Source organism: Lathamus discolor, chromosome 1 (assembly GCF_037157495.1).
Source record: "Lathamus discolor isolate bLatDis1 chromosome 1, bLatDis1.hap1, whole genome shotgun sequence".
Taxonomy (NCBI): domain Eukaryota; kingdom Metazoa; phylum Chordata; class Aves; order Psittaciformes; family Psittacidae; genus Lathamus; species Lathamus discolor.
In genome coordinates this window covers 12211954-12333849 of record NC_088884.1, presented here as the reverse complement: position 1 = coordinate 12333849, position 121896 = coordinate 12211954, and the positions used below count along the sequence as shown (strand labels likewise).

Genomic DNA, 121896 nt, shown 5'->3' with positions numbered 1-121896 from the left:
CTGGAAGCATCCCATCAGCCAGAAAAGTGACTTACATGGTGAATACCACCTCTGGAGTAAAAGACCTTTGCTTATTTTATGCTGAGAAATACAAGCAAGCAACTGCTAGTTAACTTCATTTTCTCTGGTGTAAGCCAATACTCACATGGCCATTCCCTCCCTTACTTGTTGCTGCTTTTACTTCCAAACTTCTCCATCCTCAAGAAGGGGAGGCTCAGTTAGAATTATAGAATCATAGAATAGTTAGGGTTGGAAAGGACCTCAAGATCATCTAGTTCCAACCCCCCTGCCATGGACAGGGACACCTCACACTAAACCATCCCACACAAGGCTTCATCCAACCTGGCCTTGAACACCGCCAGGGATGGAGCACTCACAACCTCCCTGGGCAACCGATTCCAGTGTCTCACCACCCTCACAGGAAAGAATTTCCTCCTTATATCCAATCTAAACTTCCCCTGTTAAATTTGCCAGGTTTTTTTGGTAAAAAACGTCTATTATTTCATTAATTGCCTTTCTTCAGGTGGCCAGAAAACCAATGGTCTTAGCAGTTACTACCTTAACTGGTAGATGTCTCTATGAATTCAACTAACAAATCTCTGTCCTTCATTTAAAACAGCGGAAGTGCATTAGAACTTTAAATGGCTCCTACTCCATACAGGAGTTCAAAGCAACTTTTGAGGGTACCTACTACCTCACAGTTTTTTGCCAGCCTGCCTTCTAGAACCACCCAGCAGCTCTCCCCATTTATGCAGGGCAACTTCAGGAACTATTTTGGGGAAAGGAAGGGAAAAATAACAATAAAAAATCCACATCCACAGGAGGTGCACATTTGTTGTACTGATATATTCCAGGCTTGTGTGGTTTTTACATTTATATAGTTTACATTTTGCTTGACCCATAAATAACACTTGCAAGATTAAGAGGGCCATAGAGAGTATTTACATAGCCCCACCATGCATACAGAGCTTTTAATACCTAGTAGACAAAATTAAGCTGTTTTGCACTAAACATTTTTCCATATTTTTCAACTTAAAACCCCTGACTAAAATACAAGCAATATTTCATCCGTAATGCTGCTGTTAAACCCCTAACAAATCTAGTTTGATATTGTAACAAACTTCTTCAAATTCAGGGATATAAAAATATTCAGCTTTTAAAATCTTAACTGTACAATATGTACATTAGTATTTGCACTGTTAAATTATGAATACATTTAAGCCTATGAAATACTACATTATAAATATCAATGTTTTCGATTTAGAATTGCAGCTAATACATTTTAAAACCTGGATGATGCGTTTGAAAAGACACAATTCTGGAGCCTAATCCTTTAAGCCCTTATGAAAATATTTGTTACGTAAGTAGATCCATTGACTTAAATGGGGTTCCATGCCTGAGCAAAGGACTCCAGCAGTTGTACCTCTCTCCTTCACCACTGCGAGTTAGGCATGGCATAAAAGACATCACTACTCATTGGCAGCTAAGTCCAATTCCAGCAGCTGAATTAACATCTTCCTTTCAACAGGCACAACCCCCCCAACAAACCCTTACAGAGGGATGGAATTCTTAAACAACCGTGGAAAGAAAACATGGAAGTTAAACGTATAAACCATTTACTGCTGCTTTAGGATATATCAAGGCCTCAAGCATTTCCACCCCCAGATTCTGGTTTTGCCTCCTTAATAGTGGACTCTTTGGAAAAGGAGAATTTTCCCAAATGAAAATCAACCATAAAATCCAGTTTTTGTAACAGAACCCGAAGGAGGAACAGTGAGCTTTATCAATGAAGAACGGGCACAGTACAGAGCCTTCTTTTTCTTGGCAGTGAGAAGAAGAAGTCAAAGATCACCCTGTGTGGGTATAGCTACAGCACAGGACTGACAACTTTATTGACTGATCTTTGCTGAATTCCCCCTCTCTGATAATCCAACATAAGTGAACAGCGAGCATAAAATAAAATGCCTATAGAAAGTCAGTATCGAGAACTGCAGTAACAGTATTTTGACATCTGAAACATAGTATGTAAACCTAGCAATATCTGAGCAGATCATCATTTGGCGTGGTGAAAGTTACTTGTACAATGTAAACTCTGGCAGGGTTATCATTTACACTGGCAAAGCATTAATTACGTTAGCAACTTGCCTAAGTACAATTCTGAATATAAAAAGATGTGGTTCAAACTGTAGCTACAGAGCTGACTGGTCTTCCCAACTGTTAAAACAAATTAAGAGATGATGCAATTTTTTCCTTTGTGTCCCCTCTTCTTCTTTGATTTGGTTGTCCTTTGTCCAAACTGAGAACTAGATAACGCAGTAGTTGGACCAGAAAGGTCATCTGTATAGTACGGATACCTCAGTGATCGTGGCTGTGGAATTGGCTGTCCTAGAAAATATCCTTCCTCTTCAGAATCAGATGAGGATGATGAAGTTGAGCACCAGGAGTCATCTTCCTCACCGTACAATCCAAAGAATTTATCCACCACCTGATTCCGCAGTGCATAATCAGACCTACTATGTGCATACTGCCCATACAGCTCCGCATTCTGAATATACGACCGAAGCTCACGAGAGCTTCTATTCTGAATGAATTTTTCATGATCCTGAGGGGAGTAATAACGAAACCTCTCTCTCGGAGAGCATCTTCTTTCTGCGGCCAAGTTAAGTGCATTGTCTGAACGAGACTTCCTACTTCTTCTACGATGATGAGAAGGTCGATTTCCACGCTCTTCAAAGTGGTAAACGCGCCTACGAGTCCTTTCACTCATTGGAGGCTGACGTATTTCAAGGTTCTCATAACTTCCATTATCAATAACATCATCTGAAAACTTGACTTGCTGAGGTCTAGACTGGGATTTGGATCTTCTCAGTACGGGCATATGCACTGGCTTTTCCTCTGGCAAGACCTTTTCCTGACACAGCTCTGAGCTCAGGCTCTTCAAGGACTCCGTGCTCCGGTGCAGCATTGAAGAATTCAGAGTTCCCATGTTGCTCATCTTCTCACAGTCCTCTACCTCCAGTTCTTGGAAAGTTTGCAAAGAGTACAAAGACGGCCGTGGTTTGCCTTCTCCATCCATTGAAGCCCCTGTGGTGGGAATGGAGAAAAGAGGAAAAGGAAAATGAAAACACTATTGAAGAGATAAATATTGTAACAAAATAGTATCACTAAAGGAGATCTTATTAGTGGGTTTTCGAACTACTATCAAAAGGATTAGCTTCATAAAGCAGTAACCTTTGTTTTGCCTTAAAACATTTAAGTATTAGCTCTGATTACTAAAGAATTCACTAACATTAGGATATCAAGAGTGGAAGAAGTTTAATGAGTTTAAAACACCTCTAACACTAACAGCTAAGCCTCTGAGAAGAAAGAAATACTTCACTTTACAGTCCATGCTTGCCATTTTTAAGGCTAAAATATTTCATGTTTCTTGTACTGCTAAATTTCTTTGCAACACCTCTAGTTCCTCCTCCTCCTGTGCCCCCTGAACCAAACTCCCCATGTCAGTTCCTTTGTCACCACTTGGGCAACGCAGCATATGGTCGGGCCTGAGCTACACAAGTAGCTACAATACTTCAGGCTGTAGGAGGATAGGAATGGAGAAGAGGATAGGACAACTTTTAAATGGGTCCCTCATACCTAACTCCCAGGGCTTTTTGTAGGGCAATAGGAAAGGGAAGTTAATACACTCACTCATGCATACCTACACACACACACACGCACACACACTTGCATATCTGACTGTTATCCCTTTGGCTAATTTCAATCATATTTGACAGGGAGGTTCACAAAAGTGGATTAGCAGTTTCTCTTTAGTCAATGGAGAAAGATAATCTCATAAACCTCATTTCTTACAGCTAAGAAGTTTGCCATCCTTTCTGATTTCCTCCCTAGTTTTACAAGCCAGGAAATTACTTAAAGTGTTTTGCAGATTAGTATCATCCTAGTATTATAATGCAACTTCTTGCACTTAAGGTATGGAAAAAAAAATTATTTCATTTGCTTAAAGCGTGATTTGTATATAACAAATGCATAGTTCAAGACCATTCTTACTCCGTTTAACATTATGGATTTCTTTTAATAAGCAAAGTGAATTCAAGAGGAAAGGAGAAGAACTTAAATAGAATGTAAGTAGCAGAAATGTATCTTGTAGAAGGATATGTGTATGATAAAAGCAATTGCCTACTTCACATGCATCTCTTGCATGTAAAGTAAGGCATGTAAGGCTTTTTACAAATCACAGATCTGAAAAGTCTTAGCTCAAAATACTCTGCTTTGGCTGACCTCTCCCTCAAAACCATTTCCCCCCATTACCTGTTATATTGGACAAAGCCAAAGAATCCATTGAGTCTCGAACACTTTGCTCTTGCTGCTTCAGGTCAGACAAACATTCAAGTGAACCTTCATACCATGGCGTTTGGTCGTGTTTGTATCCCGACGCCCCGTGTTCCATGTCTAGCTCCTGGATTTTCCTGCTGCTGGCAGGGCCTGGGTGGCTGCCATATGCAGAGTCACCCAAGCCATCTTGTGACTGGGCCCAGTACATGTCTGACTGATACTTCTTACTTGCCAGGCTTGGATTATTTTTTTTCAAGTCCAGCTTGCTCTTGACCATGCTATCAGAAATCCAGTGTTCACTCGACCTAATGTCTACTTCAGCGGGCTGCTGGAAGAGGCCTTTATCACCAAACTTCAGGAGAAGCTGAGTCATGTAGTCTTCATGTTCAGCCCATTCTTCAGGGTCTTCAGGCATTTCCTGCTCTACTCTTCCTTTCCAGAAGTCTTCATTAACAAAGCTTGCCTCTTCCCTTGAAAGACTTAAATCATCCAGCTTACGAGAAAGCGTATCATCGGCGTTGTCTGAAAGGCCAGGGAACTTGTAATTGAGGGCTGGCGACAGGAGAAGAGACTGGCGGCACTGGTCGGCTGAACGGCTGCTTTTCCCCATGCGGACGCTCCTCCTGGAATCTCTGGATCGAGCAGACTGAAACGCAGAATCTGAAGAGTCGGAGGCATGAACATCCTCTCCCAGGCTGCAGGTTTTTGAACAGTAAATCTGCCCTTGCTTTGGAAGGAACGGGCAGCCAAGCAAAGAGGTCTTGCACTGAGCACAAGAAAAGCAAGTCTCTGTGGCATGCCAGTGCTGTCCATCATAGGTCATCTGAGCATGATCAACACCTGGAAAAGGAATAAAAACAATCCTTTGGGTTTCTCTAAAAAACATGAATCCCCACTTCTGGAATGGGAAATTATTTCATAAATTGGCTTTCCCTTAATTTATAAGTCTGATGTTTAGAAAGGACATACTTACCAATGTGCTCCCCACACGTCTCACAGTATTCCGCGTAGAGAGATTCAAAACAGTTACAGCAGAATGGTCGCCCATCCTTCATGATGTATCTTTGCCCACCAAGGATTGTTTCACACTCGAGGCAACAGAAGTGCTTCATGTGCCAGTGGCGGCCTTCAGCTTCTGTGCACTCATCAGCAAATATGATCTTTTCAGAGATAAAAGGTAAACGTTGAGTGGCCAAAACCTCACCTTGGGAGTTAGCACATGAAAAACATCCTAACTGTGCAATTCATATGCTAAATTTAGTTTTATTTAGCTGTCTTTTGAATACAAGGATAGAAGCAACAATCTCCCATAGCAACACTGGCATTCTGACCTTTTCTATAACAAAAACAAAACCCCAACTTTATTTTTTAAAGCAAAACCAAACAAACAGAACATAAGACCTTCAAGAGAAGTTGCTGTCAGGATGGTATTTGGGAGTATTTGTACAGATCCTTCTTCCAATTGTTATCTACTACATTCAGTTCTAAATACAAACAGATACACACTTACTAAATACCATCACATCAGTTGTAATACTGCCTATTTGACAAGAAATTAAACACCCCTCAGCCTTCGAGCACATCTATGCAACAAAGTCCTGACTTCTTGAACAAATGGATCTGAAGTCAGTAACTGCCCAAGTGATGCAGTCTGTCGACTGAACAACAGGAGCATAGACTGGCTATAAGATGTGAATTCTTTACCTCGTCGCAGGCCGAACATCGGGGTTTGAGGAGTTCAGCGTGGTGTCTGCCGCAGTGAATTTTGCCATCTTGGTAGAAGTAGATAAGGTCAACGAGCAGCTCGTTACACGTGAAGCACACAAAACACGAGGGATGCCAGCACACACCAGGCCCAGCTCTCGAGGCAAAAACTGCAACTTCACCGCCGTTTACTTTTGTACCACACTAGGAACAAAACCAGAAAGTGAACACACTTCCCATCCCACACTACCTGCTTTTAGCATTTAAACCAAGTTAAAACACCAAACCCAGTAATGCAGGTTTAATCTGAAATTCTGACAAGAGGGGTAAAACATATTTTCAATTTTGTCTAGACAAACCTCTTGTGCACAGGAGTTCATTTCATACATAATAACATTTTTAAGCATATGCCAGTTTTTCATGTGTCATTAGTATGAGGCAGCGTTCTGGTGTTCAGAGAGACAAGCTTACATTTGAGATACTGTAGTTGTACATTATTCAGCCCACTAGTTGGCTTGTGGCACCAGCAGTATTACCTGTTCACACACTGCATGCATCACCGCTCTTGAGAGTAGTTTAATAGTGCCTCGGCCGAGTGCCTCCTTTTTGCGCTGAGAACTGAACATCTGCAGTTCCTTCTTTTCTTCTTCACTTAAAGACTGGCAGTATCTCACCTTCCAGTGAAAACACAGGAGAACTTGTTTTAGATACTGAGCTTTTAAAGTAACAGATCAGCAAGTGCATATATGCAAGAAATTCATCAGGCATGCTGACAATCACCGCTAAACTTCCGCAACTTCTCTTCTCTACCATCTTAGTGTTCAGCGAATACGGCACAACACAAAGTATGGAGAGATATTTTGTGCTACAGGGAAAAAAACTCCCATATTGAACGAAGAAGTTGCTCAGGCAGGAACTAAGATTTTAAAAAGCCAACCCAAAACCTGCTGCTACCCTAAAGTCATGGAATGAACCTAAATCAGCCACAACATTGTCCTTTAGATTTATGGTTAAGTGCCCACAACTAAGTACTGCGGTATACACAAGATCTTAAGTATTGACACCCCCGCCCCTTTTCCTTACAAAGAGCTTGTTTGTTATTTCCACTTCTACTCCAAATTGCACTGCATATCTGAGATGCAAACCTTTTACTATCACAAAGCATCCTTTTTGTGTGCTACAATGCAATTCCAGGAATTTGTAGGTTCCTGGTAATTGGTGGGTGGCTGCAAACACTATAAAACCAACTTGTGTTAAGTTTATTGCAGTGACACCAGCCTCCCTAACAAGCAAAGGCAGTGTCCTTCCAGACAGCTCTTATCTGCACACAAGCCAACCGGACAGCTAAACAATGGGCTCAGTGTACACACCGTGCTGCTTTATAGGTCAGATGCCACTGCAGGCCACAGTTTAAGCTTGTAATAAAATACACAGGTAGGTAATTCTCCACATAATAGCCACCAGGGAGACCTGAGCCCTGACAGTGCATCCTAAATTCCGTATTTACCTCATTGTCATGGGGTGGCAGCTGATACAGAAGTTGTTTAATTCGGTGTTTCTCTCCAGGGCTGTTAACGTAAGGGACCTTCTCCTCTGGCAAGCAGGCGAAATACAGCTGGACCTGACCAGGAGGAACCCAAGAGTTCAGACGGAGGGACACACATCACCCAAGCACGGCAAGCTCCTTCAGCTACTGTTTTATCTCAGGTCTCATTTAAGAAGGAAGACGGTTACGCTACATTAGACCTCTGACAGGGTTTGTGCTGAAAATACGAGAGCCAGATGAACCAGCTCAGCAAACCCGAATTGTCTCTGATAAAACTAGCACCCAGCTGCTGAATTGCTTTTCTGGAATGCAATTTGCAGTGACAATTAGGGGGGGGATCATAAATTATGCACATTTAATGTTCTCATTATTCCCACCCCCTTCAGGGCTGGTCAACAACCCTGTGGAAATTCCAAGTTTCCCTCTGCAATTTACCACACAAGGCATGAAGCTTTCCAGCAAACAGCCACTATATAAACAGATTTAATTTGCTCTCTGCATTTTACACATTGTTGAGACAAAAGCTGTTTTGTAGTCTCCTGCTGATCAGGTTCACCCCAAAGCATCAGCTTTCATTGCTTCCATGTGGGCTTTAGTAGGAAGGTGGAAACATCCTTCCCTGGGGAGGAGGCTGGATCCAGCCACATTTCAATCAGATGCAAATTAACCACCACATTTTCACAGGCTTTTGATGAAGAAATTAATATCAGGGGTACACATTTATCAATCTTCACTCTTTTTCTTTTTTCCCCAGAAGAAAATGATGACAGGAAAGCTGTAATGAACACCATGACAAAGCCCAATGGCAAAACATATTTTTGTGGAACAGTTACAGATTTATTGTTTTTCCTATGCGGTTTCCAGCCTGTCACGAGGCCTGGGGCCGTGAATAAGAGCCGACTATAGGCAAAAATATTACTTGCCATCCAGATTTAAATAATGCTCAGGTCAACAGCTTATTACTGTTCAAGACAGATGAAAAAGAAGCAGTAATCAGTCACTTGACTCAGGAAGCAGTCAAAATGACATGGGACAGGTTGTACGAAACATGACATGGTCTTCCTTTAGCCAAAACTTAAACATCAGAAGTCTGCTGTAAGCCCACTTGCTACTGAGTTTATTTCAAGAAGCTGCAGGAAAAGATAACATGCGGTAAGAAGTGAAGCTTTAAAGATGCTTTATGCCCTTTTCTTAAGTTTGTTGCACTACTCTCAAAACAAGTCACTTTTCTTGGGAAAAAGTCTTTAAGTGAGTTTGAGCTAGCTGGATTATGAGGGTATTTTAGGGCTTTTAATTCTTCTGGCAGAATGTTAGCTTGCTGTTTGCCTTCAGGTCTGATGCACCAGGATTCTTATAGATGCTCAAGTAAGCAATAAAAAGAGTTTCCCTAAAAATAGCCCTTAACTTGGAATTCCTGCTGACTCATTACTTTATTCATGATAAGAAAATCACTGCATAGCAAAAAGGAGACATCTTCTGCACCTTTACAGCTACAGACTGTATTAGCTTTCCAGCTGAAGAAGGGTTGCTCTGACTCCATCAGCAGATGGTACAGTCTGTCCACGTAACACTGAAGTCTGAGATCCGGACATTACCAAGTGCACAGCTTCAGCACGGTTGGCAATATCATCAAGGAAATGAATACCATGAGAGGGCCATTTTAATCTCACATAGCAACTTTCCCATCAACAATTTCACTTTTACTTCCATTGCCACGATGTTTGTGATGTTATAAAAGGGGAGAGGGGAAGGAACAGCCCAACCACCCCATGAGTGTCAGCTCCAGAGACTGTACAAGTGAAATCTCGTCATGAACAAATGGCAGTCGTGCACCTATTTAAACAAGCGTAAAATACATTACTACTTGTCACAATGACACTTTAGTTTATCTGCACTGTAGTAACATACCTGTTCTAGATGTACAAGTCTTCAAATAATTAGGCGTTTGACAAGTGCAGTGAAGCACTAGCCAAGCAGCACAACGCCATAAGGTATGCCATGAGCTTTAATTTAACCTAGTAACTTATTTCAAAGAGAAATTTCTGTGCTGCTTTTAGACTTGACAATATGTACCTCTATGGCATGTATTTATTGAAAGATCTTGACTGGGAACTTTATTTGGAACATAAAACTCCTCAATGTTGAGGATTTTAGGCTCCCTAAACACAGCCTTATTGGAATAGGAAACAAAACAAGGAGTGAAGAGTTCTAGATGCATTTAAGTTTTAACCTTTGTAAGAATTCAATCAGACTTGTAGGAGCAGCATATCCCTCCCTCAGACAGTCCTTACTAGGGTTACTTCAAGACTGCAGCAGCAAATGGTACCTGCTCTGGTCTGAGGCCTGGGGGCACCCAGGCATATTCTTCCAAAGCACAGCCAGAGTCATCGTCAGATGTTGAGCTTCGCTGACACCCAAAAACGAGATTATTGGCTTTGGGATCCATCTCCAATGGCATGTGTGTGAGGCGTTAATTATTTCAGCTGCAGCTCATCAAACAATTGATCTGGAGGGAGAGATTGACAGAGCTTTAATAAATTTGAACATGCAACAACTACTTATCAGTGTAAATGATCTTACAACTGTTTGGTATTCCTTGTGTTGCCCAGACAAATAAATGACTGAAGCATCATTACAACTTGCTACAAGCAATTCAGGAGTGCTTACAGTTATAAAAATACAACTAGTCAAAAAGAAAACTCGACACACACTACCATGCTTGGCAAACACAATGTGTTTCAAGATTAACACTTGTCATCTTTTACACTTTGGCTCATTTCACATCACAGGTTGTACATGGCTATATCAAGGAAGACTCATTGAGCAGATAATAACAAAAGAAATGACACGAGCTCTTCCTGAAGTCATTACTACCACCAGCCTAGTAACACAAAAGACACAATAAACACTTGCCAAAAGCTAAAGAAATTGTTGGGGAAAGACAGCTGTGCAAGTGGCATCCTGTTTGTCACAATCTAGCTGGATTCCTCTGAGAACTTCGTTTTAGCTGTATCTGAGCGGAAGGGCAGTGGTCCAGTTAAGTAGCTGAAATCCAACTATGCCAGATTAGGCTCTGTAAAATACATCACAATTGTTCTGCTAATGTAAAATGCTACAGGAAGATGCTTCCCTTGATTCATGGAGCCTACAAAGCTTTGCATCAGTGGGATCATTTTGAGTCACAACTGGCAAAGGCAGCTCTCACCAACATCTGTAGCATTCTGCATTTAGAAGCTTATTAAGATAAATATTTTACACTAATTTTAGCAGAAGTTCTTACGAAAGTCACACCAGGAATTTCAGTAAAATGCAGATAACCAGAAGCAAGGGGGATGTATCCTGCCATGACAGGCACCCTGACCACTGGGGTTAGAAACAAGTCGGCTTTGACAGTACAACATTCCATATGAGCTGGGCCTTCCCCATTTTAGGCAATTCTTTCACCTGTTCATCTAAACACAGATGCAATTTTGTCAGTGCAGAAAACTTTTATCTCCTTGACACATAACCTTGCTGGTGGGTCTAAAGGGGAGAGCAACCTAAAATCTTCTAGTGGGTCCCACATTACATTTCCAGTCTCATCACCACCATTTTAGAGAAAATAAGTTGCTGCTAGACCACAGGTGAAAGAAAGATTTAAGACTGTGTACCCACGTGTTCTCCTGTTACTCAAAAGGAGTTTCTCCTCCTTCAAGTGTGAGGAACTGGTTAGTGCCAGGCTATGTTGATTCAGCACATAAACCCAAACCAGCTCCATAAAAAGTGGCCTCGTGCATCCAAAGCTACAAACTCAGAGGAATGACGATATTCACTATTATACACTCTTATCTACTCCTGTTTTCAATACATCTATACATTCCCACACTCAATAAAAAGAGATGGGATTACTTCACTCTGCCACTGGGCTAGTGCTCAGAAAAATTAACTGGTTTGTTAACTTCATTCCAGAAGCTTCTGGTTTGAAAACATTTTTGGTGCACTGCTAAGATGCCAACACACTGCTACACTGCATAGCTGCACTGCAACAGGAGATTCATTTAATATTTGACGGGGCAAGCAAACCTGACAACAGGCTGTTTCTACAATGTTTGTGAGTTGTCAGGCATCCTTCTGTAATCTCACCCTAGCTGAACAATTTAAGGTCAGCAAAACATCTTCTGAGCTGTTATTATTAACACCGTATTACCATATTATTAACACCATATTGCAATCTCTGTGAAGGAAGGTGAATAAACCCAAACTCAGTCCTAGAAGCTCAGTCCTGTATATTTAAAATAGAAAAGACATCCTGGTACATACTAGATCTCTTCAATTAGTTTCCTTCAGAAACAAATGATAATACAAGTGGTAAAAAACTGTTTCCTGCCTCCACATACTACTGGAAATGAAGTCAGGTGTCAGGTATGGTTTTGTTACTGCTTGTATAAACTAGGCTGTGAAGAAGGAAGGACAGAGGAATACTATGATGCAGTTAAGAAACGAGTAGGGGGAAAAAAAAGGCAATAGTTCTCACTGTTGCAGATAGATGGAGATGCTCAGGTTGGCAGCCTGTGTTCTGCATCACCTATACCAAATAATTCTTAAGTATAAAAACACTGTATCATTGAGAAGCCCAAGCCCTTCTAAGATGATCTCAGAAGCCAATGAACTGGTTTACAGCTTCCCATCAGAAGGAGGTAGATACCTGGTTTACAGTCACTGACACCTAAACTAGTATTTCCAATTCTTATAGCACTGCTATAAGATCTGCGTTGACCAAACTGCCACTTTCAAGGACTGACTTCTGCCCAATAACCCAGGAATGAACGGAGTCACTCGGTGAAACACCCTTGCCGACACTTCATCAGGCAGCCCGACCTCAACCGCACCGCACACAGCAGATCTGAAATGGAAGTTGGGCAGAGACAGGTTCAGCTCTGCCAGTCCCCAGGTGCTCAAGTGGGCTGTACCCCGGCTCGCTCACACAGCACCCAACACTCACAAGCACAGCACCCAACACTCACAAGCACAGCACCCAACACTCACAAGCACACCGGTAACTGAGTAATTGCTTCATGTTGATTGTTCAAAAGCCTTTCTGCATAGGATCAAAGGTTAACTTCTGACTCACTTTCCTTTCTTGAAAGACAAGGAAACCAAAATCTGAATGCATGAAGACTTGTTAACTTTTCTGACGATTTTTGAACACTAAAGCTACACACTCCTTCTGTGTGGCTGGGTAACATTGGGATTTCATAGCATAGCGGATTTCATAGCATAGCAAAGGTACATGAGTGCAGGAGCATTGCCCAATTCCAAAGGAAGACAAGGCATTGGTACAAAAGAGACCACACTGCTTTTCCTCAGAGACTGATCCTGCCTGGGCCACCTTTAAGCCATCCATTTCAGACAGCACGTGCTCCAGCTCCAACAAGAAAAAAACAGGCCCATTTCCCAATGATACAAAGCAGGTTGAAAGCATGGCTGGTAGAGAATAAAGGAAAAATATACCTTACCTCCAGCTGTAACTTTACAGTCAGGGTGCTCATCCCCAGATAAGGTGATTGGAAATGTTTAAAGTGAGGTTCATAAATCTCAGTTAACTTAAGATTACTCAAAGGACAGCATTCACTTTAGAAGAAGAACATTACCATACAGCTAATCATAGAATCAAAGCATAGTCTGTGTTGGAAAGGACCTTCAAAGGTCATCTAGTTCAATCCCCTTAATGTTAAGCCAGCTATAAAGCCACTGACAGTATACCATATATTATCAGCATGCCATGTCACAAATATTGCAGTGTTACTGAGCATGAGGTTTCTGCACCAGCCCAGCTTAACAGCAGGCTATCTGCACAACTATTTTAGCAATTGCTTGTTTAGGAGTTCTCCTTCCTCTCCTGCTCCAGTGTAATTTGGTTTGCATTTTAAAACGACAGGGTTCTTCCTCCCTGCCCCCCAGCTGCACTCATCCTTCAAAGTGATCTGTTTAAAATGATTACATCCTAAGGAGGATTCAAATGAACATAAACAACAGCTGAAAAAATAAATGCTTTCCGAGGGATGAGCAGAAAGGTGGTCTTTCTACTCCTGCCATGACTTCTACCAAACACAGCAAGGAAGTTTTGTTTTGCTTTCTTAAAGTCTGTGGAACAGTTTGAGGTTTCAGCTCTGTTCAAACACTACCTCTCAAAAAGAGCTTCACAGCCTACAAGGAGGTATTTCACTGGCATCTTGACAACTATGAATAACATTATTGAATTAAGCAGCTAAATTTGATTTAAAAAGAAAAGCAATTAATACATTTTTCCACTGATGTATTAAAACGACCATATAACAATTGAGCTCTTAGAAGCAAAGGCAAACTACACTACTACTTAGTTACAAACCTCTTAGTACACAAAATAGCAGGATATCAAACTTAGAGCAAAGCTGGAGACCATAGGAAGGTTATTCCCTGTGCTCGGATTTCCAGCTCACTGATTATGTTCCCCCCTGACCAGATAGAAGAGGTCAGGATTTGTGAGCACAGTCAGACAAACATCTCCTCGCCCATCCCCTGCTGTTTTACTCTGTCCTGCAGGGCAAATTGTTTTAACAACTTTTTTGTTAGAAGCCTTGTTAACAAGGCTATAGGGGATACAAGATGCATATCACATGCATCCATTCACAATGAAGGCTCAACGAGTTAAGATTAGCATGGCCAGCCCATTCACCTGCTTATTTAATCCCTGGTGCAGGATAACTACATTAGAAGAGGAAGGGTGTAATACAGTAACAATGAACCACCATAAAATAACTATTAATAATTTAAGGATCATTTCCAGTACGTATCACCTGAACGATTAGAAAGTCCCATTCCCTAGCTACAGTACAAGTAATGTATTGAGTAATGAACTAGCCAGAGCAGTGGGGAAAGAAACTTAAGCCCGTTCATTCAAACAGACCTTTAGATCGACCCTAGAAGTAGGAACTTCTTTCCCTTTCCTTAGCCGCCCTGTAAGGACCAACAGAAGAGTTAACCACCTTCCTCGTCTCGCATCCCAGCACAAAGATCACTTTTCCAACTGGAGGCTGGAGGATCCTTCTCAGGGTATTTTCTGGTGAGGAGCCGCACTGTGCAGACAGGCTACCTGCACCAACAAAAGGAGGAAGCGCTGTGACAAAGCATCGCCCCACGCCAACACATCTGATTTGGGTGTATTATGCTTGGCACGATGTAGCAGTGATGGAAATACAAGCACATGCTGCAGTTGGGCAAGAACCAAGCCTCTAGCCCAGGAAGCGGTATTCTCACGGATGCTTCCCCCCTCTCCCCTTACGAGAGGGGTGTACAGATTTAGAAAGACAGGAATCTTGCCTTTTACAGTCTCCCATTGATTTTTTAATTCTATTTTAAACAGCAGCCAGACTTTACTCCAATGTACACACAGACTCAGGTTTCACCCCGTCACCTGTTGGCTCCCGAACAACACCCTTCTTTGTTAAGGCTCACAGCCCTCATTTGAGACAAGTTTCCAGAGAAAACACTTCAAGAAAGTGTTCAATAAGTCACAAGACTGAAGTTGTAAAAATCCCCCCCAAAAAATTCCGCGCATAGCGCAGTTCGCTCTGACATTCACCCTGCGCCGGCCGCGCTCATCCCAGCGCACCCGGGGCGATGCCATCCTCAGCAGGCAGCGCCCGCCGGGATAGGCGGGCTCTTTCCGTCCCGCCCAAGCTCCAAGGACGCTGCGGTGGGGCAGAGGTGCCCCAGACCCCCCAGACACCAACGCCCCGCAGCCGGCTCCGCGGAGGCACCGGCGCCCACCTCGCCTCTGGGGCGGGGGAGCCGCACAGGAGAGCGGATGCAGGGAACCGCAAATTACCTCTGTACAGCACCGAGGAGCGGCGAGGCTGCTGCCGGCGGGGCCGCGACAGGAGGCGCGGAGGGGCGTTCCCCGCTGCTTCGGACCGAGCCCCGGGGCTCTGCAGCCCCACAGACCCGACAGCAGCGGCCGGCTCCGCGACGGGCACGCTGCTCACGTCGGGCCGGAGCGCGGCTCCCGCCGGGCGGGTCCGGGGAGCGGCCAGAGCCAGGAAAAGAGGGGCAGGAGGAGAGGGGGGCACTCCTCCTGCTCTTCCTGGGTCCCGCCTGCTGGGAGTGCGGCGGGGAGTACCTGCGCCGCCCCTCTCAGGGGAGCCAGGCCGGGCCGGCAGGGAACTGCCTCCCGAGCGCTCCTCCCAAACGCACCCCGAACCCGCACACACCCCGCCCGCCGCCCCCCCGCATCCCCAGCGCCGTGCGCCCCTCACCTCTCCTCCGTCAAGCGGCGGGAGGAATTCCTCCCAGCGGCGATCTTCCCTTCCAAGCGCTTTCCAGGGCGGGGGGAGGAGGAGGCAGGGAGGGAGCGCAGGGGGAGCCGACCCCGCCGCCGGCCCACCCAGGGCACCGAGCCGGCGTTTGCACAAGCAATGAATTTCTGCGTTCGGGACACGACGGACGTGGGGTGAGCGACAGCGCTTTTGTCCGTGCTCACGCCCGCAATGGACTTCCCACCGCAGCCGCCGCCGTGCTCCGGGCTGACCCGGCCCGGCCCCGAGAAACTAAGGACTCGGATACGGGCGGTGAAACACTCGCTCCAGGTCGCTGTGGATGAAGAAAGATAATAAAGATCAGCGCGAAGCTGGGACCCCTGCGAGCGGATGTCCATCACCGCCTCCCTTGGCATGTCCCAAGTGAGAAAGAGGTGCCCGAGCCCGCTCATACACAGACAACTAACTTCCGCGCTACTGGGGCATCTTCCGTATGCCCGCGGACAAACAGCGACCAGCCCTCACCTTTACACCCCCCACAACCCCCCGTGGGCCTAAAAGGCACCGGGGGGGGGGCGGTCTGGCTTCAAAGCCTGTCGGGCAGCTCACCCCTTCCCCCCCAGCACCGTGAATGTAACCGTGAACACCGCGGTCAAATTTCCTCTTTCCTCTCCCCCCCCCGCTCTTTGTCTCCCTTGGGAAGTCATTATCAAAGGGAATTGCATCTCGGGTCAAAGCGGCAAATCCGCCCCTCCCCACTCTCACCCCATCTCCCTGCGAGGGGCAGCGGGCAGCAGCCACCGGACCCCAGCCCCCCCCTTTCCGTAAGCCCCCGAGGTGCTGCGGCCGGGAGCCCCTTATCTGTCAGGCCCCGCTGTGCGGGACAGCAACGGGGCACTTCGCAGACGCTTATCGCTTCCCCCGGGAACGGAATTTACATACATTTAAATTCACTCTTCTAAATTGAATGGCTTTGCCCGCAGGGTACTAAGGGGAGCCGGCCCCGACGGGTACAGGCGCGGCGGCTGCATCCTTGTCCCCATCCCTTGCTCCCGTGGGCCCACCCAGCTCCAAGGTGTGCCGGGGAGAGGCCTTAGCCCTGCTCCCGCCTGCTGATTAACCATCGCCAGACGCAGCCAGGCAGGCTGACGGACCACACCACTACCGGGCTATCTGATCCCAAGTCGCAAAGCCTTTCCTGGGTTAACGATGTCAAAACCAGCCGATCCCCATCACAAACCGACTGTGCCACGAGGTGTGTGTGACCAGAGTCCTGGCAATTACACTTGGAACACTCGGTGAACGAAGGAGGTCCCAAGCAGATCCAACTCCCAAAAATCAAAGCCACAGTCAGTGCCTCCTGCAGTGGAAAAAAAATCCACTGGAACGCCAGCAAATTACCCAGCTCCCATCCTTCCACACCCCATTTCACTTCCATAAGCAGTTGCTCTGGTTGTACCACCTTCATTCTTAAGCGGCTAAGTTGTTTTGAGGTCAAAGTCGGCATATCACTCGGATGAACTAGAGATTTTGTCAGAGCTTTTGTCAGGCTGGCTTTACAAGACCCCGACTGTTTCTATTCTGTTTGTTGGACTGAGCAGACCCCATCTGGTGGCCAGCTGAACATCTGCCAATTCCATTCATCATTAATCAAAAATGGAAATGTCAGGAATAATGTTTATTCTTCCCCGCTACACAACTGAATTAAATACCAACAATTTGCATATATTGTCTACTCTTTTTCCAGGGGTGCCTGACCTTTCTTGGTAGATCCCCACAGCGAGGGCTCATCACGTCTGCACAGCACATTGCAGAAAGGAGAATATCTCATGTGGGGACTTTCTGCAGCACAACCACCTCAGTAGCTGCAGATAAGTCTGCAAAGTTTCCTGACCAAGAGCCTATTGAAGCCAGAGACAAGCCATTCCCTTACTTTACTGGGCAGTCAAACTGTCCCTGATCTTGCTAACACTTTCCCTGACACTGAAGTGCTGGAGGGTGCACACAGACAGCTGGCTGTGCTGCTTTTTTTCCTGGACTTTTCTGGCTTGAGCACAGAAACTACTACATTGTTCTGGGCAATGCACTTAGAGATTACCAGGCCAAAAACAACCATTGTGATCTTCTATCCCAAAATAATGCGGTCATAAGGTTTTCCTAAAGTTACTGTCTGCGTGAACACCACATTTGATTTTGATTTAAAAGTACCAGCAGTGAACCCTGCTACAACTTCTGCTAAATCCACTACAGCCCTTGTTAAAGTGTTTCAAGCAGTCAGTTGTTTTAAACTTCTTTTTTTTGGATTGCTGTGTTTCTCGGTGCTCAAATGCTGGATCCTAGGTACCCTTGAATGTTAGGGTAAAGAACCAGCTGTCATAATGCCCCCAGGCATTTGCAAATTGTTAAAGTCATTCCTGAACTATCTCTTTTGATTCAGGCTGCTTCCACAGGAACAAATGTGTTGCTATGAGATGTTTCTTACTCTCACACAACAAATACACAACATACATACTTGTTATGCGAAGCATAGTTTGCTACAGAAGTTGCCTTAAAAAAAAATGAAAGCTAAAAAAAGACAGGCACAAACCGACTTGCCCTCTAAGGCACGTTCCACATTCTTGACTGCGGCTGGGTAGAGCTGATCCTTCAAACAACCGGATGCTTCCAGGGACCTGTAATCGATACGGAACCTTTTGCCCTAAGGTATTAGCACAAATTTAGTCTGGGTAACAACTTTCTTGTACCACTGACCAGGCCAGGGGTGTTCTGTGGCCTGTAAGGAATTCGCTAAGCATATCAGTGTGGCTTCCCACTTTGCAATTATCCACATCAGGAAACATCCCCTGAGATAACACTGTTAATTGCTACCTTGCTGGCAGTCACAAAAGAGAGACCAAGGAGCAGAAAACGAATTAACCTCTTGTGCTTCAGAGGCAGCTTCTCTGGCAGGACAGTGGCATTATACCCACCTCTCAAGCTTGATTAGCTGGATAAATGGAAGAGTTCACCCTCTACATCATCACCCTTTAATGATCACCACCTCCACTCCAAAAGTTTTAATTAAGCATCACCTCACCTGTTCATTTAAAGTAAAAAGTTGCGAGTCAGCTAGGAAAGGTGAAAGCATGCAGTAAGGTGAGTGGAAGCTGGAACAACAGAAAAAAAACCAACCTGTGAGTAATGGTTCTTTCAGAGAAGTCAATGAGAAAACTACTCAAAATAAAGCAGGTTTCGTGTTTTGAAATAAAACAAACCAAGAAAGGTCTTGCATGTTTCTGACAGCACAGAAGTCATCCATGGAGTAGGAATTACAACTGCTCCCTCCCCGAGGCGTTATGCACAAATCAAAGCCTGTGCCTGACAAGTCGGGTAGGCCCTTCAGGAATTTTAGGGACGGCGACTTGACCATGTATGGTCCTGCCTGCAGGATACAGCACAGGGAGCTCTAGGACGTGCTCATAGCACCAAGGTCCTTTCCACCTTCAGTTGCCCCAAGACTATGCCCCGAGGGAGTGAAGAGGCCAGAGTATGCTGGGCTGCATCAAAAGAATCATGATCAGCAGGTCAAGGGAGATGATTCTCCCCCTCTGCTCTGGTGAGACCTCACCTGCAGTACTGTGTCCAGCTCTGTGGCCCTGATAAGGACATGACCCCTGCTTGTGCAATTCCAGAGAAGGGCCACGAAGATGCTCATAGGGCTGGAGCACCTATCCTATGAAGACAGGCTGAGAGTTGGGCTCCTTCAGCCTGGAGAAGAGAAGGTTCAGGAGAGACCTTAGAGCAGCTTCCACTACCTAAAGGGGCTTATAAGAAATCTAGAGAGAGACTTTTCACAAGGGCTTGTAGTGCCAAGACAAGGGAGAATGGCTTTAGGCTGAAAGAAGGTAAATTCAGATTAGGTATTAGGAAGAAGCTGTGGCTGCCCCATCCCTGGCAGTGGTCAGGGCCAGGTTGGATGGGGCTTTGAGCAACCTGCTCTAGTGGAAGGTGTCCCTGCCCATGGCAGGGGGCTGGAACTGGGTGAGCTTTAAGGCCCCTTTCAACTCTAACCATTCTATGATTCTACTAGCAAGCGAAGTGATTCCACCATGGTCTGAGCTGATCTACTGGAAAACCCTACCTAGTGAAAAAGGCTGCTTTAGTTCCCTGGACCTGCCAGTGTTGGCACAAGGGAAAACCAGGATCAACTCCTGTGAGGCTGCACTCTTGCGGAGCTACAAGCTCAGCTGTCAGTCTTGGTCTCTCTCTCTTCTGTGAAAACTGTGAGTCATGGGCCTTGCAACGCGAGGGCAAGAGGGTCTTGCTCAGATGGCACATAAGCAGCCTGACCTCCACAATACTCAAATGAAATTCAGCTATGTGAACTTCATACAATTGAAATTCAACTATGTTCACCTTGGCGTGTTCAGAAACCTCCTAGTGCTCTGCTCAACACGGCTTTCTACTTATCCAAACGGGCAGTCTGGCACCGCCAGCACATCACCACATGCTGTGGGAGCAGAGGCAGAGCAGTGCTGCTACTGACATATCGGGGCCTCTCGGCTGTGTCACTGACTGGTGTCTCCTTGTGTGTTCATTTTTGAGGCTGCAAAGGAAGGGCATGGAGGCAGCACCCTGTGAGTTCCAATGGCTCTTTGCCAGTTTTAAAATAACATTTTATAGAGAAAACCAGCTCTGTAGGAGACATATAAAAGACAGGAGATGATATGCAACAGAGAAGAAGAGTCACAGCGATTAAAAGGAAGTGTGCATATGAAATGCAGCAGGTTAAAAACATACAGATGACTTTTGCTCACCACAGGCGACTACTTCAGGGTGCTCGGTTTCCAACTCTTTGCTGTATTCCCTGTGATCCTAACAGTGCCCTCTACCTGCCTCAGTGTCGACAGACCAGAGACAGTGCCCCAGACAACTGTAGAAAGTAAGTGGTAACATCCAATAGACACATTAGCATCAGACAAATTAGGACAACCAAGTAGCACTGGGAAAATAGATAATACTTTAAAGTAAAATGCTAATTTTTACCTGCCAAACCACAGCACAGGGAGCTTCAGAGACATCCAGCAACCAGGCACCAAGGAGAGAACCAGCGCCCGAAGAGCTTCCAGCAGACAGCTATGCCAGCTGCCCTGAGGACTGGCCAGCATCAGCTACCACATGATGGGAATGCACGTCTAAGGCTTACTTTATTTCCTTTTCTTAATGCTCTCAGAGCTGAAGACCAACAACACCTTTTAAACCCGGGATCCTCCTCTGCTTCAGCAGCAAGGAATTAAAGTTTCATTAAAATGCCCTTCCTCGCTGGATCGGGCCAGGACTTGCTCCTGAACCGACAGGTCTGCTGCCGTCTCTGGAAACTCTTAACCCTACAGGCTTTTCTGAAGGAGTAACCTTGATTTTATCATAATTGGCTCCGCGCAGCCCACAGTCACACGGGGCAGAGGCAACCACCTGGCTGCCCACAACCCGCCGCAACCACCGGCTGACGGGTGCCAGCGGCGCTCTTCTACCCACACCGGCACCCTCGCTTCATTAGCGCCTGTTTCTCAGGCTGCACGAGGCACAACAGAGCGCGTTGCAACAGCACGCATCTGCAACGCTGCGCTGGTAGCAGGGGCTGACGCAGGGTGGAATCTGTGCCTGGGTTTTTAATAACACCCCAGCGCAAACACCATTATGCAATGGGGATGGTGCTAATGCGCTGTTTGCTTATGGAGGGACTTTGCAGCCAAGCACTGTGCCAAAGCCTGTGCGGGTGATGAATGATGTCACTCTTATCTGTGTCAAGCCCCATTCTCAGGCCTTGCCTCCAAAGGACTCCTTGCAATTTATCTAAATTGGTTTGGAAATTGATTTAGATTAAAAAAAGGAAACCGTGCAAACTGTGTGGTTCTGCTACTACGGTCAACACACATACACAGAGAAAGGGAGACTTACCCCAGCAGCAGGGCATCCATGTAAAGAAACTAATATTTAAACTAGTATTTTGAGCCCTTTGTGAGTACAGGTTAGTTGCATGAGTAATGCTCTGGTTACACTCAGTCTGCTCTATCAGTGGTGATGCTTTTCAACAGCCCAAATTTAGAAGGAAAACCCAGGTGTCTGATTTCAAGTGAAGGCAGTGTTTGACATGGAGGATTACTACTGCTGTTGCAGCATCACATCCTGAGAAAACAAAACTCAGTTTTAAACCAAAGATGAGATTTTCAAAGGTTTGAGGTAACCTCTTCTTGCTTAAAATCTGCAGGGTGAAAGAAATCCAGCAGTCACTGAAATAGGCACCCAGCAGTGCTACATTGTCACTTTCCAGAAGCCATACCCACAGCACACTACAAACACAAGGCAAAGAACAATGCTTAGATTAACTATTAGTATATTTTACCAAATTAATCTCACAGGCCATCCTCAAGGCAGACAGTGATGCAAGGAGGATGTAATAAATGTCAGGTGGATAACAAGATGCATTACAGCTTTATTAGCTTTCTTTAGCACAGCAGGTGTAAGAGACACTAACAGACTGATAAACTGTCAAGGCTGAAGGCCATGAAACCCTACCAAACGGCATCACCAGAAAAAGATGTGCTTCAGTCTTTTGCATAGAAAGATCAACAGCTAAATAATTATCCAGGTAAGCACGGGAACAGCCCTCTCACTTCTTGTGCAGTAAACAAAAAACCCTGTCTTAAAGCTGGACAGGTTTCTACCTCAACAGTTTCGTCGCTCTTCTATCTGGAGAGCTGATGTTGTTACTGAGTTCTTGACATTTCAAGTGTTTCTTTCTCATGTTTAAGAAGGCTTCTCATGGGCTAGGCAGCATTCAGATGACACCCTGACTCCATACACAAATGCAGTTTTATGAGTTTCTGTGTTTTGTCGGTACCTTAAAACAGGAATGATACCCAAATCTCCTCTCCCCTTGTTACTCTCTCCTATCCTGGGTGGGGGGGAAGAAGAGGAATAGGAGAGTCTTCCACCTGTCATAGAATGACTTGAGTTTGAAGTGACCTTAGAGAGCACCTAGATCCTACCCCCATGCCAAAGGCAGGGACACCTTCCACTAGACCAGGTTGCTCAAAGCCCTGTCCAGCCTGGCCTTGAACATTTACCTGGCCTTGAACACCTAACTGAAGTTCCCTGGGCGAGAGCCACAAAGGTTTTCTCCTTGCTCCCATGTCCTTCTTGAATGAGTCAGAAATCTCTGTAAGCTGGCATCTTGCTAAAAATACTCCCACTGCCATGTTGCCCCATGGAAGTGCTGTAATGTAACCCATTACCCCAAAATGGGCACCAAACCAATGCCCATTTACATGCCTGGGAAAAATCAATGTTAAAGGAGCTTCGTCCTTAGTACAGATTTCACCTTACTAACATTATCTATGACCAAATACGATGTGGGGTAAACATGCAAGGTTTAAGCTTGCTGTCTCTTCTCCTAGAGGATTATGATTCAGCTCATTTTCTGAGAAACCCAAGCAGGCTTTCTGCTCAACACTCAGGAATGCCTATTTGAGTAGTTACATCCTTCCTTTCTTCTTCTTTTGTTCCCCTCAAGCATGATTAGGTTTTCTCTGCTGGTTTAGCTCCCAGAACTGGTTTGCTGCAGGATGAGATGAGTGCAATTGTCAGTGTTGGGGAGGGGATGGGAGGAAAGCCCAGAGGGACAGTCCCACTCCTGGTCAGTCGCTAGCGATTATAACTACACTGATAAATCAAAACCACATCAAAAGGCAGACAGGGAAGAGGGCTTCACAAGCGCTTCTTTCTGTTGCCTGCCAAGTGTCCTTGGGATTATGGACACACAGGTATGAACCAAGGAGAAAGATTAGGCAACAAGTGCTATATCAGTAAAAACCCCAGGCCTAGTGAAGTCACAGTCCAAAGAGTCCAATTTCTCCTCCAAGTATTTCCTTCACCACAGAGCTAGATGCTTAGGATCGAACAATTAGAGGTACAATAATTGCTCCTTTCCTTCTCTACATCTCCACTGCATTTAAAGTTCAGGTGGGCCAGGCAGGGTCTGCTCAAGATGCAAGTTATGCCTGGTCTTCAGTAGGATAACAGCAACGATCTCAGTTAGATATCCAAATAGAAATCCAGTTAATTACATTTCTTGGCAGTCATTACCCTTTTCACACCAACTGTCAAGATACTTAACTGTAACTACAACAGGAAAAATCAGTTTAAGTGCCCTAAATAAGCAAGCTTCACCTCATCACCAATGTGACATTGCTATAGACAAGTCTGGAGCCTCTAATACACATGTATTTCCTTAACTGTAGTCACAGAAATGTTTGCAGAGTAAAAGCTTTTAGATTATTTATAGTAATGAAAAACCTTACTTATTAAGCACAGTACAAATGAAGATTGCTTTAAGAACACTCAAATAGTACCCTTGACACAAGTGACCTTTGTACAAGCATCCATTTATCCTTAAGTCCTTATGGTACTGTCAGCTGCTGAAACAGCAACTGCTTGACAATATCTGACACACAGTTCCCAGCTGGAAGACTCCAAGCTTTAAGCTACACCCACCTGGGCTTGCCAGCGTGTCCCAGCTTTTCTTACCAGCTCGCTCAGGAGGATAGATTCCTTTGGATGTGACCCTTGGAGTAATAATGCCTAGCTTTGAAAGAGTAACAGAATTTAACAGAAGTGAACAAGTGCTAATACAATCTATGGCTATAAACAACACAGGCTTCTGGAATAAACAACCTCCATCCCCATTTTTAAGAATGTATTTGCATCCAGCCAATATGAAGTGAAGCATTTCACCATTGCTGGGAGATCCAGCATCAGAGGTTGAGGGAATCTGCTCAGAGGTCAGGCCACTTTCACAAAGGCAGTTCAAGATTAATTTCTGCAATTCTGCAGTTTTTACAGAAAGAGTTCATTCATTTTCAGGAAGAGGCAGCAGAAAAGCATCCAACCTTTCCACTACATAACGCTTTGGTATTTTTTAAACAGGTTTTGAGAGAAAATATTTGAGATAACAATGTGAACCTAAGGCAAAACCCTACATTTCAACAAATCAGGTTTTGTTAGGTAAAACCTGTTGATATCAGAGCTGCTTGGTATGACTTCAGATATGTCTGACAGGCGATTTGTCAAGACATGGTATTTTTACAGGTCTGAAAAATGGCAACTGTCACATACAGAGTCTATAAAAAGTCCTGGCAATATTCATGTATGTTTGTGTTAGTTTAAGTTTTCAACGATTCAGTACCTTTACACTTGCGTATTATCCTGACTTGCTATCTTGTCTACAACAATCATTGCTGAGACAAGATTAACTCTCAGACAATTAGTAAGCAGAGGAAAGATGAGAATAAACGTTTCACAAGAGCCATGTACACATGACTCTCCAGCTTGATGTAATCTTCGGATTTCTATGTTACATGCACATCCCTCCCTCCTCAGTCATCATCTACTTTCTCTTCAGTGGTACTCCTTCATAATTCTCTTTCTCTGAGAAGCAGAAGTGATGAGTCAATGCTAATTCAATGACAATTACATTGTTTTGTAAATGCAATCGATTGACAGCTGGCCTGGACTTTACATGATACACTCTGAACCTTGTACTGGCCAAGTTTTAAAGCAAGAAACACTTTTCCCAACAAAAATCAGGGTGGGGATTTGGTCAAGAATCATTTTTTAGGTTCGGATGACTAGCTTTCATCAACAGATGTCCCACACACACTTCTAGACTGGTGTAAGTTCCATTCACAGAAAGAGGACCGGAACAGATTACTAATGGGCTTACTAAGGAGAAAAAAACTAAAAGGTTTAAAAAGACAACCTAGTTAAATTAGCTACAGTTTCGTTAAGGTTTCAGTTACAGAATGGAGAATCTTGACCTTTTTGAGCACTACCACTGCCTTCTCATCCAACTTGGTGCCATTATGCAGTTGGATTAGAAAGTCCTTCCGCAATCAATTCTTGATGTGTTGATCACACAGTATCTAAAATGTGGCAGGACTTAGTTAAGATGCAAAGGTCCAGAGGGGTGCCTGCTCAGCACGAGTAAAACCAGCTCTCACAGTTATTTTATGTAGCTAGTTTGCACCGCATTACACTATAGAAAATAAGCAATGCCCATACCAACCCAGACTGGCTCTGTGTCAGGGCCATAGAGCCTTAAGTGACTCTCAGCTTCCTCTTGTAAATGAGATTAAGGCTGAATTTACTTCTTCACTACTCACCATACCAGGAAGACCACTCTTGGAGAAATCTGCATAGCCAAAACCAGCTAGTGCAGCATCAGAAGCATGCACTTGGCACAGCCTAAAGTACCCAAGGAGATGATGACCTATTAAAATTGCAGCTAGATCAGCTCGTGCGTGATACTATTAGACTATGCCACCATAAAATGATTGATTCTTCAAGATATAAATGATCAAGTGGCATCAACTGTGCCACTGGGATGACACACCTGTGAGAGGAACAGATGAATGAGGAAGAATGATGGGTAACATGGAAAAGTCCCCCAGCTTAGATGCAAAAGTAAGACCTTCATACCTAATTATGATCTTATTACTCATCTGCCACAACTGCAGTGGACAGTCTGTCTCCTCTTGATTTCTCTAGTCTACAGTGGAGCTAATGTAAAAAGGTCAAACTGAATCAATATGCTGATCCTCCCAGCAGTGGATTTTCAATACAGCCCCGTTGCCACACAGTGGAAATAACTGAGGTAAGTTTAGGGGATGTAATTATCTGTAACTTTTCCCCATTAAGCCCTGTAACTCTCTCAATAAGGATTTAAGAGCATACGTACTTCAACTTCTGTGTGGAGTTAATAACTTCACAAGAGACAAATAGTAGAACAAGCCATTCACATTTTGTACTATCAACAAATAAATGCTGGAGAGCAAGTTTTTGGATCCAGCTATTACCTCTAATTACACCTACCTCTATGAATAAATGAAAACTAGTTTGCATTTTTTTCCCTGATCATTAGCCTCATTTACAGGAGTGTTATGAGGCCACTTCTTTATCCATTAGCGTGAATTAAGCGATACCCTGCTGGGCACAGCACTGTTCAGACATGCTGACTGTGGAGCAGCTGCTCTCCTCCTTTGGTATTGAATGTTGATTAACATCATAGCACATGACACACTGCAGGGCATATTGTGTGTCACACTACGACATACAACATTTAATGAGAACCCAAAGCAAATCCCATCGCTTAGAAAGCCAGTTTCTGCTCTGAACAGCAAAGCAATAATTAAGCACATGGTCTGTGTTGGGGAAGACTAAATCCCTCAGACAGGGGGCATTCGTTTTTGGGACAACAGTGACTACCTGAGGCAGAGCTGTACATTTTCTTAGTTATTCTAAGCAGTAGCAAGTGCACCCATTGCCAAATATACAAATCTAGTCACATTTTATCAACAAGACACTTGTACTTTACCCTTGCAATTCTAATCAATGAAACAGAATGAAGCTCCTGTGACAGGAGACGTATACAGAACATTTAAGGAAAGACACAGCAGCTATGAAAACAGTGCACAATACAAACTCGGGTCCTTGAATACGAATCAAGGTTCAGTATCACCTTCCTGCAACTACCAACAGATCCCCAGCAGAATCTTTACACACTTTGTCAGCTGTCCTCATCTGAAAGAGTATGCGAAGACACACCTTGTCTTGCAAAGAATGCATTACTTATCTGAACTCTACTTTGACAATACTGTGAAATAGTTCAACATTGTATTATAAACATTTCATTACTTTGTCATTACTCAGTGGAGGCAAAGGTTTTCACCGCAGTGGAGAAATTAACGTCACACCATTCAAATTTACGGAGAAATTCTAGTTATTTTACAAGAAAACATGTTTCATGATAACAGGCAATGACACAAGAACGCTGAAAACACTGCTGCCTCAAGTTATCTGCAAAGCAGCAACCACAAAATACTGACAATGATCAGCTTATTTTGTTCTGAATGATTCGAACTTGATTAGTAAAGGTTTTGGTTTCTCCAGGAGAGCAATGCAGCAACGGTATCCACTTTTCCAGCCAAATAACATGTTTTGCCCTGCACAGTGCTCTCTTGCTCCTAGGCACCAGTGTAAGCAAAACAGGGGAATGCCTCTGGGGAGAGCAGGCCAAGTTCAGTCACTGGAGTTGATCTAATTACTGTCATAGTTATACATCTGTTTCAAGGAGCAGAGCTAGAACCCTCATATGAGAGGGGTTAGAAGAAATTAGACTTCATTAATCAGAAGAATGATGAGGAAGCATAACACGACCCACTCCTTTTTCTCTTCTGGTCACAATACAGCCATGTTGCAGGAGAACATCGTATGATTAATAACAAGAGGTCAAAAAGTTTTACATCTACAACTCTGTCCATGGAAACAGCTAAAAAGAGATATGAAGAAGATAAAGGGGAAAAACAAATATCACAGAAGGTCTCCAAACTGCATGCTTTCTTTCTTTTCTTCCTACAACTCAAGAGCACAAAGACAGATCTGGTGGACAGAAATCACTTCAGAGGGTAGGGTTTATATTAAAAGGGGTCTTGTCTTTTAAACTGAGAACAGACCTAAACCTGAGAAACAGACTGAGGTTACAGCAGGGATCTTTATGAACTATGTTCCTGGTTTTGATGGCTTCAGCCTTCCTCCCATGCCCTCAGTGAGAATGCTTCAGTGAAGAGTTAAGAGATGATGCCACCTTTCAACACTACTGTCAGGCAGCGGTGCCCAACTATTTCTGGGTAGACCAGTGGTCACAGTTGAGTCTCAGAAAGGGTTACCCACTATAGCACTGCCTCATCCCAGCTCTTGGTTTTAAATCCTAGATTAACTTCTCATGTCATATGTATGCATAATAACCAGTGTATTTACCTTGTAGGTGTGGAATGGTGTTCTGGGGACTCCTGACCCACTGTTCCCTTTGGAGACGCGAGGAAGGAAGCCCCTAGGAGCAGACTGGGTGGACAGCTGTAGTGTGCAGGTCACACCGAGCACTTCCACTAGAGGATAGTGCTAAGAGCCTTCAGCCCCACCCCAGGAGAGCACTCACACTGGAGCACAGGCTGGGAGAACCAGCGAGACATGAGCCATGAGCTTTTGGTGCAGCTGCAGCTTGCGCAGTGCCAAATACAGTCACCTAAGAGGCACTTCAAGTACCTTGACCCTCCTTGAGTGGGAAGGACACTCCAGCCATGTCTGCACTAGTAAATTAAACTGGGCCAGGGCACAAGCTCAAGACACCATTTCACTAGTGGAATGCTCTATGGACACTATGTGGAATACTGGAAAGGCCAGACCATTCCTACCAGGTGGGCCAGAAAAGAGTTGGGTTTGGATTTCATCACAGTGCTCCAGTGATATTTCAAAGAGGCTTTGAACTACTCTGCCCATGCTTTTATGTAGTACCTCAACACACACAACACACATTGTCAGCTCCCTGATGAGTATTTCAGTCACACTGAATGGGAAAAAAAGGCAATCCATCAAACAGCAATGTCTCTGCAAAGGGCGTGTGTGTGGTGGGGCACACAGCGCAGTGCAACTACAGTAAAGGGCTATGCAGCATGGATTAGGGCAGCCTGGCACCTGGTCTCAGGGGCAGGGGACCAGTTACTGCTAAATGAAAGACTGCCCAGGCAGATGCAGTCTTGGGCTTCCGAGGAGTCTTCCACTGACCTTAATAAACACGTTTAAAACGTGGAATGGCAGAATAACTGCTGCCTTCCCCAAATTTTTAGGCTTACATAAGTTTCCTTATAAAACAGAATTCTGGAACCATGATTTACTCCAACCCAAGTGCTGGGAGTAGTTGCAAACTTCAATACAAAACATTTATGTTTTAAAATAGTTTCAGAAACTCATCCATCATTTGGAAACTTTTTGATAGAATCCAATTTTTAATACAAATAGCTTTTAACTACACACATTTGAGAAGCAGATGCAAAAAAAGACCATTGTTACAAGACTGAAAAGGAAACAAAATTAGATGTGAAAATACTTTTTGCAGTTACAATGCATTTTTTCTTAACACATTTTAGACTTACTCTAGTTTACAGTAAATGCAAAGAAGCAAAAAGACTTTCAATGTCATTCACACAGATACTAATTTCGGAGGATACTGCTGTTTTCAATCATGTTTAACTGTTAATTTTTCCTCATTATCACCAAAACAAAGTAAGTACATGCTGAGGATAAGGAAACAGCTTTGTTTATCTTCAAAATCATGTGCTTACCAGAACTAAAGCATATATTTGCCATATGTCAGCCCCTGCCCCCCTCCTTTAAATTACAAATTCATTAATATAACACAGCGGTGCTATATTGTTAGTAAGAATAAAGCACATTTTAAAGAGCAATTAAGTGGGATAAAACTACTTGGAGGGAAAGGTTTTCCACTGCAGCAGTGTCTCAGGGAGACCAAAGGGGAAACCTGACACGAAAGAATGTCAGCCTGAACTTGATTAATTTGTACCCAGAGCAATGTGTCCCGTCCCCCACTGCAACGGCAGCAGCTTCCCACATCACTTTGCAATACCATTCCTTACAGTTTCCTTTTGTTCCACAGGTTGTCCACGAGATGGATCTGTTCGGATTGATGTATTTAATAGAGCCATGTTTTCCCTGTTATTGTCCCAAACTTCCCAACTCAAACCATCTGCACTTATGTGTAGCTTGCCAGAGATGGCTTCTTTGCCAAACAGATTGTGCAGGATGAATATGCAATGTCGCAGTCCGGAACATGAGAAGCCAACTCAGCTCCCACAGACAACAGCAGCTTTGCCACAGGACCCACGCTGTGGTTTCCTGGGATGGTCACATTGGTAGTATCAATAGTCCAGGACAGGCACATAGCAAGGCTCAAAATCGGGTCAAATCTGAGTTTTAGTTTCCTTCTTTTTGCTTTTTTGGCACTGATACTTGAGACAAGAAGTCTAATGGTTCAGTTTTATGGCTTAGAAAGAAAAGCCTTGAAAAGCTTGATCTCTGCTTTAAATGAAAGCAGATTCTCACTTGCACAGAAGAAGCCTAGTACTTAACAGTGCTTTGCTTGCAAACATTTCTATGCTGTTAAGACAAATGTTACATTTTTAGAGACAAATGTATCTATGAGGTTTAATGTAGAAGAGAATATTTATTTCTATAGTGAAATCAAAACAAAGCTTTGTGAAATACTTTAAAAAAAGTGAGGAAATGTTAACAGTGAAAAAAATGTTATATATATTCTATGAAGATGCTAAGTATATCCTCACAACTCCTTTCCCTTGGGAGTTAGGATGCTCAGCAAGTTCGGCTCTTAAATCAACATACGTTTATTATTTAAGTTATATTGTCATTGCTTCCTTTCTGTTCTGTGAGAGCACAGCACAGCTAGCTATTCCAGGCTTCCAAGCTTGGAAGCAGCATCTTTAAAGCGTGAATATTACATTACCCACATGCCTACTAGGCTAGAGAGAAAACACTTCTGCTGCATAGAAAGACTGACAACTCTAAACATGCTACAATAAAAAGCAAGACCTGATAAAAATTCCATTACTTGCTTATCTGGAGGGATTCTTCCCAGTTCAAAGGGTCAATTTCCCAGCAGGGCACCAGTGCTTATCAGCTAGCTCTGCTGAGCCTTTCAATTGCAAAGAGAAGTGTTGCTTCCAACTGGCATGACAATGGCACTATTAAACAGGCACTTCAAAGATATAGATGCTGTAAATGCTTTGATTTTGCCAAGTTCTCTATGCCATCAGTATCCAACAGACTTTTTCATGCAGAGGTCAGTCTTCACTAGGCAAATGAAAAGCAGGTAATAAAATAAGTCCTGTGAAATGCAGTAAATCTATCACGTGCCTCTATTCCTGAAACAGGTCCTCATGTTTTCCTAGGTACACAAAAGGCCATACCTAATCAAGAGAGAAATGTGACTACTACAGTATGAACTTCAACTAACTTGCTGTAGCAGGGAGCCAGGGCCTGGAACTTGCTTAAACCCCACAGTCCTGAAACCCTCCTTCCAGTGGAAGAAAATGTACCGACAGCAGTATGGCTGAGGAAAAGCTGCAGGAATGGACATTCAGAAGATAAGATCTATTGATTAGCTGCATGGATGACACCAGCCTGGATTAATTTTAAGCTGGCTGCATGGACAGGAGAGCCAGTACTCCTGCAGATGATTAAAGGGACACAGGGCTTGTTTGTTATCTTACTATATGGAATGAAGATGAGGGGACTGGGTGCAGTCAGTGTGGACAAAATGGCCATTCTCCAGTTATCACAGGATCATGTGGTATCGATTACACATGTTAAGGTGCATACGTGACCATCCAACAACTGCCACTTTGCATCAGCGCTGGATGCATGTACCTTTATCTACATCTCAGATGACTAGCCTCAGACCTCTCCCAGCATTTGATCTGTGACCTTTCCTTGCACATATCCACGTTTTAAGTAAAACTCCCCTGCCCTGAGAGCAAGAAATTTGCACATCATTAAACTTTTAAAATTCTTTTTCACTTAGCTCTCTTCCCACTTTCTCTGGAGCAATGTCCCGGAGTCCCAGCCCTGTTTTTTCAGGCCAACCATCTGGTTGGATGGAGCAGCATCCTTTGGAAAGAGCTCCGCAATCTTTTTTGAAGGTCTGCAGTGCAGTTCCTTCGACCTGTTAGCTTGTAACCTCTGGGACACCAGTAATAAGATGTGCCAGAAAAGACTGCAACAGTAAGAAGCTTCATTTTCACGTGAATGAGGATGTGACAGGAAGCTTTTCAATCCCAAACGTTTCCTGTCTGATCAACAGGCCACAGTTTACACATAGGAACAAACATGTGATCCACAGCAAACGAAGTCCATCTACTCTAAAGCATGTCTGCTGAAAGCACAGACACACTGATTAAATTAAGCTTTAATTCTAGAAAGCAGCTTAAACTCAGATAGGGGCTAGATTCAATCTTCACTGAAGGAATCATCCTTTTTCTGGTTACTCTAGTTCCCCTCAGATGGGAAAAGGAAACTTTTACTTGGATCTCCCATGCCTGGTTTATGCAAGCATGGTTAAGAAGCGCATGGGATAGAAATGAAAGCTATTGTGTTATCGCATCCCAGTAATTCACACCATACCAGCAGAGCCCCACGTACTTTGGACCTATCCCAGCAGCAAAGCTGTAAGAGCACTTTCTGCCAACACATGACACCTTGCAAAGACTGCAGTTCCCTCTTCTCAGCCAGCAGGGAACACAAGTATTCCCCAGTGCATGCCAGGAACACAAGGCACGCTGTAGTTTTAATAAGATTGACCAGGACAAAATAAACCCCAAATGTACACAGTTGACAGGCTGATGTGGACATACCATGCAAGTTAGAAACAGTTTTATCTTAGGGCTTTATTCCATCTCATCTACATTTATATATCCTCTCCTTCCATGCCCCAGGCACCAAAGAAATATATCTTGTAGTTGTGACTTGTACACAGGTAGTCTCTCTTCCTCTCTTTTGTCCTCTCCCTCCCACCTCCCTTCTTTTCCATTATCTTTCAATTAGTCACAGGAGTACAGCAAAACACAGTTCTCTGATCCCCTAGATGATCTTTTATCTATAAACATTAGTACCTGCCTTTTCTCCAGGAGGAGCAATGCTTTCAGAAAGAACCTGCTTTTCAAAGAAGAATGAAAGCAACAAAACTGGAGGAGTAGGCAACAAAATTAGGTAGCAGTTGTTATTCATGCTAACAACTAATAAAAACATCAGTCTTGTTTCCATCAAAAATACGCAGAAAGGACTCTCTCAAACTTAAAGGCAAGAAATTGTGTGTAAGTCTACCAAGTGAGTACTGCTATGCTTTAACACAACCAATGTGTACACCAGCAGTCCCTCCTCTACAGATGCCCAGTTTCTTTAGCCCTCAACACTTGAGTGTCAGAGGCACCCTGTACAGAGAAGTTTTTGTGCCTCTGTAAACATGTTGTTTACACTTTGAAACAGAAAGCATTTCAATACAAAACCACATACTTTGGCCCCATCAGCTGTACCTCCCCAGCCACCCACTACCATGCTTTGCCAGACTATTCTTTAAGCCTGTGACAAAGGAAGGGCTTTTTACTCCAGTAGTTGCCAGGGATCATGCAGCCATTTCCCTCCATTAGCAGTTAGATGAAACATATTAATTTCTCCCTTTAGAAGAAATTCTAAGCTAGTATTACTGAAAAGTGATCCATAATCCCCAGGGATCTCACAATGTTTAGCAGGCTTTACAGGAAGAAAAAAGCTAGCGTTAAGACTCCAAGTTTAGGAAGTACTACATGCTCTCCAGAGCCACGAGTTTTCCACCTATATTGCATACATCTGTTTAAAACAAGTCATTTTCAGGGCATTTAATCACCTTGCCATTGTGCACTGGTTTTGGCAAGTTTTATAGTAGAAAGCTATGGATCAGCAGGCTAAGATGCAGTGATTTCTAACTTAGGGAGAACAGTTAATTTATGCCACTCTTCCAATGCATACGTAAGTGGGGACCTGACTGACAAAACAGCTCTATCATGAAAAGCTTACTTAAGATTTCATCAGCTAATATCTAGATGACAACCCTGCTTTATCTTCTGCACAACCTGTCACTTGTAGCTTTACTTGAGGAAAAAGAAACAAAACATAGAAATAAGATTTCGCAATGTTCAACTTATCTTGAAACATCTCTTTACTGGACCAAGAGACAGCAGTAAGCGTTTATTAAAAATACCACATGCCTAACTTTATAGTATAACATATAAGCAAGCCAGGATAACGCTGGAAACAGGACAAAGCAAGATTTGGTATGTAAAGCTTTATCAGAAATGGATGGATTAGGTTTTCTAAAATAGTTTCTACTGATCTAGAAGAGCTGATCTCATTAATGTCATTATCTTAAGTTACTCCATCATTACCCATCTGGGTTTTCTCACATTGCTCATCACCTCCTAAGCATGTCTCCCTAAGAAAGTCTTGCTGGAGAGTTCATTCCATGGTGTTAATAAGAAGAAAGCTTTATGTCCTCTTCTGCAGTTTAAGGTTCACAGCTGCCCACTTGTTTCCTGGGAGAGTGCTTCAAAGTGGAACACCAGGCCAGTCCATGCAAAAGTCTGGAGGGCTCACAACTTACATATGACTCTAAATGGAGTCAGGTGAAGGGAATATGGCACCAGGCAACATGCCTTTTGCCATATGGCAGCTAGGCTCCTCACTCAGCTCAAGAACCAGTACTTGAAATGGTAAGGTACAAAGAGTTACAACCATCTCAGGCTGGACCCTGAGCACATGCATCTGCAAAAGACATGCGTGCCTACACTAAGCAACATATCAGAAAGAGAGATTCATAAGCTAGTGGAGACTCAAGCTCATAAAACCACATGAAGCACTGCAGCTGGATGTTCAGCCTGGGCCAGCAATGATATTGCTGCATTTACATAGCCCTTGTGCTGCTAAACTTGGATGTCTCTACTGCATTCCCTAACAGCTTCTGCTTCGAAGTGCAGCCAATCTGGGAACACTGGGAACACACATCTGGGGTCTAGAAATGCTCAGTCAAAAAGCTGACAGGATGAATCACTGTCTTCCTGCCAGCTAAAGGATGGAAGAGATTTAACCACCCTCTTTCCCCATCCCCCATCCTAACAAGCAGCTGCAATACTCAGGAGCAGAAGGGAGGATTCAGGTGCACAGAAGACCCAGTGCAGACAGTGTGGATCTGGAAACAGATGCTCACCAAAGAAAAAAGATACCAAATTAAAAATAAAATGTTGGAAGTGCAAAGCTGGCCAAAGGTCAATTTAAATAGGACTTCAGTTCTTGACAAAAAGCAGAAAGAATTGTTGCTTCCAGTTAAACCTTTGAATACGGGTGAGGCTATGGCGGCTTTAGATGCAAACAGCACTGATCTAATGAACGGCTTAAAACTTATACTGAAGCTATATTTTAATTATTTCCAATGGGATAAATAATCAGCACAGTCAGCACTGGCAGTGTTGGGGAAAAGCCAACACTAACGCAGCAGATTGAGCCAGGACTTCAGAAATTGGGAGTAAAGCTTCTTAGGGAGGCCCGTAGCCCTAGGCCAAAACACAAGGCACTGCTGCGCAGAGCAGGGAAGGGAAGGGCAACAGAAGACAACTTCCATTAAGCCACATAAGTTACTCGAACGATGTACAGGGAGTGAAAAGTACTGGGAAGAGAGGTCTGACCACACGGAAGGCTGTTTGAGACTGCTTTCCATTTCCTTCCTCTTTCTTTCATATTAAAAAGTTAATATTGAAGCAATTCAACCACATTTTCTTTGTTTTGCTCACTTGAAGTGCTTTTTTTTTGAGCACAGAAGGCAGGAGACAGAGAAACACCAAGTGTCCTCCCACTTCTGCTCCCTGCACTCTGCTGTGCTGTTCTGCAAGACCCTGGTCCCCAGGCTGCAGCAGTACTGGGAGATTCCAGGGCCTGGGACAGCAGGAGCAGGCTTTGTAACAGCATCTGCACTTCCAGAGGCTGCCCTTGCAGTGGACACACTCCTGGGCAGAGCCACCTTCCCTCAAATGGCAGAGCTTTCAAAACAGCAAGCGAGAAAGCTGCGATACACTGTGGTAAGAGAGGATGGGCTGCTCAGTGGAGAACATACTCTGCTTTACACACAGCCAGCACCTTCTAGCTCGCTCCTCTGCCCAAGAATTAGGGATGCACAGCACCACCACCAGGTTTTGCATCCGATTTCTCTCTGCTTTATACCTAATGGGGGGTCAGTTCGACTATTCTGTGATGGGAACAATATCCCTGGCAGCCTCCACGGCAAAAGGAGGACCTGCCCCATCATCAGTTGTACTGTTCAAAGTGACACTACAGGCCTTACGATTTCACTCTCCAAGGCCATCTCAATTTTTTACAACTTCACTGCAATACTGATCCAGACATATTCCCTCTCCTTCATTTGAAAAGATGTAAAATGAAGTAATCTCAACAGTTTGGTTACTATTCTCAGGACAGGACTCAGAAGCATAGGGAAGGATCTTGAGCTAGGACAACAGGGAAGCAGAGCACACAGACTGAGATCTACAAAGACATGCTCAGCTTCATGCTCTTACTAGGCATACAAGATATACACTAGATGCATGTATGTGTAGGTATACACTTACAGAAGCAAGACTATACACTGGCAAGATGATACCAGAGCACTTAAGGACACCACAATAGACAGGCTGAGACAAGTTAAGTAATAACACAATTTAAAAGAGCACGCTGACAGCTAAAAGATGCTAAGTAGTTCATTCTGAGAAGTACCTCCATCTATTTTACAGTGGAATAATTCATTTTGTATGCAGTAAAATTTGTTTTAGGCTTCTGATAACTTTCTTAATTATTTGTGTGGGTACAAGATGAGTTCAACTTGAACTAAGTTAACTTGAAATCCCTGCCAAGCTTAACAAGCCTTAAATTGCTGGGGTTTTTTTTCTTTATTTTATGGCTAGAACATAGATAGCTATAGTTTGTGTAAAGCCATGGTTGCTTTTCTTAAAGCACTAACCTGCTAGCCAGGTGACACAGGTCTTCCATCAGCCACCGGGTTCACTCTACTCTGGACCTGTGAGCCAGACTTGGACTAGTTAAGGAGAAGCAAATCCTCTTCCACTTGGACCAAAAAACATCTACAGAACTTACATTTCATAATGCTTCACCAACAAAGAAGATAAAGGTTAACCACTCTCATTGCCAGCCACAAAACAGGCTTACTGAGTGAGCAGACTCACACTCATTCTGGCAAGCGGCACAAAGATCTGTTTTGTTTCCACCGCAACTCTTCCAGTCACTGGAAAGACTGAATGCAAGCACGTATCTATGACCACATTTTACTTCACCAGGGCAAACAAAACATGGATAATCCTCTCCCCAGCAAGAGAAGAGATTTCTGGAGCTCATCTTTCGAGCCTTGTTTGTGCTGCATTTCCAGCACACAGCATTAAGCACATATGAAATAAATTGTCAAGCAAGACTACTTCCCTACCTCTCCAAAAAACCCCTCAAGAAATCCTGCATCTCAAACCACATCCTTATTAAAAAAATTAATAAGCACATAGTCAGAAGGGTGTGCGCAAGCCACTAAACCAAAATTCCTAAACTTTAATCCTTTCCAACAATTAAACCTTCTGCTTCTGCCAAACCACTTGGTCCATCTGTTTCACTTTCTTTACCGCACAAAGAAGAACGTGGCTTCCTCCACGTCACAAAAGCAGCCTGCGGAGTTGGCATTTATAGTGTCCTTTTCTGAGTAACCTTTTATTATTTTCAAATAATTTTCATACTAAAGCTTTGGGTCTTGTCTAATAGAAAGCTCAGGTGATTGTATAAGCATTAGCTCACGTATCATTGTCATAAACAGGATTATCTGCTTTTTGTTGTTGTTGTTGATAAAACAGCTGGGAAAAGAAATAGGTTTTGACTTGGATTTTCTTCAGATTTGAAGGATGGAGAAGAGAGCATCTTCCCACATAAAATGGGAAGATTCTGCTCTCTTGAAAAGTCTAAATTCTGAAGAATCAGACAAGCAATTCAGCTGAGGAGGAAATTCTTTCCTGTTAGGGTGGTGAGGCACTGGAATGGGTTGCCCAGGGAGGCTGTGAGTGCTCCATCCCTGGCAGTGTTCAAGGCCAGGTTGGATGAAGCCTTGTGTGGGATGGTTTAATGTGAGGTGTCCCTGCCCATAGCAGGGGGGCTGGAACTAGATGATCTTGAGGTCCTTTCCAACCCTAACTATTCTATGATTCTATGATTCTATGAACTGCTTCCAGATTTCAGCACTTCATTTGAAAGATCAACCTCTTTTCTGAGAATCTAGGACTTAGAGAAAGTACAAGTATGTATTTACTCTAATGTCTTCTCACCATGAAGAAAAACAATATATTAAAAGGAGAACATAATTTTGGTTAATCATTAAAGAACTAATGAATAACTTCTAATACTTCAGTAATGCAATTTTAAAAGAAATTCCTTTTCTTGTCCCATACGTTGGTAAACCATCAAACACACGTGCTCTGGAGAACCTGACCACCAGTCCATCAAGATCTACGTTTCTAACCCAACACCTTTTGTACTTAAGGCAAGAAACCATTATTTAAAAAATATATGCCACTAAAGTGCAACTGTTTTTAGGCCTCCTGCTGCAAGGTATGAGAGGTGGCTTGAGAGCAACTTCGAAAACATCTTCTGCAGGCTACCTTTAGAGGAATTGTTCCTGTGGGTGGATATACGTAAATAAGAGTTCCTGCTCCTCAGGGTTTCATATGGAAACATTTACTAAGTTACACCAGCATAAATAGCTGCAAAATCTCAGAACAAACCTTCTCCTTCAACATTAGATACTTCACCTCAGATTTTATTTGTAATTACAACGTTCCACAGGAAATAATAACCACAGCCTTAATTAGGTAATTAAACCTGTTCTTGAAGACTCATGTAATGCAAAAGAACAATCATGCAGATGGAAAAGTTTAAACCTACTAATTATATGCATGCACAAGTTACGAGGAAAGGCTTCTTTCTTAAATGCCTTATTTTAACCTTGGCAAAAATCACATGTTCAGCACCCAGCTGTTGTGCATCTCAACTGAAGAGCTTACTAATGCAAACCTTTCATATCACTGTGCTGCACTATAAGCCACACTTACTGATTCTCAGAGTTAGATGACTCAGGAGAAAGAAACCAAAAATTCACAATAAAACCCCAATCTTCATTCTGCTTTCTAGACCTTCTTGTGCTTAGATGTGCCATGAGTTTAGAATAACTTATCTTTATATAACTGTAGATGTTCTTTCCCTACCTGACCATCCCATCCTTCTCTAAGATGAATGTAATAAGAATCTCGGCTGCTCATGAAGCAGCTGCTAAACCATCCTATTTCAGAGCTATAAAAAGCACCAGGATTAAAGAGGGTGGGGGGAAATCAAGTACAATTACTTTTCTTAGTGGGTAAGTGTTTGTTCAGTTGTAAATCAGCTCTGAAAATTTAAGTCTAGGATTTGCCTCTTATTCAGGAACCTTAGAGATATCAAAGGGATTTTAAAATGGGTGCTTTTCACTCCCATTTTCATTTGCAACTTGTTGCTCAAAATACGTACAGCCCAAGTCTGGATCTGCATCTCAAAACTAACTTTCCTATGATCAGCCTATGATTTCATGAACATCTAAAAAGGAATAACTGCAGTTATACATACTTGTATAGGAATGGACTTCCCTAAAGCATTTAGATTAGTTTACACCAGTGGTATTTTACGGCAAGTCAGCCAGTTCTCAAAAGCTTTTCAAGTAGCCTTGTCCTGCCTCACAGAACTTGGACCACCAAAGGAAGAGAACACTGATCTTCTACACAGCTCCCTCTACTGATTAGATCTTCAAACTTTGTCACATTGCAAAACACAGAAGACTGTTCAGCCGTACAGATTTTATAGGAGGCTAGAAATACTTGAGTGTTATTATATAAATAAATACCAAGTCTCAGGGCAGGTAGAAAAAAAAAGGCACCCAAACAAGTCAGCCTTGTGTGCCCAAAAGCCACCCAGTTCCATGAAATGCCTAGGAAAAAAAAAACCCAACTACATTTACATGTCTCCCAATAGAAAAAAACCCCAAAACCCTAACCATAATGAAACCTCATGGTGAAGTCCAGCTTTTCAGAACTGGGACAATAATAATTCCAAACTTACTCATATTTACTAGCCAGGATTTCCCAGAAGTATTGAATAATTTAATATTCTTATCTCAAGAACACATAGGCATCTGTGTCGAGAAAAATGCAAATCAGCTTGTCTATAAAGGAAGCAACAAATAAAGAAAAACAGAAACCAAGCAACTTCCAGAAATCCTAAATTGAGTCCCATCCCCGGAGAACAGATGCTACCCATCACATTGCCATATTTATTGCAACTTCAAATGATTATACTTTCTTTTTCTCTTTTCAGTAGAAACTGCCTGAGTACAAATGTATAGGCTTTAACTTACAAATTGAAGGCTGATCTCTCAGCATTAAACACTGACAAAAAATTCACCATATAGAGAACTATAGTGTCTAGAACTTAAGAATTCTGACAAAGACTTCAGTTCTAATTTCCTCCTTTTTCAGTCCCATGCAAAATCTTAGCAACATTTGTTAACAATACAGAGTACAACTAAGACAGAAATCTACCAAAAGAGACCCATATTTGGCAAATACTCTACAGATCTGTCTGTGGTTCTAAATTTTAAGCGAGTCATCTGCAATGCAACAGAGAAGACAACACAAGAACAGTCAGAAGTTTTACACTAGCCAATTACCTGGGTTTAATTTGATTTTTGAATAAAGTACCAATTAATAACCTACTGCTTATCCGAAAAACACTAGCTTTCTTTGACCTAAGAAGCTACAACTGTAGACAAGACCTTCTACCTGACCTAATCAGTAAGGAGTCACTTGCATACATTTGGATGACACAAGAGTACTGGTGGAGTAAGAACTGTGATCATCAGCATCTGTATTAATACTTCAAAATTACTAGTATTGCATGGTCAGATTGTATCTGTTCTTTCAGCTGAGTCTTTCAACTATAAAATCTATGTACGCCTAACACTTCCTTAACATCACAGCTCACTCTGCAGCACGTAAGACTCGACATATGTTCTCTTCATTTTTTGCAGCATATCAAACAAACAGTGGTCAACAATTCCTCTTTGATGATGGGTCTTCCCAAGTATTCTTCTTGCTGCTTGAATTTGGTAAATTAGTCTGTGTTTACTCCTGCCTCTTGGGTCCCCTAGTCCTGTACTGGACCAGTAAGTATCAAAGAGTGGAGCAGTAGACCTCCTTTCTCTGTGTGAGTGCCATGGACTAAAGTATCAGTGGTTTAACAACATGAGACCACTCAGCATACACCATTTAGTATTTTATTTTATGATCAGTGGAAGTAGCTGCTAGGTGTAACACGACTTGTAGAGAAATAAGAAACCGTGCGATGCAGCTGCTTATGCTGCAGCCCAAAAGCTGTGTTTCTAGCAGCAAGAAGCAAGACTACCCTGTGAGTGCTCACCCTACTTCTGTAGTCAGGTTCTGGTTACTGTAAGGCCTTTATCTTGGCCTTCCACAAACAGATCTTCGATTACAGCAAGCATGTCCATATGCATCCATTTTTCTTACTGTAATTCTGTTCGGAATTCCTTCCTGTTCAAGGTTTTTCCTACAGGTAGCCTGAAACTCATGCAATACACACATTAAAAATACCAGCTTTAAACACACTTCTCCCAAGGGATACCAATTATGTCCAGCTTCAGGTATGTGACTGACCTTTGGGAATGGCTAGACAGAGCCATCTCCTGGCTAGACAATAAACAGAACTTCTGTAAATACACACCTGACTGTCTGAACAAGCTATCCACCAATTGCAAGAGAAATCCATTGTGCACATGCAAGGGCCAGTTTCAAAGAATAGTCTTAATATCTGCATACTATAGCTCCTCAAATCAACTAGGTAGTAACTACATGGATGACTGAGAACATCCCATCCTGCTTGCTACTAGGTTTTCAGGAGGTATGGACATGATGATAACAGTAACTCTGGAGTAAAAACCTCAAGCTATAAACCTACCCTGCTGGCTTGAGAAGCACTGACACAGCAGTAAAACTTTATCAATTTGTCCTTAACAGAAGTCCCAGAAGAACATCCATAGTCCAGGAAACAAATCGCATGCAGACCTCATCAGTACTATGAGTCATCCCATCCCACAACCTGCTTGATTTCCTTAGGCATAACACAGGGATAATTAAACTCAGTTACGTTGACTTTCCATCAGCAATTGGTAAAAACAAGTAATCGCTCTGTTTCAGGGGTCTTGTTCAGACTATTTGATTAAGTTAACACAATGAGTTCAACTCTATTTAAATTTCTGAACACCTCATGCTGTGGATCTGCTTTTTAAAAAAAGCTCATAAATAAAATCCTTAGACAGTATTCAGCCTTCTGCTCCAGTGGGTTTTCAGAGCTGTAATTATTGCTTCTTAGACAGAAGTCACTATTAGAACACTTTCTAAAACTACTTCTCTACACAACCCATACACAAAAGTCATTTTCATACTTCTACCAACCTGGAAGAAAGATGGGAGCATGGCCAACAACCTGCCTTCTGTACTGGACCATATCTCTAGATTCCTTGTTAAACCAACACTCAGGACAGCTAACAACAGATGGGAGAGGTTAACAGACAAATGGATTTTATTCATATAACAGTCTTTGCTAGTTTTTCTCCCTCCTAAAAAAAAGGAGTATTTCCATCTCTTCTGAATGGCTGCAAACATTGACCCACCTGTAAACAGTGCAAACACTACCCTCACATTAATGCAGGCAGGGCAAGATACCAGAACCATTAGTCTGAAGCGCAGCAGCATAATGAAATATAGGGGAATAAAGAACTTGCTATGGCAGTGAGTGCAATCTGTCATCAGTATCTTCTCCAGATTGTGAGTGCAAGCATTAAACAACTGCAACCCTCTGAATCAGGCTTTATTTTATATTGCACTACGTAAGCCATTACCTCAGAGAGACTAGAAGCCTTTAGATCCTTTAATTACAGCTGAGCAAATAACTTTCTGTTCCCTTCTTAGAGGCAGATGAGGCTCAGAAGTCTCTTAAAATAGACTCTTCAGCCACCACTGGGGTGATTTACTCTCCATATTATCACTTCAAAAAAATGGATAGTTTTGACCCTTGAAGCAAAAAATCCAGCTTTCTCTGTGAAATCCTCATGAGTTGACCTTGGTATGTAAGATCTTTCAGCAAAGGAAATGTTCTGAAGAAGTGTCAAAACACAGGCTTTCCAAAGCCTTGGTTTTCCTGAATACCACCATTCACATGATGGCAAGAGCAGGCACAGCCATTAGCAACAGGAGCTGCCTGTGGCCCTGCGCCAGCCTGGATGCTGTTTCAAAGAGGATCACATATACCAGGATTTAGGGATCCCAGACAAGAGCAGTGCTCGACCAAGGTCAGCAAAGTGAAGCCAAGCACTTTGGTCCTACACTGAGGCTGCCATCCCCTCCTACACGGGTGCATGAGCAACAGCTCTATCATTGGAAGCATTTCACGTAGGCAGTCTGGCAAGTCACAGATGTCACTTTTAAGTAACACAGACATTATTCATAGCCAGCCACTGCTTGCTATCTACAGATAACTGATTGCATTCAGACCAGATTGGAAACAAGGTTGGCTAAAAAAAAAAAAAAAAAAGAAAAAGAAAAAAAGAGCCAGACAATCTGTTCTCTCAGAGCTCCAGCCATTCCTGCACACAGAAAGTGGGAAAGACTTGGACAGCCGGGACCCACACTTTAGCACAATAGCTGCTCAAAGTCAAGAATACAGCAAGATAATGCATTACTAGCCAAGCGCTGTAGAAACCTCAGCAACTAGTGTTTGACTTTGCTTTTAGTGCAGCTGGAGAATCCGACAACTTCATTTTCCAGTCCTTGCCTACTCTATTTGTGTAATTAATTATTTTTGTTTTAACATCAGACCTTCTGTACAGTGTAACACTAGAAGAGATCATGTGACAGCTCAACTGGACATGTGAAGATACATGGCCTGCTTTGCATTTTTTCATTGCATGAATAAATCTGGTGCCTGCTTTTTTCTTCTTAAGATTTATATTTACAAAAGTACACAGGGAAATTTAAACACAGTAAGAACTGCACGGATCTCTGGCAATACAGAGTTCCCATATCAGCCCATCATCACTTAACTATAGGTATCACCTCAAATGAACTGATTTCTACACCTATTATATTCTTGGCTTCTTTGCTAAAGCATGGTGTGGCCTACTTATTACACAGCTGCAGTCGGGATCTCCCTTCCCTAGGATATAATGAAGTAACAATTTCTGGCAAGTACTACATAGCCACAACTTGCCTAGATCAGGTTTAATCTCTGTTTAGTTCAAAAATTCATGAAGTTAGCTATCAGCAGTTTTTGGGACTCATAATACACACTGCAGTCAACAGGTCTGCTCTCTGAAACAATACACCAGTATTTTAGAAATGTAGTCGTGTTCACAGTATTTAAATACAGGCTGAACTTACTGCTTGATATTTTTTTGTTTCTAACCACTAGATCACAAAGCTGAACAAAATGTTTTATGCAGGTATCTATACAAATACAAATTCATGTCAGAGCATCATCCTTTAAATAACAGTCAGCTAACTTTAATACTCTGTAACACTCCCCTTCCTCAAGGAACTCATCTCTGTCAGTACAAACCCCCAGTACTTGGTAAAGCTGAAGAAGGAAGCAACACACAATTTGGCAACACACTCCCCTACAAGCTCTCAGATGTGGGACCCTGGAAATCCTCATTAAGAGCACAGCAGTGAACACACGGTATGAATACATTAAGCTTTCTTTAAGCCTTCTTGTTTTTCTGCTTTTGCACACCTGATGTATATAAGAAGCTGTTTATAAACACCAGACCTGAGTTTGCATCTGCAAATACCGATCAAGCAATCAAACTAAGGACGGAACACACAGGAGATGTTTACAAAAGCATAAAGCACAATCACACTGAAGAGAAACTAATTTTAGCATTCAAGATCTAGCAAGTGCCAGCAATTTTTAGAGGTTGGTGACTACTGTGAGGCATTCCTAAATCCCTTGCCACTGTCCCAACCCCAAAGAAACCAAAACACACCCAACCCTCCCCCCCCCGCCAAAAAAAAAAAAAAACCCAACAAAATTACAAACTGGAATTAACTTCATCTCACTGCCTATCACACATTAAACAAAGGTTCTAGGGACAAAAGTTCTCAGATTTTATCTACAGGAAAAACGTTAAAAAAAAGGCTGTCATGTAGGAGATTTCAGCTTTAGTAATTACTTCCCTCATCCAAAATCTAAAAGATCTCAGGATCCGCCTTTTTTTCCCAGGGTATGCCATTTGGGTTTAGACCCATCTTTACCCATGGTGTAGACTGAAACCTCCCCTGAAGTGGCTGAGACCTACCCAACCCACCCCGCACTTCACCCCCTCCACTGGGGAGGGACAGCAAGTTTTGGCATGAAGCCGGGATGACAGCCGTGCTGATGCAGACAAGGCAGGCAAAGGGTTCCAGCCCCTAGTAATCTTTGTACCACCAAGAGCACTAACCACAGGTAGTAGCATCCCAGACTGTTTTATCTCTGAGGACTATTTCACCATTAGGAGAGCCACAGAAGTGAGCCAAGTAAAAAGAGCAGAAAGAGGAGTAGAGGGCACCTGCAGAACAAGACAAAGCAAGAGGAACAAGAACTGTAAAACAAGGACTCTTAAGACACAACTCAAATCCATCTATGTCAGGGACATTGCAAGGACTCTGCTAATGATCAGAGAGCTGGAGCAGCTGTCCTTCGAAGACAGGCTGAAAGAGTTCGGCTCTGGGGAGACCTTAACAGTCTTCCAAAAGTAAGGGGGCCTACAAGAAAGCTGGAGAGGGACTTCTTACAAGGGCCTGTAGCACCAGGACAAGGGAGAATGGCTTTAAACTGTAAGAGAGTAGATTTAGATTAGACATTAGGAAGAAATTCTTTGCTATCAGAGGGTGGTGAAGCACTGTCACAGGCTGCCCAGAGAAGCTGTGGTTGTCCCATCCCTGGAATGGTTGGACAGGGCTCTGAGCAGCCTGGTCTAGAGGAAGGTGTCCCTGTCCATGGCAGGGAGGTTGGAGCTAGATGATCTTTAAAGTCACTTCCAACTCTAACCAAATCAACTCTAACTTACGATTCTTCCTCTGTGCTGACCACATGCAGCCTCCTTGTGCCAGCACCCTCACTCAGCTAATCGCATGGTGGAACTCTGTGGGAATTTAAACGAGCAGAAAGTTAACTTGCCAAATGAAAGACAGATAAAAAAAAAAAAAGTGAAATTTCCTGTTGATTTGATTCTTTGAACAAGTTCACCATGAGGTCAGACAAGCGGTAATACCACTGCAAGGGAAAGACAGACCGCAGCAGCACTTATCTAAATAGCACTTTAAGCCAGTGGAACCAGGCCCTCTGTGAGCACACTTTTCCCTTGGCAGTTCTCAAAATCATTATTGTTGTATCTACACCAAATGACTCTGCTTTCACATTCAGAATGACACCCTGAATCTTTCTCTTCTTTGCATTTGCACATGTGGTAGGGGAGGAGGAAGGCACAAAAATAGATTTACTGTAGACAGGAATTAGCTGTTTGTATTAGTTGTTTCCAATTGTTCTACAGTTGGAAACTGAGGCTGTTTCCAACTGTTCTACAGTTGGAAACCGAGGTTGTTTCCAACTGTTCTACAAAAGCACCTGTACTTCCACCTGTGGGGAACACAGCCAGTAACCATGCCAGGCTCATACAGGATTTGTATCAGGCAGGTGCAAATGACACAGCAAGTCTAAGGGTCCAAACCTCAGTTTTCTAATGATCCATAGGTGTGAAGACTGAGAATCTGGAAAGACAGAGGGAGTTGGTCAGTCTTTACCTCCTGCATCTTTACTGTGTTCCCATGAGTACCGTTTTCCTTCTGTCATTACTACTGTCATTATCAAGGACTCAAGTCCTTGAGTGGGAGAAGAGCAGGCCCTAGTCTGGACAAAATTAGCCAGCAGCAGGAAAAAATATATGCAGTATTTTAGATTGAAATAAGACTAGCTACTTACCTTTAATTTTCTGAATGTCAACCTGACAGACTGATAAGAAAAAAGGATGAGGGAGTGGGTGGGAACAGGGGAAGGAGAGAACATCCACACCTGGAATTCCTCAATTCTTTAATGGATGCTTTCTTAAAAAAAAAAAACAAACCAAAAAACAAACAAACAAAAAAACCCAGATGGAAAAATGTGCTTTTGGTAGAATAAACACAATCTTGTGTAAATCTGCCAAAGTAACCAATAATTGCCAGATGCCACTCTATAACGGTAATTTAAAGTATTCCATAGCAGTAAGTGCAGTAACATTTTAGAGAACAAGCCAAAAGCAAGTTAGATGAACAGATGCAGCTTAAACACAGACTATAAATTGAGCACGAACACCTCAAAAAAAAAACAACTTATTTTTTAAAGTGACTTTTTTTTTGCCTTTGTTGGGCTACAGATGTTTGATTAAAGATGGATTTGCTCTTAAGGGAGAAGTTTCCAAAGACTTTGCCAGTAATAGGCCAGAGTTAATTCTGATTATTTTTATGCAAGATAGATTTGCCCAAGAGTTGCCTTCATGAAACATCAGCTTAGAGGAGTTAAGAACCTCTTCAGAGTTGGACATGATACAGAAGATGGCCTTTCTCAGTGGTTTAGATCTTCATTGTGTTTTATGAGGCCCATCAGTACTCCATACGACTTGAAGCATTTTGTCCAGATGCTGCCCTGATGCACCACATGGTGGCTTTACAGAAGCAGCTCACAAACTAGATCCATCAGGAATTCAGTCCTATTAAAAAAGGCAGCCAGTGGCATCAGAGCTAGACATTCTACACAAAAGAACAGGGAATATTTTACGTCTTCGTTAAAAAATGGTTTTATGAAGCAAAGAGGTTTTGTGAAGACAGCAGTCACCAGCTGTCATCCATGTAACGCCAGCCCTCCAGTGACTTTGAGTTTCCAGAAGAAACAAAACTACCCTGTCCTTGTTTTTCAATGGATTTTGTCTTATTTCAAAAAACATCCTTGACATTTAGCACAAGCTTCAATGAAGGTGAAGAGCTGTCTACCCTTTAAAGAGACTTTTAAAGACTGAAGCAACACTGAGATGAGAATGATTTCGTTTACATCACTAGGTTTTCCTTGAGCTAACAATCCTGCCAAAGCTTACTCTTGTCATGGCACAAACATTGAACTACAGCATGTCTGCTGTGGACTGCTGCCTGTACTGTCAATTTTTGGTATTCCTGTTTCACTCTTTACACATCAGGGTACAGACAGCACACTACCCACTCAGAGGTGAAAGAATCATTATCTAATCAATATAAACTTCCTAGAATTTACATTAAAAGACTTAAAACCAAAAATCCAACATGACCACAGTCTGTCATCCCCTGAAGGTATATGTAACACTGCCAGACATGATTAGAATGTGATAAGAAAAGAATTTAAGAAACACTAAAGATCATGTACACGAAGCAGCTTCAGGCTTATGCCTTATCAATCCCATCTACTTCTAGCTTTGTAATTAATAAGAAATGGTCAGTCAGACAAAACATTACAGTAAGACATTATGCGTTTTAAGTTCCAAATGAATACATCTGCACTTCTAATTGCAAAGCATACTTGTTAAGAAACTTTAGTTATTACAAGAAAAAACCCAACTGTTTAAGTAAGGGCCAGTTCCATTCCTCCCTTGTTCTGAAGGTCTCTTGTCTATTTGTCAGACATACTCATTACTGGGCAGAATTATTTCTATTTGTTATCCACACTCTTTTGGTGTAAAATGTAGGCAACTTTGATCCCTGAAGTCAAGTTACCTGAGCAGGTTGCTCAAGACCAAGATAATCACAGGCATTACACACTTTTTCATTATACACTGAATCCTGAAGTGCTGCAACTGCTGCTTATTGTTCAAAGCACTGGCATCTCTGATGCAATTGTGTTTTTATTATTTCCTCACATTTAAAAGATCTAAAAAAAACCAACCAAAACCTTGTAATTCAGGTGAATGAAGCGATGCATCATCTGATGAAAACTGAATGTTAACGGAATAATATACAGAAATTTGGGGCTTTGTTCCCTCAGTACTGCAGCACTGAGCTCTTCTATATGGCAATTTTGATGCCTCCTGATTGCATGATAAAACTGGCATTTGAGCTTTCATGCAGAGAGAGCTTAAGAGACCTCCTGTTTTCTAGAAGTGCATAGGAGTTAACCATTTTTACTTTTCAGCTGAGGGTAGTGGTGGTTTACTTTTTACTTACTTACCCTTTGCCACTGGCTAATAAGTACTTCCCACACTGCGCTCATTTCCACATATTCCACACCAGTAAGGCCTGAGATTCAGAAACATACTTTTCAGAGTCTCTCATTCCATGTTAAGTTTCAATCCATTTTAACACCTTTAAGATGCTCAGCACCACATGTCCAACTGTATTACCTAATGGTCAAGCTACATACCAGGTAATTTACATTTCATAGTAGCTCTTGCTTCCGCATCCCTGTATTATGCTTTTGCCCAGTCAACAGGCAACTAGCAGTGTACTCTGTTCTAACACAGAACAGGATGACAGCAAGAAAATAAACCTTACAGGAGGCCCACAGATTGCTTCATTTTTACCAATATGAAAGAGTGGAACTGCATGTTCGCATCAGCAGCTTATTCCTATAACAAACCGAAAAGCAGGTGTGAACGACAGGGACTACTAGAGATGTACAATCAGAACCTGATAGTTTTGTGCAATTACAGCTACTTAGACAAGACCACTTAGAAATAGCTGTACTTAGAGTCTGAATATAAATTTAATACATCAGCAACAAAGAGCTGTGAGGAAAGGATATGGAAGAGAAAGGCAAAAGGAGGATAGGATTCCTCAAGGACATTAAACTGTTGCCACACACAAATACCCTGTTAAACACTGACCAAGGGTTTGTGTGCCATGTGGGAGAATGTTAATTGTTTACAGGTACTCGGGGCTGGAGAACTTGGATGAATACCAGGAAACAGCATTGAGAAAGTCCATTGTACAATTAAGAAGGGAGAGGAATCGCTGAAGGAGGCACTTTCATTTAAGCCCATCCTGCTAGTTCCTAACCTAATTATTTACCACCGAGGGTTTCCTTTCCCAAGATTGAATTCAAAGAACAAAAAACCCCCCTGAAAGAATGTTTTCTTTCTCTTGTGGGAAGACGGGTACAAGAGGAGACAGGTCTTGTTTAGTGTAGCACTATCCAGTATTTGTAGAAGATAAAAAAAGCCTTCTGGGCTATTTGAGAACAGCTTCAATGCCTGCCATTCAGGTGATTCACTTTAGCACCACTGTCTCACAGCCCCATCAGAAAGTCTACAAAGCTAGTAACACTTTTCACATTAACAAGATAATGCTCACAAGGATTTAGTTAAAAACTCTCAAACCATATGCCTAAAATTCTGAGAAAACCACAGTTTTATTTTTAAACATTAATTTGGTCAATTTGGCTGGATGCCCCAGCTCCACAATGCCAGCAATTTCTCCCCATTTCTTGTCTGCAAGAGATTTTCTGAGTCTTAATATTTCACCCGAGTGCAATTCTTCTGCAGTTAGACTAGTTCAGTCTAGGTGGAGGAGCTCACCATGTACACAGCTCAGGGTTCAGTGCTCGATGGCTCTGCAGCTGCAGGCTGCACAGGCTATCAACCTTTTTCATGTTTGCCTCTTATTTGATGATCACCTGCATCTGCAGAAAGAGACAGACACTGTATTGGAAGGCACAACCCACCTGAAGTGTCAGTAGCCTCTTGAGATGCCCCTACTCCTTCCAAGGCCATTTGAGGAAACCTGTGGCAGCCACTACCTGCATGCCAAGCAGGATTACACTGCAGGCCTGAATTTAGCACCTGCCCATCTTCCCGTCAAAAGGAAGGCCAACAGTTACCGACCCTGAATGGCTGCCTCTGCCACATGGTTATTAACTAAGCACGTTTCTCCTGCGGTCTAAGGCAGGCCTATCTCACTCTCACACCTTCAGGACAGGCTCAGTACAGTGCAAAAGCTCCCCAGGAATGAGGGTGATAAGGAAGCGTCCCTTTAACTATTCAGCAGAGCCCATTTCTTCCTCCCTCTGCTGTCTCCATGCCTGGTTAAACTAGTTTGGGCAGCTTACCAGGGGCCTGCAGAAAGACATCAAAGTGCTTGGTTTTCCTCTTGTCTCCTGCATTTGTGGAGTGGTTGTTGTCAGGCTTCTGCCTCCATCTACACACTGTCACCACTCACACCCTAATGGAGTATCCACCTCACAACAGGCAACACACATCCTTCTCCTGTCAGAGGGTCTTCTGGGGATTGAAAGCCTGGTGAGGAAAAGCTTGCCCTCTGGGCCTGGAGCACCACAGCCTGCCAGGCTCCCGATGTACCCCCCAGTCAGCTGGGGCAACCCGAGGCTGAAGGCTTCCTTTCTCTTCATGTCCTCCAGCTCCATCCACAAAGTCACAGAATGGGTTGGGTTGGAAGGGACCTTAAAGCTCATCCAGTTCCACTCCCTGACACTGGCAGGGACACCTTCCAGGAGCGCAGGTTGCTCAAAGGCCCATCCAGCCTGGCCTTGAACACCGCCACGGATGGGGCAGTCACGTTCATCTTCTCCCAATGGAAGAAAATAAAGCAAGATGTCACCCCAAAAGATGTACATCTATACGTATCTTTGAGCTGAGCACATGGGCTCGGACCTTCAAGCTTGTTCCCTTTTCCTTCGGGTTTCAGTATGATTTTTGGACAGGGGAAATCAATACAGAGAAAGCAAGCAGAGGAATGGAAAAACCAGACTCCTCTGCTTCCTGCATTGGCAGGTTGCCACCTGTCCTCCGCATCTACTTATTTCACTCCCCGATTACCACCACTTGAGGGAAGTGAAAAAGCACACTCCCGACTTCGCTCTCGGTGTCGCAGCACACAAGCTTTACGTGAGCCCTGAACTCCAGCCTCGAGTGCCACAAAGCCCACCGCAGAAAGCACACCCGGGCCCCCTCCTCGCCTCCGGCGCGGCTCCCACATCACCGGCCCCACAGCTCCGTGCGCAGCCGCGGCGGGAGCGCGCTCAGCGCCAGCCCACGGGCGCCACCTAGCGGGACGGGGCCGCCGGTGCCCCGAGCCGTGGGGCGGCGCGGTTCCGCCGCTCCCCGCGCTGAGGCGAGCAGGCAGGCGAGCTCGGGGACCTCCCGTCCGGAGATAAATTAACCCCTCGTCACAAGTCACACCAACCCCGCGGCTGCAGCTCCACCGCACCTCACCCAGGTGAGGAGGTGCGAGCCTTCCCACCAGGACCACGAAGCCCCTACTAGAAAGCCTAACAGCCGTTAACACCACAGGCTATGGGCTTTCCGTAGCCCACAAGCCAACGAAGTACATCTACTCTCTTGGAGCCTGTGCGCAGTGTTTGCCTGACCAGACCTGGCTGCTGCCCTCCCCGCGGCACCTCCCATCCCGCCCCTGGAGCCACCCTCTGCAGGGCAGCCCAGGCAGGCACTACGGCACCAGCCCGGTTTTCTCTGCAAAACCAGAGGGGCAGTTCGCAGTCATAGAATCATGGAACAGTTGGGGTTGGAAAGGACCTTAAGGTCATCTCGTTCCAACCCTACTGCCATGGGCAGGGACACCTCACACTAAACCATCCCACCCAAGGCCCTGGTCTTAGAACACTGCCAGGGATGGAGCATTCACAACTTCCTTGGTCAACCCATTCCAGTGCCTCACCACCCTAACAGGAAAGAATTTCCTGCTTATATCCAATCTAAACTTTCCCTGTTTAAGTTTGAACCCGTTACACCTTGTCCCATCACTACAGTCCCTGAAGAAGAGTCCCTCCCCAGCATCCCTATAGGCCCCCTTCAGGTACTGGAAGGCTGCTATGAGGTCTCCACGCAGCCTTCTCTTCTCCAGGCTGAACAAGCCCCATATTGCACTGTTCAAGTGAAAATGGCCAGATCTGTCATTAATCCTGCAGATTTTTTACCCATGCAGTTTCAAGGTGACTGTTTCCAAGCATTTCTCCTGCAGACAGCTTGCACAGCACTGAGACCTGCCTGAGCTTTCTCAGGCAGGTATGCTCTGCCCTCCACGCTGGCAGCACCTTTCTGTGCTGACCTAGCAACAGAAACACTTCAGTTTTGGAGCTGTGGATCTCAGACTTTCTTATGGAAGTGTCCTCAATATGCATGTACCATGTTACAGGCACAGTGTGTGTGCATGCAAGCTCATGTGTCTTCTGACCTGTTCTTGAGGGCCAAGCTCATAGCTATAACAAGCTATGTGCGTACATTGGTCAGAAATTTAGGGATAATTGTTTTGCAGTGTATCCTGAGCTTTATTCCATTAAAACAGCACAGAACTAACTTGTAGGTGAGGGCTGGAACTGTTCCACTGGAAAGAAAACTGAAGCTAGCAGAAAGCTGTTACACATCAACAAAACTGCCTTTAAGCAGTAATTTTGGAAAGATGTCAAGAGGTGTATCTTTTCTATGTACCCTTCAGTGTACCAACATTTACTCATTTTTACCTTCCTTAAACAGGATGCAAAGGCAGATAAAAGCTTACAGCCTGCTGGCGTTAGTTAAAACATTGCTTTATTCCCCCTTCCCCTCTTGTCCTTAACACATGCATATTCTTAAGAGTTTTAAACACTTCTTATAGTGTACACCATGACACGGACCTGTAACTAACAGAAGCTTTACTCAAGTGTAATCTATTCACACTCCTGATCCCATGCATTTTTACATACTGACACAGAAGACATGAGTGCCAAGCATCTATCAGAGGCCTTTTGTCAGAAAGCACTTGAGTGAGAAAAACCTAGCTTTTAACGATGCCTGGAATAGGCATATAGTGACATATTCAGTAGTCACAGTTTTTAGGATACCTACGTACAAATCAAGACTGCAAGCAAATGGCTATGGAATTATTTATTAGAAGGGCTACTTCCTAAAATTTCTCTTGGGTTTATTGCTGTTTCCAAAACAGATTCATGTCTTGCAGAAGTATTGCACCATCAGCTCTGTATTTTGTGGTAAGAACTCCTCAAAACTATCTATAAACATGTACAAGCTCCAGATCTCCAAATAACATGTCCATTTGCTGAGGTCAAGTCTTAACAGCAGCAGTATCACAAGAAGCAGAAAGCTGAAGTTTCTTCAGAAACTTTAGTCACCAGCTTCATTATACGATATTGTCTTTGACTAGTTGACAACCACCAACTAATAAAGAGACAGAAGCATGCTCTTCTATTCCCACATCTTTTTCGATGGAAGCTGCTTTGTCCACAAAACTGATAAGGTACGTTGCATTGCTTGGTGAAGACTTCAGTCTTTCTTCAAGCTTGCTGTATACTTCAGGTCGCATTAGACACTCATTTTCCCAAATTCTTATACTCTAGCCACAGCAGCCTTTTGTTTCTCTTGTACCCAAAAGATGACTTTTGCACACCAAACATCATGCTACCTAATGCTACCAAAAGTACTTTCTCTTCCAGATACATACTGCAGCCTACAGAATAATAACTCTCAGAAAAGCTTAAGAATGCTCCAGAAAAAAATGGTATGACAGAATGAGTCTCATACCCATCAGATTAAAAATGAGTAAAGCCTGCCACCAGGAAGACTGCCTGCACACTTCTGCATTCAGAAGGCTGCTAGTTCCCTACTCCACAACAAAGACAGCTCTACCATAATAAAGCTGGGAAGTGCGTATTTGATTGACTAGCATATGTATCCCTATCGTACACCCTTCTCTGCCCCCACCATTCCTCATACCAGTTATAGGCAAGCACAACTGCACATGATCACAGCAGTTCACAGCAGCAGTGAACACCACACCTTGATTTAGTCTCCATCATCATGCTACCTCACTGTTTGACAGCTATACTTCCAAAAAGACATAGTTAAAGCTACAATCAACTCACTATGACAGATCAACTATCTAAAATGATTGATTTTTCCCAAAATAATGCAAAACCCAGCAAAGGCAAAGCAGAACTCAGTATTAGAATTAATAGCCATAGTCAAGAGGTTTGAAGCCAGTTGTGCATCACCTCTGTGGCTGTGAAGCCACATTGAAGACGGAGGTTTGCAACACTACAACCCTGTGCAGCACAAATATCTCTGGCATCTTTTGTCTCTGATACATAAGGTTACTACATATTAGCAAGCTACTTCTTGGCTTTTTTGTGGGATTCAAGTTGAAGGTGAAAGCTCAAGGACCGAACAGCAAAAGGGTCTAAACTCCACAGGGTTTTCACTCTCATCATAATCAAGTTAGAGATAAATTTTAAGTCACATACTAAACCTACCACATTCTTCAAGTTTAAAGAGAGACTCTTTTGTGGACACCTGCTATTTGCTGCTCAAGCAGAAAACAAGAATTCAAATACGCCAATAGATCTACTCCAAATTAAAACACATCACCAGAGTCAACTATTTCATGTTATTTTTTAAAACTAAAGAAAGAAGCAGTCAAAGCAATGTTTCAGTTAGGTAGAAAATGCTGCATTAATTTCAAAAACTAAATAGTGGCAAAGCTGGAGTCTGTTGCACTGGTTAATGAATGAGGCGACTGTTTTCGAAGATATCCACACGTACAGATCATAGCTAGCATGAAAAGTTTTTACAGCGCTGCTGTATAATCTCATTCAGTTATTTGACTACTGATGGTAATTAAGGACCATATTCCATTGCCAAAAAAATAAACAAGTGTGAGCAACCACCAAATCTTAGGCAATGGCAGAAACTGTGTGTGGATATTCCAGGTTTATTGCCAAGTACCTCACTGTTAAGAGAAAAATTGAAGTTGAAATAACTTCTTGAGTACGTACAAAACACAAGAAGGGAGCCAAGCACTTTCCAAGCACAGAAAAAACAGCAATCAACAAGAAAGTTTTGTTTATGTAGAATTAGTATCTTGAACCTGGATAATGAGGAACAAGATTCACAGATTAGAACTACTAAAGCAACCAAAAACCACAAAGAAAGTTTAAGTTGTACGGATAGAGCCAATCCAGCCTTCTTTCCTGCAGAACTTGCACAGGAATACAGCTACACCCCGGACTTTTTTGGATCTGACCCTAGTAAAGCAAGTACTTTACCATGCATATTGCTTATGAACTACCAAAATTGATGTAGTAGTACTGAGGTATTAAATCAAAGAAACATGCACCATGATTAGAGGTACTAGCTGTAATGTATTATATATGAAAATGAAAAATTATGTATGAAGAGAAACAAGCATAGCAACCGATATCTACAAGCTAAAGTCGCAGTGGCACACTGAACAATTTTAGGTTAACCAGACTCACTTAAAAATAGAAACCAGAGGCTGGGCTCTTCTCTCACCCCATTTTACATGTCTTTACTTCCATTGATTTCATGTGGAGTTCTTCACAATTTATGCCATTGTGAGAGGAGAATCAAGCCTTGTGTGTTTGAAAGGAAACAGCAGACATGTTTCCCACCAGAGTGCTGGGGGAGATTTAAAAAAAACACAAGTATATGAACTGTGAAACCGATAGAGTACACAAGCAAAGGCAGGCAAAGAGGCTCTAGCTGGGGGGGGTGGTGGGGAACTTGCAGCTTATCCAAGGGCTTTTTTTTTTGAAGACTTGGGATTGGTACTAAGAAGTCAGAAGCCCAGACATTAAACTGGCTTTAAAATAAAATTCTTACAAATAAATATTGCATTTTCTTTCTAACAGAGGTAACTGATTTATATTTACCTACAGTTATTCTGTAAAATGAGTAGCAGGCCCTTTTCTTTGCAAAGGACACAGCCTTTCTATTCCAAGAAACTGGGAAGTGGGGAGATGTCTGAACTATTTGCATCATGAGAAATGGTATGTAGCCATTACTCACACCCAAGCTCAAAGAGATGGTTTCCAAACCCCTTCAGGATCATCTGGACAACTAGTATTACAGAAGTTAGAAAGAGCAACACTTGTGACTGAAACTCAAGTCACACAAAGTACTCGATGATTTATAGATGACAAAACCACTTCATGGTTTGGACCTATGACACGACAAGCTACAGCTTTACGGTGCGCTGGGTAGCAGCACATGGTTAGGAAACTCCTCTTTCACCACACTGGTGAGCACTAACACAGTCATTGTATGGGTCTGTACTGATTTGAGAAGCTCACGTGAAACGGAAAGCAACAAAACCCCAAACCCCAGTGTTTTCAAACCATCTCCACACCCCTGCTCAAGCTGTGCCAGCACAACCAAGTAACAGTGAAAGGGAAATAGCTCAAGTATTTTACAGAGGGAATTAGACTTACTTTATTGTTTTATCAGGTCTATATACCTTAGCAATGCAAGATTGAAGTAATTCATACTCATTCAGAGACCAACACTGACAGAATATTACTGTAACTGCTTGTTTGGAAATGCCTTCCCCCTTCCCTCCCTGTTTCGTTCATGTGCACAACTAGTGTCCCAGCTCACATACTGGTTTTTCAGTTCTCCCTTGCACTCCAGCAGGAAGACAAGTGGCAGTTCTCTGTTAAAAACAAGTCTGGAGTCTCTTCTTACAATTGCATTAAATATTGGCTGATTCAGTATGAGACAAAGCAGGAAATAAATGCACAGAACTGCACAAAGGAGGGTGACTTCTACCTGCAGAAAAAGATGTTGCATAATTCAAGATATACCTGCTGGTTTTCATGATACCTGTTCTTTCAAGGCATTAGTCTCCTTCCAGAGGCCATGGGAAAGTGGAAAGAACAAACACATATGCCTTTGAATACACAACTTTTAGAGTTTCGGAGTTAGCACTTGTATGCTAAACACCTACACATCAAAGCAAAAATAAAAAAGCCTCAAATGAACAGGAGCCTGGTATCACCTCATTTCTAAAATAAGGTCACCAAGTATACCTTTGTGCTACTATACCACAGTCACTGTCCTCATTGTATCTACCCCTTTACAGCACCAGCTCCAGGCTAATAAGACATCAACTAATAGGTCATAAAGGTTTGTAAAAAGGTTCTGTACAATATAGGACAGACAGGGAGAGATTAAGAACCAACCTACCAAAATTACAGCCTAAGATGTGGCAGATCCAGAACTAGACAATAAAGCTCTGAGCATCAGGGGAGATTCTGCAGTGAAGTCTGAAAAGCAATACATCTGCAGCAATGAAACAGATGCCTGCCTGTCAGCATGGTTACTTCAGTTCAAACACTGCTCAAATTCAATATATTAACAGCTACTCTTAAAACCGTAATAGCTGTTCCTGCATGAAATCTGAAGTTTTATGTAACTGGAAAATCATATATTGACAAAGAAACAGGCTATTAGCCCGGACCACTGAACTACAGCTTCACACCACCCAAAATGCCCTGCAGAGATTGCCCAAGCAGACTGTCTGTATGAAAGGTCAAGGGGCAAAGCTTGACACTTACTGGATTCACAAGCAGTCAAATCAACCACCCAGCTCATCAACATACTCAGTGGCATCCACAGCTTTTTTGGCAGCTTCAGCACAACAGCAATATATTGGGCTTCCTCCTACAATGCAGATGCTCTCTCCAGCCTCTCCCCAGTACACAGCTGCCTTCTCCAGAGCCTCCTAAGGGCAGGCCAGTGCCCTGCAAAAGGGAACCTGCACTCTGGGATACGGCTGCAGAGAAGAGCTGTCTTAGCACAACCCGCTTCCTTGCTTTTTAGACAGCTTACATCTCTCCTGAATATCAGTGGTACCTCCTAGTAGGTATCCGCTGAAATCCAAACCTCAAATGAGCTGCTGAGAGGACAGAACGAAGCTGCATCCTGGGTAACAACATCCTTACCAGGCTGGAAGTTGCATATTTTTCCTGGTACCTTGGTAGAGATGAGAGCCTGGTTTGCTTTCTACATGTTTGGCAGTACTGTAAGAAACTCATTGGCTACTGGCCTGCCAAGCTGTTCAGGCTTGCAAGTTCCTTTGCACTCGCTTTATACTGTACTATTAATTTTCTTAAATATAAACATATCCTCTGTGTATCTTATTCCCATATTCCATATGCTCAGAGCAAGCTCATTTCAGTCCTAGGATGAATGCAAACTCAGTATTTATCACACAGACCCACCATGCTTTGCAAACAAGACTGAAAAACCCTCTCACAATGAAGTTATCCATATGATCTTTCTGACGAGCAAAGCATACGAAAACAGTTCAAAGCTCCCAGAGCCACACGTATACTTTTACAAAAGACATCTGCAATTCACCAGTGAGGTTCTAAACGTAGCATAATTCATTTAGCAGTCTATATATAGATGCAAATATGCTAGGTTCAGACACTTCTTCAATGCTTTCATGAAATTCATTTTAAAGTATATAAATATTCACACTTTATCTCAGCATGCGAAGCTTTTAATTTCCTACAAAAATAGCAATTCCTGCAAGGAGACTGAAAAAATAAAAATATATTATTCCTACAGTATGCACACAAACACATGCAATTTTCTTTACCTAAATGCTTTTGAACTTCTGGGTGATTAACTTCAACACTTGATTACAAAAAGAGATCTTAAATAAAACATCTTCACTAATCATGCGCTAATTTTTAGCATGCTTGAAAACAAGTCAGCTTTTACTGCAGCTAGACAAGTTGATCCACGCTTCAAAGCGCAAGGTGGCTTTCAATTTGCGCCATGGTTATTGTGCTTTTGTGCTGCTACAGACATGGGCCGTGGGTGAGGGCAGTGGCCGACTCAGCCCTGCACTGGACAGGTTGAGCAAGAGTGCCTGGGCGCCTCGACAGAGCCTCTTGCCAAGGCAGAGCCACCTCTGCCACAGGAGTACCCTGTTAATGAAGAGATTAGGGGAGGGTAAAACAGGTAAAGCTGAACAATTACGGCGCTTGTCTCAGAGGTGGTTTGCATTGCTCCAATGAGGAGCATGGGAATGTGTGCTTTGAGGAGTGGCATAGCAGCACTGTCTAGATATGCTTAAACACCCAATTGCACAGGTTTCCATTTCAATCTTTTAAGACTGGTGAGAGAAGACACATCCTCTTGTTCTGTAGGAGAGCTCCAAGAGTCCTACCACGCAGCGCGATCTGAAGCCTATGTTGCTATATTCATAGCTGCATCTGTGTTCTTCGTTTCTTTTTTAAAACACTAACACTTTCAGAAATAAAGATGTCTGGACAGTGAAGACTCCCTTTAAGAAAATTTAAGGGACTAACATCACCCCGCTTAAAAAAAATACTCTGTAAATTTCATTATATGCATTATGATACTTACATACAGACTTTTAATCATGCTTATTGCCCAATTATACAAATCAGTGATCAAATCCACAGAGAAGTCAGTTTCTGTATACACCACATTAACACAAACATTAAACACAGATCTGGCATGTTGCCATCAGAGAAGCCTAGTTCTGGAATCATGTCATACTAAGATTGGGGCTACCTGATGCAAGATTAGAAAGCAACAAGCTCAAAAAGGTGGTTATAAAAACATCACAGGAAACAAATCTTATTTAAAATAAAAGCAAAGCAATCATATTTCAATATGTGGATGGTAGTTGGAAATGCTTTTTTGGCATGCAGCTGCTCCACAAAGCCAATATTGTGTGTAACTGGAAGCATTTCAAAAAACCAGAATTGTTACTGAAGTCAAAGACTAATTGCAAGCTGTGGGATCTGTGCTTAGATAAAAGAGGGGCAACTGAATAAAACTGTTATAGATATAAACCTACAAGTAAACTCCATAATACTCTTATCACTTTATTGCCAACTCAGTAGAACTAGAGAGCAAGAGAACAAGTGGCTTGAGGAAAGAGCGATGAGAAGGAAACTGAAGGAGAGAAGCACACAAGGCAGAACAGCAAGAGCTATCAGGTGCTATAAATCAACATCTCAAACACAAACCCTGGACAGGAATAGATGACTTTGGTACAGAACAACTGAAACAACAGTTGCAGCTTTTGTTGATCCACTGGAAATGAAAGGTCTGCCTAAGAGACTGCCTACCCCAGTTTTATTAACTAGCAAAACACCCTGAACTTGATGGGTTCAAAATGATCTGGAAAAGCAACTCACCAATCTTGTAGGTCAATTTAAGAACTTTTAAGGAGTCAGCCTTCCAGGCAGATTTCCAACCAAAGGTAAACAAAAAAAAACCCTCTCATTTACAGATATTTAAAAAATACTAAAAAATGTTTGTATTGCCTCATACCTCTTGTATCTGAGCACTTCACTCATCTTCTACATTAAGAAAAGCCACCCTCTTTGCACAAGAAAGTACTTGAAAAGTATTGTCAGTTTGTGCACAGAAGTCATTTATTCATGTAGCTTTGCAGAAGAAGCATAATGTATTTAGCACACAATACAAACAAGCAAAACAGAGGAAGAGTTGCCACAGACCACTTGTGGAGTTTCCTTCAGTCACTGGAAATATCCTTTGACAATGAATCAGCGGCCAAAGAGCTGTTCCTATAAAAAACTCGTGATTTCGGCAAATTGTGATCTGGGAATCCATACCAGAAATGCCATGACTTTGTTGTGCTACTACTTGCAAAACATGTTTCTTCCCATCATTCTTCAGCCATAAGGTGGGAGGGGGGGAAAGATGAGCGATTGCTGCTGTATCCTTCCCAGGCTGGTTCTTCCCATCATACAACTCCTAATCCAAACAATTTAAGCACACAAGTAAAAGCTACTCATTTTTGTAAACATTTCCAGGAGCAGGACCCAAGCATGCATGGCTTACACCAAGGATATATTAATGACTAGAGCTAACCTCAAGTTTACCTCTGTTTAAACAGCCTAAGCAGAAAACAGTGCTGGCCAAGCTAAAGCTTAAACCTTAACATAAGGGGGTAAACGGAACATCGACTGAAACCACTTGGTTATTATGCACCCATCTCCTAAATCAAGTATTCTTAATGCAATATTACATCATATAACAATTTTTCCCAGAAACACAAATGATGCTTTTTAATTACTAAAATAAATAAATAAATAAACAAAAAGTAATGTGCCAAAGCATGTTTTATACCCCCAAAACAGAGAGCTCTTTACTTTACGAAGAGGTAGTGATAGAAAACAGAAACAAAACCCAGCTCATTTGTTTGTTTGTTTTAAATGGACTTCACCACTGCCCATACAATTAACTCTGGAATGCACAAGACACAGCATCCAAGCAAACAAAAGCTTTACATTTCAGTGCAACTCTCAGTCCACTCTGTTAGAAGCTGTATGGCAGCCACTGACAATATATTATGCAAGACCCATGCTACAGAGGGAAAAGATTTTTAGGCTGGGATACAGAAGCTGCAGCACTAGAAAGGGTCAAAGCGGCCTGCAAAGACATCACACGAACCAAAGCCATTTAAATTACTCTGTAAAATGTAGACATTCATTAGCATAGGAAAGTTTCACAGGAAAACAATGACGAAGTAAAAGCCATCCGATTTTCATAAGCTAATTAATTAAATATGCCAAATGCATTTAATCTCTTCTTGTAACCATAGGGGGAGACAGACCAAACTCTTGAAGTTCTGAAAAGCCAGGTCATTAACGTGCCAAGTCATTCTTCAGATCTCTTCCTTACATACAAATTTACATTCCCAACTTACTGTACGTGTAAGTAAAACCTGGCTTTCCGCCCCATCCATTTCTCCCTCTTTGGGAGACACTTGCTATCTCCTTCGCCTGTATTCTAAATATTTTCTTATATGTTAGAAAGAACTTATTTGCTAGGGGAAACAAAAAAAAACCCACAGAAGCCATTTTGCCAAAAGCCTGAGTTAAACACCCCGGTCCCCCAACACGTAGTTCAAAATGAGATTAATGACATTCTTGCACATATGCATGAAAATCCACATATAGTTTGTAGTCTTTAAGTTCAGATGACATTTCTAGCCATTTCTTGCCTTTCCAAACAAGAAAGGATTCTGATGTTTACACAAGGTTCTTCTTGCTTAATAAATCTTAAATTGAAACAGATTTTTTTGAACAATTACCTTCTTCAGAGTTATCATACTACAGGATATTAGGAAAAACCAGACTCTCCTGTTGCTTTTACCCACATCTGACTCCAATCTTAATAGTTTAGCTATTAACCCTGTAAGGTCCCCGCACACACACCTTGCCTAGTTGATGTTAAAATTTTTATATGACTGACCTGGGCTTACTCATTACAAAACCTTTTGTTATACAGAACGAGAGCAGCTCTGTGGACCTTGGTTTACAGGACACAATTAACTGTGTTCCTGGCAGAACTGCACCAGCCCAGCTCATCCGGGGCTCTGCAGTCAGAAACGAAAGAATCTGTCACTGCAGACTAAGTGCTCTCCTCCTCACCTCTCCCCTTCCTTCCCTTCCCAAGCCTGCTCTGACCAGTTGACACTCTGGGATGGAAACCTAGCCACTGTGATATGCCTGTGCTGTAAAGAAGTAATACAAATAGCGATAATCCCTCCTAGAAATATTAATAACTTGAGCTAAAGCAGTGAAACCACATCCTGCTAGAAAATCTCAGCAGCCACTCTGCTTTGCAAAACATGCATTTTTGACCTCAGTCACCAGCTGAACAACCGCAACAGAAAGCCTTCTCCAGCCATTTACTTTTGCCACCTTTTAGGTTTTAGCCTATATGGAATATGCATTGTTAACCTCCAAATCCTCTGTATAAACATTTCTCAGAGAGCTTGTAAAACACCCCCCGCTGCGTTTCCTGGCTCTCCGGTGGATGGCATTTCGAAGCGCCGGTACCGGCGGGTACTTTATTTTGCTTTCCCCAGCTCTCCCGCTGGGGTGCAATGACAGATCCCTGTCCAGGGCCAGACCCGGCCGCCCGCGGCTCGCACCATAGCGAAGGCGCCCAGGACCCGGCCCGGATGATAGATGGTGGCGGCTGGAGTTTGAAACCCCTCGGTGGGAATACATTCCCTGCGAGAAGGGACTCGGGGAGCGCCCGCCGCCCTTCCAGAGCTCTCTTCATTGAGGCAGGAAAAAGACAAACTCGGGAGGGGTCCGTGTTACCTCTCAGCCGATGGGGGGGGAAGGACACGAGCTATGTTCACCCCCAGTAACACAACGCACTCACAGCGCTGAGCCCGAAAGATGCCGCTGCGATGGAGGACCGAGGTCGTCCCGTTCCCCGCACCCTTCCGCCGGCTCGGCGCCCCGGCGCGGACACTTCGCCGGGGACAGTGGAGAAAGCGAAGGCTGCCGGAGGGAGGCCAGTTGTCACCCCAGTGACAGGCAACAGCTGAGCTCCCGCATCTGGAACCTCGCTCAGACCGGCGGCACCAGCCCGCCGCACCGAGCCGGCGCCGCACCACCCGCCCTCCCCCGACAGCCGCCGCGGGGCTCGGCGGGACCTCCCCGCCCCGGAGCCCGCAGCCCCCGTCCAGTAACTCCGCGCAGGACGGCGCTGCGGAGCGCCGGCGATGCAACCGCGGCAGGGGCGCAGGACCCCCACCGTAGAGCGGGACACCGCAGGAAAGGCTCCGCCGCCACCAGCGGCACGGTCCCGGCTGCGGACGTCGTCCAGTGGAACCCCGCCGAGCTCCCGCAGCGCCGCTGCGGGCTGATTGCCAGTGTCCTCCATCCTGGTGAGCCTCCACTTACCCTCCCCGCAGCGCCTGCGACCCACAGCGATGCACTCCGCAGCGGCGAGCGGCGCCAGGGTCCGTCACATAGACAGCGGCGGAGGCGGGTGCGCTGCTCGGCCCCACGGAGTCAGCGCCGGCGGCAGACGCTCATCCCAGGCAGCGCCGCGGAGGGCACGGCACGGCACGGCACGGCACGGCACGGCCAGCCCGCAGCCTCCTGCGCTGCCTCGCTCCGCCGCCCCGCCGCGAGTGACCGAGCCCCGCGCCCGCTCCCCGCCCTAATGGGGCTCCACCGCCCCGCGCCCGGGACGGCGACATGCGCGTCCCGCCGCGCCCATTGGCTGCCGCCCGCAGCGCCCGCCAATCGCCGTCGGGCCGGGGCCGGCCGGCCGCCTGGAAAGCCCGTCGGGGCGGGGCCCGGGCAGGCCGCGCCTCTGTGCGGAGCGGGCGGGCACGGGGGCGGTTGTGGAAGCCCCATTGACCCCCGGGTTGGGGCAGGCAGGGCCGAACCTCTCCATTTACTCCGCTCGGATGAGCTCTGGGGGCAGCCGCTGGCTCCTCGCCGAGGGAGCAGGAGAGGGAAGTTAATGAAAGATTGCCCGGCTAATCCGTGCAAAGGTGGGCGATGGAGCCGGCTCCGGCCGGGTGTGCGGGCCGCGGTGTTGGTGGTGGGCTACACCTACCCACCCATCGCACCCGGGACACTGCGAAGGAGAGCGGGGCGCAGGGTCACTGTCACCAATAGACCTTAGCCCTTGCCATCAGCCTTTGCCCTCCTGGCTGTGCGGAGCCGCTTAGAAAAGCTCCCTGTGAGGGTTGGCAACAGTGGGCATGTCACAAAGCCAAGCAGCCCCAGTGTTAATGTAAAAAACATGGCAAAACGCACGTGGTAGGCATTAAAGGATGTGGTGGGCATTCTGTTAATGGTGAAGTAGCCAAGTATGCGTTTAAATCCCTTACATTTTGGGCACTCTTTTTTTTTTTTGGTGTCCATTCGAGCTGTTGGAGTTGGCAGCCCTCGTTTCAGTTGCTCCCACCTCGCACCCCTTAAGCAATGTGAGCTGAGCTCCTGGTTCTCTAGTGGTCTCATAGTGTTTTAGTCCTCTGTGAAAAAATCCAAGAGAAGGATGAGTAACAATGGAGACATTTAACTCAGTGTTGGATTTTTTTTTTCTCTAGATGCAAATCAGAAGGTGAGATAATGTTACCAGAGAGACTTCTCAGCGATTTGAAACTCCCTACTTGGTGAAACAAATGTGTTTGGAACCGAGGAAGCTTAATATAAAGATGAAATTTGGTCTGTAGTTTAGCAGTGTCTCTCTTAACTCTCTAAATAGGAATTATCTGAGGTTAGGAAATGGCAATTTTCCCTTCGTGCTTTGAAGCGCATTTGGTTTTCCTGTGTTAGCAGCCTCAGTTTGTTATCTGGAGTCCAATCTGGTCAAAATCAGCTTTCTGTATCCAAAAAAATAAAAATGTAACACACAGGAAACAACTTCGGGCTACTACCCTAGGCTACAACTTTATTACAGGCAAGAGTGTTAAACCTACTTACCACCTTAGAAGCTTCAGCTGCAGCTCTAACCCTGGGTGCTCTGCTCTGCCATTTCCTTGCATCCTGGATGTAGTATCACTGTCACACCGCTGAACAACTCCTTTTAAATCTTAACCAAGCCTGAAAATAGGCACTTCCAGATTGCATCTGTGCGGAAGTTCTCAGAGAGAAAGCAAAACCACTCGTACAGACAGGTAAAGCCTCGAAAGAGGCAGCCTCTGTCACTCCATCAGAATGAACTCGGATTTCTCTTGTAATTCAAGAAAAAAACATGAAGAGTGAAGCAGAAGTGTGAAAAATGAACCCATTCTAAAGGGAAAGTGGAGAAGACGATGACAAAGATGGCGAAAGAGCTGCTTGTACTGCTGCTGCTACAAAGCTGTTTGTCCTTCACCCTGTGTTCCCCCCTGCCACCTATGCAAGCCTTGCTGTAGCACTTATCAACAAGATCTAAATATGTTTAGACTGTGCTGGCAGCACTGCATGATTTTCATCGTTTATTTCTTCCCACTTCAGGTTCCAAAGGCATAGGAAATAAGATTGCTTGGCTTGTAAATAACCTTGTCAAAGGTGATTACAGTCATATATTAGCAGATCTGAATCTGGAATGAAAGAATTTATGGCCAATGCACTCTTTTAAGTTGTGTATCTGTTTATCTGATCCTCACTTACAAGTGCCTCTAATTAAGCTATAAACTCTTAGTTTCTACTTAACCATATGGGCAGCCTGGGAAGTTTGCTACAGTAATGTAATTTACCCATTCTACAGCCATGTCTGCAATGCAAATCCAGCATAACTGCTTTAATAGTGTTACAACCAGCTCTGGTTTTCACAACATGGACAGAAATAGAGCCTGTCCAAGTTACCAACTACAGTCCTGGTGAAACAGCACAGACGGTTTTCTTTTTGAACCTAGGGGACTTTATTTGTGCCAGAGAAAAAAATATGCCCATAACCCTGCGAACAGTAGTAAATAAGGTAACAAATCACAATTGCAAGTGCAGGTTCTGGGGAAGGGTCTATAATATTCTCCCTGATTTGTTCTGCACTTTCTGTGGGAGCTGCTCAGCTCTCATGTGAGTTTGTTGCATTCAGCTCTCAGGGACTGCTCGCAGTTTTTAGTTGCATGCACTTTTCATTCACCTGAAGTCTGGATAATTGGAGGGTAGGGTCTCCTCTGCCACTGGAGTGGGCTAAGAGAGTATAAAGAAAACTTCCACATTAAAAAGGCCCAGAATTACAATATCTATTTATATATCTTAAACTTTCATTAGATATTCCAAAATATTTATCCAAGAAAAAACATAGTAACAACTGATAAGGGAGTTTCAAAAGGGCTGGAGTCCCAGCTTTGTTACTTTACCATAGCAAAAACTGCAACTTTCGTGGGACTGTTACCTATGTTATGAAAAATGTATCTGAAATATACTCTAGGATTTTTCTCTATAAAGTAGTGCTGACAGTTATGAATTTCATGTGAGGAATGCAGGTTTTGGCCTATGTTGCAGACGCTTGCAATTTAAAAATGTGAAGTATGAAAAGTTTTTGTGTGATTTTGAAGAAGGGGGAAAAGCAACCCTGCAAATTCACACAGGTACCCTGGAAGGAAATGCCTAGAGCAATCCATCAGATCTTCTTTTCCAATCCTACCTCTCCCAGGAAATATTTCATTTCTTATTATCTTTAAAGTATCCTATGTTTTCATATTAAAAACTTACATACAGAGATGTGACTGCAATGCAGGGATGTGAACAAAAATAGCTCCTCAGCTAGGCAGCAAAAATATGATCTAACACTGATACAGCTTTGAGGCTAACCTGGCTTGGAAGAGATGGCTGGACCAGATGGACCCCAGAAGTCCTTCCAGCCCTGGTCCTATGATCTAGAGCTGTTGGATTCAGGCAGTACAGAAGATACAGGCCAGACTATGCTGTCTAATCAGTAAAGCAGTTTAAATATTGGGGAATAGAAAAAAGAGATGGAGAGTCTGAATGAAGGACAGCGGTCTTTATACTGACATTGGCTACCTCACAGGTGTCTGCCTGGTGGTTTTACTGTGTATTTAAAAAGAAATATGTGTTAGTTTAGGGGCAAGATTTTAAGTTTTTGCGAGGTCAGTTTGTACTGTCCTGTTTTGGTTTAGCTTTTCTCTGTGGTGTGAAGCACAGACCAGCGCTTCTGGGGAGCACTCCTGCTTATTTTTGCTGTTTGATTTGTTTTGGCCTTATCCATAGGCTCCATAACTTTTCAGCTATATGGTCCTTCCTAATCTATGTTTAAAAGTTAGCTGAATCCTTGCATGGCCTGCTAAAAAAGATTTCCTATGGATTTAATTCCCAGGCATTTTCTCTAGCTGTTTAACTCTCTCTGTCCTCTTCACCTGGGCTAAAATGCTATCCTTATATGTAGGATTCACCCCCTGCCTTTGATCGCAGACTTCTCCATTGGGTTCTTCTAGCCTAGTTATCTCCTATGGACTAGGATAAAACCACCAACTTTACTGAGATGAAAAGAACAATGTTTAATTTAGTTTACAATACATGTAAGTAATCCCAGTCCTGTTTCTGAGATCCACTGCTGTGCCTTGTGCTCCCTCCCACTGGAGCTGGAGTCAGTCCTGCCAGCTTCAGTGACATTTGAAGCAGCTCTTGGAAAACATCCCCACGTTTTCCTGCCATGGATGATTGTACTCTGCCTTCCAAGTGGCCTCAGATAAATCTAGTTGTATTCTAGAAATAGTGGCAAAACTCCCACATTTCTCTAGTTCCAAACGAATACTCAGAAACCCAGTGGTCCTTTGCATACCTGTTTCCCACTCCCAGCAGGCATTAGACTCCTACCTGTATGCTTATGATGCTTCTATGGATTTTTCACAGTGCTTTCCCCAGGAGTGTGTCCATTTCATTGCCTGGAGGTGTTTCTGTTTCGACAGGAGACACTGAGATTGAACATCCTTCTGTTGTCCTCACTTTGAGAGATGAAACAGCTTTGAGAGCATATGTCTGATCCCACATCCACCGAGACACTTGATGATTAGCCATTTCATAAGATCAACCCAGATCTGTAAGTGCTGCACAGAAAAAAACTTGATGGAAGGCAATAAATATTATTTTGGATAAATATCCATGATAATTTTTGAGAATCTTTTGTTCTGATTAAATCCAATTTACTTAAAAATTACACTTTGAGAATCCAGGGTGTTAGAAGTTAAGGATAATACACCATACCATTTGTCCTTCTCCTTCTCTATAATGGCACAAGTGTACATCACAACCCTAACTTGATTAGCTTTTGTTTCACAGTGTTACGGCTTTAACATTATTTAAACATAGTTCGTTATTTAACTGTGCAGAAGATCTTAATCTTTTACTTAAATGTAAATTGCAAAGTACAATCGCTAAACAAATTGATTGAATACCATTGATTATTCATCAAATAATTGTGGCAAATCATGTAATCAATTATTCATCATCCTCAGAGAAGAATAGATGACATGAAGAATAAGCTGTAATTAAGATAAAACACTATTGGGTTCTGTACTGATAATTTCTTTTGAAATTACAATTCTTGCAATTAAATCAAATTGAAATTAAAATGTGAGTAGCCTGATTGAGGCACTGAGTAATGATTGTACCAAAGTGTAATCTGCTAGAGCCTATTCATGTATGGGGATGCAGATGACATTTGCTGCCTGAAATATTTTCTATTTTTCCCCATGCATTACTTCTGTCTAATGCAAGGATGCTATTATGATTATAGATTTCAGTCTCTTCCATTATTATGTGACCGATGCACCAGTTGCAAAAAGCAAAACACATTCTTAAAAACAAATTAAACATTTAATTCCCATGCTAGGTTTATCTCTAGCCTAATTTGTTTGTGCCACCCAGAATTTAGATTCAAAATGAACATGGATAAATTTACATTGCTGTACTGATTTGGTTTTGCAAATCTTATGGAGTTTTGACTTTATTAATACATTTATTATTTCCACGAATACAGGACCTGGCCTGCTGGACATTTGAACCAATGGGAAGTCTCCTTTTGTCTTCAGTCATATAACATGCCTAGAAAAAGTATCTCTAGGAAACACTGAAAAAATCAGCATTAGGTCTTCATCAAAACTACTGTTAATGAAACAATTTCTCAGTCAATTGGACTCAGGGGAAAGTGAGGTCTGATCTTGACAGCAGTCCCCAACATGTGCAGGTGCTGTCTTGAAATAGTCAGCATTTTTTGACTACCACACTAAGAGTGAAAGAAATGAAATGGTCTTCCACCTGAAGAAGTAAATTTCCACCTGAAGAAGGTCACTAATGTAGCAAATTTTGTTTGGTTTTCATATTGAAAAATATTTCAGAAGGATTTATAACATTAGGGTATTTTTTAACATGTGGGGTGAACTATTCTCTAGAAGTATTCTCTATTCAAGCTATGTAACTGAATGCAGCTATTAGCTTCAAATAATAACTTTGCATGACATTGTTTTGATGCTGATAGGGTGGGCGCGATAATAGAGTACAAATATTTAGGTAGATTTAAAATTCATATACTGGGAATACGCTTTCAGGTATCATTAAGACTATGACTTAAATATGAGTTGTCTCACAGTTTCCTAGGTCTTTTTGCCTCAGTAATATGCATTATGACAATCAGTTCAGAAGCCACAAAGGCAAAACTTGCAGGTAACATACACATGGAAAAATGTATTCCATTGCCAAAACAGCCATTACTTTGACAATGAAAAGGGGGAACACAATTCAATCTGACTTAAATAGCATTTTAGATAGACCTCTAAAGTGAGACAGAAATGATAATGTCATCAGAAGTATTTTCTCTCTCTGCTAGATGAAGCACATTTTACTGTGTCTTTGTATTGAGTATCAACAAATGAACGGTTTTCAACATTTGTTGAAAGTAATTTTGGAGAATAAATATGAAAAAACCGAGACACAAACCAAAGTAAACCCCACTCAGATTCGTAGTATTGAAAGCATGCAATAGATTTGCTTTCTGTGTTTTAAATGCATATCATGTTTTCAGTATTCGATGTTCATTATTCAAATTATTTGTATTCCCACGTATTAGGCTGCATGATATTGTTTCTGCTTCTTAGTGGGTAAATACACTATGCTGCTAGTTCACATAGACAAATTTAAGATTCTGCTTCCTTTAGCAGTTTGAAATCACTCTGAAATACATTTTCAGAAAACATTTGAGTTGTAAAACCTGGGAACATGGGAGTTCATGGAAACATAAAAGTTATGAATAAATAAATTAAAGGATGTTTTCGGGGTTTTTTTGAGATGGTAAAGAGCCAGAAACCCAGCAGAAGCAGAAGAGGATGATGAGTGGGCCGCATTTCTGAAAATCAGAAATGCTGACAGAATTTGAATGCTTATTCTTTTCCTCCCCAGGTATTTACCAGATTCAGATATCGAGTAACTTCACTGAAGTTGAGACTGAACAGTTGGTAAGTAAATACTGATCTATTTTTCATAGAATCATAGAATCATAGAATAGTTAGGGTTGGAAAGGACCTCAAGATCATCTAGTTCCAACCCCCCTGCCATGGGCAGGGACACCTCACACTAAACCATCCCACACAAGGCTTCATCCAACCTGGCCTTGACCACCGCCAGGGATGGAGCACTCACAACCTCCCTGGGCAACCGATTCCAGTGCCTCACCACCCTAACAGGAAAGAATTTCCTCCTGAGGCTTGGCTGCCTTGTTTCTCTTCCATCCACAGCTTAAGGGCTAAAATTCATTATTCGTATATTGCAGAGGAATAACCTGAAAACCATGCTGGAGAAAGGGCGCAGGGTGCAGGGCAGGAAAGTAACCATTCATCTGACCAGGGAGGGTTAACAGAGAGTGGGATTGAGGACAAGTAAGGAAATAGAGGTATAAGTAAACCCTACTGGAGAGCTGGGATTATCTGCCTTCCCAGCGCTGCTTCTTATTTTAGTAGTCACTGTTAATTCCTGCTGTATGAGCGTCCTGAAGTCTGAGATGTGGAATAAAGCATTACCTTTGGCTGGGAGCTGCCCGTGCCCATGGGCAGCACAGTCACACCCTAGCTTTGCTCTCAGCGTCACAAGTCTCTCTCTGTTTGCTGTGCTGGTGATACAGCTTTGACAGCAGCAGCGAACAGTTTTGCTCTCCCTTATTCCATTGTTGCTCTACTCAGAGAAATTCCTTCATCCTAGGCCTGTCACTTAGCCAAGTGCTTTAAACAAGAAGGTATTAAGTAAATAATGGATAATCACTGCAGGACATCTCTAAAATAATGAAGAGTGGGCCACTGAGAGCCAAAAGGATAACTTAAGTGTTTAAATCCAGATGAGGTTTCAGGCTGTCCTCATTAAATCACTTAGGCATCTATCTGGGAGCTGATTAGAAGAGAGGTGGGCTCTCGTTTTTACCTCCTCCTATGACATTTTTCTGTTAGGTTCCCTCCCCAACATACCATTCATTCCCACACCACCTGCTCACTTAGCACCTCTGCTGCTGCATGTGTCACTGTCAGGAGGTGCCCACTGGGACCAGGGCTCTTGTTTAACAGATTCCATTCCAGGACAAGAGCATCCAAAGAGGAAGGGCGCAGCGCTGTATCCAGAATGGGTATTATTAGTCTGACTCCTATGAGCAAAAATGATGAGCTCTCCGAAGTCTGATTTACTGTTTATGGAAATAGGGTGGAAGAGAAACATACTCCTTTTTTCTGTGTTTGACAAACAAAAGTGAAATTTGAGGTGCAAGGTAATATGTGAGTATGTACAAAATGCATATGAAGTAATGGGTGCACTTGGTACATTAGTTTGGATCTGACAATTACCCAGAGCCTGCTGGGTTTCTCACCATCACCTTATCTTGTCCTATTGCTGCTCCACTCAGCAGTAGCAAACTTCTCAACTGTTACCATTCCATAGACAATCTGTTTCTCCATTTTCTCTCCCCGGCATATTCCAGGCAGCTATCTCTAGATTGTTAGGTTTCCTAACTCTCCCGAGTGTTTCATCCTGATTTCATGGAGGTCTTCCACATTGTTTCTCTGAATCTTATGGGGACCTCCACTGCCTGGGTGTTCTTCATAATCTCCCAGATACTAAAATATAGGACAGGCCATTGGAATTTGGGATGCAGCAACACTTATCCCCTGCTATTGTTTCTTCAGCCTTACTCAGTAGGCTGGACCTCATTTTAAACACAGTCTGTGGAAGTATTAATTGTGCTTTGTAATGCTGACTAGGTAGGATTTATAAACAAGTAACCATTCTTCCTCTTTTTTACCTATGCAATGCTTTAGTATCAGAAAATCAGTAGATTACCACAAAATAGACGTATAAGAGCTGAGTGCATTGGAAAATGTGAAAGTCTATCCCATGTAAAGTTCAAACCCAAAACACAAATTCACCTCAAAACTGAATTTCTATGAGGTACATGATCTTTCATATAAACCACTGGGTTTGCCTTAACTCATAACACTTGTGTCATCCTGCACAGTTTTCATTCCAGTAATTTGATCCATGCTCTATGCCTAAAAATGCATCACTTCCATTTAGATTTCCTCTTTTTCTCACTGGTTCTGGGGAACTCCAGTAGCCGGTTATAACTGAGTAGTATAATTACAACTTACACTAAGAACTACGATAATCTGTCTCAGAAATCAAGGCCAAACTTCAAGCTTGTCTCGAGTGTGAATGACTGATTAGCTGATTTTACTACTTGAGTAGTGAACTGTAACTGTAATTGATAGCTGCATGTTTAACTACAGCTTGGTCACTGGAAATAATGAGAAACAGTGATAAAGTGGATGTTTTATTAAAGGGAGTGCCACGGAATTTCTAGTTGAAGAGATAAAAGAAGTCACTGGAGAGCAGCTCTAGACACAGCACATCTCCTGCTAGGGTGATTGAGTATGTCCAGCCTGACAGGCGCTGCCCAGGACCAGTGGGAAGAAACATTGTCGCCCCATTTTAAGACTTCTTGGTACCTAGAGCATGTCAAAGAGACACCGAGGTCCCAGTGGGGTAAGATGTCGCAGCCCTTGGATGCTTTGCAGTCCTGGCTAGCTGCCTCTGCCATGTCCCCAGCAGCCATGGGGAATCCAGTGAGGCCACTGGGGGCAGCCCACAGGACTCCTTCCCTCTCGTGCATGAGCTGCTGACATTTTCTGTAGGAAGGTGGAGAAGGGAGAGCCCCATATTAATCCCGCAGGAGGGAAGAAGAAGAGGGGATCAGGAAAAGACCCAGCAGTTTAGAAGGACTGTGGTCCTTGCTGCCCCGTATCTGCTCTTCTCCTGTATCAGAAGGCATCTGCAGGAGCCCCCTTCAGGACAAGGAGGAGGGGAGAGGGTGAACCCTCCCTGGACTGACCCCATCAGACGTGGAGCCTTCAGTGCTGCAGAAGGAGCAGGGGTGATGCTAGGTCAAGAAACAGATGTGAGGCTGGGGGATGAACTGATCTATAGCTGGAGAGTGTGTGCATGCTTTTGCTCTCTAGGCTGAGCTGCTTGCCAAGTTAAGTTGTGGATGTGGGGCTGAAGCCACTGAATGGCTGTGAGGGAGAAATAACACCCAAACAAAGCCACTGTGACCTGACCACATGTAGGACTCCCAGGTAGAGGTCTTGTAACGAACTTCTAAAAGTATTTCTCAATGTTCTCAGTATTTTAGACCTGGCAGCACTGTAAATACCATATGGATATCTGGCAAGGGGAGATGTGATCTAAAAAAATGATTTAAACTTTCTAATGAAAAATGAAAAAGCTGGGAAAAGTGTCTAAGGATTTAGGAGCTCATCATATACTGGCCTGGGGTAGGAGTCACGACTTTTAAGAGCTTGAGGTTGACGGGAGTAGGCAAATATTGATTCAAAGCTCCAGGGTGTAATGTGGCAGGCAAACGTCCCTTTGAGATCATTAATATACGTCCTGGGGAAAGAAGCACATGCTATAGGTTGTGGAGAGTAAGTGAGAATATCCACTAATTGTGTTTTCCTTCAGATTCCTGCAGGAATAGGGGTTTGTCTTCTTTTATTTTTTCTCTGTTTTTCTCTTCTTCCCAGCTGGTTTCTATAGGCAGGCCAGGCGTTTTAAATTCGCTGTACATTATAATGCAGCTGTAGTTCTGGGAGATATCACTGAACACACTTTTTTCCCTGCTATTTCAGTTAGACTGGAAATGTTGTTTTCTTGCATTGCAAAAGAAACCCAAGTAAATCCTTGCGTATGAGATGTCCCATACACAGTCCTTGAAATCACAAGGTTTGGGAGAGGAAGCTCTGTTGGAAGACATTCAGCTGAGACATAATGCCTACAATAAATCTTATTCTCAATTTTTCTCAATTTCTCCCTCTTTTCCAATGCACAGCTTTGATAAGAAAGGATAGGACATATAATTACCCATTTTCTTTCCCTCTTCTTACATTCAGACTTATAAAAGCAATACATTTTGGAAAGCCTGCAATGTGGGAAAATAATAAAACATTATGCCTGCTTAGCCAGAAAAAAAAGATGATATTAAAAATCTCTGAATGCTCAGATGAATTCTCAGCCTGATCTAAAACAGAACAGAGGGGAAAAAAATCACCAGAGTTTCATAAATTCTAGGTACAGCTTTGACAGAAAATGTAGTGTGGGGGCCAGATCATGTGCTTTGCATCAGGGAATCAGCAGTTTCTGGCCATAGTATGGGCATATCTGTTCCTAGAGAGAAAGGGGTGTGCCTGGGATAGTCGTCATAGGATCAGAGAATCACAGAATGGTTTGGGTTGGAAGGGACCTTAAAGCCCATCCAGTTCCAACCCACTGCCACAGGCAGGGATACCTTTCACTAGACCAGGTTGCTCAAAGCCCTGTCCAGCCTGGCCTTGAACACTCTTCTGGGGAGCTGGTCCCCTGCCTGCTGTTCTGATCTCTTGTGGCTTAAATAAACCTGGAAGAACATTTTCACAATTAAAATCTACGCTGTTAAAAAGCCAGGAATATTCCGCTTCTGGTTTTTGACCAGCTCTAGCTGTTCCTAGCTGATGTAAGGCTAAGCCTGCTGGGTGTGTGGTCTGCAAATGCAGCCAAGGATCTGGCCTGGCGTGTATGACTCTGGTCCGAGTTACACCGGCGTATGCAGTGCAGGACCAAATCCGCTAGCAGAGCTGCAGTAAAGCTGGATCAGACTGCTCTGTGCCAGAGCTTTAAATAGCAGGAGGTTAGAGCAACGTGGAGAAATAGCTGCCTCCAATTGCTTGTCCCCACCTGTGGTATGACCAGGAGTAGATGTAGCTCCCCGAGTAGAGCTGCCCTGAGCTCCTGCTCCTGCAGCGTGGGACAGAGCTGTCTTTGTCGGTGGGTCACGGTGCTGCAGTTACAAGAGCATCCTCTGTTAAAAGGAGTAATTTCCTCTCTGTTTTGGCTCCTGGGGCTCTTAAGAGTTAATGTCCTGGAATTAGATCAGTTCAAAAAGAACTTGATTGATGAGGGACTTGCACCTTTGTGACCCAAAACCAAACCAGGATTTAGTCTTTGGTCAAATGCTACATTTGTTATGGAAGATTTTTGAGTTCTCAGATTCAATCTAACTCTATGCCTTTCAGCTCATGCACGGCACTTCTAAAGCATAGTAGTGTATCAGCAAGCTTACGGTCCCAAGCAACCGGAAAATAAGAGCTATATGTTGCAATAAAATATTGGCATGAAATGTTCTTTTCTTCTTTCTTTTTGTTTTAATACAGGCTCCAGGTCTTTTGTGTTTAACGTCTAAGTAAGATATATGATACCGGTAGATGCAAAGTATAAACTTTAACAGATTCGTATTAGCTAGAAAGTATGTAAAAAAAAAAAAAAAAAGGCGGTGCAGAATGTCCATTGAGTACAATGGAAAATCCTCACGATAAATCGATTCCCAGATTTCTTCCTTACTGCTGTTAAGACCAAGTGGTTTGAAAGCCCAAACTCCCCAAAACCCAGTAGGGAAAAAGCCTATTAAACCAGGGTGGGGAGAACTGAAATCAATCTCCTCAATTAATCCTCTGTTTGGACTCCTTTTAAAGCTTTAGCACATGTTATTTTTCTTTAAAGGGGGATTTAGTACTTCGGCAAATGTTCCCACATATCAGCGAAATGTAAAGCCACTTCTTTACTTTTTCCATGGCCTTTCCTGATTAATGAGGAAAAATATTTTTATTTTGCATAAAGGCCTATTACTTCCTGATAATTTTCATGCTTGAACCTGATCTCTGGTAAACTAATATAAATCAGGAGCAACTTGGTTGAAACCAGTGAAGTAAGATTAACATGGGAGCAGAGCTGTACCCATAATAGTCTTGCAATAGATCTCTCTTCTCTCTTAAATTTCTACAGAAGAACGCAAGCCAACAGCATGAATCAAGCATAATTAAGTGCAGAATTTAGCCTGAAAGGTTGCATGTAAGATGACACGCATTGCTGCGGCAGCACACTGATGTCACACACACATACAAGCTTTTTGCTTTCTTCCTGCACCAATGAGAAGATCCTTGAGCTGTGAAAAAGACAGCGATCATTCAGGAGCAAAGATTGAAATCAGTGATGGAACAGTGTGGAGAATACACAGTATTCCTGAGCAAGTAGATTGCAGTTTATGTTACTGGTGCTTTTTGAACCTTTGCTCCTGTACCAAGCTCTTTCTTCAAGAAAAGTAACATGAAAGACAAAGCTGCAGCAAAGAAAATACATTAACTTTTGCAACGGTCTCATGTGTTTTCTTGCTATTTAAATGTAATGTTTATCTAATAAATAGTATTTCAGTGTTAAACAGTAACTCTCTGTCCCATTTTGAAAGTCAGAGCGTCCTTCAGGAGCTGCTATGATGCCTTTGAAAGCAGTTTTCCTCTAATGAAAAGACATACTATGTCACTGGAACAGGGTCCCAAGGAAGGCTGCCCACCACTTTCTGCCTCTGGGTAATCTGGCCTCAAACACAATCCTGTGTCAATCTTTCTCACTTGCTCTCTTTCTTCCTGGTCTGGAGGAAACTAAACAGTACCTTGGAAAGAAGGTTGTGCAAGACAATACCACAGTCCAAAGTCAAGCCAGTAGTTACTGTGTGAATAGGTTTTTAAAAAATAGATGTTTTCTATTGCTTTTTCATAGGGAAAAATGGAATTGATTTTTCAGACTTTTAGGTCTTGCCTACTGAAGTATAGTGAAATATTCATTACTTCGTTAGGGCTACTTACTTGCTTAAACCTGTGTGTGTGCTTAAGCATGTTGTTGTACTACAACAATTAGTGCTGTACGTGGTACCAACCACCCCACAGAAAACAACCCTAAAGTAAAATGAAATTAGTATTCTGCAACTGTGAAGTTTAAAAACAAGCTTCTCTTCTAATTCTTAAACAGAGGAAATTAAATTCATACTTTCCAGTTCAGTTAATCCTGAGCTGTTTGACATATTTGAACATTAGCCATTTGCACTGGGGTATAAACTGAGTGTGGCTTTCAGAAATGCGCTATTCCTGTAGGCTGTTGATCCAAATTGACTGTCAAAAGTTATCTGAAGAATTTCAGCAGCTGACCTGTTTTATCATGGCCACCAGCTGCTAAAAGCTGTGGATGGTGATGAGAGCTTAGGTGAGAGAGAAGAATACGGAGAGAAGTTAAAAGACCCGAGGGCAGAGAAGCTCTTCAGGTCTTTGGCCCTCATTTCTTACTCATCAAAGAGAAAGCGTGGCTGAGCGATACCTGCTCAGTTGGGCCCTTAGGGTGGAGCCATTCAGGGAGAACAGGGTAATTATAAACTATGGTATTTATTTCAAGCAAATGAAACAAAGGGTTTACACATCATTACTTGTGTTAAACTTCGTAATCCAGAAACAGCAAGGATAAAAACTGATTAAAGTGTAGTTACTCAGGTTGGGATTTGTCTCATAGGCTTTTAGTATAGATAGCTATGTTTAAGGTAGCCAACAAACTCTCTGCTTAACTACTGCAGAGAAGGAAACATGAGAGTAAGATTTACCTGGTCTTCATTAGTGAGATGCCTATTTCTGTTAATGGTAAAGGGAACACTGATAACTAATTCAGATATAGTTAAATATATTTCATTTCGTGAGCCCTGTTCTCTGAATTTCTAACTGTGGATTAGGCAAGGGAAGAATAAAGAAGTTAACTGCTGTAGATTCCTCAGCACATTTTGATTTGAGATTCCCAAGGCCCTGTAGTTTGCAAGACTTGTATAAAAGGTCACCTTCACTGCTCACAACAGGATTTTTATTACCAGAAAAAGACAATAACTTAGGGCAACAAGAGAGTACCAAAAAAAAATCCAGCTGTTCCCTTCTTCCGCTGCCTCACGCTTTTCCCAAGTTGCGTTTTTAATTGTCTTGAACAGGGTAAAAAAAGAGCATGAGAATGAATGAAGACAGTGAACAAGACTTGCTGAGCAAGTTTAAGATGTGGCTGAATGCTAACATATATTTTCTGTCGCCAATGTTTCTTTACTCCTTCTTGTCCACTCCAAGCAAGGCGAATGCAATTGGCTTATCATGGCCATGGCATGAAATAAGTCTGATTTATATGACTGCAGCACTGCTCTTTTGCATCATGAAATTCCTGTAGAAATGTGGAAAAAATGGGTGCATACTTACTGGCAGCAGGGATGGCGTACTTGTATCTATTATATCAAGTCAAAAAGTCCTAGGGATAATGGTGGCCTGATCTTTAGTTTTATTTTCATGTCGCACAGAGGAGGGGACGGAGCATGGGAATTGGACGGTGGAATTCCTGAGGTCTGAACTCCGTTTGGATGCTGAGTCTGTGGCCTCGGGCTAGTCTGGCCTTTCAGTACTTCAGTGACTGACACCCTATAAATACACAAATAATAGATAGGAACAACTTAGGTCTGGATTTCATCCTGGCCTCAGAAGGCATGAACCCAGGAGCTGCAGACAGTAGTCTCTTGACAATCTGCCTTGTGGCCTGTGAGCCACGGTACTGAGTGCTGCAGCCACTTTCTGTCTTACTCTTAAAATACCTGTGAAGCAAGGCTTAGGGTGGTACATCCTCCCTTTGTCCACCTTTTCTCAGCAATAAAATGGGGCTAATAGAAATATTTTTCTTTCACCTGTGCTTATTTACAAGACTGACGAGATTTAAATCAATGACAGAATAAACAATAAGCCATTATCTTCCCAAAAGTTCTCTGAAATCAGAAGTGTCAGTGTGCCAGTGACCAGCAAAACACCACATGCCAGATCATGAACATGTTCCACTGGTGAAGAGATGCTCACACAAGGGGTTGCAGTGAAGTCACGAGAGGTTCACAAAACTATTGGCTATTGTGAGTAAAGGGAGCACAGTGTGGTCATGTCTTACTGCTGATGTTAGGGCAATGTTAGTGAGGAAAGATATCTAATCAATACCAAAGAACTGTGAGATTTAAAAAAAAATTAAATAACTGTTTAATGACAGATAAAATTGTGAAAGAAATGTAGGAAAAAAGACATTATTTAAGATATCTACCCAACCAGTGCAAGAGATTTTGCTGTAATTATATAGCAGGTTTAATAATAGATAAATTCTGACATTATGTTGGAATTAATTGATGTAAAGCATCGGTGTGTATTTCTCCCTCCCTCTCTTGCTGGTGTTTGTAATTCAGAAGAATGAAAGGAGCCTGATTACTAATTGGGAAGAGTTCAATAGGTTACATTTTCTGAGGGAGTTGTGCTTCCCTGAACTCACTGTGGCCACATCTTCTCATCCTGGCTCAGACAAAATTCCCAACAAAACTCAGCATTAATGTGCTTCAGGATTAGGTCTTGTCTTTGTTACCTGCCTCTGCCTTTGGGGTCACTTCGGGTTGTCTGTAGCTCCAGGTGAGTGAATCACTTAAATAAGTGTGTTTCTTTGAAGCTGCAATGCGAGAGGGGATATATAGTGGATTACAATACACTACACATAGCGTAACATCAGCCAGCACATACTAAAAGAGCTGACTGTAAGCTGCAAAGCCCAGCCTGAGACTCAAAGTTCACCCAATCTGGGTAATGTCAGTGCTGAGAGGACTGATCCGGTGTTGTGTAACTTGTGGAGCACTGCACTGAGGCTCAGCCTAGGGCGAGATCAGGAACAGCTAACCTCAGCGCATCCCCGGCTACATGAGGAAGGCATCATGGGATGGCACCTTCTTGCGTGGGTCTCCAGGGCAGCACACGGCTGTGGCATGCGGCTGCCCCAGGAATGGGGCTGCATACTCTGGATCTCAACCTGTTCCATGGGAGCTGGTGTCTTCTCATCACCCACACTGCATGCGCAAACTGATTAGTCCCCAAACTCCATTGCTCCACAGGATAAACATGTGACAAACGATAAAATGGTTCTCTCCACACTCCTGTCAAGCGTATGGCTGTGTCTGTTCTATGGTATGCGTTAGAGGGCAAGCCCTGCTGATGTTTGTAGATCCATGTCTGTAGTGCTTTTTGCTTGCACAAATCTGCCCTTAATCAGAGCTGATGACTTCACTGTGACTTCTTTATCTTATGTATCAACGCAAAGCAATCACATTGAGGACTTAGGTCCACCCCAGGTTGCTCTTAAAGACCACTTCCAGTCAAACAGGGCTTATAGATTTAAGTAGTTTTCTTCTGTAACAAGCAGAGGCTGGTGGCTGAGAAGCTCTGATCCCTTGGAAAGTGAAGGCAGGACATTTGTTTGCCGAAAGGAGAGCTGCTGGTTCACTGTGTTTCGTTTCCAGTATCCTGCTGAAGGAATAAATGTTCAGAACTGCCATCATCATTATGTGCGGCTGGTTGAAGTTTTCACTGTATCAGTAGCCATGCGATACATCTGAAAAGGCTAACAAAAAAAGATCTTTGCTCCCAGCCAGGACAAGGATAAATAGTGGAAAGAATTAAAACCTGCTGTTGAGTTTTCCTGAAACTGGTGAGGTAAAATACAGTGGCCAAATATATGCCAACTGCTAGCTCTGGGTTTGAGCAGAATCTGAGTCTGGGTACAGACAGTCTTGTTGTGCTTGGTCCTCCTTCCTCTGCATTGAGTAGAAGGGCTTTCCAGTGCTCATGCATCCCTGACTGAGCAACACTGCAGCCACTTCTTCAGGCATCAGGGGAAGCTTATGAGCCTCCCTACAGGACAGTGGCTGTTATCAAGTGAATTTTGCCCCATTCAGTTCTGTATATCTCCATGTATAACTCTAACCCTTCCAGATCTCATCAGCAATGTGTTTACACTGCAGCTGCGGCTTCACGTAGTTCAGGGGGTGAAAGGGCTGGTTGTGCATATTAGCTTCATCAGAAAAGCAAGGTCCATCACTGTTCCAAGTGGGCACCCCTGAGTAATCCTTACTGTTCATGATTCATCTTCAGATGTGAGTGCTGCCAGCTAGAGAGCAAACTTTGGATTTACACATACTTCTCATGGATGTAATTCTACTGTATGTGGGAATGATGGGGGCTATTGCAAGAAAAAGCTCTGTCGTATTTGCTGCAGTGTCTTGAAGCTTACCTGGTGTCTACCATGGTCTTTGTGTGATACCCCAAGTCACTGAACCAGAAGCAGATTTGGGCGTAGATTCGTACTGCATCGCTGAGGACCTCTTCCCAAGGTTGCTAGAAGGAGTAATATGCTACATAATCTGCACATCACTTGTGTCCCATGTGGGAGTACCATTTCCCCTCTGTGTTATGTGTAGGGGAACTGCTAAGCTTAGCATAAAGAGAGAAATGCAGTTACAGCACACATGACTAACATTAGAAAATGATTGTTGAGGCTTTCTCTCACCGAAAATTAAAGAAAAAACAACCTCAGGCTCTTGAGACAAACACTTTGATGTAGCTTGGAAAATAGCAGAAAAGCTGCTCTGAGTGCTGGGCATCCCACCAAGAGTTCATAAGTTAATAGGAATCAAGAAAGCATTACTGTAAGCAGCATTTCTGTTTTGAGCCTTAAATTAAGCATACATTTTCCGTAATGAAGAGAAATGCATGCCTGGGGTTTAAATACAATGCAAAGAAGGTTGTGGGAATAGGACATCGTAGGAAAAATTTCCCAATTATGCCTTGTGCTTCTCCGCATTCTTACAGCACCAGAAACATCAACAACAAAAGCCAAGATGCTGAATTTTCCTTTCAGCAGATAAAGAAAGTGTTAGGTCTGGGATTGTGATTTATGGCCATTCTAGTGAATAAAGTGGTCCGTGGACTCTGTATTGAGTCGTGGCCCTTGTCAGTCTGAGTGCAAACAACATGGCACAGCTCAAACCAGGGTGTTTTTCCCCTCAGAACAGAGTGGTTCCTCCTACATTGCCAATTAAGAAGAATGCTTCATAAGGACTCTCATCCAGGAGAGAAGAGTGTAAGCTGCAGTGGACGGAGCTCTGTTAACAGCTAGACAGAATGGACAACCATGTGCAGGCACTTCAGCCTGGTCCTGCTGCAGTTACTAGCACAAATCAGTAAAAACTGAGACCATATGATGGGTCTCCTACAGTCGCATTGGAGAAATTTACTGGTGTGCCCCATGGAAAGTCTTTGCATGACATCCTCAGAAGGGTTTCCTGAGGAAGAATGGAGTTCACCGACTCCATCTTTTATTTTCTTTATTTATTTTACTTAATTTTATTTATTTTAATTTTTATTTTAATTTTAGGAGTTTGGATGACTCTGTCACTGTACTACTGAAGTGACTCACTGTTCAGTGGGGGCAGCCTCATAATGTCCTGTGCAATAGGGGCAACTATTTTACAAATAGGGAACCAGATGCAGAGCAGGAATTTGTAGCTACATTGTCAGAGAAGAATATCTGGAGCATCAGTTTTTGAAATTGGATCACTTTTCCTCTGCATTTGTTCGTCCTTTCTAATTCTAAAGAAGATAAGAATCTATTAAATCCATGGAAATGTCACCATTTCCAAAGGCGTGCAGAGCATACTTCAGTATGTGTCTGGTGCTTTAATCTCTGGCTCAGCCAGACAAGCTTGTACTCTATTTTCAACTACTTTAACAAGACAACCATATTTGAGATGAAATATTTCTAATGAATTGCCTAAATCAACAAATGTTGCAGAATAATAACTTCATAGAATCATAGAATAGTTAGGGTTGGAAAGGACCTCAAGATCATCTAATTCCAACCCCCCTGCCATAGGCAGGGACACCTCACACTAAACCATCCCACACAAGGCTTTATCTAACCTGGCCTTGAACACTGCCAGGGATGGAGCACTCACAACCTCCCTGGGCAACCCATTCCAGTGCCTCACCGCCCTAACAGGAAAGAATTTCCTCCTTATATCCAATCTAAACTTCCCCTGTTTAAGTTTTAACCCGTTACCCCTTGTCCTGTCACTACAGTCCCTGACAAAGAGTCCCTCCCCAGCATCCCTATAGCCCCCCTTCAGATACTGGAAGGCTGCTATGAGGTCTCCACGCAGCCTTCTCTTCTCCAGGCTGAACAGCCCCAACTTCCTCAGCCTGTCTTCATATGGGAGGTGCTCCAGTCCCCTGATCATCCTTGTGGGCCTCCTCTGGACTTGTTCCAGCAGTTCCATGTCCTTTTTATGTTGAGGACACCAGAACTGCACACAATACTCCAGGTGAGGTCTCACAAGAGCAGAGTAGAGGGGCAGGATCACCTCCTTCGACCTGCTGGTCACGCTCCTTTTGATGCAGCCCAGGATACGGTTGGCTTTCTGGGCTGCGAACGCACACTGCCGGCTCATGTTCATTTTCTCATTGACCAGAACCCCCAAGTCCTTCTCTGCAGGGCTGCTCTGAATCTCTTCTTTGCCCAACCTGTAGCTGTGCCTGGGATTGCTCCGACTCAGGTGTAGGACCTTGTGCTTAGCATGGTTGAACTTCATAAGGTTGGCATCAGCCCACCTTACAAGCGTGTCAAGGTCTCTCTGGATGGCATCCCTTCCCTCCAGCGTATCAACCGGACCACACAGCTTGGTGTCATCGGCAAACTTGCTGAGGGCGCACTCAATCCCACTGTCCATGTCAGCGATGAAGATGTTAAACAAGACCGGTCCCAACACCGATCCCTGAGGGACACCACTCATTGCTGGTCTCCAGCTGGACATCGAGCCATTGACCACAACTCTTTGCGTGCGGCCATCCAGCCAGTTCTTTATCCACCCAGTGGTCCATCCATCAAATTGATGTCTCTCCAATTTAGAGAGAAGGATGTCCTGTGGGACAGTGTCAAACGCTTTGCACAAGTCCAGGTAGATGACATCAACTGCTTTACCCTTATCCATCAATTCTGTAACCCCCTCATAGAAGGCCACCAAATTGGTCAGGCAGGATTTCCCCTTAGTGAAGCCATGCTGGCTGTCACCAAGCACCTTGTTGTTTTTCATGTGCCTTGTGAGAATTCTTCTCAGTGAGTCAGTACCTAATCACATTGAAGTGTGAAGTTGAAAGGGCTGTTGCTTGCACAAACTAGGGATCTATGTCTGAGCAGTGTGGGCATAAGGTAACTTTGGGATGGAAAGTGGGCCTAGGTCTAGCCTCAGAAGAGTATAATGTATTCTAGAGATCCAGTTGCTGTTTCAAAATCAAACAAATTGGTCTGCCTGAGAAAATGCTTGTGAATATGTATATGTGGCTGTGTGCTGTTTTAAAGTTTGTTTGTTACCCCTGAAAGATGGCAGTGAATAATCCCTATGTGTGTCAATAATTTCGTAGTCAGTTTTGGGTTAGAACACTGATATGTTCTTACAAGGTATTTAATTACTTTTCAATTAATGTATCTTCTCAGCTACTTAGTCAAATGCTATTTGCAGCCATGAAACAGGATAGGGGCTGGTGGAGGTTCACATTTATTTGACAGATCTAGCTTTTGTGGCTTTCTAGATGACAAATTGGTCTGACTTTTGTAGCGCTCTGGCGACTGTAGTGATCCAAATTTAGTTTCCTGAATTCCCAGCACCTTTTTTTCCTTAATGCTCTTCTTTGTTTGAATCTTTGACGACATCTGTACGTAATCTCTTCTACAGGTGTTCAACTGTGGTCTCATCTGTAGAGACCAAAGGAGGATTTGTGTTGAGCTCATGTACATTTTAGCCATTCACAATATGCTAGATAATGTCTTTTAGAAGTTCACTCACTCATAACCACACCTGATACTTGGGCTAATGTAAATGAGTTTTCAAAGGCATAAGCAATGGTTTAAGATTCCAGCACTCAGGATGTTATGCTGGCTTTTTATATCACCAGAGACATCACTAACATGAAAACGAAAGTTTATTCATGTTATGCAGCCACTCAAAAGGAGTGGCATGATAAACGAGGGCATGATACACATTCACTTTTGCTTGATATTGGCCAACATTTTGTCTTGCAACCCAGCCCTCTGATGTGTCTACAGCTATTCATAGACAATGGCAGAACTGCCTCCTTCGTTACATTAATCCTGATGTTTGTATCTGGCAAAACCGGAAACCTCTTCCAAATTATATTGCATCATTCATCCTTGAGGTTTATTTCTTCACGGTGTTTCAACATTATCAGTGTAGTTTGGTACGTGAATTTTAAGAGCAAGTAGAAGCTTGGTCTCTACGTGTGTCTTAGTGTGTCTGCTGTCTGCAACCGCATATGAGTAACGCAAAGAGGGCTCTCTAGAGAATTTGTGATGGGGGTTTGATTTTATACTGCTTATATGAATAAGTCCAGGTTATTAAAGATATTATTTTAATACTTCTAAAACTAAGAAACCTGCTTGGTTTAAAGTCTTCAGAGATGAAACATTTCTGACTTACTTCAGATACAATTTTTTTTTAGGTAAAGGTTTTGTTACCAAACATTTTCCAGTATTTGACTCCAGTAAGGGAGCTGTTTGTAAAGGAACCAAGATTTTAAACCTCATCTGAAAACCTATGTGGGCATATTCACTAGAAAAAAACAAATCCCCCTGCAAGTATGGATATATGAAATCTGTTCCTTAGGTGTATTTCTTTGTGTTGTTTCAAGATTTGCTAGGAATGGAAATGAAACCTTTAAAAATGGTAACTAATTCAAAAGCCACCAAGATTTTGTCAGAAGTGTTCATTTCTGCTGATCACACAATAGCAATAATGCATTCAAAATATTTTCTTCAATGGACTTACCCCTGGGGACCAAGGAAATGTTGGTTTGTGGTCTATTGTATACCAAGGACAAACAGACTAAAATGGTCATCTTGGTCTGATTAAATCTGTTTCAGAATAAGAGTACGAAGTCTATGACTCAGCTACTGGTTCTTTGAACAAAAGAGCAGTGAAAAATTGCTTAAACTAAGGTGCTCAGCAGTTGTTATGGTGACACGTTAAACCATCTGATCATTCTGGTTTGGATCCAGAAGCAATTAAGGATGTAAGGAAGGTGTGCTCCCATTTTGGAGCACTTCAAATCAAACTTTGTGAGCTGTAGCTGAGAAATCTCTTTACAATGGGGGTGGGAATTCCCACAATAAAATAAAACACAAAATTTACACTGAAGTAACTTATAAGCTATGAAATGCCAAAATTAAGATGCTTGTGCAATGTTATCTCACTTCCTTTGCTGTGCCCTTTATGTATTTCTTTTTACATGATCACATACCTCATTTAGCAGATGTACAGCAATCACTGAATGGGAACTGAAGTGCTCCAAGGAAAGGTCTTTTTTTGTAGAACAGCAAGAATAGTGCAAGGGGGTACCAAACAGTGCCTAAACAGCATAGACTGATCTCTGTCAAACGCTACTGGGGCAGTTTCTCTGCTAAGTGCATAGAGGCACCAATGGCATCTCTGTGACCATGAGATGTGTATGTGTATGTGTGTATGCATGTGCATATACACAAATATATATATTTTTACTATGATTTTTCAGTGTAAGGAGTCTGAAATGCGAAGGCAGTGTTGCAGACTGGTGTTCCTATGATACTGAGGGTGTCAGTTGTATGCTTACACGTGATCATGTACTCCGTGGCTTGCTGGGAACCAAACCTATCATAGTAAGCAGCGGCTCCTGGCATAAACTATCCTCAGAACTGCACATGGCTTTTGCTTTATGGAGCACCATTTTTCGCACTTGAAAAGTGAACCAGCGTATGAACAGTGTGCACAACGGTGGGTCTAAGTGATTTGAGGAATCCTCTGCAATCCCATGAGACCAGTGCTAATTTCTCATTTCCGATGGTCCGTCTGAATGACTGCTGAACTCAGCTGTCCCTGTTGAGTTGGGCAGATCTCCTTTTAACGAAAAATTCTCTGTTTTCCTCAAAAATTGAATTTTACAGAACTAGATCCACCTCTATAAATGTGCTTGTCAAGAAAAATGGTAAAATAACTGTGGAATATTCACATCTGAAACTGCAAGCTGCTGAAGAGCAGCAGGAATCCTGTAAATTGCTCTGTATTTGTGCTGTGCCATGAACCTTGGGACCACATTACTGGCTGATCCCAAAGTGTTGCTGTATTTGTCACCAAGAAATTATCACAGCAATAAGATGGTAGTGACTCTGGAGGTAGTGGCAGTGGAGTGGATGCTGCCATTATATGTGCTGTAACCCCTGTGTGGATGAGCAGGGGATTTAAACACTCATATGTCATCCTAATGGTAAAAGTATTTCTCTTTTGCAGCCTGTACATGAGCTAAAGCATTTTTAAATATGAAGTGGAATGCAAGAGGAATACTTTCAGCTCCCAGATACAGTGCAGTCTACATGGGGGAAAATGTATTAGGACCTGAGATCCTATCGGAGTCAGTTCCTGTAATGCAACCTGTGTATGGCTTTGGTTTTGCAATTCTGGGATCAGGTATAGAATCATAGAATCATAGAATAGTTAGGGTTGGAAAGGACCTCAAGATCATCTAGTTCCAACCCCCCTGCCATGGGCAGGGACACCTCACACTAAACCATCCCACACAAGGCTTCATCCAACCTGGCCTTGAACACTGCCAGGGATGGAACACTCACAACCTCCCTGGGCAACAGATTCCAGTGCCTCACCACCCTAACAGGAAAGAATTTCCTCCTTATATCCAATCTAAACTTCCCCTGTTTAAGTTTTAACCCGTTACCCCTCGTCCTGTCACTACAGTCCCTGACGAAGAGTCCCCCCCCCAGCATCCCTATAGGCCCCCTTCAGGTACTGGAAGGCTGCTATGAGGTCTCCACGCAGCCTTCTCTTCTCCAGGCTGAACAGCCCCAACTTCCTCAGCCTATAGGTTATATACTAGAAAATACTGGAAGTAATTTCTATCTAAAATAGACAAATTTTTGGCAAAAAGGGGTTGGTTGCATGGTATGTCTGAAAGTTGGGCAGCTATCGAAGAAAAAGGGGATTGAAGGGGACTGAAGAAGCAGACACCCCTGTTAGTCATTCTTACAGTTCTAAAGCAGCAGCCTTGTCGTTGGCTTTGACGGATCCAGGGGCAGCTCAAAATCTGTCTTATAGTCTGATAACATTCCAGCCCAAGCATGTGTAATTTCCTCAGTTAGCCTCACCAGCTCCTCTCTTTCGGGGTTGTAATAAAGTACCTGAGAAAGCGCACACATGGTTTGGCTGAACAGGAGTCAGCACTCTCCTCTGTGTACAGGGCAGGAGAGGAAGAACAAATGAAGAATGTGCCTGTTGCTGTCTGTTTCAGCTCTCTGGGACCAGAAAGAAGGGACGAGACATGGAAGGGTTCGCGGTCAGGCGAGGGACTCAGCCTAAGACCCAGCATCTGGCAGAAAGCCCAAGTTTCAGATTTGTGAGAAACTGTCTGGGGGAGAGAAACATCTTTACACTAGATGTGAAACAGGAGGGCCTGAGGGAGGGTTGGAGAGGAGCCCAAGAATGAGCACAGCCTGCTGCAGTCATCGGCTCCAGCCGGGACCTCCCTTCTTCCACTCACGTGAAGCTATTTCTATTGTCATTAAGCCTTAAAAAGCTGTTTGTGTATCTGGACGTGCACGTGTGTGTGCGCGCATGTGTTTGCAGAAGTGACATGTTTAACTTCAGATCTGACAACGTGCCTTTGGCAGATTCAATGTCAAAATTAACTTGCTCTCTGCGTCTTTTCTTTCTTTTTTTTTAAAGAATAAAACAAAACCAGATTGAGCTTTTACACTTAAAGCCCTAAGAAAATCATAAAAGTGAATTATGGGGTGAGAATTACTCTTTAAAGGAAAGCTTTACACTGGAGTAAACTTGGAACATTTCTACATAAAATATTACATATAACATTTATGTGTATAAAATCTGCTGAACTGGCCACTTTCTGACTGTTATATAAACTTTGTGCGCTCGAGAAAGCAGACTTTCTTTCACAGAAAATAATTTGTTCTAGCTTCTATTATAAAATAATAATCCCTTGGTATCAACACTTGATGCTGCTGTCACAAGCTGTCTCCTCTGTGTACTGTTTGGTTTGAATAATTTGTCCTTTGTAGACTGAGTGTAAAGTGCATTGCTCCAGCAAGCTAAAAGCGTGATGGAAACAAGACAAGATAAGGCAGGGAAGTGAGCACATACTCCAGACAAAGGACACACACAGTTTTGGGGTGCAGAACTCAAGTCTAAACCACGCCTCCTAGTTTGGAGAGGGAGTCTGGGTCTGGGCAGCTGTACAGATAGTGAGTTCCAAAACTTAATCTTCTTGATATAAGGCAGATCCCAGGTTTTATAGCCACTCATTGAGACACCTCAAAGAAGGGACCAGAGAGGGATCCCAGGGAAGGCAGTGAGCAGCAGCACAGAGCTGGTGACCGGAGAAGTGTTAGGAAACCTCTGCCAGGAGAGAGCTCCTGGGGTTGTCGCCTTTTCTTCCGCTCTTCCCTGCTCTTGCTGCCTTGCTCCCACCAGCCTGGGGCTGACACCCGCAAGGGATGTCCCGAGGGAGGACTGTGAGCAGCAGCCATGCTTCTCCCGGTCCAACAGACAAGTAGCTCCTCCCGGAGCGGTTGGACCTCCCTGGAGATGGTGCATTGGCTTTTCAGACTCACAGGATTCATACAGGCACTGGACACACGTTAAGTGAACAGACCTGGAAAGAAAAATGTCTTCTGCTGTGTGCTGTGCGCTGTGCTATCCTGATGAGGACTGAAAGAGAATGAAAGAAAATGCAACAGATACCAATGCTGTCACTTAATTCATGTCTGTCTGTGCTCAGATACCGTAATGACAAGGTCTTATAAAAGCCAGTACAATGTAGAATAACCTGCAAAAGCATTTATGTGGTATAAGTAGACATTTCTGAGTCTATCTGTAGAAATACTGGTTATTTCTGCAGTTCGTCTAGTGTTGGGCTACTCCACAACAATTCATATGAGATCTCTTCCTGCAAATCCACTGCTTGAAAGCTATGACTTGTTCTTGTAGAAATTATTGCAAAATGGTCTAAAAAGTAGAGGAAAACCAGAGACTGTTCCCGGAATTGTAAGCTACAGAAGTGTTAATTTTTTTCTTACTCTAAACTGGAACAGAAACTAAGCATTTCAGTGCCCTCAGAGAAACCCAGCATATATGATTGTCTCTAATTGTCTGCCAGGGAAAAGCTGTGATTATAAAGAAATCACTGAACTAATCCCATAGTAGCTTTTCCTAAAATACTATATTTCCAAAATACTCTTGTTTTCTTTTCACTTCTCTAGTACTGCGTTGTTTTAAAGAACTGCAAAATGCTCTTTTCACAGTGAAACGAGCATCAGCACTGGATTAACAGGTTTATATCCTGGAATGATAGGAAGAAAATAGATGAAACATTTCATTGAATTGCAGATGTTATGTCTAGAAGAGCAAAATACTCTGAGAGTAATTGAGTAGGTTGCCGTCTACACTAAGCAGAGATTTTTAAAACAGAATACATATGGAGAATGCAAATGTGCAGAATGCACACATCTGTGTTGAATGTTAGTTTCCAGTGGTATCAAGGAATACGCATGTTTTCCTGAGATTTTAGAACTTAGTGGTATCAGTGGAAATAAAATAAAATGTCTGATTATATTGCTGAAGTCAGCAGAGGAAGAATGCAGAAAAATCTTCTTCTTCTTCCTGAGAGACATCTATAATAAATCATTAGTGGTATATTAAAAAGTAGCTTACAGCCATGGGACTTAAGTGTCTTCCTGTTCACCAAAGGAGTGAAGAAGGAGGATATAAAATTTGAACAATATAAGTCTGACTTTGTGCTTATTCAGGCAAAATACAAACCCATCAAAATTATCTGTATGATGTTGTTCAGTTCCTTAAACTTCATAGCAGTTCAAACAACATTCGGTGGATTGAAAAAGAGAAGATAATTTCTTTAGGGAATATTTGTGTCGCAGAAACTATAAATTATGTTTTCTAGTTTTCTAAAACAAGCAGTTATTCTGACAACTGAGAAATTATGACTATATACACTCAGAAATAATACATTATCAAATTTTAGCTTCTCAGGTAAGAAGAAATATAGAATAGCGGTTGTTATATTAAACCATTCATCTTATCATTCATTTACATTTCAGCTTGCAGCACAGAAGTCTGAATAACTAAGAAGATTTTAATTAAATCGAAAGACAAAGCATGACAATTTAATGACCTGATATGAAACCTCATATGTTACCATTGGCCCCAGGAGCCTCCTTGAAGAAAAACAGTAAGAATCAGATTTTCTGATCTATGTGGGCTTGGACAGCCTGTTCCCAAGAGAAATGACTAGGAATCAGGCTTTATTTTCTATTGGTGCTCGAACCCCACCCAAATTGCATCAATTCTGGATCAAGGAGATACTGCAATTATATTAATCAGGCAAACATCCCAAATTAATTACAAAAGTTATCTTCTGCAGTAAAGCCTTGTTAAGGCCCAGCGGCATTTTCTGCTTATAGATTTTGAGATAAAAGCAGTGCAGCAAGTCTTGGTCTTTGCTGGTTTTGAAAACAAATAATTATTTGCCCTCTCTTTTCTGTTCACAACAAAACCATCTCTGTGGTTTCATTCTAGCCTGGGCTGATAACACACCAGTCTTCTTGATACACGAGGAAGGAAACGGCGTGTGGATCACTGCTATGGCTTGGCAGGAGCTATTCATGTGAGGCCTGCACTTTGTCAGATGGCTTGGGAAATTCCAGAGCTGATACTCAAAGCTCTAGTTCAGGCAGGGATTTACAATCCCTGATAAGTGTGAAGTTCACAAGAGTTAGCCACCCCACCTTTTCTGCATCTGGTGGCTGCGTTATGGCTTTCATGACACATGCTGGTGGCCAGAGCTCCACTTAACAGCAGACATCACAGTCTGAAGAGGTAAACTGGTGGAGGACTTGATTGCCTTCCTCTGACTGAAACACAGGTTGAGGCCCCTTCCTAAGGGTGGTGTAGTAGCTGAACCTGATGTAGAAAATACAACCCCAAAATTAGAATAAATGGTTCCGTAGGTATTGACATAACTAATCAGGAAAGATGACTACGATTCAGAAAGCATTCCATAAAACTAATTTTTTTGCTTTTCTCTTAAAAAATGCAGGTTCATAAAACACACGTAGCTGGGAAACACTTTAAGAAATTATTTATTTAGTTAAGAAAAAGGAATACCAAGTGGGGACCTTGACAAGTTTGGTTATATTTGAAATACACCTGGAACTGGTACAACTGAGGGCAAAGATCAGTTGTAAAGGTTGACTTAAATTAATTATCTGAGGTTTCATCCAAAGCGTGTAGGTTAGGTAGTAGGAAAACAATGATCAGCATATCCTGATAGCACAGGAACTGCTATCTGGGAAAGTTTTAGACTCTCTTCGGTTAGAAAACTTTAGGAACATTTTACACAAAATTCTCTCAGAGGTGTTGTATGTATATAAGTTCCTCAGCAGGGGAGAAAGTTGGATTCAGACCTTACTTTCCTATGACTTGAGGATTCTAAAGGGTTTGGCCAATATTATCCAGGAGATTATATTGGATGGACATAAACATCCTTTCTGTTGTATGGATTTGTTTCTATTTTTTGATTTTATCCCATACATAAAGACAAGAGTTCAGATCCAAAGCTGATGAATTGAAGAACATTGCATTACTCTATTATTTTATTGGGTTATTCAGACTCTCACAATGAATCATTTTCTTAGCTTAAATAAGTCAATCACATCTGGAGCTGCTCAGAATATTTTCAGTGAAATGAAATATGTCACTTCATCAAAGCCAGAATGTTGTATCAACATATCGGTTTTGACAAACATTTCTTGAGAAAGTTTTGGTCTGGGGTTCCCTTGTCACTTATGGCCAGAGGAGAAAGAACTTGAGCTGAAAAGATCAAGTTTTATATCCCAAAACAGACGTTTCATAACAATTTCCATTTGCAAAAATGTTTGAGGGGGTTGTTTGCATTCCTCTGAGTAGTGAAAACAAATTCTGAAACCTCGAAATCTGCAGCAAAATGGAATCCTTGTCCTCTGAATAGCTCTAATCACATCTGAGCATACAAAATGCTGATTCAGTAGCTCATATTTAGAGGATTTAGGTATACCAGAAGGCAGAAAATCAGGAAACCATAAGAAATGTGGCTGTATCTTGGTAGTTGGTTTCTTTTTCCTTGAAATAGAACCATTTACCAATCAGCATGTAAACGTCATTGAATTTGACTCTTGCCATAGAGATGTCCACAAAACATGCATGACAGCATGTTCTGTATCTTTCACACCAAGAATTAGTGAAGTGCGTAGCAAAACCCTTCCTAAGTGATGTAGGATACAGATTGGCCCCTATGTGATTAGAGGAACAGTAGAAATATGTTTTCTTTAGCTCATTAAAATATTTTGGGCATTTCAGTTATTCAGTCATGGTGAAGACATTTTGACTGCTCCAGGGGAAAAGAGTGAAACTCTCTTGTACCAGATAGAACAGGAGGCTCCAGTGCCGCTGGTGATGCTCATTACCTGCTCAATTGCATAGTGGAAAAAATGGGCACTGTACATGACTCTGTGGGAAAGAAGAAGGTACAGCTGTGGCAGACACTGCCCTGACCTTCCCTGGCTGGCATTTTATAGCCATATTTCTGTAACCCATTTGGAGCCATTAGAAAATGATCTTGCAGAATATGTATTTTAAGTGGTTGTTATTAAACGGCAACACCTGTAGCTGTAACACATATAGTGACATGCTCACAATGGCGGAAGACAAAATATTGTAACAAAAAGAGATGCTGAAGTTCTGTTATATGAAACTAAGCTTGTAAAAAGAGTGGGTTAAAAAAGCCTATCTGAACAGTTTCTGCGATAAATCCTGAGAAAGATCGTTTTCTTCAAACATGAAGGAGCCATATGTCAGTGGAGGAGGCTGAAGTCTGCCTTCCAGTTCTGACACATACATACAGCAGTGTCATGTACTCCCTGCATGTACAGCCCAGTGTTACCGGTGGTAGAAACACCTTCAGCGAGGGCATTGCTGGGGCTGAGGCTCACCTCGGTGAGGAGCAGCCTTACCAGAATAGCACAACCACTGCACCTGCCCTGTCTTCTTCTCCACGGGTGGGTTATGCCAGAAACTGCTGAGGGGCAGCAGAACCAGCATGTGAGAAAAGGCTGCTAAGGAAAGAAATACTCAGGAGAGATTGATTTCAGGAAAGGGAGTGCTAATGCTGCACAAAGCCAGATGTGTGACCGCATACACGCATGTGAGATCGTTCCCGTTATTCTCTAAGACTTGGAGTAATCCTGCGTATCAGTAGAGCTCATATTGCAATGCAGGCAGTAATTTTTCTGTAGGGAGTTGGTTTAATCAGTTTACAGGAATATGAAAGCATAAAGTGCGTTTGGTTTTTTTTCATTAACCATCTTATCATGAAGAGCATCGCCAGATGAATTCCCTGCAAAGAAGTTAGAAATCCACAGTTTGGATTTTTGCGGTTCAGCTTTAGCTTGGAAGGTCCAGAATATTTCCCTTAAGCTGTTCTTACAGCAGAAGTTCAGATTTTAAGGAATCTGGAAGACTCCATTTTATCTGTGGATCTAATGGCATTGTGCTGTGATAAGACTTGAAAGTGAAAGCTGAACAACAGAAAGGAGGCGAGATTAAGGATTTTATTTTAGTTGGTGCAGGGATTAGTTTCAGTGGATTTATGGCTGTTGTTTGCAATTAAGGAGCCAACTGCATTGATGCCTGTGTCTCTGATTTAGTGGTACCTATTGCCAAACCACATCACTGAGAGCTCTGGTAAGGCTTCAGAAGCCTTAATAGAGAGTGTGCACGCTGCTGGCAGCCTCAGTTTAAAAGCCAGAGATAAACTGAGAACAGAAACCGATGTACAGCTTCACCTTCTGGCTCTCAGAAACTGACAAGTTTATACTGTGTTTTTGGCCTATTTTCTTAATATGTGGAAATAAAATCGCAGCTGTTATTTTGTCTGAGACTTGTACGTCTACTGTTGAGCAAGAGCATAATTCTCATTTCTCACACATGCCACTGCATTTGTTCTGATTGCTTCTTTTTAAACTAAATTACTAAAAATACATTTATTTTCTGATTCAGAAGCAACAGTGAACAATGCTCATGAAACACTCCTAAAGAGGAAAAAAGATAAAATCTTGATGCAGCTGGCAGGATATACAAGATAAAGTGTTTTCTAAAAGGAATAATTAGGGAAAAGATCCTGTTTGCTGGAATAATTAAATAAAACCCTTTAATACAGCTGATAGCCAATGTCTCAGTGAAAAAGGAAACCTGAATTTTAAATATTAAGGATAACATCTATCTTTGCCCAGATCTGGACATTATTGGCACTCTCCATAAATCATCCTCTTTTTAATTTAATATGAGCATCTGTAAGGTCCAGAGATAAATTAATTGCTGCCAGATTTAAATAATACGCTTGGTTTCAGGCATTTCCTGGGGATTAATGACAGGTTAGGGGGAGCTGAGGGCCTAAAGTTCAGCCAGAAACCATTAACCTCAGGTTATCATTAACCTCAGGAAACACCCTATGTCTCAGGCGTGTTTGCTCCTACAGAATGGAAAAGAAAAGCATAATGCCATGTATTTCTTTTAGGGGTCGATCCCATTCCAGTTGGTACATACGGATAATTTTAACATGGCATGAATCAAATGTATGCATCCACTTGGCTTATCATGGCTCCTCCAAAAGGAAGGATTTAATGCAAATGATATATTGTATGGATGCCTTTTGTTTGGGAGCCAAATGATAAAACCATAAGAAGCCCATGGAAACCAAGGTGTGTGTTAGTACGGGGTGTGTTGAGACGTCGAGGTTGACATTTGGCTTGCAAACGCACCTTCTGTGGGCACGCTGAGCACATCTCCTGGTCTCCTCGTTGCTGTGCTCAGCGGCTGCACAGCAGTGTTTGGGTGCAGGGAAGTGGGCTTCATGTTTCTTAATTTAAGCAGTACAAAAGTGTGTCTGGAGGAAAATGATTCAGAGCTCCCAACTCAACTTATTAAAAAGATGAATTTTGACCTACTTTAAAATTGCAGAGACCTCCGGAGACACAGTATCTGGATGCAGAAGAAAAGAACAATATTTCTAGGGAAGTTTTTATAGTTTCTTGAGCCGGAAGGTTTCCAAGCATTTTATGAGCATTTATTAATTAAAGCCCACAACATTCCTGTGAGATGTGTTAGCCACGCTCTGTGCTAGCAATAACATTAGAGATGACACCAGACGAAACCCGGGGAGGGAGGAAGAAGATGGCACCATGCAGGGACAGGGCTCTGAGAATTCCCACTTTTCCCTCAACTCTGCTGTGGATGTGGGCCATACTCCAGGCTTTGTCCACACAGACAGGAAAAATTTGGAGCTGAGACTAGTGCTGTATATAAGGCTTGGAAAAGTGTCACTATGAATTAGTGTTGTTATGAAAAAGAAGGAAGCAAGTTAATTTAAGCTCTTTTCAAGGCACAGCGAGTGTGTGCCAGAGAGAGAACAAATTGTTGGTGGGCCCTACAGTGGTTTTCAAGTGCTGGTCCAACGAGTGCTTGGACTATGAACAGGTTTTGGTGGACTGTAACAACTACTCATTCTGTAGTGGGGTTTGGATGCCCCTTTCTAAGCACCAAATTCTCTTACTTAATGTTAACTGTATACAAACTGATGTCTAGCTTGAGCTACACTTTTAGGCTTCCTCTGTAGTTAACACAGACTCTCCCATGGTTTTGAAGTAACTATCTAAAGTACTTCCTTCCTTTGGAAGTGCTCAGTTTTCCCACCGATTTTAGTGTGGGACTCTAAAAGACCTTATTTTTTCACAGCTGAACTTAGTTTGAATGAATACGAGAGCAGGAGAAGACCTGGATATTCCCACTGAAGGGATGGCAAAATGTCCTGCTGGCTATTAACTCCATGAAGACTGTTGGCTTGGGAACTGGACGCATAATCTCTATTTACACACAAGCACACATACACCAGTTTGCCTTAGGCAGCATAAAGGCTGCAGGCTCATGTTGGCTTCATGGAGGGAGATGATGGATGAGTGCAGAGAGATACATTTGGAACAACACTTGCAACACAGATTAATCTTCCTGAAACTTGGTATGCTGACAGGGCTGCTCTTTGTTTTCTGGTCTGTTCAACTGGGTTTAGTTCAATGTTCATTTTTTATGATAGTCCTTACATGCACAAATCCATAGTATTGTATATAGCTAGACGGTTTTGTATCTGCTTTTCATTATAATGCAACTTGTCTGTACATTACTAAAATGCGCTCTAATATATAAATCTTATCCAGTTTACATTTTTGTAGCCTACATGTTACTTTTTATTTTTGCTCTTTATATTCAGACTTATTACCATGTATAAAATGCTTCTGTTGCCAGGCTTCTTCTTTAATTCTGCTAATGGCAAAACCCACTCCTTTAAACCTGTGTCAGTTCTGCAGATAACTGTAGAGTACTTTTTTATGGATTTCAATTGTTAAAAGGAAATGGCACAGATGTCTCTTAAAGCGCATTAGGTCAACACTGTGGCCAAACTGCAGCAGTATGACGGGAAAAAAGGCCTCCCTGGAAGCTGGTAACAGAAGAAACTTCTAAAGAAGGAAAGCTCCAAGTGTAGAGAACATAACATCTTTCCTGAAGCTGCCAGAAAACAAAGGATTAAACTTAACTAAAACTCTCTCCTGCTCTTAGTCCACATTTGGCTGCAAAGAAACAGTATTAGGCCAGCTGCACAACACAACCTAATTCCTCACTAAATATAATAGCAGTGGGCTACTGAGAGTGGGAGTCTGTCTTTCATGTAGACCAGTGGGATGTCTCTGGTTTACTAGAGCCTGTGATTCATAGGCCCTGTACTTCTGATTTTAGTAAATCTTGCTGTATCTGAGCTTTACGGAATTGAAGGACAATATATTCATACTGCTTTCTGCTTGCGCAAAAGGAAGGAACATGAAATCTCCTGTTTATATCTATTACCCCCTTCACCACCCAGCCTCTAGTACTATTGGAACTGCTCACTTTTGCAGTTCATTCTGGTTTTCACAGCACCCATGCGAGTTTTACAGAGGTAGGTGTGTTGCTAATCAAAGAAGGATGTCTTCTCCTGTGGTTCCCAGCATGAGTAATGCCGCATTGGTCTCTGTGAAGGTGGTGAGGCTTCTCCTCAGGTTTTGGAGTCCAGACACAAACTCTGCTGTGTAAAGAAGATGGAGAGAGTACGCAGTGAGCACAAGAGCCCCTGGATGCAGGGATAGTTAACTTTTTAATGCTCTTTGGTCACTGTTTGGAGGTAGAACTAGCTGTGCAGTAATACCATCCCTCAGGTGGGGTTGCCAGCCCAGTCTGGTCCTACACATCTCCCTCTTGATTCCTTCTTATACAGAGGAGTGCCCTGATCTGATTGACCCATACGCTCATGACCAGGTCAAACAGCTTTTGGGTTGGCAGGGGGTCACGCCTGTGTGATAATGTGCTGTGGAAAGAATTAGATGTCCTGCACTGCTGGAGCTACTGGAAAATATATCCCTTTCTGAGCAAATGGAGAGCAGAACTCTGTCTGAAATAATGCTTCCTATAGGAAACAGAAACTTTTTTAAACTGAAGAGAGACACTTTCAAACCCAGCATCAGATACCTAAATCAGAAAGTGTTCCAAATGTCGCGGTTGTTTTTTGGAGATGAAGCTTTAGGACTAGTGTCATGATTTCTTTCATTTTTAAATTCCTTTTTCCTAAAATGTGCAATTTGTGTCTATATTGTATACATGCATATGTGTTACATACATACCATATGCATTGACTGAAATGGCACTCTCCATTCTCTTTTCCTATGGTAGCACTGTCATACACACATACAGCTAAATTAGTGTATTAGAGAATTTCAAAGATACTGATCCTCAAAAGGGGAAGACACATTGTCACACATTCCCACCCAGGTCAAACAAGTTATAGAAACCGTCAAAAATAGCTTACAAAATGAACCAGATGTAAGTAGTCTAATATCCCATGTTCATGCATCCTTATTTCAATTGTCTAGAGCTAAAAGCAAAAGGATACTTGATATCATTAAAAATAAATGGAGGTTATAATTGCTTAAAAGATTATAGCATAAAATTTGCATGACTGATGTGCTGCAAAATACAAGAGGGATTTACTTACAGAATTTAATGTTGTTTTGCTTCTAGATGCAGCATGCATTCAGGCATATCAAGAAATAAGATCATTTAATGGTTTATTCATTCTATTTAACAGAATATATCCATAGCCCATCATCCACATATTCACCTGCTGTCAGCTGCTATTGAGCTCTGTAATGAACAGCTGTGGAAAGGGCAAAAAATGTACAACAACCTCTGGCTATTTGCATTTAAGATACTTAGTTCTGTGTGAGAAGAATGACATGTAATCAACTACGCGCACGGGTAAAAATAGCAGACTCCCATTCTGCCTACCGTTTTTCTCTTCCCTTGGAGATGTTTACAAAATTCATGAATTATTTGCATTTTGACTTTCAGAACAACATGCAATTTTTATAGGACAAAGGGTTAGATTCTGTTGGTCCTGTTTCTGAAGGGTAACTGGAGAAGGAAAGCACTTAGTGTGCACCATGGGAACAGAGTCTGATACGTTCTGTCAGTAGGTGAAGTCTCATTAGCAGGTCAGTGATAAGAGAGTCATGCCTGCACAGCAGGGGCAACACCTGGGTAAAGAAGCAGACTTAAATATCAGTGTAGTAACCATTGGAGTTGTACTGTGTTAGTAACGGTCTCTCTTGAAGGTGGGACACCTATTAAAATCTGCAGGAGGCCTTGTGCAGTGACACTCAGAGCATCTCTGCTTGAAATGGGATCGCAGCTCTGTCTCTGTGGTGCATTTGGGTTGTCAGAGTAGCCCTTGAAAATAATGGTTCAGCCCCATGAAGGCCCTGAGTGACTTCTGAGAGTAACCCCTGGCTCCCCTGGATTTCAGTGGGAGCTGGGATCCAAACCAGGCCCCTCCAGAAAGCAGGAAAACAAGAGACAGATGAATGGCAGGATCTCGCCTGTGAGTCCCGCTGTTGGAAGCTGAACAATAAGTAAGTTTGTTCTCAGATAAAATTCTCTGCTAGGCATCCGCTGATTGGGAAAATATGAGGGCTCACTGGATACCAATAGCAGTGTTATCTGCTATTATCTACCACGGGTTAGAAAATTATATTTTAAAGGTTATTTACTAGAAACAACAGGGACATTTAGCTCGCCAGTCATAGTCAGTAAAATCTGGCTGAAGGAAACGCATCCAAGCTTTTCCTAATAACAAACAAAGATTCTTCAGTTGTGTGCTTCTAAAGTTTCCTCTCAGCTTGAGGGTACTATGTAATAGATGGAAATAATAAAAAGATACTGAGAAAGTGGTGTTCCGTGAGCCAATTTGCAGGAGATTGCATGACCTAGATGGTTGGAAAAATAATAAGATTACAGTGGAAGCTTGTAAATACTAGGTGTAGCTTCTAAAATCCCTTTAACCAGTCAAAATGGTGACTAAATCATTCCAAAAATCTGGACTAAAACTATCAAATATTGGAAAGCATTTATGGCTTTACTAAGTACTAGAAGAACCAGTATGATAGGAGAGTTGAAAGCACCATAAAAAGGTGGAATAGCTGTCTTTCTGCAGTCACTTACACCAAAACCAGCTTCATTTTTAAAAATTAAATTTTTAGACAAATTGGTAGTGTATAACGAAAATTGAGAACATTATCCATTTGGAAAATGGTTAAAATAATTCTCTCGTTAGTTGCAAAACCAGGTTACTTGGAGCATTTCAGTAAAGAGACTTTTGCAAGCATGTGCTGAACTGCATGGACTGGAAGGGCAATATTCAGAATGAATTGTCCCACTCTTACCAGTCCATCATCTGCAAATGGAAAAGACAAAAAGCTTTTTGACATAGAATCACAACAGCAATATCTCTTTTCCTGTGTGGTGTGATGCTGAATGGAACTGAGTCACACTGAGCATCACTCAGTACAAGTGGTGCTGAGGAAACTGTGCCAAGAGGGAAGGGCAATGAAAGACATCTCACTGAAGATGTGATTTCCTTCCCATGGAGGCTCCATGAACAGCATGGGAGTCCTGCATTTGGCCCCTGCCCCCCCTTCACACGCACTGAGGATGCTCACTTCTGAAGCACGATGCCAACCTGCAGTCTATCTTCTGCCTTGTGATCTCCTGAGCCAGACACAGCAGTTGCCAAGTCATGGGTGGAACTCACGTCTTCTGCCTCATTGCACAGTGCCCATAGGACTAAAGCGTCAGCATCTGGGCATCCTCCTCCTGGCATGTGACTGACAGATCAGACATATCCTTCCCATGTGAGAGGACAAGGCGCTGCCTGGGATGTCAGAAAAACAGATCTACAGAAGGTTGTACAACATAGGAGGATAATCAGGAGGAAGAACTGAGGAACAGTTGCTTGATTCTTCTACAATTCACAGAACCTGAGAATAGCTCAGCTTGCCTGGATAAAAGAAGCACCGGCGAGACATTAGCTGTCTTATATGCTGGAAATTACCACAATGAAATGCGAAGATAAGTTTTAGTGAGAGTAAGGTAACATGAGAGGATCTGGATATAGATGTGACTTACTCAGGAGTCCCATCAGACCAAACAATTTAAACTTCAGATATGCCAAGAAATTAGTCTCAAAATATTTCTGGCTACAAAGATGGAAAAGCAAAAGAGAAATGGCAAAAAGCTTCTATAAACAGTTCGATATCCAAGCTAGCAAAAAGTGCCTGCTAGCTTTATTCCCAAATGCAACTGAAACCCCAGGCAGAGCTGGGATTTAGGGGGTCTTGCACTGCTCGTCTCCTGTCTGCAGCACAGCCCTGAGAAGCCAGGCCTGTATTCCTGGGCTCAGAGACAAAAGGAGGTAGAGCCTGAATAGTGTTCAGTGACTTGAGAGCCTTCTTCCTTTTGCAAACTAGAATAGAAACATCCTGGCCTCAGATTTGTCTATGAGGCTGAGAAACCCACAAAAGCAAAGAAAGCGACTCACACGGAACCTGGGACCATATTCGAGCCCCAGTAGCTCCTTTGGATGTTTTTCCTTTCATGAGCACAAAGGTCAGGAAATCAGCCTGGATTCCAGCTGCTACTCAAAATGTCCATGCACCCATGGCTTCAGCTCAGACAATTAACGATGCTTAAATGTTCCTGTCTGAGGGTGGAATTGGTTTCTTGTCTGGGTTAGAAACTGGACATGAGTTGTATGCCTCAACGCCATCAAAGCCATTCTTCTCTCCGTTGCCCTTATGTGCAGGGCCTATAGAATTATCATTCAACTGCTGCTAATCGAAAAATAGTCATGCAGGCTGGCCTGCTCCACGCACGGTACTCCCCTTGCACACCCCATCACACCCGCCTTTTGTTTAAACATTTATGGACTGAAACATCCTGTTGAGACCCATTCTGTGGGAGAACGTATTTGTGAGACAAAGCAATGCTGTGGTCTACCAGGAGGTCTATGACTCTCTCAGTGAATTATTCACTACTTTGCTGTGGTCTACATGCCAGGTCACCCGTGTTCACGGCAGAGAATGAAGCATTATTCACTATCAAACCTTTGGTTTTCTCTTCTAGGAGGTTCTTCCCCCCACCCCCATTGCACTTTCAGGTTTTAACAAGACATTGCATTCTTTCAGACTTCCCCTGGGCAGCAGTTTTGTGCACTTGCAGAGGTACGACAATAATAGGTAGAAAGCCAGAGCAGTTGTAAATTGTAGCAGTTAATGTCAAATTGATGGGGCAGTGATCAAATGAAGTTCATAACCACAGAACGCAACCTGGGGGTGGAATGCTGTTTCAAAGATTGCTAATGACAGGGTTATAAAATCATAAAATAGAAGGCTTTTTCCACTGTGAAAGTTTGGAATCATTTGTTTGGCTGACCGAAGGTATTAGCAGTGTTAGGGTCAGACTTTTATAAGACATTTAGTGCAATTGCTAATCACTGAGAGGACTGACCGGCCCGTTTTGTAAAGGCTACTGAGGGAACAACACCTGCATTGTGTTTCTATCCTTGCACACCCCAAGTGCACCCTTAATGATCTTTGGGTCCTCCAGTATGGTGCTGTTTGTTTAATTAGAAACCACTGATACAAAAGGAGAGCAATGCTTGACTAAAAAGAGCAGTTTCAGGGATTTCACATCTGCCTTTTAACCACCAGTGTTGAAAAAACCAAAGCAGTGGGCAATGACATAACGTTAGCACAAGGGAAAACATTTATAGCTCATCAAAGCTGGACAGAACACAGCTGTATCCCAGCTGGGATCTCCAGCCACAGTGCTAGAGATGTTTCAGAAAGAAAAAAAGAGGTTGGATCCATGAAAATATCATAAGATAAATGGGTGTGGAAAATATCAGAGGCATCCCATTTACATATGGAAGTAAGGAATGAACAGTACAAATGAGGCTTTCAATTTTGTAAATGGATCCTGCTGTACTTTCACATCTATTTATTTACCTATTTGTTCATTTATTTATCGCTGTATTTGTTTTTGTGGCTTCTGCTTCAGATATTGAGAATAATCTATCATATGATTTATCATGCTCTCCTTGCTCATTTGTGCTTACTTAGTCAAGAAAGAGCAAAGCCAGAAAAAATGCTTCACTTGGAATTGGCCTTTTTTCCCCCCAGGGCAGAACATGGAAAAGGGGAGAAACCCGCTTGTAAAAGCTACAGCATGAGCAGGTTTTGATTAGTGAGTTTAATATCCTCAGATTGACACAAAGCCTCCGAGCCAGACAAATCTTGACTTTCCTACTACAGATGCCAGCCTTGGCAACTCCGATGTGTCACCTAAGTCCCTGTAAGTCCACACCTGACAGAAATGTGAACAGTCTCTTTGCACAGTCACTGTGTTTGGAAAAGATGCATGCTCAAAGCAATTCCTGGCATCCTTCATTGCAGTCAGCTGTCCAGTTCCTGATGTGTTGGAGGACTATGCCAAGCAGTAACTTTTCTTTTGCTTCCAGTCATCCTGCTCCTGCCCTATTTCCTACTCAGATGCTCTCCACAGCAGGGTATCTGTAGCTCTGTAGAAGCTGGTTAGGTGCTGTTTTATCCTGCAGCTCTCTGATCACTTCCTTCCCTGCTCCCAAAGGCTTGGGAGCATCAAATTTCATCCCTTTCAGTTTGTGGCCCTTTGAATTAGATGACAATCATCTCAGAAATGTACCTTCCAGTACTGAGATTCAGGTCTTTAGAGGTTCTGAATTCTTTAAAGCAACTTTAGGTGCTGCAGACATGCCCCTGTGGGCTTTGCATTTCCTAAGCGGTATCCATGATAGCCAGACAGCTCCACAAGGCTCTTTTGCAAATTCCACCAGATGTTTATTGTTTTAAGTTAGGTCTTCATGTAAGGGAAGAAAAACCACAACCCCCCTTTTCTCCATTAGTACATAGTATTAGGCATCTGGCTCCTGTGTTGAGAGCATAATACAGATGTTCTGCTGTGTGGGTCTACTTGACTGATACATTGCTAACGACCATTTTCATTGCCTGATGTGAGTCAGCAAAGAACCCAGGGCCAGGTGACACCGGCTGGAAGGGAGTGAACTATGTGCCATCACTTGGAACAATATAATCAGTGCTAAATTTGTTGTTGATCAGCTGGTGAATCTGGTATCATTCTATTATATCCTTCAGATGCCCCATGGAAACAGTCCTGGGAGAAGCAGTAGGTTGAGAGACACAGTGATATATAACTTAGTTGTGATTTTGGGAATAGAAGGAAGTAGATTCCTTCAGTGGAAAAGCTGTGGAATATTCTCCTTCCAGTAAGTAATTTATACTTTGGCAAGGAATGCTCAAGATCTGCAGCATCAGTGACAACAGCAAGCTGCCTGTTGCATCTTTCCATATGCTACTGCATCCATCAGCTGGTCATGTTGTCACAAAAGTGACCTGTGAAACAGATTAAAATGTTGAAATAAGAAGTAGCATTATGCTTGCAATTAATATTCCATTGTTAATATTGCATTGAGATGAAAGAGCGCAGGTCACCTATCAAAGCTGTTGCTTTCACAGTGCTCTCAGCATGAGAGAATTTATAATGGCTACCTGACATTCTTTACTGTTAATTATTCTAATGACTTTATTATGCTCAAAACTGATGCAGTAAGGTCTAGGCAATGGTCTGTGTGGTGGCTGAGTAACTGGCTGACTGGCTGCACCCCAAGGGTGGTGGTGAATAGGTAGTGCCTTTTCAAACTGGAGACCTGGCACAAGTGGGGTCCCTCAGGGATTGGTATTGGGCCCAGTGCTGTTCAATGTCTTATAAAGGATCCCGCTTTACTAAGTGCTTGTCAGGCCACACCTGTAATATTGTATTTAGTTTTGGTCCCTGAAAAAAAGATATGGACAGGCTGGAGAGGGTGCAGAGAAGGGCTACAAAGATGATCCAAGGACTGGGAAGCCATGTGGTTAAAGGCTGAGAGAACTGGGTTTGTTCAGCCTAGAGAACAGAGGGCTCAGGGGAGGTTTTATCACTATGTTCCAGTATTTAAAGGGTGGCTACCAAGAAGATGAAGACTTGCTTTTTACAAGGAGTCACATAGAAAAGACAAGAGGCAATAGATTCTGGTTGGACACAAGAGGGATTATTTTTTCCCACTGACAGCAATCAGCCATTGGAATAATACCCTCAGGAAAGTGATGGATTCCCCAACGTTGGATACTTTTAAGATTCGTCTGGACAGGGTGCTGGGCCATCTTGTCTAGACTGTGCTTTTGCCAAGAAAGTTTGGACCAGAGGATCTTGAAGTCCCTTCCAATCTGGTATTCTGTGATTCTGTCATTCAGCTTTCAAAACCAAACCTTGTTTGTTTTCGAAACAAGGTCTTCAAGTCACAGTGTCTGGGGCTGACCGGCTGTCTCCTGATGCTGGGCTTTGTGCGTTACCTGGTAAAAATTGGATCAAGTCATCCATCTCATGCGTTGTGAACATAGAAATCTGGACTCTTGCACTCTATGAGGGAAAAGTATTTCCTGGAGAGCATCCTGCTTATTCCTGATTGGCCAGTGACAAGACCAGAGGCAATGGGCACAAACTGAAACACAGGGGGTTCCCTCTGGACATCAAGAAACACATTTTTACTGTGAGAGTGACTGAGCACTGCCACAGGTTGCCCACGGAGGTTGTGGAGTCCCCGTCTTGGAGACAGGCAAAAGCTGCCTGGACATGGTCCTGAGCGACTGCCTCTAGGCTCTCCTGCCAGAGCAGAGGGGGCTGGACCAGATGACCTCCAAAAGTCCCTTCCAGCCCCAACCATTCCATGACTGTGGGATTCTGTGTTTTCCTTCAGCTTGGTTTTCAACACCCCTTACTACCACAGTGTCCATTGCCAAGTTGCTAGCCAATGGATTATTAGGATCTCTTGCTTCTCTTCTTAAAGGAGCATGTACCCAAGTCGTACTAACCCAAATGGTCCTGCCATATGACCTTTCTTTTCACTGCTCCTCTCTTTCAAGCCCTCTTTGTTTGCGTTCACTGACTTGTCACATTTTAAGATCCTAAACTATTCTGGAAAGGACCTATTTCTCACGTTGTGTTTGAACAGCAGGTAGGACTGGGCGCCTCTATTCTGACAAGCTCCTGCCAGAAAGGACAGTGCTGTTACTAAATGTCACCCTGCTGGGCATATTCTTGAAACAAAGCATCTTCTTTAATTAAATGAGTTATTTTTTCCCTTTTCCCTTAAAAAACCCCCAAAATAGTTAAAACATAATTAACTCAGTCTTTTTGCAAAGACATGTGACTCAGCTGCACTAAATTAGGGTCAGGTTTGTGCCTTCCATGCCTCTTAGTCATGTTATATCAGTAATCACAGGGACAAACACTGCTTTTTTTCAGGGCTTAGAGGCAGCAGGAGCAGTCATGGAGTTCAGTGTGAGCAATGGAAGTAAAGCTGTGTTAAAAAGTTCCCTCACGTTACTACTTGGCAGTTCATTAAGATATACCTTGTTTACCTGCTGCAGCCCGCACACCAGATTTAGCTCTCTGCAGGAGCCTGAAGGCATTTAATGTGCAGAAGCTGAGAAATGCAATGGAAAACAAAACACTTCTGCTTCAGCTTTTATGAAAAGCAACGTACTTAAACAGTGACTGAGAGCCTCCTCATCCCTCCCAGCTTTCCCCCCCTGGCAGAGACAGGTTTGGAACAGAAAAAAACAGATCTGATGATCTTTACGTGCTGGCAGGCTGGGAAACACGGTGTGTGTCCTACTCAGCAATTTGGGCTTTCTGTGAGACATCATAGTGTCCTTTGGCTTGTTTGCCACTGCCGAAGCAGGCAAGAATTCATTTGCATTCTTGTGCTGCTCACTGACCCTCCAGTGATGTCAGGTAAGAACACCGATTTTTAATGAAAATCTCCATTTTCAAGTACATTTCACAGTTAATACACAGGGAGAAATTCCAAGCAGCTACATTATTTTGCTAAGTAGTATGAGTTCAGCTGTTGTCTTAATCACCTTCGAAGCAAAAAGTCACAGCTTTGCTCCTGAAAAACGTGACTTCATGCAATACTGAATACGTGAATGGCTGATCTGCCGGCAACCCGGCACACATCAAGTGCGCGAGAACAGGAAAACAGCCATGTGTATACAGACTTTAAAAGCCTTGATGGCAGCGTCATGTAGTACACAGCAAATTGCCATATAGCATACAATAAATTGCTGCTTATGGTGTTCCCATGTTATTTAACTCGTTCTGGTTTTTTAGGTCTGTATCAGCCCATGATACAGCCCATGATACAGCCCATGATACAGCCCATGATACAGCCCATGCCACAGCAGGCACCCATGAGACATCGGTGACTTTGTCATTGGTCCAAGACCCTCAAGATCTAGGAAAGCATTACCCACCCTGTTGTCAAGGGACATGAGGTGTCAGGGCTCACATCTCCAGCTGGTGTAAGAGAAGCAGGCAAAGCTCTGACAGAGCTACAAAAGTTTGCACCTGCACATCCAAGGGGTAAACAACTCACCCGAGGCTGCCCAGAAATCGTGTGGCCCAGCTGGGAGCTGAATTCACATCACTGAATTGCAGGCTCTCACCTGCCCACAGTTCCTGTAAGTCCCCTTAAGTATTTATTTTGCCCATTTGCAAGCTGTCACGCTCTTGGTCAGGATGGCTGGCTGCACACGTCAGCTCCAGCTGGCCCTTCAGGAACAGGCACAGCGGACAAGGACGTTTCCTGCTCCACAGCCATTCTTTTCCATATTCTGTCGACTGTTATGGCTGACTGCTCCCCCAGCCAAGGCTTTTCAATGTTTTCAATGAATCAAACCCCAACAGTTCTGGACTACTTCACCTTGAATCGTTTGGTTTCACTTCGGGACATCTTCAAAATACCCAAGGGCCAGATTCACCAGAGGAATGAGGTAATCATGAGGAGCTGGTATTAAAGCTGTTCCTCCCTCCTGTGCCGTAGATCCCAGTGCTGGACACTCACATCATATACGGGAAACCTTGGGGTCGATTCCCTCTTTGTCTGGCCCACAGCAGGAATTTTAATCCCAGGCTGCCCCATTTAGAAAATATCACAAGTGTTAAACTGCAGTGCGTGCTGAGATGGGATTCTCATGGCTCTGTTATGGCTGGACCACTTAACAATGAAAACTTAAGTACTTATTGGAGAAAAAATAATATACATCTCTCTAACCTGGTGATTAGGTCATTGACAAGAGGAACTTCAGACTTTTAGTTGCTGCTTCACTGTATGTTTATTTATGAATAAGAGTGGAAGAACGTCAACAAGAGAGAATAAATGAGCTACCTTACCCATTGCTCAGACCCCGGTGCCAAGGAGCTCTCCTGGGAAGCGGTGCACTCAGTTACACTTCTTACCTCATATCTGGTCTACCTAATGGGCAATACAGTGTTGGGGTGAGAGTGGGGAAAAGGAACATTGGTTTCTACCTGAAATTTGTACTCTAGCAATTACAACTAGAATTCACAAAGAATTTTGTTGCACGCAAAACTACCAACTGTTCAGCAGCAAAAGTTGTCAGCCACTTCTAGATATATCATTGCTTTTAAAGTAGAAGGCTGACAGGAATCGGTGATGTCCACCACAATGTAACACCCTGAACTCCCTCTGGCCCAGTGTTCAGCTAGGCAAAAAAACCTTAAGAAAACATCACCCAAACTTGCAAGATATGGGTGACTGGGAAGGTAATTGTCAAGTGTTGAAGGCTACATTTTCCATTTCTTCCCCCTCACCTGCCCTTCCCTGGCGGGGACTTAGAAAAATGAGGTTTCTAGATCATAATCTGCAGAGAATTCTTTATAACCCCCTTGGATAGGTTTCAGATTTTAACGTTGTACTGAACCAACTGTTATTCTTCTGAACAAAGAAGCAAGAAAAAAAATCAAAAGCTTTCAACTGGGTCATGCTAGTATTATCATGAGTGAGTGTGAGTGGTATCATTTCACACATACTGCATCTCTCAATTAAGGAAAATGCCAGACTTCTGTTAGCAAGACAGCTGGTGGTACTCAGTGACTAAATATAGTACTGTCATCACCTAGGAGCACAGCCAGGACATATTAATGGTTGGGACAACTGATATTTTGGTTTAACCAAAACAATTTTTAATCATATGCTGTTATTTTAAATAACCAGTGCAAGAAATCAGTGAATGAAAGTATTTCAAATATATTTTAGTGATTTTATTTATTAAGTAATTTTTCAACTAATATGCAACTGAATTTTAAAGAAATTAGACGTATTGTATATACTTGGGATAGAAAAAAGCTAAGTAAATACAGCTGGCATTCAGCTGATTCTCTGATTGTCTGTACATTACATAGACTAAACTCCTTTAGACAGTCTTTTTATTGTCTGCACAGTCCCTGGATTGGTGAGGCTTGAGTCCTCTGGGAGTGATTATTTGGGATGGCTCCGTTGCTCAGGAGAGGCAAAGCCACAAGCAAATATATGTAGCTCATCTGAAGTAAAGACTGACCCAGTTCACCCCCATACTTCATGAAAATGCTTTAATTTGAAACTGCAGCTGGATTAGGTCCTAAATTCTGGTAGTTCCCAGAGAATTTAACTTCCTGAAGAAGTCTTCTAGGCAGAAGGAAAAAAGCTACTGAGTTCTCACCTCTCTGTCAACGTCCCAGGCATTTTGCATTATTGTGTTAGCACTATTCTACTGTGGAACCAGCCAACCCCCCCCCCCCCCCCCCCATACAACTAGAATTATGTATTCCAAAGGATGAATGGAAACAGCTTTCTGCACATAATGCTGTTGTAACTTTAAGGTCCATAAGCCTGAGCCTGCCAGGTTTACAAACAAGGGCCATGCTCATGAATAGCTAAGGAGCAGAAATGAAGTGTCTGTTTCTTCCCTCTTTCCAAAACAGATTGGGTTTAGGTCTGGTTTAGCTATGACCGAGTAGGTATTTCAAAATGTTTATTAACAGTTTTATTGCTCTATGTCTTCTGCCAGTTCAAAACAATAGGGGCCAGGAACACCAGCTTTGTTTGTATTTGTATTAATCCATGGCTGTCTGCGGGTGTACACGCAGAGGTATCCTCTGCAGCCAGTGGGTTAGAGGGTGAGTTGTTAGTCCTGCTACATGTTGAATGTGAGCTGGAATATGATAATGGTAGGGAGATTTCTCAAAAAGAACTTCCAGTGTGAAACCTCTGTGCTAGCATCAGCAACAGTTTTTTTTCTGCATCTATCCTCTTTTATTACCTTCCTTAGCCAGAGCAATAAAGAGCATTGTAACAGTAAGACCAAGTTGAAATCTTTTGTGTCATTAAAAACGTGGGATAGAAGCTAGAGAGAGGAAGGCCTGAATGTATTGCAGGTACTTGTAAGGGCAAGCTTTTCATCCACACAGGCAGGATAATTTGAGCAGCAGCAGTGCAGATTTCCCTCTCCATCTCTTGGCCTCCAGCCTCCCTGCATCCTTCTCCCCGGCAGGACTATTTAGCCTTGGACCCACTCCTGGGTGAAGGCTGACTCTGGCAGGCAGGGCCACCAGCAGGCGTGCCAGAGCTGATCACTTGGTTCAGTCACTCCGTACTTCAGATGTTAGCTGAGTGCTGGTGTGTATCTAGCTGCAGACCACAGTAAACAGAGAGGTGTGCGTACGCTTTGTTCTGGTGCTGCTGCTCACCATATTGCTTGCATCCAGCAAAGAGGGCTCAGCTGAACAGGGAATAAGCTCTTATTTCCCTGTAGGCAACAAAAGCATTTTGCAATGTGCTGGTAACTATCAGCACAGCTTTCCTTCCTTAGGCCCTGGGGCAAACCAAAACTGTATCAAGCTTTGTAAGGGAAACAAAGTTCTTCTCTTCATTGCCCTTTTCCAAAGGTTTTTCTCTGATCTGGCTCATTACTGGAAAGCTAATAATAATAATCTGGAGGAAACTGTGTATTTTCTTCTCCCCCAGTGCTGTTGTGCTGGCTTGAGGGAATGCTGAACTGTACGTGTAGTTCCTGACATCTGGGAAGCATCCCTGCCTGCTCGCTGGAGAGAACCAAAGACCTCAGCTTCTTCTGCTTTTTAGCTCACTTGCCATCACAGCTAAAGAGGATCCTGAAAGATTTAATACCAATGGTAGACAAGTTTGTTTGGTTTTGAATTGTTCTTGAATAGTTTTCAGAGAGCCACCTACAACAAGGACAGTTGACATATCCCCCTGTAAAAAAGCATTATTCTTTCCCACCTATTCATTCTTTGTTCACTGGGCAGTTTTTTAGTTGTTGTTGCTTTAATAGCTCCATGTTTGTCGCAAAACCACAATCCTGTTTGAGAATCATGTAATAATTACAGTCATAACCAATAAATCTATCCTGTGATCCTTTGAGTGATGCTACTAGGCTTATCACTCTTTTCATTGGAGCTGATAACTTGAAAGCTTTAGTAAATTTATGACAGCCTTCCTCTCTTAATAAAATTGTTTTTGTTACTTCTATGCTATATTTTTCATTTTAAATAACTTTTTTTTTATTATTTTTTTCCCACACAACAGAAGGATACGACTGGAAAGCCTTTATTTGTGCTTGAAAGGTGTATTTAATCTTTTTTCTTTAAAATGAACACGCACCGTGACCTAGGCTTTATGCCAGAGCTGAAAATATGGATTTAGCTAGATAGTATTCTAACACTTTAATTATTTTTTCAGTGTAAGAGATGATTTCACCTATTTACATATTGCAAAAGGCTGAGAGGGGAAAAAAGGCATTCATCCTGAGTTGAGTTCAGCGAGTGCCAAAAATAAAGCCAAACACATCAATATACAGGCCTTCTCAAAGTCTCGGCCGCATCAGGAATACATTTGAAAGGAGTTGGTCTGGTTTGTCAGTCTGGCAAGTACCAGTGGAAAAGTCCATCGTCTACCAACAAATACATACCTGCACAGTCAGTCCTACAGCCGTGAAGGGTCTGCACAACGTTTCCACTCCCAGGGGCTGAGCCCCTCTTAGTGCCTGAGCCAGCGTTGGCTCTGGTAGGGAGAAAGGCAGATGCAGGAATGCAGAATTCACTGCAAAGATGATTTTTCTACATGATATTAAATTTGCTCAGCATAAAATTTTACAAGCATATCCCAGACCACCCAAAAGCCGTAGTGATTAATCCAGATCTCCCCTGTCCTTTACATGATTACTTTTAAATGTTCATTCATTGCGATATATACTTTTGGTTGATAAACATAGCCACATGGAGCAGGTTTGTAAAATACATGTGTAGTCTAAAGTATACATGCAATCTAAAGGCTTGCTTCTCTTATTACAGCAAAGTTCTAGACAAAACCTCCTTTTTTCGGGAATTCAGTGGTTAGATGAAAAAACAAAAAATGATTAATTTAAAAACCTGAGACTTAAATGCTGACTTGTTTTTAACTTACTAGACTGAAAAGCACTTGGTGAGTATACAGACAGGCATAACTTTACAACTGATTTTTTAGCAGATAATTGGTTAACTCCTATGGCAATGGCCTTTTTGAATATCAGAGAAAGCACCCCATCGAATGGATGTCATTAATTTTATGGGAAGGGGGGAAAGCTTTGGTGCATTTTCCAAGAAAAATTCCAAGGCTTAAGTGAATATGTTTGCCTAGCAGTTACACCGACCTGAATCGATATATAAACCCGTATGTGTAAGACAGCTATGAGCAGTAAAAGTAACAACTCTGAGCTATTAAGACGTCTAAATGTGTCTTTACATAAAAGCCTTAAAGAGCTGCACGGGGAGTCATTACAGTGTATTATGTCAGGACCTTACTTAACATGTCGAAGTTGACACTGACACCGTCAGCTGTGATGTAAACCGCTCGGAGACCAGTTTCACAGGGCAAGCGTTTCCACAGAGTGCAGCACCCACCACTTCCCGTGTAGGCAGCTAAATGAAGTGATGAAACTTGAAATGCTCTCAGCTTTCGTGGGAGCTGGTAGATGCCGGGTGGATTTAAATCCTGGCGCTGCTCATAGGAGCTGAAGCCTGTTGAAACATCCAGCTTTCCCCAGGGGTATCTGCGCTGTCTGCTTTGAGCCTCTGGGGGATGCTGAGGGGGAACAAGTCAGGCACCGGTGACCTGTGAAGGTGGCTGCCGAAGGGGGGTTCTTCTGAGCATCCTGTGGGATGTCTGAAGCAGGATGGAGGAACAGCCCTTACGTATCTGTAGTGCCCACACCAGAGCATGGAGTTCAGGATCTCAATTAAAAAAAAGAAAGTTCTGGGAATGTTCTCTCTCAGGTCCTAACACTGTATTTACTGTGTGAACACAGCATCTGCCACAGCAGACTCTTATTCTGAATGGCTTCAAACATCCTATTCCAGCGCATATGAAAGCCCGCATAATTCACACAGTGTCTTTTATACCCTAGTAATTTCATTTTTAAAAGATGCAAACAAAACAATGTGTTAGATTACATTCTGGAGCTGTTGTTCAGATGGTTTGTGCTATTGCTTCAGCAATAAAAGGAACATTAAACTCCTGAGGCCAGACTGAGTCTAGCTATTTTAGGCACCTCTGGCAGGCTGGAGTGGAGCCGAGGCACCTGGATGATGGGGAACTGTTTGGAAAGCTTGTTCCCCACTGCTGTGGGCTGGCCCCTCTTTCTGGACCTGCAGGTCCCTGTGGGGACACAAATATCCCCATCACTGCAGGAGATGGGCTTTGTTCATGACGTTAGAGGGGAGACCATGGAAGGAAAAGCCATCAAGAGGTATCAGACACAAAGACACTGCAAGGTGGGGCAGGTGAGAGCGAAGCATGGCTTGCCCTCTTCTCCATATCCTCCTTGGGCATCTGCTGATGGCTACTGCCCTACTGCTGGAGGCAGGACGGCAGGTTGAACAGACCAACTGTCTGTCTGTGATTGTACCATCTGGTTTCTCCTCACACCATGATCCAGAGAAATGAGTGGAGATATCCCTAAATACCACCGAAGGCCTGGAGAGGCCAGTCTGCCAGGCCTGCCCAAAGCACCCAGGCCACTTATCATTTCTTACTCCCAGTCTTCTTAGCGGCATTGTGTTTACGCACTCAGCAGTGCAGTGGGCTTTCCAAAGAGGAGCATATGACTTTGCCTCTCCACCTCCAACTGACCCTCTCAGTGGTCAACAGTCTCCTGGTCAACATTAAGTTCAAATGCTGCTTTAGAGTTAATTAAGTTCATATTTCCTCCTGGTCAAGTGCTTCACTTATGCAGTTGTTTTCCCATCACAAGTCATGGTAACAAAGGTTCCTCCCCCACCATGCATGGGTAGGTACCTCCTGTCTAGAGTAAAATTTGGGATCCCATATGGACAAAAATATCTGTGTGCAGTCTTAATTGTGTCAGCTGCAGAGGAAACATCACTATGCCTGGCATTTCTGTTGGCCACCTCTAGGTAGTTCAGTGCACAGTGCGGGAACATTAAATTGCTCTTTAGTATTGACGTGCAATGAAGTCCTGGCGACACCGCAGTTTAGACATCCTTAAACTGGGGATGTTCTAGCATCTGTATGCTGTACTTTGCAACTTCAATGGCCTTTTTCCACAGTTTGGGGGCACATGTAATAGAGTGATACTGTGTCTGACTGATTTGAGTAATAGATGTGTGATCTGATGTATCTTTCTTCTGTCTAATAGGAGATAACACTGAGATAATTTTTCCATATGGTACATTAGGATATTATTTCATGACAGTCTGTCACAGAGATTGTTCTACATTCTTTGCAGAAAAGCCATGGAAAGGGTGACCCCTGCAAATAAACCGTAAGTTACACGGAGAGAAATGGATCTTCTGTAGGTAAATTAGAAAGAAACGCAGGAACGATGACATGGAAGAAGACTAATTAAGGAAGATAAGGTATTTTATTCCTTCTCAGGCTCTTTCATCTTACCTGACAGTCTAAGATATGGTCAAGCTGAAATCTATGATTTATTACCTTAAAAGTTTTAGGACTTGCTTTCTTTTTTCTTAAGCTTTGTCAGATTTTAAACTTCTACAAGATTCTGCCTTAGGTCCTTTGAGAATTAATAAGGGAAAGGTTGCAGTTGCAGACAGAGGCACATTTTTCACGCTTCCCTCCTTCCCAGTGACTTGTTTTCTGTGTTCAGCCTCCTCAGAATGAAAGGGGGAGAAAATCGCAGCCAGCAATGTCAGTTCATGTTATTATTCTAGATACAGAAATTCCTTAGCCAGCATTTACACAAAGCTTGGTAGAGCATAACAAAAAAAGACTGAATCTCTTATGACTTCCTTATTTGACTTGGTTGTTTTCCCAAGTTCAGACAAAAGGGTGAGATTCTTCAGACATGTTGAACTGCATTAAACTTAAGTTTCTCATTAAGCTATTTGCCTAAGTTGTCCCCACAGTCCCATCTCCCCACAGATGGGAGATTCATTCTCCTCGAAGTTCAGCTTTCCATTTAGGGAAGTCCAGGGAAGTACAGTACCTGAGAAGACTTTTATCCATCAGGGGATGGTCAAAAAAGTATCCCCCCCTTTCAGATTTCCAGACAGGTGGACACCATGGTGTTTCCTACCCCCAGCATGGTTTTTCCTGGCCGTGGTGCCACCATGGTGTTTACTGTATTTGTATATATACAAAAACATACGCATTTATACTTTGCACTGGTCAAATGCAGAAAACGGGGGAGCAGAAAAACCCAGGAACAAATGGTGAATGAAAAAAATCATGGTAGAATTGAGCTGGTCACTAGTCTGTGATTCACTAAGACGGTCCCTGTACAAATGAATTGAAATGAATTTCCTGCTATGAATTAATCCCCAAAGTCTCATGAATTTCAGTATGAATGATTTTGAATGCCTTAGCTATCAGATAGGAAGTGAATTAATCATTCTTCCTTATTTTCTTGTTGACAAAGTCTTCCTTCTTATCCAATCAAGGCAAGGACTACACAGTGGGTTACTAGCTGTGCTCAGTGAATGTTGAGTAGCACCCATCAGCTGAAAGTTTGTCACAGAAAGTATCTGGTGAATCCTTGAGTATGCAGAATGCATTAGAATGAAATCAGAATTTATTTGCAAGTGATTCACTGGCTTCGGAAATGTCTGCATTTATAATGAGTAGTTTAACAGTCTCCACATGCATTCATGGTTTGTATGGGACACATCTGTCATTTCATCAAAAAAAGGAAATATGAATTAGGTACATAGATTTGATCAAGCCATCTGTATTTTAGTAAGACATCAGTACACATGACAACCCTCTGTACATTGTTCTAGCATGTAACTTAGCTCAGGAATGTGAACAAACACTGACATTATTACTACTGCTAATACGACTGGATTCTGCAGTCATCACAAAGGCACAATGCATATTAAAGCTCAAGGAAACTTCATGTATGGTTTTGTTGGTATGAGAAAATGTAAAACCAATCCCATGCGTGTGCTTTTGTGTTCATGTATATTAATTAATATATATGAAATGTGAACAAATGTCTTTCCCCAAAAAACTAGGTAGGAAAGAGTGGATTCTCTTCCTCTCTTTTATAATATTTACCCACCATCTGGAAGCTGTGAAGTGATGTAATTCTTTTTATATGATACCTTCAGTTCTGTTATTTTCCTACAGTTACTGTAATTATGTTATTGATACTGATGTTACTGATAAATTGCATAAACCAAGTCTTTCTCTTATAATGCAGGACTCTCCTACCTGGTGATGCAATTCTTTCTGGCCAGCCCTTGTCTATGCACCTACCTACAAATGCTAACATGTGCAAGAGCCTTCCATTCCCAGGATGGCATTTATAGGTCAGGGCTGAGCTTTGGATAGTATGGGAAAGCACCTGGTATCTGACAGCACAATCAGGACGCAGAGTACAACTGAGCTGCTGTGAGATGAGCATTAGTTCTGCGGTTAGTCTGTAATTACATGGCTGGTTTGTGATGGAAATTGCTGGTTACAGTGAAGGGACCACATTCGTGGGGTTAACATACAGTTCAGGTTCTTCATTTCTGTGTATTAACCGGCCTCCCAAAGTTGCTTTGCTGGGGTGGCTTATTTTAAGGACATTGACATTACTTGTTCACGGCATGCATATGTCCCATATAATCAAACAATTAACATCCGGGGGGAGAGGGTTATATGGAGGGCCCCCTTGGCATGGCTCCATGGAGTCATTAGTGTTACACCAGCAGGGGAGCTGACCCCAGCCCTTACTCAGCAATTTGGCAGGCCACTTTGCCATGAGGACATTCCAGTGCTTCCAGGGACATGAATTTGGAACAAAGAGTTATTTCAGTGGGATGAGGTTGACAATTGTTTGTTTTTTAAATAGTTACCACATAATGTTAAAATAGTATCTTGCCTTAATGCAAAGTCTTGATGCGGTGGTATCTTATGATCTATTAATCTGGGAAAAAATGTAAACCAAAAGATAATAAATATAAACAGCGATTAAACCACAAGCATTCCTTAGAGTAAATGGCAGTACAATTAAACTTGAACTCCACAATGCAGATTCTTTCAGTGCATAATTGAAATTGTGTAAGATGCTTTGGCAATATGTCTAGCATTAACTTAAAGCAAGTAATTTTAGGCACCAGCGTCTGATCTTTCTCTTATTGACATCAGTTGTGCAGCTCCCGCAGGCTGCGTCTATACTATGGCTTCTTTGCAATGTGCCTCACAGACCCACTCCTGCGGATCCTCTCTCTGTGTCCTGGCTCCATGCTGGAAGGAGATGGGGCTGCACGCCATGCCCCTCCAGAGCTGGGGTCCCTTCAAGTGAAACCCTTAAGCTTTCGCTTGATGTCTCCAGCCAATGAACAGAGACTCACGAATTTAAGGAGACTGGATGGCAGCTTCAACCCTCCTTCACCTTGCTGCCTGCAAATAGCTTTCTAAATCATCTTGGCCAAGGGAAATGCTTTTAAAACTCACATTTCATATGCTTGTATTGCCAGCTTGAGGGTACCCGTACTGCAGGGGCTGAGGTCCAATACCATCTTCAGGGCAGTGGAGATCAGGCAGGAGGCTTATTCCACGGGCACTGCTGCACACCTGAGACCCAGTTAGGAAGATGTCTCTGGCTGATTCATCTGTCTTGCTCCAGCCCCATATGATGGCCTGAGCTCCATCCATGTACTGTGAGGTACATGGAAAAGTTTTAGGGCAAAAGTGGACATTCCTGGCAAACCTGTACCTGCTGTGACTACACAGCAGGTAGGCGTGTGCTTGGCTCGGTGGTTAAATAGAGTAGAGCAGAGCAGAGTATAGTAGAGTAGAGCAGAGTAGAGTAGAGTAAAGTAAAGTAGAAATCAGTGACAAGTGAGGAAAGACAGGGAAAAAAGAATGCAGGCCCTCACTGAAGTACTCTAGGGACTGACTACCTTGACCTCAGCAACTAAGAACCATCAACAGCCACCGCCAGCACTGCTAGCTAACCAGCATCATTTCCATAGCGTTGCACAATTATATAAACATAATGATAAACAAATATATAAATATGTCTTAAAAAATAATTGGTCATAGCTCCTTGCTGTGCTCTGGAATGAGTTTTGTTGGGAAAGCCATGAGTTTGGGGTTTAGCGGGGTCGCAGGGTTGGAGGCTGTGGTTCCCAGAGCATTGGGCAGCTGTCTCTGGAGAGCTGGCTGATCACATGCAAACAGCACCTCTTTGTTGTTTCCAGCCGCTAAATTACAGCCACAAGAACCAAGAGTTGTATTAAGTGCATTCTTAGCATAGTGGTTCTTCAGGCTCTTCCCATAGTGAGGAGAGACAATTTCTACAAGGACTTTGTGACTGAGACTGGCATCCAGGAGATCGCAGACCATAAGGCAAATTGGGCATAAATTTGTGGACCAACTATGAAAAATTCTTCAAGTTTGCTTAATACTGGTACTAGTTCACATGACTGACAGGTAGGCAATAGTGGTTTCCCAGAAGTAGGAGATGGCGGATATATATGAAGATGGTTGTTCCTGAATCCATGTTAAAAAACACCTTTGTGAGATAAATGAAGGATATGCAAACATTTTAACTGAAATCCTCCTCCATTCTATGCAAACCTAATTCATACTACTATTAGAGTAGCACACACAGAGGAACAGATCACAGGTTAAAATATACAACCAAGCAAAAGTGAATATGTATACTTTTTCTTACCATCTCTCCCCTCAGGGATGATTTTATGCCTATCCAAATTCACACAGCTGGGCTTTGGGAAGACATTTAAGCTAGAGTTCAAAATCCTGGATTTGTCTACACGTGGTTTAAACCTTTTGATAGCTGATACTCAATGTGACCAGTTGGCATGCCTAGCAAACAGCTGGCAGCAAGGGCCAGCTAGCTGAGCTTCTTTCACTTCCTTTCTGTTGTCACTGGCTTGAGAAATACTTATTTGTGGAAATTGTCTTACTTTATAAAAGAAGAAAACCTGACAGA

The 121896-nt window shown here is 42.9% G+C and overlaps 1 protein-coding gene across 5 annotated transcripts; it reads right to left on the bottom strand.

Moving 5' to 3' along the window:
* Nucleotides 1-827: 827 nt before the first annotated feature.
* On the bottom strand, nucleotides 828-65230 carry PRICKLE1 (prickle planar cell polarity protein 1). 5 transcript variants are annotated; one of them, XM_065692115.1, is made up of 9 exons: nucleotides 20884-21004; nucleotides 20655-20770; nucleotides 9912-10091; nucleotides 7547-7660; nucleotides 6576-6713; nucleotides 6040-6243; nucleotides 5309-5495; nucleotides 4312-5175; nucleotides 828-3084 (listed from the first exon to the last, which is right to left on the bottom strand). In XM_065692115.1, the coding sequence occupies exons 3-9, from the start codon at nucleotides 10041-10043 to the stop codon at nucleotides 2228-2230; spliced, it is 2496 nt and encodes an 831-aa protein (XP_065548187.1). In that variant the 5' UTR covers nucleotides 10044-10091; nucleotides 20655-20770; nucleotides 20884-21004; the 3' UTR covers nucleotides 828-2227. The 5 variants fall into 5 exon arrangements, with proteins under 5 accessions (XP_065548187.1, XP_065548099.1, XP_065547851.1 ...); XM_065692027.1 differs by lacking the exons at nucleotides 20655-20770; nucleotides 20884-21004 and adding exons at nucleotides 14590-14696; nucleotides 15432-15616; XM_065691779.1 differs by lacking the exons at nucleotides 20655-20770; nucleotides 20884-21004 and adding an exon at nucleotides 65065-65230.
* Nucleotides 65231-121896: the final 56666 nt, after the last annotated feature.

Excerpts from the sequence above, each read along its gene's own strand:
- PRICKLE1 (XM_065691779.1), bottom strand. The coding sequence starts at position 10,043 with ATGCCATTGGAGATGGATCCCAAAGCCAATAATCTCGTTTTTGGGTGT. Across the intron at positions 6,714-7,546 it reads TGCCACCCCATGACAATGAG|GTGAGATACTGCCAGTCTTT; the intron begins GTAAATACGGAA and ends TTTCACTGGAAG. Across the intron at positions 3,085-4,311 it reads GGCTTTGTCCAATATAACAG|GGGCTTCAATGGATGGAGAA; the intron begins GTAATGGGGGGA and ends TTCCCACCACAG.